Below are 141,918 nucleotides of genomic sequence, written 5' to 3'. Positions count from 1 at the left end.
AATTTATAGATTCAATGCCATCTCCATCAAGCTACCAATGACTTTCTTCACAGAATTGGAAAAAACTACTTTAAAGTTCATATGGAACCAAAAAAGAGCCTGCATGGCCAAGTCAATCCTAAGCCAAAAGAACAAAGCTGGAGACATCACGCTACCTGACTTCAAACTATACTACAAGGCTATAGTAACCAAAACCGCATGGTACTGGTACCAAAACAGATATATACACCAATAGAACAGAACGGAGCCCTCAGAAATAATGCCGCATATCTACAACTATCTGATCTTTGACAAACCTGACAAAAACAAGAAATGGGGAAATGATTCCCTATTTAATAAATGGTGCTGGGAAAACTGGCTAGCCATATGTAGAAAGCTGAAACTGGATCCCTTCCTTACACCTTATACAAAAATTAATTCAAGATGGATTAAAGACTTAAATGTCAGATCTAAAAATCATAAAAACCCTAGAAGAAAACCTAGGCAATACCATTCAGGACATAGGCATGGGCAAGGACTTCATGACTAAAACACCAAAAGCAACGGCAACAAAAGCCAAAATTGACAAATGGGATCTAATTAAACTAAAGAGCTTCTGCACAGCAAAAGAAACGACCATCAGAGTGAACAGGCAACCTACAGACTGGGAGAAAATTTTTGCAATCTACTCATCTGACAAAGGGCTAATATCCAGAATCTACAAAGAACTTAAACAAATTTACAAGAAAAAATCAAACAACCCCATCAAAAAGTGGGCAAAGGATATGAACAGACACTTCTCAAAAGCAGACATTTATGCAGCCAATAGACACATGAAAAAATGCTCATCATCACCGGCCATCAGAGAAATGCAAGTCAAAACCACAATGCGATACTATCTCACACCAGTTAGAATGGCAATCATTAAAAAGTCAGGAAACAACAGGTGCTAGAGAGGATGTGGAGAAATAGGAACACTTTTACACTGTTGGTGGGACTGTAAACTAGTTCAGCCATTGTGGAAGATGGTGTGGCGATTCCTCAAGGATCTAGAACTAGAAATACCATTTGACCCAGCCTTCCCATTACCGGGTATATACCCAAAGGATTATAAATCATGCTGCTATAAAGACACGTGCACACGTATGTTTATTGCAGCACAATTCACAATAGCACAGACTTGGAACCAACCCAAATGTCCGTCAATGATAGACTGGATTAAGAAAATGTGGCACATATACACCATGGAATACTATGCAGCCATAAAAAATGAAGAGTTCATGTCCTTTGTAGGGACATGGATGAAGTTGGAAACCATCATTCTGAGCAAACTATCGCAAGGATAGAAAACCAAACACCACATGTTCTTACTCATAGGTGGGAATTGAACAATGAGAACACATGGACACAGGGTGGGGAACACCACACACCAGGGCCTGTCATGGGGTGGGAGGAGGGGGGAGGGATAGCAGTAGGAGATATACCTATGTCAATGATAAGTTAATGGGTGCAGCACACCAACATGGCACATGTATACATACGTAACAAACCTGCACATTGTGCACATGTACCCTAGACTTAAAGTATAATAAAATAAAATAAAATAAAATAAAATAAAATAAAATTCAGGCGCTATTTCATGGACGCCGGGTGAGGGAGAGCATTGGTGGGTGTTGGGCTGGAGGAAAGCAGGAAGGCCCATCGGAGCATGTGGATTTAAGCCGCTGCGTTTTTTAACCCTAGATCTCGAAATGCATCGTTATTCCTGTCCATTGGACTGAAAGGTTTATGTAGGCAATCTTGGAAACAATGGCAACAAGACCGAATTGGAGCGGGCTTTTGGCTACTATGGACCACTCCGAAGTGTGTGGGTTGCTAGAAACCCACCCGGCTTTGCTTTTGTTGAATTTGAAGATCCCCGAGATGGAGCTGATGCAATTCCATCCCCGAGAGCTAGATGGAAGAACACTATGTGGCTGCCGTGTAAGAGTGGAACTGTCCAATGGTGAAAAAAGAAGTAGAAATCATGGCCCACCTCCCTCTTGGGGTCGTCGCCCTCAAGATGATTATCGTAGGAGTAGTCCTCCACCTCCTTGCAGATCTCCAAGAAGGAGAAGCTTCTCTCGCAGCTGGAGCAGGTCGCTTTCTAGAGATAGGAGAAGAGAGAGATCGCTGTCTCGGGAGAGAAATCACAAGCCGTCCCGATCCTTCTCTAGGTCTCGTAGCCAATCTAGGTCAAATGAAAGGAAATAGAAGACAGTTTGCAAGAGAAGTGGTGTACAGGAAATTACTTCATCTGACAGGAGTATGTACAGAAAATTCAAGTTTTGTTTGAGACTTCATAAGCTTGGTGCATTTTTAAGATGTTTTAGCTGTTCAAATCTGTTTGTCTGTGGAAACAGTGACACAGAGGTGTAATTCTCTATGGTTTGAAATGGATCATATGAGGCATGTAATACCAAGAATTGTTACTTTACAATGTTCCCTTAAGCAAGATTGAATTTGCTTTGAACTTTAGTTACGCATAGACTGACAATAAACCTCTAAACCTGCCCAGCGGAAGTGTGATTTTTTTTTTTTTTAAATACAGCAGCAACTGGCAAAAATTGAACTAAGATTTACTTTTTTTCCGTAGCTGGGATATAGGATGCAGCTATAGTTGAACAAGCAGTCTTTAAAAACTGCTGTGAAACACAGGCCATCAGGTAAAAATAAACGCTGCACTATTAAATTACAGGTTGTTGAAAAATCCAACTTTCATCCTGGGCAGAGGTTGCCTAGTTGGTATAGAATCTGTTAAGTTTCAAGAAAGTTTGCCTTTGCTTTAGGTCATAAGTTATTTATTTGATTGCTGTATATGAATACATGGCTGTTCGTGACATTCTTTATGTGCAAATTTGAGATTTCAAAAATGTCCTGCCAGTTTAAGGGTACATTGTAGAGCCGAACTTTGAGTTACTGGGCAAGATTTTTTTTTCATGCTGTCATTTGTAGTATGTTTTATGAGAATCCTTGGGATTAAAGTTTTGGTTACAAATTGTTGTTTAACTTGAAAGCCTGTTTTTCCTTGCAAACTCAAATCTGTGAGCTTGGTACCAAGTCCAGGTATAACATTCCTATTGGAAGCCATACTTATATTTTCTTGTAAAGTGCTTTTGAATTAATAAAATATTAGAAAAAAAATTCAGATTGCTGAAATTTTGGGGAGATTAATTTGAGTAATAATAAAATTCTGGTCTCCTGTACAGCCAGTTCTGCATGAATTAAACTCCTTCTGTATTCTAATTCCCCTGTCTTTTTTTTTTTTTTTTTTTGAGATGGCGTGAAAGCAAGTTTATTAAGAAAGTAAAGGAATTAAGTAAATTATTAAGAAAGTAAAGTAAAGGGAGTCTCACTCTGTCACCTAGGCTGGAGTGTAGAGGTGAGATCTTGGCTCACTGCAAACTCTGCCTCCTGAGTTCAAGCAATTCTCTGCCTCAGCCTTCTGAGTAGCTGGGATTACAGGAGTCTGCCACCACGCCTGGCTAATTTTTTGTATTTTTTGTAGAGACGGGGTTTCAGCATGTTGGCCAGGCTGGTCTCGAACTCCTGACCTTGTGATTTACCAACCTCAGCCTCCCAAAGTGCTGGGATTACAGGCGTGAGCCACTGCGCCTGGCCACAGTTCCCCTGTCTTGATACATCAGCTTTGTCTAGGCAGCAGGCAAGGAAAACCTGTTGAGTCATTACACTGCCACAGCCCCCAAATGAAAGTTATATATCTTTGAGTTTTCCCTCCTCCTCTGGGCACCCTCTGAGTTATGAAGTTTCCTCCTGAAACCAGGGCCACATAAAGTAAGGGAGGAGACCACGCCTCATATTGTCTTATGCCCAATTTCTGCCTCCAAAAAAAGAAGAAGTAAAAACTAGAAGAAGTAAAAGGCAGAAATGAAATCCACAGGCAGACAGCCTGGCGCCGTGCCCTGGGCCTGGTTAAAGATTGACCCCTGACCTAACCAGTTATGTTATCTATAGATTGCAGACATTGTATGGAAAAGCATTGTGAAAATCCCTGTCCTGTTCTCTTCCGTTCTGATTACCAGTGCATGCAGCCCCCAGTCACGTACCCCTACTTGCTCAATCAATCACGACCCTCTCACGTGGACCCCCTTAGAGTTGTGAGCCCTTAAAAGGGACAGGAATTGCTCACTCCGGGAGCTTGGTTTTTTGGAGATGTGTCTTGCCGATCTCCTGGCCAAATAAAGCCCTTCCTTCTTTAACTCAGTATCTGAGGGGTTTTGTCTACAGCTTGTCCTGCTACAAAAGGAGCACATTATTTCAGTCAGCACTGTGCTGATCTGTGTTGACTCCCAGGATGGGAACAGGACAATATTTCCCAAACTTTAATCATTTCAGAAGCTGCCTTATGACTTTTGCCATTTCCACTTATCATCTGTACTATTCAATCCCTTTTCTTCAGGTTTTTAAAGATTAATTTTTTTTTCATTTTTTCATTTTTTTTTTTTTTTTTGAGACAGAGTCTTGCTCTGTCACCCAGACTAGAGTGCAGTGGCGTGATCTTGGCTCACTGCAAACTCTGCCTCCTGGGTTCAAGCGATTCTCCTGCCTCAGCCTGCCACTGTGCCCAGCTAATTTTTGTATTTTTAGTAGAGATAGGGTTTCACCATCTTGGCCAGGCTGGTCTTGAACTCCTGACCTCGTGATCCACCCGCCTTGGCCTCCCAAAGTGTTGGGATTACAGGCGTGAGCCACCGTGCCTGGCTTTAAATCTGTTTTAAAAAGAAATCTGGGAATTCACTATCACTCGACTTAAATAGAAGGTAACTGTAAAAACATATGCAATAAAATGATTAAGTTCTGACTAGATACAGTTTTAAAATAAATTAGCAAAGTGGCTGGAGCTAGGATTCAAACCCAGGATTGAGCCAGAGGCAAGGTCTTCACAACAGTGATTCATGTACCGCCTAACGGTGCCATTTAGGAAACCACTGGGGAGGAATGTAGTAGAATGGAACTTGCTGAGAGTGACAGCCAGTAAGGAATGGTGGAGGGTGGGGACTGAAATTTAATGGGAAGCCTTGGAATAGGGTTGCCAGATATATTACAGGACACTCAGTTAAATTTGGATAAAAGTATGTCACAACTAAAAAGGTATTTGTTTATTTGAAATTCAAACTTAACGGGAGATCCTGCATTCTTATTAACTAAACCTGGCAATCCTAAAAACTTAACGGGAGGTCCTGCATTCTTATTAACTACACCTGGCAATCCCACCTAGGCATCAAGGGCATGATTCCAGCAGGAAATTTATCCTCAGGGAGAGGCAGGCAGTAGTTGCGTCTGTGAGGCCTGTGGTAAGACTAACCCGTGTCACTAGGCGGCAGTAGAGAACCGAGCAAAGCAGGGGGAGGGGCTGATAGTGCGGAGAGGAGCAGACGGGTGTGGGACTTTGGGGCCGCTCTAGGTCCTCATGCAGAATCTCAAATCAAATTAGCAAAAGACAGGAACAGGCAGCTCACAGATGAACAGCTTATACATGGCTAATAAACAAGAAAAGATGGGCTGGGCGCAGTGGCTCACGCCTGTAATCCCAGCACGTTGGGAGGCTCCGGCAGGCGGATCACCTGAGGTCAGGAGTTCGAGACCAGCGTGGCCAACACGGCGAAACCCCATCTCTACTAAAAATACAAAACATTAGCTGGGCGTGGTGGTGGGCACATGTAATCCCAGCTACTCAAGAGCCTGAGGCAGGGGAATCACTTGAACCTGGGATGCGGAGCTTTCAGTGAGCCAAGATCGTACCATTGCACTCCAGCCTGGAGGACAAAAGTGAAACTCTGCCTCAGAAGAAAGAAAGAAAAAAAAAAGAAAAAAAAAGATGCATAGTCCCACTCATAATTGAATTAATCAACCTAAAATGAGTTCTTTTCCGTCTCTCAGATTGGCAAAAATTTAAATATCAAAAAGATTACTGTGTTGTAGAAGTGTGAGAAAATACTATGTAGAGCAGAGACTGGTCACAAAAATTCAGGGATTGGAGTTTTTAAGGTTAATTTGTTGGGTAGAGTCTCGGGAAGTGGGGAATGCTAATTGGTCAGGTTGGAGATGAAATCATAGGGAACTGAAGCTGTCCTCTTGTGCTGAGTCAGTTCCTGGATGGGGGCCACAAGACCAGATGAGCCAGTTTATTGATCTGGGTGGTGTCAGCTGATCGATCGAGTACAGGATCTGCAAACTATCTCAAGCACTGATCTTAGGTTTTACTGTAACCTAAGATGTTATCCCCAGGAGCAATTTGGGGAGGTTTAGAATATTGCAGTCTCCAGCTGCATCTCTCAGATTGGCAAAAATTAAAATATCAAAAAAGATTACTAGTACTCTGTTGTGAAAGTGTGAGAAAATACTATGTGAGTAGAGACTGGTGCATCCTCTTTGGATTAATATCAAAAGAAGAGATGCACATAGCCTTTAATCAATGATGTAACTCCCAGGGATTTATGAGACAGATTTACTCTCCCTTAGATGTGGAGACATAAAAGGTTGTAAGTGCAACCTGGAGCTGGGTTGCTAGTCCATAAAGCACTTTGGATATCAATGTCAACTCTGCCAGCTGTGATGTCATTTGACCAATGGGAGGAGAGAGGGGAAGCGCTGGCTTAGGAAGCTGAATGTTATCCACTCCCTCTCCCTGCCCCCTACAGCTTTTTCCCCCCAACTGTGGCTGCTCTGGGAAGCAGAAGTAAATATTGATTTTTAGAACCATCTAGACCTGATGTCAAATTCTGGTTCTGTCACTTACTTGCTGTGTGACCTTGTCCTAGCAAGTTCATCTCTCTTTTTATTTTATTTTATTTTATTTTGATACAGAGTCTCGCTCTGTCGCCCAGGCTGGGTGCGGTGGCGCAATCTCGGCTCACTGCAAGCTCTGCCTCCTGGGTCCACGCCATTCTCCTGCCTCAGCTTCCCAAGCAGCTGGGACTACAGGCGCCTGCCACCACGCCCGGCTAATTTTTTGTATTTTTTGTAGAGACAGGGTTTCGCCATGTTGTCCAGGCTGGTCTCGAACTCCTAACCTCAGGTGATCCACCCACCTCGGCCTCCCAAAGTTCTGGGATAACAGGTGTGAGCCATCACACCTGGCCTCACCTCACCTTTTCATTCATTTGATGATACATGTATTCAAAAATATTTATTGAGAATTTACTACTAGGCACTGCAATTTTGTGGTGAACAAGACAAAGTCTCTTTATCTCTAAGAGCTTTCAGGCATGCAGGGTTGTTGGGGAGACACAATAAACAAGAAAACTAATAAATGGTGTAATATGGGAATGGTAGTAGATACTATAAAGACAATAAGATAAGATGGTTGGGTATGGTGGCTCACGCCTGTAATCCCAACCAGGGCAGGAGGATCTCTTGAGCCCAGGAGTTTGAGACAAGCCTGGGAAACATAGTGAGACCTTGTCTCTACTATAAACAAAAAATTAGCTGGTGTGGTGGTGTGCACCTGTGGTCCCAGCTACTTGGGAGGCTGAGGCAGGAGTATCGCCTCAGCCCGAGAGGTGGAAGCTGCAGTGAGCCGTGATGGTGTCATTGCATTCCTGCCTGGGCAACAGAGTGAGACCCTGTCTCAAAACAAAAAACAAACAAAAACAATAAAATAAGATAAAATGATAGAGTGACCAGGGATGTTGCTTATATGTAATAGGAGATGGCAATTCTGTTTCACAGGGTTGACATCAAAATTACATAAGATACTACATATGAAGCACTTAGCATTGTGCCGAGACACAGTATTAATTATGGTAACAATTACTGAATGTTTGTAATGTGCTAGATACTGTTCCAAGTACTATGGGTAGACTAACTCATGTAATGACCTTGTTTTCCAGATAAGGAAACTGAAGCACAGGTAGGTTGAATTACTTGCCTAAAGTCAGGGAATTAGCAGAGGATAGAACTATGACATTCTGGCTTCAGAGCCTATGGTTTTAACTGTTTTATTAAATATTAGTGTCTGTCTGTCTTTCATATCTTGATTAACGGGGGATGGAGGGCCCCGAGGAGGGCCTGTTCAAATCTGTAGGAGATGTGGGGGTTGGAGGCCAGGTGGGACCTAAGGCAGCTTGTGGAGCAAATGCAACGGCACTGGAAGGTGAGTCACCATGTAACCTGGTGACGCTACTATATGACAAGAAAGTGAGAATTGAGGATAATGGAGTCATGCGATAATGGGATAAAGAAGGTGTCTTAATTGGCTCAGGCTCTGGCTGTGATAACAAAATATAGTTGATCCTTGAACAACATGAGTTTAAACTGTGCAGGTCCACTTATATATGGGATTTTTTCCCCCATAAATACATTGAAAATTTTTTTTGAGATTTGCGACTATTTAAAAATACAGATCAGCCAGGCATGGTGGCTCATGCCTGTAATGCCAGCACTTTGGGAGGCCGAGGTGGGTGGATCACCTGGCATTAGGAGTTTGAGACCACCTTGGCCAACATAGTGAAACCTCATCTCTACTAAAAGTACAAAAATTATCCAGGTGTAGTGGCTCATGTGTATAGTCCCAGCTACTTAGGAGGCTGAGGCAGAAGAATTGCTTGAACCCAGGAGGCAGAGGTTGCAGTGAGCCAAGATTGCGCCACTGCACTCCAGACTGGGTGACAGAGCGAGACTCCATCTCAAAAATAAAAATAAAATAAAAATACAGATGAACCATGTAGCCTGGAAATAAATATAAAAAATAAGAAAAAGTTAGGTATGTCATGAATACATAAAATACATGTAGATATTAGTCTATTTTATCACTTACTACCATAAAATAGACACAAATCTATTATAAAAAGTTAAAGTTCATAAAAACGTATACACACATACACAGACAGCACATGGCGCCATTTGAAGTCAAGAGAAACGTATGTAAATGTAAAGATGCAGTATTAAATCATAATTGTATACAGTAACAGTAGGATATATTATACTACTATAATAATTTCCTAGCCACTTCCTGTTGCTGTTGTGGTGAGCTCAAGCATGGCGAGTACCCACTTAAAACAGTGTGTGACGCTGATCATCTCTGAGTGAGCAAGTGAGTAGTTAATCTCTCCAGGAAATTATACATCACAGTAAAAAGTGATTTCTTAGGGCGAGCGCAGTGGCTCACGCCTGTAATTCTGGCACTTCGGGAGGCTGAGGTGGGTGGATCACCTGAGGTCAGGAGTTTGAGACCAGCCTGGCCAACATGGCGAAACCCTATCTCTACTGAAAACACAAAAAATTAGCTGGGCATGATGGAAGGTGCCTGAATTTCCAGCTACTTGGGAGGCTGAGGCAGGAGATTCGCTTGAACCCAGGAGGTGGAGGTTGTAGTGAGCCAAGATCACGCCACTGCCCTCCAGCCAGGGCGACAAGAGTGAAACGCTGTCTTAAAAAAAAAAAAAAAAGTAATTTCTTGTTGTTCTGCTGTTTTTTCTTTTTTGTTTTTGTTTTGAGACAAAGTCTCACTCTGTCACCTGGGCTGCAGTGCAGTGGCGCAATTTCTGCTCACTGCAACCTCCGCCTCCTGGGTTCAAGCAAATCTCATGCCCGAGCCTCCAGAGTAGCTGGGATTATAGGTGTGTACCACCTCGCCTGGGTAATTTTTTTTTTTTTTTTTTTTTGAGACGGAGTCTCGCTCTGTCGCCAGGCTAGAGTACAGTGGTGTGATCTCGGCTCACTGCAACCTCCACCTCCCGGGTTCAAGCCATTCTCCTGTCTCAGCCTCCTAAGTAGCTGGGACAATAGACATGCGCCACCATGCCCAGCTCATTTTTGTATTTTTAGTAGAGATGGGGTTTCACCATGTTGGCCAGGATGGTCTCAATCTCTTGACCTCAAGTGATCCACCTGCCTCAGCCTCCCAAAGTGCTGGGATTACAGGCGTGAGCCACCGTGCCCGGCTAATGTTTGTATTTTTAATAGAGACGAGGTTTCACCATGTTGGCCAGGCTGGTCTCAAACTCCAGACCTCAGGCGATCCACCTCCCTCGGCCTCCCAAAGTGCTGGGATTACAGGCGTGAGCCACTGCGCCCGGCGGCTTTTGACTCCTTTTACGACATGGACCTTTCTGTGATACAGAGACTGAAACTAAAGCATATGGTTGGAGAAGGATTGGTATTGTATAGACAAAAAATTTAGAGACATGAAAAAGCAAAAAAGACAAATTACAATGTATTTTCATAAAGTTACACCAAGTGTGCCTGCCTCTCTTGTTTCCCCTTTCACCTCCTTTAGCTTTGTCATCCCTGAGACAACAACATCAACTGCTCCTCTTCCCCTACCTCCTCAGCCTACTCACTGTGAGAATGATGAGAATGAAGTCCTTTATGGTGACCCTCTTCCACTTAATGAATAGTATATATATTTTACCTTATGATTTTCTTAATAACATTTTCTTTATTCTAGCTTACTTTGTAAGAATAAAGTATATAATACATATAACATATGGAAGATGTGTTAACTTACTGTTTATATTATCAGTAGGGCTTCTGGCCAACAGTAGGCCAGTAGTTATGTTTTGGGGGAGTCAAGAATTATATGTGGATTTTTGACTATATGGTGGGTTGGTTCCCCTCACCCTTGCGTTGCTCAAGGGTCAACTCTACTATACAATGGATGGCTTAAAAAACAGACATTATTTTTTCACTGTTCTGGAGGCTGGAAGTCCAAGATTGTGGTGTCAGCATAGTTGAATTCTGGTGAGGGCTTTCTTCCTCACATGGTTTGGGGTCAGGGGAGTGAGAAATCAAAAGCAGCTTTCTGGTGTCTCTCATTATAAGGGCACTAATCCAACATGAGCACCCCACACTCATAACCTCATCTAATCCTAACGTCCTCCTGTAGGCCCCATCTCCAAATACCAGCACATTGGGCATTAAGGCTTCCACATATAAATTTTGGGGGATCACAATTCAGTCCCTAGCAGAGGGGATTGACAGGACCTGTGGAAGTTATTGCCAGAATCATCTGGATCCACAAAGCTCTCCCTGGTCAGGAAGATAGCAGATGAAACATGATAGGAAAAATATCAAGTCCTGAATTTAGATCCAGAAAACTGTGAAGTACAGGATGGAAGAAAATATTTTGGAATTTAATTAACTGCAACCTCAACCTAAGGCAGCAAGGACAATGTGATCATCAAAAGAGCTGACTCTTCCCCTCTGGTCACATGCAAGCACTATTTTTTTTTTGAGATGAGTCTTGCTCTGTGGCCCAGGCTGGAGTGCAGTGGCTTGATCTCGGCTCACTGCAACCTCCGCCTCCTGGGTTCAAGTGATTCTCCTGCCTCAGCTGGGATCACAAGCACGTGCCACCATGCCTGGCTAATTTTTGTATTTTTAGTAGAGACGGGGTTTCACCATGTTGGCCAGGCTGGTCTTGAACTCCTGACCTCAGGTGATCCACCCACCTCAGCCTCCCAAAGTGTTGGGATTACACGGGTGAGCCACCGTGCCCAGCCTCTCATACCACTTTCTAAGGTCACAGCTTAGGAAGCTTGGTTGCCATGTCCAAACAAATCTTGCCATCTGCAACCTTCTTCCCCAGATATTTCCCAACAGCCTCAGTTGTCCTATTGCTTGTGTACTTTATGAAACATTGATATATTAATTTTAACTATTACATAACTTACTGCAATACATTAGACCTTTGTATAGATAGAAAGTGTCAAGGGTCAAGAAAAATGCATGAAATAAAAATTAAAGGCTGACCCACTGTGCCCGGCCAGTGATTTATATTATATTCTTTATGCTTTATTATGCTTTCTAAAGTTCTCATAATCAATATATATGTTACTTTTTTTTTTTTGAGGTGGAGTTTCCCTCTTGTTGCCCAGGCTGGGATGCAATGGCACAATCTCGGCTCACTGCAACCTCTGCCTCCCAGGTTCAAGTGATTCTCCTACCTCAGCCTCCCAAGTAGCTGGGATTACAGGTGCCCGCCACCACACCTGGCTATTTCATTTATTTATTTATTTGTTTATTTATTTATTTATTTATTTATTTATTTATTTATTTATTCATTGTAGTTTTGGTAGAGATGGGGTTTCACCATGTTGTCCAGGCTGGTCTCGAACTCCTGACCTCAGGTAATCCACCCACCTTGGCCTCCCAAAGTGCTGAGATTACAGGCATGAGCCACCGCGCCCAGCCTATGTTACCTTCGTAACTATAAAGGTTCTTTATAATAGCCTATAAGGCAAAAAATATTTCCCCTAAGTTTTGAAAAGGGCCATACTGCGATGACAGAATCATGATACTGGAAGGAACTGCTTAAAAATCTTTTGAATGGGTCTTCATGCCTCCCCTCCACACTCCACTGTCACTACTCCAGTTCAGATCTTCTGCATTCTTCTTGTGGACTATTGCAACAGCTTCCTAATTGTTCCCCTTACCTCCAGTACTGACTATGCCCTCCCATTCTCCACATTGGTTGCTGCTGGAATGATCTTTCTACAGTGAAAATCTGATAATTCACCTCCTATCTGAAAATCTTCACGGCTCCCATGAACTTCATCACAAAGTTGAAACTCTAGCAGAGCAGGCCCCCACCACAATCTGGTCCTCAAACACACACCTCTTCCTGCTTCCTTGCCCGCCATTCTCCCTGGTACCCTAAGCTCCAGATACACCTAGTCATTTTCTGTCACTCCTCTGCATCTTTGCACACATGCGATATTTTGGCTGGTAAACCCTGCCTTTTCTTTTTTCTTTTTTTTTTTTTTTGAGATGGAGTTTTGCTCTTTGGCCCAGGCTGGAGTGCAGTGGTGTGATCTTGGCTCACTGCAACCTCCACCTTCTGGTTTCAAGCGACTCTCCTGCCTCAGCCTCTGGAGTAGCTGGGATTACAGGTGCCTGCCACCACACCCGGCTGATTTTTGTATTTTTAGTAGAGACAGGGTTTCGCCATGTTGGCCAGGCTGGTCTCGAACTCCTGACCTCGTCATCTGCCCGCCTCGGCCTCCCAGAGTGCTGGGATTACAGGTGTGAACCACTGTGCCCAGCCCCAACCTTGCCTATCTTTTAAGCTATCAGATGTCCCTTCCCTAGGAAGCCTTCTCAGACATCTCTCTCTGAAGGCAGCATTAGCCTTTCTTGGTACTCAATCTATTTACGGATTTATTGATTCTTATGTCTGTCTCCCACATAAAGACGCACCTCCTTAAAGACTGTTATGTGTTAACTTTTAAATAAATGCTCACATGTGCAAGGTCCTGTAGTAGGCATTGGCATATCAAAAAATAAATTGTTTTCTTGGCCGGGCGCGCTAGCTCACGCCTGTAATCCTAGCACTTTGGGAGGCTGAGGCAGGTGGACCACTTGAGGTCAGGACTTTGAGGCCAGTCTGGCCAACATGGTGAAACCCCGTTTCTACTAAAAATAAAAAAATTAGTTGGGTGTGGTGGAACGTGCCTGTAGTCCCAGCTACTCGGGAGGCTGAGGCAGGAGAATTGCTTGAACCTGGGAGGCAGAGGTTGCAGTGAGCTGAGATTGCACCACGACACTCCAGTCTGGAAGACAGAGTGAGACTCTGTCTTAAAATGTATATATATAGTTTTCTTTGCCTCTGCCCAGCACCTAGCACATGCTTATTCGATGAATGGCTCAATGAATGAGTTATTAGAACAGAGGTTCAGACTTTGGTGTGCATATGAATCACTTCAAGAGCTTGTTAAAATACAGATGTCAGGGCCTCACCCTAAAGCCCTGGCATCAGAACTTGTTAGGTGAAGTTTGGTCATGTATATGTCTAACAAGCTTCCCAGTGATTCTGATGCATTCCAGTTTGTGAATGTTGAGAAACCCACTTATTTTCAGAAAAGGCCATCCCTAAGTCATTCTAGGCAGTTAAAGGCCCACTCTGAGTTTAAGTTTCCTCAAAGGAAGGAAAGCACAATTTTTTTTCTTTTTTTTTTTTTTTTGAGACAGAGTCTCGCTATGTCACCAGGCTGGTGTGCAGTGGCGCGATCTTGGCTCACTGCAACCTCCGCCTCCCAGATTCATGCGATTCTCCCACCTCAGCCTCCCAAGTAGCTGGGATTACAGGCACATGCCACTACACCCAGCTAATTTTTGTATTTTTAGTAGAGATGGGGTTTCACCATGTTGGTCAGGATGGTCTCGATCTCCTGACCTCGTGATCCGCCTGTCTTGGCCTCCCAAAGTGCTGGGAATACAGGCATGAGACACCACACCCGGCCAGGAAAGCACTATTTACTCAATACTTATTAAGCATCAGGTGCCGTATATTTAGGTGCATTATATACTTTTCTCATTTAATTCCCACAAAAACTCTCTGAGGGAACTACTTGTCTCCTGATTTCAAAGAAAATTGAGGCCCAGAAAGATTCTGTCACTCGCTCAGGAGAAATTGCTGTGGTGAGAGTCTAACCAGAAGTGGTTGGCCTCCAGAGCTGTTTCCGTGGCCCCAGGCTGCCTCCCATACCTGTCACAGCCAATGCCTCTCTGCTATGTGCCTTGTGTTTGCTGTCCCCAAATACCCACCAACAAACTAGTGCTGGTCCCTGATAGTGCTTTCACCAGGCCTAAGAGAAATGGGAAAAATAAAGTAATGCAACTCTTTTTACTAAATGATTGACCTCAATTCTGAGATTATTTTCTTCATTTTTATGGTTAAAATGTCTTTTATTTCATAAAGTGATGATGATGGTAGTGGATTGTTTCCTTTTTTAATGTCTGTACTTGGTAAAATAAAAAAAAGTAGGGAACCCTAGTTTGGCATCAAAGTTTTGTTGTTGTTGTTGTTGTTTGTTTGTTTGCTTTTTTGAGGCAGAGTCTGGCTCTGTCACCCAGGCTGGAGTGCAATGGCGCGATCTTAGCTCACTGCAACCTCCTCCTCCCAGGTTCAGGCAATTCTCCTGTCTCAGCCTCCTGAGTTGCTGACACTACAGGTGCATGCCACCACGCTTGGCTAATTTTTTTTTTTTTTTTGTATTTGTATTTGTATTTTTTTTTTTAGTAGAGAAAGGGTTTCACCATGTTGGTCAGGCTGATTTCGAACTCCTGATCTCAGGTGATCTGCCTGCCTCAGCCTCCCAAAGTGCTGGGATTACAGACATGAGCCACCACACCTGGCTAGCATTAAATTTTTTTTTTTTTTTTTTTTTTTGAGATGGAGTCTCGCTCTGTTGCCCAGGTTGGAGTGCAGTGGCGTGATCTTGGCTTACAGCAACTTCCACCTCCCGGGTTCAAGCGATTCTCCTGCCTCACCCTCCAGAGTAGCTGGGACTACAGGCGTGTGCCACCACGCCTGGCTAATTTTTTGTATTTTTAGTAGAGATGGGGTTTCACCATGTTAGCCAGGCTGGTCTCGATCTCCTGACCTTGTGATCCACCCGCCTTGGCCTCCCAAAGTGCTGGGATTGCAGGTGTGAGCCACCGCACCAGCCAGAGTTTTTAAAAATGATTCAAGGCTGGGCTTGGTGGCTCATGCCTGTAATCCCGGCACTTTGGGAAGCCGAGGTGGGAGGATCACTTGAGCTCAGGAGTACAAGACTAGCCTGGGTAAGACAGTGAGATTGTTGTTTTAGGTAGCTAGTCAGGCATAAGCAGGGCAGGAGGGGCTCCCTGCTATACCCCTGCCATACGTATACCACGAATGTCAGGTGACCATCAGGTGATGGTCAGGCAGTTATTCACTGGCTCTTTAAAACAATAATTGGTCACAGCCAGCACCAGGAAAAGTCAGAATACCCAAAACTGGTCATCAACAGCTTTCTGATAAGATCCCAGGAGTTGGGCAAGTTGGCTCAAGCATGGGCATTAAGAGGCAAAATGGTGGAGTTGAACTGGTATATGACCTTCGTCTAGGAATGCTAGACTGGCAAGGGAAGAACACCTCAAGTGAGCATGTGTACAACTCCAGTAAACACACTGCACATGCTCTTATTCCAAGTGCTAGCAGGCCACTGCACATGCGGACAGCTTACCCCAAGGAAAGGATCAGGGGAGAGGTAAACTGCAAGACCCTAGAAATATGCAATGTATAAAACCCCAAGGTGGCCAGGCGTGGTGGCTCATGCATGTAATCCCAGCACTTTGGGAGGCTGAGGCGGGTGGATCACCTGAGGTGAGGAGTTCGAGATCAGCCTGGCTAACATATGAAACCCCATCTGTACTAAAAACACAAAACTAAGTCGGGCGTGATGGTGGGTGCTTGTAACCCCAGCTACTCAGGAGGCTAAGTCAGGAGAATTGCTTGAACCCGGGAGGCGGAGGTCGCAGTGAGCCAACATTGCGCCATTGCACTCCAGCCTGGGTGACAGAGCAAGACTCCATCTCAAAACAAAACAAAACAAAACCCCAAGTCAAAAGATCAAATGGTGCGCTTGATCTCTCGTCTCCTGCCTGGCCCTCTTCCACGTGTACTTTACTTCCTTTTGTTCCTGCTCTAAAGCCTTTTAATAAACTTTCACTCCTGCTGTGAAACTTGCCTCAGTCTATCCTTCTGTCTTATGCCCCTCAGTAGAATTCTTTCTTTGGAGGAGGCAAGAATTGAGGTTGCTGCTGGTAACACGACCCCATCTCAATTAAAAAAAAAAAAAAAAAAAAAAAAAGCAGAAAAAAACCCAAACTGGTTCAAGCTGGGCTTAGTGGCTCATGACTGTAATCCCAGAGCCTTGAGAGGCTGAGGTGGGAGGATTGCTTGAGGCCAGGCATTTGACACCAGCCAGGACAACATGGCAAGACTCTGTCTCTAAAAAAAGAAAAAAAATTGACTGGTTATGGAAATCCCAAAAGGTGGTTATGACTGCCTTTTTTTTTTTTTTTTTTTTAGATGGAATCTCGCTCTGTCTCCCAGACTGGAGTACAGTGGTGCAGTCTCAGCTCACTGCAACCTCTGCCTCCCGAGTTCAAACGATTCTTCTGCCTCAGCCTCCTGAGTAGAAGGCAGGTGCCTGCCACCACGCCTGGCTAATTTTTGTATTTTTATTAGAGACGGGGTTTCACCATGTTGGCCAGGCTGGTCTCAAACTCCTGACCTCAGGTCATCCACCCACCTCAGCCTCCCAAAGTGCTGGGATTACAGGCGCAAGCCACTGCACCCGGCCTATGACTGCTTTCAATGCAGTCTCACTTCCACAGTGTGAGCGTTTGCTTGGCTGGCTCTCCTGCAGCAGGTGGAGGTCACTTAAAACATTTCCCAGTACAACGGAAGTTTAGGTGCTTGTTGCAGGGGCTGTGTCTGTGTGTGTGTGTGTAGTAATAAGCAGAATGGTCGATTTTTCACTTCTAGAGGGATGGGGAACTGCTCTGCATCCTCACCTTGAGGTTGGGAGCCATCAGGGCTTGGGACAGGGAAAGGAATATGGTCACAATTCCAGCTTTTTTGTTTACTGTGTAAACCCTATTGTAATACATGAGCGTTATACACTCCCAAAGCCCCGTCTTCTCTGAATGGGAGGCAGGATGCCAAGGAAAGGGTTGGGAGAGGGCCAAGGTAACACAAATAACTCTCCTGACCACTGCACGGGGTGCCTCAACCTCATTGCCCTTTGCTCCGCTTCTGGTCTGTTGGGAGGAATCTCCCTAAAGGCCTGGCAAGCTCTCGCTGTCCCTGCCCATTTTTCTGGTCTTGCGAGATTGTAGGAGAGCGAGGCAGGGTGGAGGAGGGAAGGTAAGGCCATGGTCATTGTGTCAGCCTCTCCTGCCAGCTGGTGAGCTCCATGAGGACAGGGAAGGTCTTTGTTCATGTCTGTGTCCCAGATACACCCTGGTCTGTTGTAAGTGGGTGATAAATACCAGTTACATTAATTATATATATATATATATTTTTTGAGACGGAGTTTTGCTCTTGTTGCCCAGGCTGGAGTGCAATGGCGCAATCTCAGCTCACTGAAACCTCTGCCTCCTGGGTTCAAGCGATTCTCCTGCCTCAACTTCCTGAGTAGCTGGGATTACAGGTATGCACCACCATGTCCGGCTAATTTGTATTTTTAGTAGAGATGCGGTTTCGCCATGTTGATCAGGCTGGTCTCCAACTCCTGACCTCGGGTGATCTGCCCGCCTCGGCCTCCCAAAGTGCTGGGATTACAGGCATGAGCCACTGTGCCTGGCCTAGTAACATGAATTAATTATTATATCTGAGTGAGGCTAACTAGACGAAAGGTCTGGGGAAATGCGTGTCTGGGAAGATGGGGTCTCTGAGAGAAAGAGATAGGGAGGTCTGCTTTGCCCTGTTATCCCAAGACTGGTCCTCAGGCATTGATGTTGAGGACAAATTATTAATTCAGGGTCCTGGGGCTTGGTGGGTGGGATCTTCTAGGTTTTTTTTTCTTTCCCTTAAAAGCCATTCTCCTGCCCAATCCCCAGACACTTCTTTCTTATTTCTACTTCGTCCTACTAACTTCCCAACACGGAGGAAAAAGCAGCTCAAAGGTGCACCCTCGAGAGCTTCAGGTCTGGATGGGGTGGGGGTAAAAGGGACTGGAGTCAGTGAGAGGGCTATACTCAGAGACCACAACACAAGGACTTCATAAAAACACTTGGACTTCACAGAGTTTGCAACTCTGAAACTTGGGTGTTGGTGGTCATCTAATCCCACACACCCCTCACTGAGAGGGATTCATCCTGGGGCATCCCTGGTATTGAACCCTGTTAGAAGACTCTTGGTTTGGCAGCTTTATAGTTAGAGAAATCCACTTGTGTCTCAAGGCCTGACGATGCCCCCATCAATATGTCAGAAGCATTTGAATCAGAGTGACTCCATCTTGAATAGAGGCTGGGTAAAATAAAGCTGAGACCTACTGGGCTGCATTCCCAGGAGGTCAGACATTCTTAGTCACAGGATGGGATAGGAGGTTGGCATGACTGGTATCACAAGATACAGGTCACAAAAACACTGCTTATAAAAGAGGATGCAGTAAAGAAGCCAGCCAAGGCCGGGTGTGATGGCTCATGCCTGTAATCCCAGTATTTTGGGAGGCCGAGGTGAGCGGATCACTTGAGATCAGGAGTTCAAGACCAGCCTGGCCAACGTGGTGAAGCCCTGTCTTTACTAAAAATACAAAATTTAGCTGGGTGTGGTGGCAGGCACCTGTAATCCGAGCTACTTGAGAGGCTGAGGTGGGGGAATCACTTGAACCCAGGAGGTGGAGGTTGCAGTGAGTCGAGATCACACCACTGCACTCTAGCCTGGGCAACAGAGTGAGACTCCGTCTCAAAAAAAATACATAAATAAAGAAAAATAAGGAAAAAAGAAAACAAGAAGCCAGCCAAAACCCACTAAGACCAAAGATGGTGATGAAAGTGGCCTCTGGTTGTCCTCACTGCTCATTATAGACCATTTATAATATATTAGCATGCTAAAAGACACTCCCATCAGTACCATGACAATTTACAAATGCTATGGTAATGTCAGGAAATTACCCTATATGGTCTAAAAGAAATTGCCTGCCCCTTTCCCAGAAAACTTATGAATAATCCACCTCTTGTTTAGCATATAATCAATAAATAGCCATAAGTATACTCAGCTGAGCAGCTCATGCTACTGCTCTGCCTATGGAATAGCCATTCTTTTATTTTTTTAACTTTCCTAATAAACTTGCTTTCACTTTACTCTATGGACTCGCCTGAAATTCTTTTTTGCATGAGGTCTAAGAACCCTCTCTTGGGGTCTGGATCGGGACCCCTTTCTGGTAACATCTTCCTGACAAACCACAAAGGGACTATACTGAAGAGACCCTTGACACAAAGGAAAATTGTCTGAGCAGCAGCGATTGTCCGACTTTGGGTGAGTGGTGCAGTTCATTTTACCTGGTAAAAAATGGGGTTGGGTTTGAGGCCCAACTTAGGAAGGTTAGAGTTTTTCCTAATATTTAAGGGGTTAGAGGCACCCCTTGGTAAAGTCCCTCTTGGTTAAAAATGAATTTGGCACTATGGGATGTTAACCGCTATTCTCATTGAACTAATCTGCCTGGTACTCTTTGCTGACTACTGTGGGTGTCAGAATTCAGCATGTACAGGATCACCGGACATGGGGAGCTGTTTTCTCCCCAAAGGGGGACAGTTGACAACTGAAGGGACTGCTGGTAAAGATCCCTTCACGATGTGTCGCTGCAATGGGTGAGTCTTTCTCTGCTCTCCCCAATGTTCTTGCCTTCCCCACCCCACCGCAGGCAATGCTTTTCTGTCTCTCTCTCCTTTCCCTTTCTTCCCACCTTTTCTGTCACCCAGGGCAACTGGCCACTCTTCCATCTTGCCCAGAGACCACGTGTTGAAACTCCTGGTTGGAGGTCATTCCACCCCTCTTTGAGTGGATCAAACATGACAGGGCCCAACCTGGGGCAAATTTGAGCCTTGACAGTTTGATATTGGGCACTAAGCAGAGTGGCTAATGTCTAGGTTTTATCACACGTATTTTTCTTTTTCTTTTCTTTTTTTTTTTTTTTGAGATGGAGTTTCACTCTTGTCACCCAGGCTGGAGTGCAATGGCATGATGTTGGCTCACTGCACCCTCTGCCTCCTGGGTTCAGGCAATTCTCCTGCCTCAGCCCCCATGATCCACCTACCTTGGCCTCCCAAAGTGCTGGGATTACAGGCATGAGCCACTGTGCCGGGCCTGTCACACGTATTTTTCTCTGGCTGGAATAGAAAATGTAAATTGGTTACCCCATGCAACCCCTTGAGCATCATCTTACAAAATTGAGAGGCTTTTTGCCTGTGATTCCATAAAATGGTAAAAGATGATTCTTCTTTGTAAGGTGGCTTGGCCCCCATAGCTATGGCGCAGCAAGCTGGGCCATCAAAGTCGCTTAGAGAAAAAGGGAACCCAGAAACCTGGCATCCTGGCAAAAGGGTAAGAATTTCTTACCAGTCAGACTTCTGGCCTCTCTATGCAAATCCGTTGAATAAATGATAAAAATCACTGTTTGTCTGTCTTGCAAGGGAATTGGTTAATAAGAAAATGGATTTCTGAGGCTAGTCTTAAGCTGTAGTGAATCTGGTGTACTTTGTGCTGTGAATTTGTCTTTGCCATCCTGTCATGAAAAGGTGTGCCATAGAATAGGATGTGGGCTTAAGACCTCTGTAAACCTGCTACTCTAGCTGGCCCAGCAAACTAGTCAGATAGAGAAGCTTTGCTGCAAGTCCTTGAAACAAACAAACAAAAAAATGGGATAAGGTTTCCTTGTTATCTTGTTTGACGTCCTTGGGAGCTTGACCTTGTAAGCAGGTGGTAATACTTTATCTTGTTCTCTGCCATCAAGAGGATAGGAATTTCGGAGTTCATGTCATAGTTTGCTCTGAAAATTATCTCGAGCACTTAAAAGCCTTTGCAAGCTCAAGACTGACTGCTCTAGGCTCCTTCTGGGAAGAGCAATGGAAACAGCCCAATGCTGTATTTAGTAGCTAAGGCTTTGTCTTTTCACAATGGCAGCCTGGGTTCAATTCCTGGCTGAGAGAATGAATCCTTTCTGGTTTGATATCTGTGTGACCTTTGCCACTTATTGATTCTCATGAACAACTTCTGACTTCCCTTCTTGAATCTTCCTTTCTCTGAGTTACCTTTGGAGATTCTAGATTTTGTAAAAACTACCAACCACCTCTTTGAAAATAGCTTGTACACTCGTGGATAAGTCGTAACCTTAGTTAAGGCTTATGGGAGGTTACCTTTGGTAAAATTCAAAAGCCAGAAATATTGGCTGTTTGTCCTGGCTAGAGTCTGCTAATAAGAGATTTGGTTAAGTCAGTTTAATTAAAAGCAGATATCCAAGCTATACATATATTTAAAAGGCCTTTGTGTTTTTCTTCTCTTCTTGGATCTTATTTTCTCGAAGAAAAGAAAATTTTTTTCTTCTCAGTCAACTGAGCTGTTTTTCTCCATTTTGTCTTCTTGCCATTCTTGATGCACACATGAGAGGAGCTAAGACAGTTTCTAACAGCCTGGGACTCCTTTGGAAAAACAGAGGCACCGCATTCCCATGCCTTCTTATAAGCATGTTTTGGGAAAAACCTCTGTTTTCCTCACGAAACCCCAGGAACTGAGAGTGGAAAAATCCCTCTCAAAATCCAAGGCTTTGTTCTGTATTGCATTGTGTTATCTGATGATTTTGATGTTTGGGGGTATCAGAAATTACTTCGCATTATAAGAGAGCTTTGGTGTGTAATAACTAGGCGGGAAATATACTTTTAGGGATGGCTAATGGCAGTTATGGGGGAATACTTAGCTATTTGCACGTTTGGATGAGAGATGTGTGCTCATGGCTACCAGGAAGGTATGGAAACGTCCCCACTCCTGGACTGAGAAATAAGACTCTCACGGGGGATGGGCTGATTACAGAATGGGCTGATTGGCTTTGGGTTGCCTTGAAATAAAATGCACTGTAAAATCATTGCATTGTCTTATTTTGTAGTGTTTCTTTCTTTTGGAGATCCAGGATCCACTATAGATCCTTGATTTTTGGGATCTGTTTTACCTTCCAGCTGTGTTTGCTTCTTACGCCCTAGAAACTGCATGTTTTCCTGGCCCTGTTCCTCCACGGGCCTCACCCTGAAGCCAGCAATCTAATTAAGAAACAAAAACTGACAAATGAAAAACTCTTACAACTACTGAATCTTCTGTCCGTCTATGTATTATATACATTGTGTGCGTGATGTTTATATTAACATCACACTGATTTGGCTTAAAAATAGCATTTAAATAAAATATTTTGTCAGAAAAGTAAAAACTGTAATGTCTTAGTTTATGTGACTTTAGTAATCTTTGGGAAATAAAGACAATTGTAAAGATTATTGGTTAAAAATGCCTTCATAATTCAGACATTTGGTCTAAATTAGGCAGACCAGATATTAGGTTTGCTAAATTCTTTAAGGTTATAAGCTGCTTCTTTGCCATTTGAAAATTGTTCAACTTACCTACTTTGGAGCCATTAGATTCTAGATAAGGCCTGGGGATATGTGGAGTTAGCCTCGTCCCCTAGCATACGCCAGAGTCAGACCTTATCCGCATCTCTGTCTAGTGTTCTAGGCTCCACACTTGGTACAGAATTAAAATCACCAGGGTTTTCACCAAACATAAAAGTTGCTAAGAGTTCACAGTGTAACACGTACTTGAAACTACTGGAAAAACGGTTTTACATGCAAGGTGTGTACAGAAAGTAGAATGTGCTTTTGGTAAAAGATTATAAGGAGGCATGGGAATGTGGATTTTTTTAATTTTTTTATTTTTTGCCTAGTTTAGAGAGTTAAAGGATTGTTTTAAGTTAGATAGGATAAAGCTGAATGTTTAAGCAAATTGTGGAAGGTTTGTGAAAGAGTAACCTTGTAAAAAATTCTGTATGTGAATATATTGGCTAAAGTTAAAGGGATATTATTCAATTTTTACATAAATTGAACATTGGACTAAAAGCACAACAGGGCTGTGCGTGGTGGTTCACACCTGTAATCCCAGCACTTTGGGAGGTCGAGGTGGGCAGATCACCTGAGGTCAGGAGTTCGAGACCAGCCTGACCAATATGATGAAACTCCATCTTTACTAAAAATACAAAAATTAGCTGGGCATGGTGGCATGTGCCTGTAATCTCAGCTACTTGGGAGGCTGAGACAGGAGAATCACTTGAACCCAGGAGGCGGAGGTTGTAGTGAGCCGAGATCATACCATTCCACTCCAGCCTGGGCAACAAGAGTTAAACTCCGTCTCAAAAGAAAAAAAAAAAAAGCACAACAGGGTTTTCTTAGAGCATTGATCTGCTCTTTAATAGAAAATTAAGAGTTATCAAAAAGATTTATGAGAATCTTACCTTATGGTCAAGCTGATTAAGATTGGATATTATTTGTCTATAAGGTTTTATTGAGAACTGTGCTTGGGCCTGGCATGGTGGCTCATGCCTATAATCCCAGCACTTTGGGAGGCTGAGGTGGGTGGATCTCCTGAAATCAGGAGTTCGAGACCAGCCTGGCCAACATGGTGAAACCCCCGTCTCTACTAAAATACAAAAATTAGCCAAGCGTGGTGGCACACGCCTATAATTCCAGCTGCTCGGGAGGCCGAGGTACAAGAATTGCTTGAACCCAGGAGACAGAGTTTTCAGTGAGCCGAGATTGTGCCACTGCACTCCAGCCTGAGTGACAGAGCGAGACTCTGTCTCAATTAAAAAAAAAAAAAAGGGGGGGCCAGGCACGGTGGCTCACACCTGTAATCTCAGCACTTTGGGAGGTGGAGGCGGGTGGATCATGAGGTCAGGAGTTTGAGACCATCCTGGCTAACATGATGAAACCCCTTCTCTACTAAGGATACAAAAAATTAGCTGGGTGTGGTGGTGCCTGCCTGTAATCCCAGCTACTCAGGAGGCTGAGGGAGGAGAATTGCTTGAACCTGGGATTCGGAGGTTGCAGTGAGCTGAGATCATGCCATTGCACTCCAGCCTGGGTGACAGGGTGAGACTGTCTCAAAAAAAAAAAAAAAAAAAAAAAAAAAAAAGAAAGAAAAAAAGATTTGGGTTTGACATTAATGGTATGCTGATGCAAAGGTGAGAGATTTGGCTATCTCTTGAACGAGATTTTCATGTAACAGTAAAAGATAATGACATATTTTTATTTGCTTTTTGAATAAACTACAGGAAAAATAAGGGAGAGAAAAGAGACAGATTGTCTGGAAAGCTAAGTCTTCCCTCTATCAATGAGTAAAGCTTTTTGCCTTTTTGAGTTATCGTTTTGGCTAAATAAATGACTTAATGGAGACCTAGGATTTGATTTTATAGCATCAAGTGTTTCAAACCTTTGATATTTGACTTTCAAACCTTTGATATTTGACAAAGTTTCCAAAATCAAATGATAAATTATGTCTTTTTCTGACCTAATTAATCCTTTAGATATTAGGTCCCCTAAAGTCCAAAAATGACATATTTGGCTTATTTGGTATATTAAAATCATACAGGAAGCACTGTCAAATATGAAATGGTGTTTTGCTTTCTTTAGACTGTATTTGTATAAATGTTACTGGTATGCGTTCCAAAATTACAATAAACTCTTATAATTCTGATATGACTTAGTGTATGTTATCAGCAACAATTATAGTTGTTATGTTAAATTAAGGTGTGCCACAAAGATAAGCAAATTTCCTTGTCAGTTGTGTCTTTGACTGTAGCTCCCCTAAGACTTTTTGTTGTCCACAGATAATTGTTGTCTTGTTTTGATTCTCTTTAAAAGGTGGTTTATTTATTATTATTATTATTATTATTTTTTTTTTTTTGAGACAGGGTCTCACTCTGTTACCCAGGCTGGAGTTCAGTGGTGTGATCTCAGCTCACTGCAACCTCTGCCTCCTGGGTTCAAGTGATTCTCCTGCCTCAGCCTCCTGAGTAGCTGGGATTACAGGCACATGCCACCATACCCGGCTAATTTTTGGATTTTTAGTAGAGATGGGGTTGCATCATGTTGGCCAGGGTGGTCTTGAACTCCTGACCTCAAGTGATCCACCTGCCTTGGCCTCCCAAAGTGCTGGCATTACAGGTGTAAGCCACCACACCCGGCCTAAAAGGTGTTATATAATCAGCTGTAGGACTATGACAGATGCTCTTGAATGCAGGTCTCTGATAACTGTGGAAAATGGACCATTATAATAGAGAGGAAGAAACTTCCAAGACTCTCTTGAAAAACTAATGTGTACATAAATATTGAGCAAAGCAGGGGTTAGTTGCATAGACTGAACTAATACAAGAACAAAAGAATCTTTTTATGACTTTTTGCTTAAAACATTTCTGATCCTTTCTGTTTTGTTTTTCAGAGTCAAGAAAACTTTTCTTTCGAGCTATTTGTAGCTTTTAACAAAAATATACTCTTGTGAGGAAAATTTGGAGCATACCTCTTTTTCTCTACTTGATTGCTCCAGAATTTGAAAAACATTTGTGATAATTCTTAACTTATGGCAATATAGTTACTTGCATAAGTACAATAGGAATCTGCTTTCTTTTATAACAGGACACAATTGGAGACATTGGTTATTTTACCAAGGTAGGCTTTGACTGGAATGGCATGCTTTGTGATACAAGCAGACTCCTTTCAGGAATCAAAATTGACTTACAGAGCCAATAAAAGCCCCTTGGGAAAACTGGCCTCATACCTTGTATACACAGTCCCTGTACAGGGTTCCTGACTTGTGGCAAGTAAAGAATGTCACTTTCTGACTGGCCAAGTAGCTCTAAGTTATCTTGGGACCTCAAGAGGTATGAAATTTATCCAACTCATGGAGCTATTTCGTGGTACAAACCCATGGCTGGGCTCAAGGCTTTAAAAACTGAGATTCCTTATGGAACAAAGTTCCATCAAAGCCAATTTAAAAAAAAGAGCCTATGTGGGCCGGGCGCGGTGGCTCACGCCTGTAATCCCAGCACTTTGGGAGGCCGAGATGGGTGGATCATGAGGTCAGGAGATCGAGACCATCCTGGCTAACACGGTGAAACCCCGTCTCTACTAAAAATACAAAAAAAACTAGCCGGGCGTGGTGGTGGGTGCCTGTAGTCCCAGCTACTTGGGAAGCTGAGGCAGGAGAATGGCGTGAACCCCGGAGGCGGAGCTTGCAGTGAGCCGAGATCACGCCATTGCACTCCAGCCTGAGGGACGGAGCGAGACTCTGCCTCAAAAAAAAAAAAAAAAGAGCCTATGTGGCAAATAATTATTCTTGCTGTGCTTTATGCAAATAATCAGGCCAAGTATAATCAAGGAAATTGGTCCCATTATGATTTGTTTTTAATAAAAATGGGAGACTAGAGAGACAAAAAATATGTTTCCACAACTATGGTACACCTGTTATTTTTATTTATTTATTTTTGAGATGGAGTTTTGCTCTGTTGCCAGGCTGGAGTAAAGTGGTGCAGTCTCAGCTCACTGCAACCTCCACCTCCCGAGTTCAAGCAATTCTCCTGCCTCAGCCTCCCGAGTACCTGGGACTACAGGTGCGTGCCACCACGCCCAGCTAATTTTTGTATTTTTAGTAGAGATGGGGTTTCACCATGTTGGCCAGGATGGTCTGTATCTCTTGACCTTGTGATCCACCTGCCTCATCCTCCCAAAGTTCTGGGATTACAGGTGTGAGCCACTACACCTGGCCAGTACACCTGTTATTAAATTCTCATCTCATCAGTTGTTTTTGAGTGTTTTCTGCAATTTAGACTGACCCTGCTTATTCCTGTGAACCAACCAGTGATCTCTGACTGCAGCTCAGAAGAAACAAGAGGGGTCTGGGTGCAGTGGCTCACGCCTGTAATCCCAGCACTTTGGGAGGCTGAGGCGGGCAGACCACGAGGTTAGGAGTTTGAGACCAGCCTGGCCAACATAGTGAAACCCCGTCTCTACGAAAAACACAAAAATTAGCCAGGTGTGGTGGCCTGCACCTGTAGTCCCAGCTACTCAGGAGGCTGAGGCAGGAGAATCACTCGAACTTGGGAGGCAGAGGTTGCAGTGAGCTGAGATTGTGCCATCGTACTCCAGCCTGGGTGACAGAGTGAGAGTCCACCTCAAAAAAAAAAAAAAAAAAAAGAAAGAAATAAGAGGGATGGGTGATGTCAATCTCTGGATCTAATTCTGGCACGAATCTAATTCTGATTAGAATTAGCTAGCAACTCTATATCAGCTTGGTTCCAACAGTTTCCCAGTTCATGGAAAGCCTTCTTATTTAGTTTACTTGGGATAGTTTTACTTATTTTGCTTTACTATTGTGGAATATATTGCTGTTGTACTCCTTGTGTAGGAATGCAGCATAAACTTAGTCAACATTTTCTTAAATTGAATACTTATTAATCTTCCAGATTTCACCTTTTGTCGGAACTCAGAGTTATGAATGGCCCTCAGCATACCAATGCTTTCTGACTGAGCTCCTCTCTACCCTGGATACAAAAGATCCTAATAGTAAGGCAGGAATATTGTCACCCTTATTCAGCCTGAAGAAGTTGCAAAAGATGGATCTTTGTCCCTCTAAAACCCTTAGAATTAAGGGTCCCCTTGTAAAGGGGAGGGGAGAAATATGTCAGGTATTGGAACCAGAGTGAGTCAGGCTGGGCACAGTGGCTCACGCTTGTAATCACAGCACTTTGGGAGGCCGAGGCAGGTGGATCACTTGAGGTCAGGAGTTTGAAACCAGCCTGGCCAACATGGTGAAACCCTATCTCTACTAAAAATACAAAAATTAGCTGGGCGTTGTGGTAGGTGCTTGTAATGCCAGCTACTCAGGAGGCTGAGGCAGGAGAATCACTTGAGCCCAGGAGGCAGAGGTTGTAGTGAGCCAAGATTGTGCCACTGCACTCCAGCCTGGGCGACAAGAGCGAGACTCTGTCTCAAAAAAACAAAACAAAACAAAACAAAAAACACCAGAGTGACTCCATCTTGATTATGGACTGGGTAAAATAAGGCTGAGACCTACTGGGCTGCATTCCCAGGAGGTCAGACATTCTTAGTCACAGGATGGGATAGGATGTTGACAGGACTGGTATCACAAGATACGGGTCACAAAGACACTGCTGATAAAACACGATGCAGTAAAGAAGAAAGCCAAAACCCACTGAAACCAAGACAGCGACAAAAGTGATCTCTGGTTGTCCTCAATGCTCATTATATGCTAATTATAATACATTAGCATGCTAAAAGACATTCCTACCAGGGCCATGACAGTTTACAAATAAATGCCATAGCCATGTCAGGAAGTTACTCTATGTGGTCTAAAAGGGGGAGGAACCCTTAGTTCTGGGAAGTGCCTGCCACTTTCCCAGAAAACCCATGAATAATTCCTCCCTTGTTTAACATGTAATCAATAAATAACTATGAGTATACTCAGTTGAGCGGCCCCTGTCACTGCTCTGCCTATGGGGTAGCCATTCTTTTATTCCTTTACTTTCTTTTTCTTCTTTTTTTTTTTGAGACGGAGTCTCGCTGTCAACCAAGCTGGAGTGCAGTGGCAGGATCTCTGCTCATTGCAACCTCTGCCTCCCGGGTTCAAGCGATTCTCCTGCCTCAGCCTCCTGAGTAGCTGGGACTACAGGTGTGTGCCATCACGGCCGGCTAATTTCTGTATTTTTAGAAGAGACGGGGTTTCACCATGTTAGCCAGAATGGTCTTGATCTCCTGACCTCGTGTTCCGCCCGCCTTGGCCTCCCAAAGTGCTAGGATTACAGGCGTGAGCCACCGCACCTGGGTTTTTAATTTTTATTTATTTATTTTTTTTTTTTTGAGATGAAGTCTCACTTTGTTGCCCTGGCTGGAGTGCAGTAGTCTGATTTTAGCTCACTGCAGTCTCTGCCTCCAAGATTCAAGTGATTCTCCTGCCTCAGCCTCCCAAGTAGCTGGGACTATAGGCATGCACCACCAAGCCTGGCTAATTTTTTGTATTTTTAGTAGAGATGTGGTTTCACCATGTTGGCCAGGCTAGTCTCCAACTCCTGACCTCAAGGGATCTGCCTGCCTTGGCCTCCCAAAGTGCTGGGATTACAGGCATATAATCCCATGCTTGGTCTATTCCTTTACTTTCTTAATAAACTTGCTTTCCCTTTATTCTATGGACTCGCCCAGAATTCTTTCTTCCATGAGGTCCATGAACCCTTTTTGGGGGTCTGGATCAGGATCCCTTTCCAGTAACCAATAGGCAAAGGAAAGGAAAGAAGAGTAAGTATCTTGTAGGTAAGGGGCAATGCTGGATATGGTACATGCATCAGCAAACTTCCTTTCACACCACCCCTGCCAGGTCTGCTATTTTATAGAAAAGGAAATTGAAACTCAGAGGGTTAAACAATTTGCCAAAGCCACACAGTAGATGAAGAGCCTTAAACCCATGTTTGCCTGGCCCCAAGCCCAGAGGCTAACCGGATAGCCCGGAATGTCCTTAGGGACACTGCTCCACATATTATCTCAGGACAGCATCAATATTTAACCCTCACCAAGGGTCTGGAAGAGAAGTTCTGCTAAAATATTTGTCCTTTTCTTAAGTGCCTCCGGGAGCAGACTCTGTGTCACTGACCATGTCGGCCACTCCAGGGTTCGCCTCCCTGACCCAAGCAGGCTCCAGCATGACAGAGGCCTTCTAGAATGGATTCTAGGCTGCTGATAACTGTAAGCAGAAAGGGCAGGAGGGACCTGGAGGAATGCCTGGGCTGGGGTTGGGTATGTGGAGCCTCCCACAGACCCTGGGCCATGGGGCACACAGTCAGTAATGGTGATGGGTCACGGTCATTTATCTTCAAAGCTTCTGGCCCACCACAATGGGGAAGCAGAACCAGCACCTGCCACCTGTTCCAGAGGGAGGGAACGAAACCACAAAACCCACAGATCATCTGTGAACATACACTTCTCTGGGTGTGTCTGTCTCTTTCCCTGTGAGTATACTTGGAACTAGGTATATCTGGGTGTGCCAGATACATTCTCAGCATATCTATTTATCTGTGTGTTTGTCTTCTTCCTTCTTTTCCTTTTTTCCACTGTTCTCTTAAATGTTTGTCCCCAAGGTGCTTGTTCTAGTCCTCTTCTCTACTCCCTCAAGGCTCCTCTCTGGTTCATCACATCCACAGACTTTCAGTATGGTTGAGACTTCCAAATCTTCCCTGTGAGCCTGAGCCCTAGTTTTGTATCCAGTTCCACCCAAACATTCTCCATTTGGCTGACACACATTCAGCTCACTCCTTACAACTCAACAACTGACGCCCTCACACTGTTATCAGAACATCTGACCTTGTCACACCCTCCTTAACATCTCTGATTTCCTCACCATATCTGCAGGTGGGGTGGGCGTAGAATCGGGTATGGGCGGTGACCCTGAGAGTTGGTTAAAAGTGCTCTGGAGGCCTGGTGCGGTGGCTCACACCTGTAATCCCAGCACTTTGGGAGGCCGAGGCAGGTGGATCATGAGGTCAGGAGATTGAGACCATCCTGGCTAACATGGTGAAACCCCGTCTCTACTAAAAATACAAAAAATTAGCTGGGTGTGGTGGTGGGCACCTGTAGTCCCAGCTACTTGGGAGGCTGAGGCAGGAGAATGGCGTGAACTGGGGAGGCGGGGCTTGTAGTGAGCCGAGATTGTGCCACTACACTCTAGCTTGGGCGACAGAGTGAGACTCCGTCTCAAAAAAAAAAAAAAAAAAAAAAGTGCTCTGGAGGCCTGGAACAAAAAAGAAATTAGCTGAGATCCAGCATCAGGTCGGGAATAAGATAACCAGTTTAGAGCTGGATTATGATTTCAAGCAGGACAAACTAAGTGAGGAAAAATATCCTGTGGCAAAACAACAGGGGTCAGAGATGAAGGAGGCCACTGGGTGAGAAGAAGCCCCATGGGGGAAGCGAGGCAAGCTTAGAATGATGATGGGTCATCATTTCTGTGCATTGCCCATGTTGCTGGTGGGTGACAGTGGGCACAATTAGAGATGCTAAGGAACAGAGGACAATTGGTTTAGTGTCATCTACTACGTCAAGTCTAAACTTCTTAGTAGAACTTTCATTTTTATTTTTATTCATTTATTTATTTTGAGACAGAGTTTTGCTCTTGTTGCCCAGGATGGAGTGCAGTGGCACAATCTCGGCTCACTGCAACCTCTGCCTCCTGGGTTCAAGCGATTCTCCAAGTAGCTGGGATTAAAGGTACCCACCACCACACCCAGCTAATTTTTTTTATTTTTAGTAGAGACGGGGTTTCATCATGTTGGCCAGGCTGGTCTCGAACTCCTGACCTCAGGTGATCTGCCCACCTTGGCCTCCGAAAGTGCTGGGATTACAGGCATGAGCCACCGTGCCTGGCTGAGTAGAACCTTCAAGATCTGAGTTGGCTCATGCTTCTTCAGTTTCACCTTCTCACTCCCCAGCTCGAATCAGTACTACAGATATTTCCCTGAATTTAGTGTGTCTCTTGTGCTCTTATGTACATATGCAATTCCCTCTGCCTAGAATGGCATATCCATTGGTGTCTGCTCAATAAAGACTAACTTGTTCTTCTAGATTTAACTCTAGCTCCTGCGATTGCTCCAGGTGCAATTTATAATTCTGATGTCTTTTTTAATGCCACCTGGGACACCTTCATACTTCATTAGGTCAGCTGCCACATTGCGTAATTGTTTACTTGCCTGTCTGAAATGAACTGTGAGCTCCATAACGATAGAGAATATATTTTACTCAATATTTTACACCCCAGCACCTAATACAGTAGCTAGCACATATTAGGTGCACTGTAAACATTTGTTGGATGAATGAGTGAGTGAATGGGCTCACAAGCACAAGGAAAATTACAAAGCTGTGTGAAAAGGGCCATGCCAATAGGTTGGAAAGGAAGAAATGCCAGTTCCTACCAAAAGGAAGAAATGCCCATTTTCAGGAAGCCTTATCCCGCTTTCTGCCTCCTGCAATATGCAATCCAAAATAAAAACACTAGTAAATAGTAAACACTAGTAAATAGTAAATGAAAATTTACTTTTGAAACAACAAATCTCAACCATGTGAATGAAGTCAGAATAAGCTCTTTCTCTTTGGGAAGAGGGTGGTGCCCCTGCTTTGTGGGTGCCTATATCAGCCAGGGTGCTGGCATACTCAATAATTTAACTGAAGAGAATTTAATGACTATTTGCAGAGATGAAACTAGCCATGGGTGAGGAGGCACCTAAAGACTAGCAATAGCACCAGGCACAGTAGCTCATGCCTGTAATCCCAGCACTTTGGGAGGCCGAGGCGGGTGGATCACCTGAGGTCAGGAGTTCGAGACCAGCCTGACCAACATGGTGAAACCCCATCTCTACTAAAAATACAAAATTAGCCAGGCGTGGTGGCACATGCCTATAATCCCAGCTACTAGGGAAGCTGAGGCAGGAGAATCGCTTGAACCCAGGAGGCAGAGGTTGCAGTGAGCATAGATCACACCACTGCATGGCAGCCTGGGCGACAGAGCGAGACCCTGTCTCAGAAAAAAAAAAAAAAAAAGACTAGCAACAGCAGGAAACTGTTGCCACCCCTGGCCTGAAGGTATGGGGAGGGAGCCTGGGGCTGTAGCCATGGAGAAGCAGGCCACAGCCAGAATCTCAGCCTGGTCCATCAGGCCTCATCCATGCTCTCCTCTCCTGCCTCTGAATTTCACTGGCTGAACTCAGCCAGAAGCCAGGGCCCTGGTGATCCCTGCAGATACAGTCCATAGAGCTCAGGCTCCCAGGACAGGGTAGAGAAGAGCCAAGAATGAATCTAGGTGGTGGGAGGGCAAATGGAGAAAAACCGGCATTGAGGGGGGATGCCTCCGCTTTGTAGGTGACCTCTGTATATGATTAATTTGCCTACTGGGTAATCAAGCACTGAGTGGAACCCTGTAGATGGGAGTTCTAAGTCTCATGTTTTGTATCGTTAGGTATTTGTATATGCAAGCTTCTTAAAACTGGTGCCACTAATTAGTAGGTCTTGGGTGGGGCAAGGGCATCTATGTTTTTAAAAGCTTTCCAAGTAATTTTGATAGGTACCACTTGTTGAGAACCACGGATATAGTCCACCTTCTCATTTTTATAGAGAGGCAAACTAAGGTCTAGAGAAATGAAAAATGCCCTGACTTGGCAAATTTCTGTTTGAGAACTATCCCTCAGGTGATGTTAGAGGGTTTGGCTGGAAAACTGGAATATTTGCACCTTCTACTAGCCCATTTTCTCCATTTTATTCATGAGAAAACTGAAGCTCCAAAGATGGAATGATGTGCTCAATTATACAACCACAGTAGTGAGTCACGGAGAAGGAAGCACTAGGACTAAGAATGGCATTTCTAACTCTCAAGCCAGCGTTCTCTCTAGGCAGCACACTTTGTAGAAATGTGTGTGTGTGTGTGTGTGAGTGACAAAGCCCTGGGGCAGCAGTTCTAGTCCTTCATTCTGGTAAGGTGCTCTCCCCGAAGCCCCTAACTGGAAAGAAAGCAGAGTAGGCAGAGGTCATTGACCCTTAGAACTCTATGCTGGAGGGGACTGGAGGGGATGCGGGGAAGATCTGGGTGACTCCTGTCCCAAGCGTTGACTCTCACTCTTGTACTGGACTCTGAATCTCTGGTTGCCAATTCTGTCACCAGAAGAGGACTATCACCCCTCTGAATGGGTGTTGGGACTTTAGGGAAAACTGGGTAGGATCCAGAAGAAGAAGGAAGAGACCCATTGTGGGAGGCGCTTCAGCCTGTGGGTCTCTGCCCAAACAGCACAAGGCTCAGGACCAGCACAAGGGCCTGTGTCACCATGCCAGGATGTTTGAAACTCCTTTATGGCTGCTAAGTAGGGCTGGTCACCCCTTTCCCAACAATTCCCAAAGCCTGACACACAGCTACTGCCCTTCTACAGCAGCTTGCAGACTACTTGCCCATCCTTTGAGATACAGCTGAAATCTCCATCTCCAGGACTGCTAGACTGAAATTTCCTAAAACCAGCAGCCCTTCCTCTTCCCCATACTATACATGTCAGAATTGGGTGGAACCTTAGAACTCACCCGCTCATCTTCTAAGTGAGGAAATCAAGACCAGAGAGGGGAAGTGATTCACCCAATTTAACAGCATGGAAGTGGCAAAACTGGGACTAGATTTCAGTCCATCTGGTCACCTACTTTTCCATGTAATTCCAATGATTCTGAACATGCACGGCTCTGAATGAGCTTGTGTTTCTTTAGTCTACGTAAAATCAACATTAAATCCACTTGGGACGTATTTTGGCAAAGTTAGCTCACCCTTCTTTGGGTCCTTAAGTATACTCAGGTCTGCCTGTCATTCTTGGGGTGCTCTTGTATGTGTGGCAGTGGTCTCTGAGTTGTGAGAGGCGTGTGCCTACGGCCAATTATCTGTGTTTGTTTCTATATTACGGTCATGGGTCTACGAGCTGCTGTAGAGTTCCTGTATATGTCTCTTTTCTTACTTGGAGAATATATGTCAATTTGTGGTTGTTGGTTTTGGATCCGTGTACTTGTTGAGTGCTTAAGGGTAATTATGATTCTGTATGTGTGATGTATATGCTACGATTATGGGTCCATGGCTGCTGCATACCTGTATACGTGCCGCTTTTCAAGTCGAAGGTTGTGTGTTTGCTGATGATTTGGATGTGTGTTTGTACACAGTGAAGGTTGTGGGTCCAATTGCAATTGTATCGGCGTGGACTGCATGTTTGAAGGCTTAAGGGAATCTGTCTTTGCCTTTTGCTCCTGGGTTATGAGAAAATGTATGTGGCTGTGCGTCCAGGACAGCAATGTGTTTGTCTCTGAGCCAGGCTCAGTCCTCACCCAGGTACCGGGGTCACGGTCACGTTCACGTTCAGTGGACGCCTTGGCACGGCCTCCCAAAGGGGCGGGGCCTGGGGGGTCCCCGCCTTCTGACCCCTGGGAGATGCCTCCTTTCTCTGAGCAGCGGCCGGGGGCCTGGCCGGCGCCGCCAGCCGGGCCCCGCCCCCCCGGCTCCCGCCCGCTCATTGGCCCTGGCAGCGGTGACGTCACGGGGCTAGCTGACAGAACCCGGGCGCCGGGCGCTCGGGAGGTATTGTCCGTCCCTCCGGGCTTTGTAGAATCGTCGCCGGCTCACCTGGTCGTGGGCGCGTCCTGGCCGCTGCAGCCCGGAGCAGGGTGCCAGCCGCCGCCGCCGCCGCCGCCGCCGCCATGGTGTCCCCGGTCACTGTGGTGAGTGAGCGAGCGAGCGAGCCAGTGCCCGGCGTGGCTGGAGCCCACCGGCCTGGCCACCGGACTTCGGCAGGCCGAGCTGCTAGGGGCCGAGGCGGGGCGGGGGTCCCGCGGCTGCCGGAGTCCCCCGGCGGGAGGCGGGCGCTGTCACGGCCCCCCGCTCCTCAGACTCGCGGCGCCCCTCCTCGTGCGCCCCCAGCCCGCCCGCGGAGGGAGGAAAACACTGGCCACGTGACTCGGAAGCGTGACTTTGTTGATCTCCATGTATTTGGCGCGGGTCGGCGGGGTCGCGGCCCGGGAGAGGGAGGGGACCGCTGCCGGCCGCCGAGTTCCGCGTAGGCGGACCACAGGGAGGCGTGGGGGCGGGGGATGCTGGGAGGATGACAGGGACCTCCTGGGAATGCCGTCCCAAGTTTGTTTCCTAACCTTCCCCATTTTGTAAACAAGTTGGCGGACGCCCCTGGGTCTAAGGAGCGCTGATAACGCGCTGGGGGAAAAGGGGCATTCTCTATGACATCCCCTGCTTTTCAGACTTTCTCAACTCGAACCTTTTGTTTCGTCTCCCCATCCTCCTTATTCTACTACTGGGTTCCCCATAACTGTCAGGGTCTCTCCAGCTACTGCCGGTATCTCCTTCTAGAAAATATGGGGCTGGGAGAGGCCATGGAGCGGAGGTTAATGCTCCCAGGGGCTGGCAGGTGGTTGCTGGGCATTGTGGGCCTGGGCATCCCCTCCAGCCTCCTCGTCTGACCATGCCCCTACCCTGACCAGCCTTAATTTCCATGGGAAGTGGAAGTCATCTATTCTCACTGCTCTTACCTCTGGCAGAACAAGGAAAGGCTTGGACCCTGGAACCACCCATCCGCCTCTTCCCACTCCTCATCATCACAGTCTGATCAGTCCTTAGGTACCTGGTCCTCTGGGAGTCTGAGTGTTTCCCAAGTCCTGTGCTGGACAGCTCACCTAGCCAGAGACACAATCGCTTTGGGCAGAGTGTGGGTGTACAGGGAACCCCAGCTGCTCCATATCACCCTCAAGGGATCTGTTACCAGCCCAAGGAAAGGAGTTTCAAGGATCACAGATTCAGAACATCGCTGCAGCCCCCTCCCCCAGCTTGGACTCTGCCTGCAGTGGCCTTGGGTACAACCTTTCTTTAGCTGCCCTCTGCTAATCCGGCTGAGACCAAGTCAGCTGCTCTAACTTCCCCCTCTCAGTTCCCCATCTCCCAGCCTGTCTGCTGGCTCCAGATCAGAAGCTGGGAAGAGAACCCCTCCCCCGCTTCCTGCCTCTTTCTGGTGAGGCTTGAGTTGCTCTTGTTCTCTGGGAAATGAGGCTGACTGACACATACCCTCCCTTCCCCCAGTCCTTGAAATCTTTGGTGTTTGAAGGACAATTTTCTTGCTCCCAACTCATGGGTCCATTTATCTAGCCAGCATCCCTAGCATAGCTCTCCTTGCCCTTGATGCCACCTTCAGGCTGGGGCAGGTGGAGTGGAGGCTGAGGAACAGACTGGTTGAGGAGGAGAGAGGCTGTGGTGGCTGAGGTGGTTGGCATTGCCTGCCTTCCCACATTCCTGGCACACACCTGGTGTTGCCAGGGCCCTAAGTCTGCGCCCTGGCCCCATGCTGAGGATCACGAGTTGGCCAGTCAGGGCGTCTCTGTGGTTTCCCACTGACTTCACTCCATTCCAGAGTGAACAACTGGGGGCTGTTGCTGGCAGAGAGGGTGGCTAAAGGGGCCCTGAGGAGGGAGAAGGAGGGAGCAGGAAGGGAGAAGCACACTAGGCTGCAGAAGGGACGTTATTCCAAAGTCTGTTTGTTGCCCAGTGAGTGACTATTCCAGCCCAGCCCCAGGGCCAAGAGTGGAGGCAGACAGCAAGGACAGTGGAGCCTTTCCCCCTCCTAATATACTGAGCCTCAGGGCAGTAATGGGTTTGGCCACAACCTGCTGGCTGGTAGAGGCAGGCCAGGCTGGGTTTCTCTGTGTCAGTCTTCTCAGGTTGGGGGTGGAAGTGAGGTGGGGGTATGGGTGGGAGTGTCTCTTGGGTGGATGCCTAGGCTGAGGGTGCTGGCTTTAAGCCCCCAAGTTCTGAGTGCTGCCCTTGTCCTGTGTCCTCCAGGTGAAGAGTGAAGGACCCAAACTGGTGCCATTCTTCAAGGCCACCTGCGTGTATTTTGTGCTCTGGCTGCCCTCATCTAGCCCATCGTGGGTCAGCACCCTCATCAAGTGCCTGCCCATCTTCTGCCTCTGGCTCTTCCTTCTGGCTCATGGCCTGGGATTCCTGCTGGCCCACCCCAGCGCCACCCGCATCTTTGTGGGGCTTGTCTTCTCTGCTGTAGGTGACGCCTTCCTCATCTGGCAGGACCAAGGATACTTCGTGCATGGTCAGTGGCCATAGTAGTTGCCTGGGAGGAGTCCTGAGGCTGGGGGATAGAGGGTCCTGGGCTGTGGGCAAAGATTTGGAAGAGGGAGTTCTTAAACCAGAGTATGGAGAGCCTGAGGGTTTCTGAGGCCAGGGACTGTGAGGGTCCTTGTTAGGGGATGACCTCGCAGGGGAACTAGTGATCAGTTCCAGAGTCCTTCAGGGGACTGGGGTGGTGGTCTTTAACTTTAGATCTTCCTACCCCTGTTATCCCAAAGCAAAGCTGCTGGGTTATCCCAAACACTCCACTCCATCCCCACCTCCATCCCTACCCCCACCCTGTTACTCATTCTTCATCAAGCTTGCCCTCAGCTGCCTTTGCCCCTCTTACCCCCAGGTCTGCTGATGTTTGCTGTGACCCACATGTTCTACGCCTCGGCCTTTGGCATGCGGCCACTGGCTCTTCGGACAGGTCTGGTGATGGCAGCGCTGTCGGGCCTGTGCTATGCCCTCCTCTACCCATGCCTCTCAGGTGCCTTCACCTACCTGGTGGGGGTCTATGTGGCCCTTATCGGCTTCATGGGCTGGCGAGCTATGGCAGGGCTGCGGCTGGCCGGGGCAGACTGGCGCTGGACAGAGCTGGCAGCTGGCAGTGGGGCATTCTTCTTTATCATCTCAGACCTGACCATCGCCCTCAACAAATTCTGTTTTCCTGTGCCCTACTCTCGGGCGCTTATCATGTCCACCTACTATGCGGCCCAGATGCTCGTCGCCCTGTCAGCTGTCGAAAGCCGGGAGCCTGTGGAACACTACAGACTGACCAAGGCCAACTGAGGTGCCAGGGTCTGGTCACCCCTCTCTCCTTCTGGGGCTGGGGCCCAGATCCTGGGAACCTGCAGGAGCTGGATCAGGATGGCTGCAGTGCCAGCCTGGGGCAGTAGGTACTGCCTGGGGAATTTGCAAGTTTGAGTGGGGAGGCTGGAAAATGATCTCCCTAGCAGAACTCATGGTTCAGGACAATGCTGAGAGCTAAAAGAGCCAGCCTAATATCTGACTGGAGCCAGAAGTAGACATCTCCCCACCTCTACCCTATCAGGACTTTCAAAACCCCCCTGGAAGGTGATGGTGCTCAGCTTCTTGACAACCCCCCCCTTCCCCTACCAGGTGGAAGAGTCTGACTCCATGTGTTATGCCTAGGACCAATGGCAGTGCTGGGTTCACTCACTCCTCCCCTTTTTCATCTGCACAAAGTTGAGGGAAACGGGAGAATCTGTGCTGAGAAGCCTCAGACCCAGGAGCCCCTTTCACAGGACCCTAGTTGGGAAGACTGGATGAGAGTGGAGCCTCTGTTTCTTTTCCCTCTTCTATCCTTGTTACTTGAACAATCTCAGTCTCTAAGTGGTGGGTGGGGACGTGAAGAGGTGTGGGTCCAGGTTAGGCAGGAGAGAGAACTTCTTTGGTCTTGGAGCTTGGGGTCTCAAGAATTCAAGTGGCCCCATCTCTCTCTCGGGCAAGCCCAAAGCTCAGGTCCCATACATACACCACCCTTAGATCCTATCCCCAGGGCTAGGGTGAACCATGCCAAAGAAGGGGCCAGCTTTTGTGTGTGTGTGTGTGTGTGTGTGTGTGTGTGTGTGTGTGTGTGTGTGTGTGTGTGTGTGTGTGTGTGTGTGTGTGTGTGTGTGTGTAGCCTGTCTCCTAGTCTGCTTATGTCTTTCTCTGCTCTATGTTTCTGTCCTGCTGTCTATCAAAAGTCTCACAGAGAGAGGGCCTCAGGGAGCTGCTGAGGGGTGCTGAGCCTGGCTCAGGGAGCTGGGACCCCTCCCCTCCAACACACATACTCACAGTGCTTTCCTCCTTGCCCCTCGTACACTAGGAGCAAGAGGAGGGGGCTCCAATGATACTCCGGGGTTTTAAGACCCAAGGCACATTCAATGCAAGGGGAGCAAGGATGGGACAACTCTATCTTCTGCTGCCCATGTGAAAAAAAATAAAAATCAAGAGCCATTGGCTGCCCTGCTTGTGGGCCTGTGTGGCACATGCCTATCTTGGAGAGGGCGTGGGGGCATGGTGCCAGAGGCTCTGGCTGTCCTCACAGCCTAGTCACAGTCCTGGGCAGTGCATCTTGGTGCCAGGCTGGCTACCTGGCTCTGGTGACACTGTGCTGGTTGGAGTGTATCTCACTTCCCTGGTGTGGGTGAGGATGTGGTTTAGGAGGATGGGGGATGAGTGGTATTTGCCACTGTCCAAATTTGTCCTTGATGTACTCCCCTGTGCACAGGTGCCCAGCACCCTTGGTGACCTTTAGTTACCCAGTGTCACCTATTGCTGCCCACCTCCTCCCCTCCCCACTTGAGACCTGCTGCTTCCTTCAAAATGATCCAGATTCCCTTCAAGCATCTCCCTCATCTTGGACTCTGGGCTTAGTTGAACAGCTGGGAGCAATGGGATTAGATTGGCTGATTCATTCATTAGTTGTAAAGCCCTGGCAGAATAATGCATCACTCTGCTCCAGGAGCATTTGTAACTTAACAGACAATGCCCTAACCCAGAAGTAGAAAGGGAAGCCTTGGGTGGTGGTGGATATGCCATCAATAGAGGTGTTGCTCATTTGTGGGGATGTGATTTAGAAGACTCAAGTCTCATGGGTGGTTGGATGAATCAGTGATTTCCAAATTAGTTTTTACAGAGATTCCTGGTAAGGGCGTAGTGAAGGAATAATGAGAGAAGGCAGGCTCAAAGACCTCCTATCCTTATTTCAAGTCCAGTAGCTTCTTAGGTTGTGTTTTTTTTTGTTTTGTTTTGTTTTGGAAGGATTCCACTGAAAAACGTAAGTTTGAAACTTAGTGAGCTGGATGATCAATCCCTTCTAGCTCTGAACCCTGAACACTAAAGAAGGAAGATCTTGATCCTTTCAAACTTCAGAACTCTGAACACAGACCTACCTAGTGTGAAGAAATGTGAGGGAGCAGGATGGGGAGAAGGATGAAGTCAGCAGGACGTGCCCCCAAGCTCTGAGCGGAGGGGGAAGGTGCCATGTGGATGTGGAGGAGGGGAAGGGAAGACCAGGCCCAGTCACAAGAAGGCTGGTCACTGCCTTGTGGGTGGGTTTGGACTAGGCTTTCAGGGGTCCAGGTCTGGGATTCCCTATCATGTAATCACATCCATCCCCTTGGTCCCTGCTGTATACCACCCTCAGGAACAGGAAAAGATGAGTTTAGTTTATTGCCCCATCCCTTCACTGAATGTTTACATTGACAAACACCAGAGAGCAAACTGGGCTTCCTACACTGGGCCATGCAGAGGACAAGCCAAGAAACTCCACATCATAACAGCCTCCTGATGCCTGGGCTTGGCTGGAGCTCACATAAGGTGCTTTGATTTCTTCTGCAGACTCTCGGTGATGGATGCTACAATTGACTTATCATCTTTGTCTGAAAGAGCAAAGGAAGTATTCGTTATATTAATGATGCTGGGGACCAGGGAAATTCCAAACTGCTGGACTTCCTATGCAGGAAACCAGGAGCTGGACCCTGGGACCCTTAATCTTGGGTTGGCAGAATGTGAAGGGGCAAGAGCTGCCATTTATCTAGCACTTAATATTTGCCAGACATTGTGCCAGGCAGTTCTGTACTGTCTCATTTAAGCCTCATAGTCCTATAAAGAAGATGAGAAAACAGGCTCAATGAGGTAGCTTGCTAAGGTCACATGGCTGGTCAGTGGCAGAGCCAGGGCCCTGGGCCCACATGCTGTGCTTACAACCAGAGTTGAGTTATCAGGGATCTCTTTAGCTGTGGAATGAAAGCTGGATAGCACCCACAGTGCCTTCCCTGGCCTAGTTCTTTTATACAGCTCAGCAGCCTCTCTGGAGATATTGTCTCAGTGCCAGACACTTAGCTAAGCACTCGAGAGACACAGCAACAGGACAAGGTCCTTTCCCCAAAGAAAGGTATCTATAACTGGATAAAAAAGGTCTGTAACCATGGAGACCAAAGCAATGAAGTGTCATGGAAGGTTCAGGAGTAGCAGAAGGTGAGATGAGAGGTGGGGGAGGGAGAAACCTTCTTGGTTTGGGATTTTACCATGAGAGGAAAGCTGGGGGAAATTTAAGCAACAGAAGGCAAGGCAGGCCAGCTTTGCATTTAGAGTTCACGCTGCTAGCTGTGTGGCTATGAAGACAGTAGACTGGGAAGGAATAAAATGCTTCCCCCTATGTGTGCACACATGAGTAGAAACATGGCATGCATGTACAAAAGGGAGGGTTCCCTTTGCTCCTCTCCTTATTTGTGCCCCCCACCTGTCCTTATCCTAGACCAGTTTTAATTTTGATTGCACATCAGAATCACCCGCAAAATTTTGTAAACATATAGGTTATTTCCAGAACCCTGCCAGAGAGATCGTGATTGGTGTGTCTGGTTGAGTCCCGATCACCAGTATCTTTTTTGAAGGCAGGTCTAGGCTCACCAAGAGTTGCAAACCACATCTTATCTAGGGATTGAGAACTCTCATGTCTGCAGGGGCCAGGCATATAACAAATGACATCGAAAGGATGGGAGAGTGGTAAGAACTGTGGCCAATTAAGAATGTTTGCACCACCTGCTGGTAGTCAGATTAAAAAACGATGCCAGCCAAATAAACAGTTGACCAATGGCCCACAAGACCAGCCTTTTGCGCCTCTCCCCCTCCCCGAGGCCGGACCCCGCGGCGCCCTCACCATAGACGGTGAGCGTGCAGCTGCTGCGGTCCTTGCCCAGCTCGTTCTCCACTAGCACGCTGTAATCGCCGCTGTCCTTGAGCGTGCAGGTGGGGATGACGAGGGTGCACACGCCGCTGGTGGAGTTGTACCAGAACTTGGAGTTGGCCGTGATGTTGACGTCGCCCTTGTAGAGGGTCACTGTGGGCCGCGGGTTCCCAAGGAAGGCGCAGGTCATGGTGCAGTCCTGGCCGCGGAGCACCGTGTGTGGCTTGAGGGGCGTCACGAAGCGCGGCGCGTGGCGCCAGTCCTTCTTCTCGTAGGGCTTGAGCTTGGCACTCAGGTCCTGGACTGCGCGGGCGGGGCGGGGCGGGGCGGGCCGTGAGCGCGCCCCAAGGTCCCCACGCACCACCCACGTCCTAGAGCTCAGCTTACACGGAACCCCGAGGACCTAGGCCAGATTCCCAGCGCCACCAACTCTGGGGGCCCAATGTTACACTGGTTCCTAAGGGCTCCCCACCCGTCCCCAGGCCTCCCCCCGATCCCCCAGCCCCGTCCCCAGCCACTCCAGGGTTCTGCCACCCAAGCCACGCTTTCCCACACCCCCGGGGCCGAGATGTCATTCCAGCGCCAGCTTCCTGGACCTGGTTATTCCCAGCCTTTAACTCCGCCTCCAAGCTTCCCCTACGTCATATCAGCGTCCACAGTCTCCCCTCTTATCCTTTTAGCTCCTCAGTTCGAGTTTCCCTACACGTCCCCCACCCTAACCCTTAGCATCCAGGGATCCCAGGCATCCTCCCGGCTCCCTAGAGCCCTCCCCTGTTCTCAGCCCCGTTAGACCCTCCCCTTAGAGCAGAACGCGTCTGCGCTCTAAGTCCCTCCGCAGCCCCTCCACCGTCGTCTACGCCCCCAAAGGTACCTCCCCACCTCCACTTTAGTCTCATCCCTAAGTACCCCGAAGAAAGCCAATATTTCCTTCTCTCCGCAGCGTCCCAGATATTAACCGTTCTATCTCAATGGTTTTCAGATTTCATCTTGCCTCTTGGGTACCCTTTGGGACCCTTATGTCATCCCCACCATCAGGGCACCCAGACTTAACCCTAACTGCAAGTCCCAGACTCACTCTGGTCCTTATTGATGAGCCAGGTGTCCTTGGAGTCAAGTGGCTCACTGTCACCGATTTCATTCCGAGCCACCACTCTGAAGTAGTACTTCCTGCCTGGGAGCAGCCCCGTCACTGTGTACTTGTTGCTGAAGACACGCTCGGCTGCCGTGTACCAGGTGGCGGTGCTTGCATCCCGCTTCATGATGACGTAGTGAGCCTCACCGTCCTCCTGCACATCTGGGCTGTGGTTCCAGGTCAGAGTCACTGTGTTGGGGACTTCCTCAAACAACCGTAGGTTTGTGGGGGGCCGAGGGAAATCTGGAGGAGTTGGAAGATCTGTCAGCGACCTTGGGGGACCTGAAGTATTGTGTCCCCACTCCACCCAGCCATCTGCCAAGTCCGATGGAAGATAAGATGGGGCAAGTCTCAGGCAGTTGGTGTCTTGGAGTCGGAAAACTATTTCTGAAGTCTGCTCTGTCATTTACTAGCCTTGTGACCTGGGGTAAGTTACTTATCTGAGACTTCTTTCCTCAATTGCAAAATAGAGCTGACAATGACTATTTCATAGAAATTACCCACTATTTCACAGAAATAGTGGGTAAAGAGACTGGCATGTAGTTACTGTTCAGTAAAAATGAATCTATTCCTTCCTTGGGGGTTTAGAGCTTTATTTTAAAGCTTCCAGCTCTCTTTAAGTGGTCACCCCAATTTTTAATGGATTCATCTCCATTTGTCCCTCCTGCCCCTCCACCCATTTCTACTCTCTCTGCCGACCATACTCTGTATGATAAAGTCTTGCTCTGTGGTGTCAAAGAAATCTTCATGGCCCTAAGGCATGACTTTCCTGTGGTAGGAATTCAAGCGGCACTGCATACTTTGGAGAGTGTACAGGGATGGGTCTTGGAGGCCTCTGCCTTCTCTCCATACCTGCCACGCGCACATGGATGTCATAGTGTGCTTCTCCAAACTCATTCTGAAGCAAGATTCGGTACACCCCTGAGTCAGAGCGCTTGGTGCTATTAATGAGGAACTGGGAGTGGTTTTTGCTCTTGGTAATTGTTTCTCGGCCCTTGGTGGGAACGCCATCTTTCTGCCAGATCACGTCAGGTGGTGGTGAGCCCTGAGTAGTGACAGGAGATGGCACAATTGGTCACGCAGATGATATTTGGGTGCAGGCCTTCCTCCATTGTCGAGGAGTTTCCTGCCAGGCTGTCGCACTAGGGGTCTGGTGAGGGGCAGAGTCAGAGTCACAGTCAGAGACTGTGATGGCTACAATAGCCATCTTGGTTATGTGGACAGCGTATGGGGGTCAGGGTCAGGGACAACTCACGGAGAAGGCTGCGTGGATGCAGAGGGCTGTCCCAGCGCGAACCACCATGTGACTCTTCAGCCGGGCACTGAGGTCAAACTTGGGTGCAGCTGAGATGGAGGAGACAGAGGTGGAGGTATGGATCTCTCTTTCAAGAAGACTCTGCTTTAAGCCTCCTCATCAAAGCCTTCCCAACCTCTCCTCTTTTATGCCCCCACTACAGGCCATACAGACATCTAGCTGCCCTGCAACACTGTGAAGCATTTATCTGTTTTCTCATCTGTCTCCTTCTACTAGTATGCAAGACCCTGGAAGGCAAGTCCTGTGTCTTGTTTCTATATCCCTAACACCTCCTTTTGAAATTGCCATTGCAACAATTATAACAGCGAGAAAATTATGACAGTGAACGAGATCTGATCTAACCAACCCCCATCTTGCCTTTAACCTCCAAACTGCCCTTAATCATTCCTGGTTTCAGACCAAGCTAATGTTGGGAGAGACATTTAGTTTATAGTTTAGATGATAACTGTCTTTCTCCAAACTAAATCACCTTTGCGAAGCTAATGAAAGGCCACCAGGTTAGGAGGCTGTGAGGAGCCTGAATTCTGCTAAAGTGTAGACATAAAAGATTATCAGCCATTATTCCAGAGATCACAAGATTTGCAACTCCCCAGCTGCTCCTGCAAATAACATCACTATTGTAGAGCCTGAGGTTGGTCGTTGAGATGTCTTTTCAGGTTTTTGCATTTCTGATGATTGATGGCTCCACCTGGACCTGCTCTCCCTCCACCCCTACAAGTCCTGTGGCCCCACTCAGAAGCAGGCTCCCTGGACTCTGAATTTTCGGGGAGTTGATTTCGGTAATAACTCCGTCTCCCATACAGCATGGCTGGCCTTGTGTCCATTAAACTCTTTGTTGCAATGCTGTGGTCTCAGTGAACTGGTTTTGCGTGTACAATGCGCAAGAAGAACCCATTGGGTCGTTACACTTTGACACACAGTGGATGCTATTTGGCACACAATGATTGCTTTGGTGGGGGTGCCCCTGAAGTGACCCCTAACTTTGTCCAGGCACAACAACTATGGATGACTTTTTCATGATCATAGCATCATCCAATTTTCCCGTGGGATGAGGCCCCAGAAGAGAAGGTTTGGAGGTACGACGTTGGGCATGAATCCCCAGCCCTCTCTGTGTCCTCACCTGGTGGTGGCATGGCACGGACCCCCTCATCTAGCTCCACAGGCTCCCCAACCCCAGCCTCATTCACAGCCCGGATTCGGAAGAAGTATTTCTGCCTCTCGGTGAGTCCTCCCACTGTGTAGCAAGTGCCTGAGATGGGGATCTTTGTGCACTTGGACCACTCCTTTGTGTCTTCAGCCCTCATCTCAAGGATGTAGCCAGAGGGTGGGTCTCCCTCTGCAGGCTCCCGCCAGGCCAGGGAAATGCTGGAGTTGGAGGAATCAGATACATGCAGGTCCTGGACCAGGCCTGGGGGTTCTGGGGTAGAATAGACATGTAGTCAGCCCCTCCAACTCATCTCCACTCAATGCCATGCCCACTTCCCACACTCAATACTCCTGAACCCCATCTTTCACTACTTCTAGCTCCAGATCCCTCAGTTAACACCCTCAGTACCTAACCTTATACACTCAACCTCCAAATTCAAATTCAGTTATCTTACTGTTTTAACACTTTCATCCTTAAACTCAATACCCCTTAAATTCAACATACCCCACATATTCAAAGCTTCTATATTCAAAACCCCAGCCTTTAACCCAACCATCTCCACCACACCCACTTCCAGGCAGTACCTTCACCTTGCTTCCTAAATGCAACACCCTCCAACCATCTACCTCACACCCTTACTCAACCCTCAGCATGCCTCTCCTACCTCACCTAACTAGAAATACACGAAATTTAAAAAACGTTTTTGCACCCCACCTCCTCACTGTCTCTGACTCTCAATCTTTATTTGCTGGCTTTCTCTTCTGTGTGAATCTTGTCCCTCTATGAGGCTGGCAGTTTCCAGAGTGTAGAGACTGTGATACCTCGTGTCATACTTTCCCAGGGAAGAAATTCTTTCTCTACTTTGAATGGGCTAATTCCATTATGTGTCAGGACCTGGCAGCCGCATACTCACTAACAGGATCCTTGGCCACTACTGAGCTGGATGGCACACTGGGCTGTCCAGGGCCTGCCTTATTTACAGATATAACTCGGAATTCATATTCTGTGTCCTCCAGGAGACCATCCACAGTGCACTTGGTGCCTGAAATGGGAAGATGAGGGGTCGTGAGGCCAGAGGCATCCATGGGGTGAGAACAAGAGTGACAGACATAGAAGAGGAGGTCATGGGATGTTGTTAAAACTTCCAGAAGAGTTGGAGGAGGGACTGTGTCAGTAGTTAATGGGTCCACTCAGCAAGACCTCCTTTGGTCACTCCTGGGCCTCTGTTCCAAGGACCTCACCCTGGATGGGGTCCTTGTTGACTGGCACCCACAGGTTACTGCCTTTCTTCCTTCGTTCTACAATGTAGCCGAGCACTGGGGCTCCCCCATCCTGGGTAGGGGCATTCCACGTGATGGTCATGGCCTCTTTAGTCACATCAGTCACTTGAGGCTGGGAAGCAAAACCAGGAGGCTCTGTGGGGGACAGACAGAGTGCAAAGGTTAGGAGGGGGAGCATGTAGATAGTTGCCCACCTCATGCTGACTTCTGCCTCGCCTGCTTAAATAAACTCAAACCAGTGATGCTTTTTTCTTTTTCCTTTTTTAGAGACAAGGTCTCACTCTGTTGCCCAGGATGATCTTGAACTCTTGGGCTCAAGTGATCCTCCTATCTCGGCCTTCCAAAGTGCTGAGATTACAGGCATGAGCCACAATGCCTGGCACAAATGATTCTTAACTTTGCTTGCACATTAACATCAAGTGGGAAGTAAAAACAAAAATGAAAACAAAACAAAAAAAACCCAGATACAACTAGTATCTGGGTCCTGCCTACCCATATTCTATGCCTGGTGTGAATGGCAAGAATTATTAGCATTATTAAAGAAACCAAGTGATTCTAATGTATAGCCAACATTGAGAATCAGTGACTTAAACTTTCCAATAGTGTGACCCCCAATCCCATCATTCTCAATCTACTGTCCTGACATGGAGATTTAGAGATCAGTTGGGAGAGGTATAGCAAGTAATTAATTTGCAGTAATAATAATATTATTATTTTTGAGACGAAGTCTCACTCTATTGCCCAGGCTGGAGTGCAGTGGCATGATCTCAGCTCATTGCAACCTCTGCCTCCCGGGTTCAAGCAATTCTCTTGCCTCAACCTCCCGAGTAGCCAGGATTACAGGAGCCCGCCACCACACCCAGCTAATTTTTGCATTTTTAGTAGAGATAGGATTTCACCATGTTGGCCAGGCTGGTCTTGAACTCCTGACCTCAGGTGATCCTCCCACCCCGGCCTCCCAAAGTGCTAGGATTACAGATGTGCGCCACTGTGCCCAGCCTGCAATTATAATTAAAATGCCAATGTTGTCAAGGATTTTCTGTGGGGAAAAAGAGTGGTTTCAAAGTTATCCCTAAAGCAACATCATGCTCACTTGGATTCTGGGATGACTTCTGGGATGGAGAAAGAAGTGGAATCAGTTCCCCAAAGTTGTGCACATCCTGGGTATACCCATGGGAGTGTGTTGTGCATGTGATATGACTGGACAAAGTTGACAATTCCTGCCCAAAATGATGTTCTGTTTTTACTCTGGAATCAGTCTGTCTCATGAGACAGCTAGAGAGATGTTCCTGTGGAATTCCCCACAGATCAGTGTTCCTCCCTGGCTTAAGGTCCTCATGCTGACCCCTGGGTTCCCCACTGAGCACCAGGCTATCTCACCGACCTATGGGATTTCCTGCAAACACTTCTTCCGTCTCCAGTGGGTCACTCACACCTTCTGAATTGACTGCCAGGATACGGAACTGGTAGGCTTTTCCCTCTTCCACCTTGTTGGTGGAGAAGTTGGTGACTTTGCCGTCCACCTCGCCTATCTTAATCCAGGACTTCTTGCCAACTGCCCTCCGTTCCACTATGAACTGTGTCACAGGTCGTCCACCATTGTCCTTTGGGGCCTTCCACTTCATGTGCACACAACTACCTGAGAGCTCCAGGAACTCCACCCGGCCCTGTGGAGGCTTCGGACGGTCTGGGGACAGAGAACAGCTTCAGAATGGGGCTTTGGAACAAAGGATCAGAAGGGCCTCCTCTCACTCACCAAAGGTCTGCCCAGACTAGGTTATAGCTGGATTTCGAGCTTTTTGGATCCTTTCCCCCTCCCTGTGTCCATGATCCCTCCTTCTAAGACTTGCCCAAAGAGTTTGATCCTTGCCCCCCTGAGTTTCCCATCTGCCTAGCAATGGGTAGACTAGAGACCTTAGGGGCCCCTGCCCTTAGCTGATCTCCCTGTCCCCTTCCAAACAAGTTCTCCCCCTCTTCTGAGCTTTGAGAACACCGTACTTTCTGGTACCACTGTTTACCTTATGTTATAATTACAGTCTGTCTACCAGTTTCACCCCTTTTGGATTGAGGAACTGCTGGGGATACTTCATCTCTGTGTACACAGCAGTGAGAACACAGAGGAGGTGCTCAGTCTTGTTGCTGAATTGAATTGAAACTCAAATTTTCCCATCCCAGAGCTTGATGGAAATGAAGGTAGAGGAGGTGGTGATGGCGTGTATGTGGCGTGTTGAATGTAAGTACATTCAGGCCAGCTCCTCTTCTCTTTCCTTGTATCCTCATGTTCAGACAAATCCCAAATCCCATTCCCAATCCCCATTCCATCTTTCCCACCTTATTTTATCTCCAGCTCTATCTGACCTCCCACCTCACCCTGTTTCACTTTCAAACTCACTACTCTTTCCAATCAACCTCACCTCCATCCCTAAATCCCACCTGTTTTTTGTTGTTGTTTCTTTTTTTTTTTGGTGACAGGGTCTTGCTCTATAGCCCAGGCTGGAGTGCAGTGGCCTGGGCTCACTGCAACCTCTGCCTCCCAGGTTCAAGCGATTCTTGTGCCTTAGCCTTCCGAGTAGCTGGACTTACAGGTATGTGCCACTACGCTTGGCTAATTTTTGTATTTTTAGTAGAGACCAGGTTTCGCCATGTTGGCCAGGCTGGTTTCGAACTCCTGACCTTAAGTGATCCACCTGCCTCGGAGCCCCAAAGTGCTGGGATTATAGGCGTGAGCTACCGTGTCTGGCCAATTCCACCTCTCTTTCACCTCATTTCCACCTTACCTCCTATCAAGTTTTCCTCTTCAAGTCAATAACAATACTTAAGTAACATCTGAAAGTATATTATGTCCTGTGTTCTTAGCTGTGCATTTTAAATTCACTAGAAATGGATACTAGAAAAAAAATCACCCTGTTCCAGGTAAGAAGCTGAGGCTTAGGGATGTTCACTCGGCCAAGAGCTGGCTGGGAAGTTAGAAAGCGGGCTTCTGGCTGCAAAGCCAGCCTTCTAGGCCCATTCCCAGCCCAAACTTCAACTCTAACTCTGACCTCCTCCTCAGCCTGCCTTCTGCCCTGAGTCTGGGCAGCAGGTGCCCTCAGCTCAGCCCAGCCCGGACCGGCCCTGCCCTTACCCAGCACACTAAGGTGCAGAGTGGCCGTGGCTGAGCCGTGGTCATTCTTGAGCTTGAGCAGGATGAGGCCGCTGTCTTCACGCACACAGTTGGAGATGGTGAGCAGCGCCTGGTCTTCCCCGCGCTCCATGGACACGCGTTCCTCCTCCGTCACTTCCATGCCATCCTTGTACCATGTCACTTTGGGCAGCGGTTTTCCCCGGAAGGGGACCTTGATGTGGGCTGTGTGGCCTACCTTCACGGTGATGGGGTGCGCGGCCAGTGCCTCCAGTACTGACGGGTCGATGGTAGGAGGATCTGTGGGGTGGGGCGGCAGGGAAGACTTGAGCATTGGCATGGAGGAGCCCATGGGGCAGGGGAGAAGCCATGAGCTTGTAGGTGGGCCAGGCATGGTTGAGCTTTGCCTACCTTGGACAGATCCATACCTGCGATGAATACAGAGGCTTCACTTTCCGCGCCCTTGGCCTGGAATGTGTACTTGCCCTCGTGCTCAGGGCCCATACTGGGAAAGATGAGCTTGTGCACTGCACCCTGCTTCACAATCTGCACGCCCGGCAAGTCCGTGATCTGGGGGCCGGGGGTGGGCGTGAGTGTGAGCATAGGCCAGGTCTACCTCCTTCATCCCCTTCCCTGGCCCCTGCTTCAGACCTCCTTGCCATCCTTCAGCCACACACCCTCCACCTTCTCGTCATTCAGCACTACACACAACTCAGCCGGGCTCCCAGTGGCCGCGTGCACGTCGGACATCCCACTCTTCACTGTGGCCAGACGCTCTGGGGAGAAAGGTGGGCAAGGGACTGGCTCAGGTTGTTGGAGTGGGAGGGACTTCTGGGAAAAGGGCTGGTGGCGATGGTCATGGGACTGGTCAGGGGTGCTGCATCAATCAAAATAATTTATGATGAGCAGGTGGCTTGCCAATGTGGTCAATAGGTGATTGGGGGGTGGTCAGTGGGGGGAACTGGAGCAACAGGTGGGAGGGGGATGGGGAAAGGTCAGTGGCTTGGGAAATGGTGACCAGGAAAACTGGGAGATGGCTAATGGGGAATTGATTAGTGGAGGGTGGTCAGCAGGGACTTAGGATGCTGGGTTGAAGAGGGAAATAGATGGTGAAGATGCAGGTGGTTACTGGAGTTGGGATGTTTAGTTGTGGTTATGCTAGACTGTGGGATACATAGGGTCATTGGGGGTTGAGGGTAGCCAGGGTCTGTGGAAAATGGTTTATGGTTAGGTAGTAGGAGATGGTCGGGATCAAGATGTCTGGGATATCAGGGTTGCTGGGGATGGTTAGAGTCTGAAAGTGAAGGATGAAGTCAGGAAATTTGGGATAGAGTCTGAAAGATGGGGGGTGATCAGTGTCTAGGAGGTATAAATGTTCAGGGCATGAGAGGTCAGAGATGGTCAGAATTTAGGAGGTGAGGGTGATCAGAGTGGGGAGACACAAGTTGGTCATGGTCTACGGGAGGGTTGGAGTTAGTGGGAGGGGGGCAATTGATGTCCACTGTAAGGGAATGCCAGGGTCAGGGGGATTGGTCAGTGGGGATTGATAGGGCAGGTGTTACCCTCCACAGTGACGATGGCAGTACTGTAGTATTCAGTAGGGTCTCCATCCTGCATGGCCACCACAGTGTACTCGCCACCATCACTGAGCTGTGCATCCTCAATGACCAGCTCTGCTCGCTTGCCCTCATGGTTCATGCTGTACTTAGTGCCATGCATCAGCAGCTGCCCATCCTTCTTCCAGCGCAGTGTCACATCCTTGGATGTCAGCTCACACTCCAGGCATGTGCGACTCCTCTCTTTCACACGTACATTTTTGAGGTTGCTCACAAACTTGATGGGGATGCCTGTGGACAGACAGACACTTGGGCCTGCTCCTAAACCATGACATCTTTTTTCTGCAGCTGTAGAGCCATAAGCCCTGCCCCTCTCTCTGGCCCCAGAAAACACAAGAACTTGTGTTGTTGAATGTGTTTGTGTGCAATATGTGACTCACAGAAGTACCTGACAGGGAGAGTCTCAGCTCTGGCCCTGACTTGCTAGTTGACTATATACAACTCATTTACCTCTCTGAGTCTCAGTTTCCTCGTATGTAAAATGGGGTGAGAACTTTTACAGTGCTCAATATCTCTAATGCCCCCTTGGAGTTCCAACCATACCTGCATTGTCTTTCTAACGTCTGGACATTTATACATGCTATTACCTCTGCTGGGGATGCTCTCTACTCTCTCTCATTCTTTGAAAGCAGAACTCCTTTTAGTTCTTGGTAAAGCTCGGACATCATTTCATTATATCATTTCTGATGTTGCCAGGTGATGCCTTTTCTTTGGTCTTCTACAGCCCTTGTGTCTCCCTCTGTCACAGCAATGATGATTCCATGTGATATAGATTCCAGGTGCAGTTCAGATGTGTGACATGCTCATTGGTGTACCTACATTATGTGCGAATTCCCAAAGTAGTTGTGATAGCAGAATGTAAGTAGTCAAGAGTGACACAGATGTGCTGTAATATATGACATTAGAGACATAGACTAACACTTTCTTGGTCCACGATCTCACAGCTGATAATAAGACCCCAGTGTGTCTTGACTCTTGGAATAATAACTGCTATTCTAACTTCATTTTCATACCTGCCTCCCCTACTAGACTAGGGGTTAACAGAGAGGAGATCCCCCTATCTTTCCAGTACCTATCACAGGGCTTTGCAAAGAGGAGATGGATGGATAGTTGGATATATAAATGATGACTACCTGCATGGAGGTTGCTGTGCCATAAAGCCCGCCCCTTAGGCTCTTGCCCAACCACTCACGGTCAATAGTGAGCTGGGCCTTTTGCACCAGGTTCCCCGCCTCAGCAGAGAACTCGCCGCTGTCACTGAGTCTGGCATCCTTAATCTTAAGAGTATGCGTCAGACCATCTTCGGACACCGTGATTTCATACTTGTCATCCCTCTTCAGCTCCTTCCCATTGAACTTCCACACAAAGTTGGGCTCTTTCTTGGAGAGGCGGATCTCAAACACAGCTGTCTGGCGCTCTGTCACTTTCACAGGCTTCATCTCTCCCAGGAACTTCAGTGGCTCATCTGCAGCAAACAGTAGGAGTGGTAGTCATTGGGCTGGTCCCTCCTGAGGGGTGGAATGGTGAAGAGGGCACTCACATGTCACTGGCCTCCTGTAGCCCATGGCTGGGAGAAAGCGCCCTGCCTTTGGTTTTGTTTTTGAGCCCTTCTCTCCTGGAGTCCCCTCCTATGATGTTCATGTGGTCTTCTCCCCAGTAATGGTAACAGCAATTTTAAAAGCACTTATGTGGTTTTAGATATGTTCTGGGCACCATTCTAGCCATATTAATTCATCCAATTATCACATAGGTAGATTCTATTATTCCCCATTTTGTAGATGGGGAAACTGAATCAAAGAGAATTTAAATAACTTGACCTAAATCACATAGCTCATAAGTGGCAGAAAGTGGGATTTGAACTCTAGCGGTTTAGCTCCAGAGTCTGTGTTCTTTTTTTTAAACTTATTTTTTGAGACAGGGTCTTGCTTCATCACCCAGGCTAAAGTGCAGTGCAGGATCATGGCTCACTGCAGCCTCAGCCTGCCGGGTAGCTAGGACTACAGGTGTGTGCCACCATACCTGGCCAATTATTTATTTATTTTCGTAGAGACGGGGTTTCACTATATTGCCCAGGTTGGTCTTGAACTTTTGGTGTCAAGTGGTTCTCCTGCCTCAGCCTCCCAAAGTGCTGGGATTACAGGTATGAGCCACCACGCCTGGCCTAGAGTCTATGTTCTTAATCACTATGCTACACAGCCCCAAGGTACTTATTATCTCATAGTCCTCTCCCTTACATCTGATGCTTCCTCCCTCCATTGATTCCCATCCCCACACAATCCTTTCTTGCATAGTCCCATAGTCCTCTCTTCAATATCCCCATGGATCCCGACCCTGGCCATTCCTCTCTTCCAACCCGACATGTCCTCCTTGTGCCCTTGCATGCCCCCACTCATACCCAGCACTGTGAGCTCTGCACTCATCCGCTTATCGCCCACGGACAGGCTGTAGATGCCAGCATCGTTCATGTTCACGTTGCTAATAACCAGCATGTACTTGGTGCCCATCTGCTTCACATCGTACTTGCCCAGGGAGTACTGGATCCTCAGTGGCTCAGTACCCTGCCTCATGGAACAGGTAGGAAAGCTGATGAAGGGCTTTAGGAGGAAGCTTCCAGAGGTCTCCATTCCCCAGCGCCAGCCTAAGCTGGAGGGTGCATGTCCAACCCTCTAAAAACACACAGAGGTCCCTATGATCTCTATAGCCTCATCATCTGGTTTGGTGGGATCCAAGATCCCTGCCTCCCCACAGGCCTCCTCACAGGCCCGAGCTCTTAATATGCATGAGTTCATTAGATGCTTTCCCTTAGAGGCACAGATCTTCAGTGACCTTCAAGACTGTCTAATCTAGCCTTGCAATTTAAAGATGGGTAGACTGAGGCATAGAGAGAGGAATGTGACTGTCTTACGTCACACAACAAAGGGGTGAGACAGTTAAGAGTAGAGCCCAATTCCAGCCTCTTTCAACCATACCAGGAGGCATCCTCTTGATGGGACGGAAGAGAGGCTATGGCTTATAGATAGTGAGAGAAGGGGGTAGAGAGGAAGAGATATTGCCAAGGTGGACCCTGGCTAGACATCCCCCACCTTGATCCATATCATCTTGACATTGGGGTCTTTCAGTTCCATTATGCAGTCAAAGACCACTGTGGTGTCAACCTTGGTCTCTTTGTCTTCCAGGGGCTTCAGAATCCGGATGGCCTGAGAGATTATGATAATAAAATGACAAGTGTCAGTGGTACCCAAAGCCTGCCCAGACTGTGTCCTCAATCCTGGAGAAACTCTTAAGCATGTGGGGAGAAATGACTAGGCTCATTAGATAACAACCTGCAGTGCTCCACTGATCAATTGAAAGATTTAGGAGGAGAGGAACGTTATGGGGGATGAGTAAAAAACCATCATTCATGGAATAGTCACTATGTACCTGGGCCCATTATATAGATTCCCTAATTCCAGTGTAGAGGCTTAATGAGTTGGTTGAGTGAACCAGTGAATGACAGCAACAACACAAAAACAAATGAAAGAAGGAAGTATAATTTTTCATTTTGTAGATGGGGAAACTGAAGCTCAGAGAGATGCCCAAGTTCACACAGCTAATAAGGCAGTACAACTGGGATTTGTTTGTTTGTTTTGAGATGGAGTCTTGCTCTGTCACCCAGGCTGGAGTACAGTGGCGTGATCTTGGCTCACCGCAACCTCCGCCTCCTGGGTTCAAGCAATTCTCCTGTTTCAGCCTCCCAAGTAGCTGGGATTACAGGTGTGTGCCAACACACCCAGTGGTTTTTTTTTTTTTTTTTTTTTTTGTATTTTTAGTAGAGACAGGGTTTCATGTTGGCCAGGCTGGTCTCAAAACTCCTGACCTCAGGTGATCCGCCCACTTTGGCCACCCAGAGTGCTGGGATTACAGGTGTGAGCCACTGCACCCAGCCTAGAACTGGGATTTGAATCTAGGTCTATCTGACTCCATAGTCCATGCAAGTATGTTTGGGAGTGGTGAAGACAGAAGTAGAAGGTAGGTGACTTGTGCTCCCTTGCTGCTTTCACAGTAGAGAGTACGCCTCTGAGTATGTGTGTGCAGAATTGGGGAGGCCTTCTTGCTGAGAAATACACAGGCACTAGCACTTTGGGTGAGGCCCTGCCCCTAGCCTGCAGGCCCCTGCTCCCTGCAGGGTACTTACCTCTACCTCTACTTTCTTCTTCATCTCTTTGAGCTTCCTGAGCAGCCCCCGAAAGTCAGTGAAACCATACTCCATGCAGACCTTCTCAAAGTCTTTCTTGGGCACTTTGGACAAAATCTCCAGCATCTCTTTCTCATTTGCCACCTTCTTCTGCTTCTTCTTGGGAGCAGGGGGTGCCCTAGGAGAAGGAGGAAGGGACTAAGCTTGTACACAATGCCTCTCCCAACCTTGAGAAACCCCTCCCTACTCCATGGATTCTTGGAACTCAGGGCCCTGTTGAGAGGCCTTTGAGAGATTTCAGTCTGGATGAGGAGACAATATCTTGGGCAGAAGGACCTGCCAGCCTCACCTCTTCTTCAGCATCTTTTTGAAGTCCATTTTCTCTTGACCTGAGGATAGACAGAGGGACAGGTTCAGACAGGGGGAGTCTGGTCCCTAAGAAGAAAGGCCAAGAGGAAGGGGCCAACTCACCTTCTGTTACCAGCAGAGATACAGTATAGATGGCATCTGCATGGTCATTGCTTGCAATACACTTGTAGTTGTCAGAGTCATCCGAGGTCAGTGGCTCCAGCTGGATCAAAGTCCGGCCATTAGTGGGGGAAGGAAAAGGAACCACAGGGAGACTTTCTGTGAGATAAGGAAGGAGGCCTTTTTTTTCTTTTAGGGGACAATAGGAGCTGACTGTTGGGTATATGTGTGGAGGATTGAGCAGCCTGTGTGATTTGGAGGTACCAGCTAGCAGTCAGTGTGAGTATGCATGTTTGTAGCCTGATACCATAGCAATAAAACCGTCTGCTTCTCCATCAGACTTTCCCCCTTGGCTGTGAGCTCCCAGAAGGCAGGACTTCCCCTGCCTTGTAACTCTATCTGCAGTTTCTGGCATCATCTGGCTGAGACTTCATTTAATACAATTTACTCCTCTGTACCAGGCACTGGGCTGAGCCCCAGAAGGAACAGTGGTGAGTAAGGCTGACTTGGTGCCCGTCTGCATGGTGCTTGCAGAAGCCTGCTAGGCTGTCAGAAGCCAAGGCTCTCAGAAAGCGTCTGCTGAATGAATGAGCTTGTGTTAAGAGGTGGCCAGTAGGGGGACCTGGGGCAGTTCGTGTGTGCTGTGGGGGGCTTAGGGTCCCGTGATGATGGGTCTTTGGGAGGAGACTACTTCTGTCTGTGAGGAAAAAAGGAGGCTCTTTGCCTTTCACAACGGGAAATCGGGTCAGGACCCGAGTGATTATAGGATCAGAAGTAATTATAAGCCTAGATCTGCCAGTGACCCATCCCTCCCTTTCCTCGAAGGGCCTGGAGCCACGGGTTGCAGCTAGGTAGGCCCAGCTCTCAGAAAGTGATCCAGAAGCTGGTTAGACTTAAGGATGGTCGGTCCTTGGGGAGGGTTCAGCTGAAGAGCCCGGAGCCCCCGACCCTCACCCCTACTCCACGGCCAGTCCCTCCGGCACCTCCCCACCCACAATGGTCCCGCCCTCCATGGCTACGCCCACCGTCTTGGTCCCGCGTTCCTTTTGGCTCACTCGCCTTGTGGACACTCCCCTTCGCTTCCATTGGGCCCCGCCCCGCCACGTTCTGGCTCTGCCCCTGCTCTGCTCTGCTCTGCTCTGCCCCGGGGGTACTTTGGGTCCTCTGCTCATTCCGGCAATATCTCGGTTCCTGACTCGGCCTCTCTTATCCTGTCGCGCCTCTTGGGCAATGACAGCTGCTTTTCCCACTGACCAGTTCTCGGGCCGCCGTTAAGGCTCTCATCGGTGGGAAGACTGGCGGCCCGCCCTGGGGGTCCCTGCCTCTGGCCTTCTCGGTAACTGGACTCGGGCTTGGCCCCCGCACCTTCAGCACGTGTTCCTTGTTAATGCTGTCGTAGAATATCTTGGCGGACTCCTTGATGGGGATGCCGCTCTCCCTCTTCCAGGAGATGTGGGGCTTGGGGTTCCCCTGCACCCGGGCTCGGAACACGGCTTTGTCCCCTGCGATGAGCACAGGACGCGTTTTCGCCTCTTAGCCACCAGGCTAGAGCCTCTGCCACCCTCTGCCGGCTCTCTGCCTCCTCCCAGACACCTGGGCCTGGCCCCGGGCAGGGGAGGAACCCTCTGCCAGGCTCTGCCAGGGTTTAGCATTGGAGGTCGTTGGGGTGGGACGGAGGGTGGGGACACTCGATTAGAAAGCGAAGCATTGGGGGCCCGGGGAGCCACAGGCAGCAACACACCCTCGGGCGCGGTGACCGGTTGAGGCTTCTCCACGAACTCAGGGACGCTGTCGCCCGCAGGGATGTTTGAGCTCCGGGTCACTAAGCTGAAGAACTCCATTATGCTCGAGGACTTCCTCCTCACGACCTCCTCTGTGGGGGCAGGCGAGAGGTCAGAATGGGCTCCAGGTAGAAGCCCAGCTCGCGATGGGAGGACAGCTTTCTTGAGAGGACGGTGGAGCATGGGAACAAAGGGCATTTAGGGAAGTGGGAGCAGGACCAGCTACATGGGGAGAAAGCAGGGTGGGTCGATGGGCCATTGTGTTATGGCAAGTTTCAACCACTAGGGGAGGTGAACTCCTTTCCCACGCCTCAGTGGTCCATTACCTTTATGGGGCCACAGCCCTGAGTCCTAATTTTTTTTTTTTAAAGGAGGCTTCTCTTTTGGAATTTTCTTGGTCTCTTAGGCTTCTCTCCTGGAAGTCCTGGTCCCCCAGTAGCATTAAGAGGGGCTAGGCCTGCTTCTGCCTGGGAGGTCTGTAGCTTGGCTGAGCTCTCCTCTAGATTTTCTCCCTGCCATACTGTGGGTTCAGCATTCATTGCCTTGGGAGTAGTGATTCTTGAGTGAGGGAAAGGACACATTCCCATTCCAGTGCAGCTATATATGGGAATATCCTTATCTGAAAGCACATCTTCAATGTGGAAATATAATTTTATATTTGGAAAACAAAGAAACTGTTTTTGCAGTATAAAACTACAGAAAATCTTCTTGGCTGGTGAGTTATCAATTCACAACAATTGCTCTGAATCATGGAACACTTTCCTTGAGTCAGGAACTGTGCTAGGCACATATCAGAGATGATTTTATTCCATCTTCACAGCATCCCACTGAAGTAGGTGCCTTTATTATTCCACTAATCTGACAGAGGGGGAAAAGTGTGTTAAGAAGCTCTCATGGCCTGCTTTTAAATAGTAACAAGAGGTCTCAAACAGGCAGAGTGCAGTGGACACCTGGCCTGCAGATGTCTTTTATGTGACCTCCACAATGTTTAAACAAAAAAGTAGCCCTACATCTGAAATAGATTTCACATAAAAATTCAGATTTCTGGATTCTCAACACTGAACTTGTATTCCCATATGGCAACAGTCAGTGGGAGGTGAACAGTGGCTGCCCCTTTAGATGGGATATACAGTCTCTAGTTTACCCCAGTCTTTTCCCATTTATGTTCCCTGCCTGGGTCCTGTTGGTCAGTGGTCTACAGCTTTGGCTGCACATATATAATCCATGGAGAACTTTATAAGAAATACCTGATTGAATGGTCTGGGGTGAGACTCAGGTACTGCCATATTTCTGCCCTCCTCACAACCCCCTGCACTAAGGTGACTCTGATGTGCAGCCAGAGCAGAGAATCACTGCTGTAAATCACTTGAGTTTGGAACTTCTGGTCCAGACCATAGGCCTTGAGTCCCAGCTGTTCCACTTGCTCTGCCTCACTGGCCAGGAGGTGTTGGTTGGTATAGAGTGTTTATCTGGCCTTGACCTCTGTGCACAGAGGACTTTGAGGGACTCTATCCCTTTGAGGCTTTGAGGGAGGGGCAATGACTGTGAGAAGGGGTATCCAATGTCTTGGCCCCTGGCCATCTTTTAATCTCTTTCCACTAGAGACATGACTAAAACACTCTGTTCAGCTCTGAGACCATTTCTCAGCTTTCCCTTGGATCTGCCCTCCTCCAAGTCTGACCCCAGAGGGCTAAAAGCCTGGAAGCTAAGGTCACCTTCTTGTTTATGTGTTCACCTTCTTTCTCCACTGGTAGCCCCAAGTCTCCTATTTCTTAAGTGGAGCAGTGTCAGCATTACTGATATGTAGATAAGGTGGCTACCTTCCTAATTTCCCCTGTGCCTGAAATTCTACCTTTGGAGATAGAATCTGTTCACCTATGGCTCTGATCTCCTTCGGCAATTAAGAGTTTATCAATCATTCACACACATCCACATGATTGATCTTTTCTAAGCTGTTTTCCTGGAGATCTGATCTGTGTTGAACATCCAGCTGGCTGAAGCTTTAACAAAGCTCAGATTAGAAGCACACGTTGGGTGGGGGTTGCTGTTGGTATTGTGGGCTCCAGAGGGGCCCATTAGTGGCAAAACTGGGGCCACCCAAGGGATGGGTGTGGAGGAAGAATAGCTGCCCTTCCCGATCCCTTCCCTGCCCCCATTCCACTTGCCTCCCACGATCTTGGTTGTCTGGGAGAAGGTCTGCACGTGGGTGGTGGAGCTGGAGAACTCCATGGACACGTGCTCCTGCAGCATCTGCCGGCTGTGAATGGTTGTCATGGTGACAGCAGGCGTGGGCACTCACCTGTGAGACTGGGGAAGAGGATGAGGCCATGAAGGACAAGACAGGGAGTAGGAGGGAGATTCAGAGATGTTATGTGTGTGTTCAGACATAAGAGGAGATGGAAGCACACAGGAGAGGACCAGGAGAGCAGTCGAGCTCTCTTTTCTTCATTTCCTAGCTTCCTTTTCCTGGTTAGTTACCAGATCCAATAGGCCTGTCCTCTCACTGAGTAACTCCAAACTATTCCAAGGTCTCAGAGGGAGAGGTTATAGGGCTTAGACTTACCCAGCCAACCAAGTAAGGCCTGGAGGGAGTTGAGGATACCTATTGATAGCTACATGGCACTAAGGAGGCAGTGCTGGATGTTTCATCAGGAGGGAATGCAGTCAGACCTAAGAAAGAACTTCCTGACTAAGCCATACTGGAGTGGGCCTTAGAAGGAAGCTGTGTCTCTTATTCTTGGGCCCTGGGGACCCCGGCACTGGTGGAATGCTAAAACAGATGACAAAACATCACTACAGTTCTGCTTGTGTTTGCGATATGGTAAAGGCAAAGGTTTAGTTTTTCTTACATTTTTCTTTGAACTGGTAATTCAATCACATAGTTAAAGAATAAAACAATATAAAAATCCATATGGACAGGCTCCCTCCCACTCCTGCGTCTACCTTACAACCTTCCCCATTGCAATAGGTAGCCAGTCTCTAGGCTCCTTCTAGACCTCCATCATGCAAATAGGAAAACTCATATGTTCTTATCATCTTCCTTTTTTTTTTTTAATTAAAAAAGCACATAAGGTAGCCCATTATACACACTATTCTGACCCTTTCTTTTTTCATTTAATGTGTCTTGGAGATTTTTTCCATACCAGATGATAGCGTTTCCTCATTCCTGTTCAGAGCACCATGTTTTCTCAATGAATGGATGTCCCTCCATGTTTTATTTAACTAGCATTGTGGTTTTTTTGTGTGATCTCGGCTCACTGCAACCTCCTCCTCCCGAATTCAAGCGATTCTCCTGCCTCAGCCTCCCCAGCAGCTGGGTTTACAGGCAGGTGCCACCATGCCCAGCTAATTTTTGTGTTTTCAGTAGAGACAGGGTTTCATCTTGTTGGCCAGGCTGGTCTCGAACTCCTAGCCTCAGTTGATCTGCCTGCCTTGTTCTCCCAAAGTGCTGGGATTATAGGTGTGAGCCACTGCATCTAGCCAGCATTGCAGTTTTTTTTTGTTTGTTTTTTTGAGACAGAGTCTTGCTCTGTTGCCCAGGCTGGAGTGCAGTGGCACGATCTTGGCCCACCACAACCTCTGCCTCCCAGGTTCAAGCATCTCCTGCCTCAGGTTCCTGAGTAGCTGGGACTACAGGCACCCACCACCACACCCGGCTAATTTTTTCTATTTTTAGTACAGATGGGGTTTCACTATGTTGGCCAGGCTAGTCTCGAATACCTGACCCTCGTGATCCGCCCACCTCAGCCTCCCAAAGTGCTAGGATTACAGGTGTGAGCCACCGCGCCCAGCCCAGCATTGCAGTTTTTAAAGTCCTATTTTGTATATGAGGAAACTGATGTCTGAAAGAAATGACCTGTCCAAGGTCACTCAGACTAGTCTCCTAGCTTTTGACTCCAGTCCAGTGGCATTCCAGAGGGCTCCAAAGCCTTCTTTAACCCAGGTAGTTAGGGGTTAAACTCTATTCCCTCCCTCCACCCCCTAATATATCTCTGCCTGGGCTGCTTCTACCTTTGGGTTCTGAGACTACTCCCCTGTTCCTATTCCTGCCCTCTACCCCTATAGTCCCCTCTGGGCTCAGAAGGTGGTCAGCTCTGTCCCCTTCCTGAGGGAGGAGGGGAGCCTTACCTTCAGCACTGACCAGTCCCTCCCAACACTCGAATGCTGTGTCCACGTCTTTGGAGGCTCAGCTAGTGCCTGGACTGTAGGGTGGCCCGTCTCCTTCTTCCTTTGCCCCAACAGTGAGGCTATCAGTGTCATCTGTTCCTTAAATGTCTGGCCCCCTGGGGGCGATTCCTTACTCAGGCTCTGCAGCTGTCTCAGCTAGATGGCACACTGCTTGGCTGTGGGGGGAGGGGGAGGGCGGTGGAAGGGAGGCCGGAAGCAAAGCTGGATCCAGGCTGGGGGAAACACTGAAGGCCAGGCGGGAAGGAGGCTGAGGGTGGTGGTCCAGAGGTACTTTTTCTGTTCCCTTGTGGTACAGGTTTTGGCTCTCACTGCTGCTGGGTGGAACCTCTCTGAGCTGAGGAGCTCAGGGTAGTGTGTGTGCACGGGTACACACTCAGGTACATGTGCATGAATAGTCCAGCAGGGCTCAGGGAGCAAAGCAACAGGTCTGTATTTTCCAGGGACTGGGACAGGGTGAACTGGGGAGGGCCTCTGGGATCTGCTGCGTTGCTACACAAATCCAGGGGTTCCCATTCATGTTGCACTCCTACGTGTGGTTCATACACAGCCTGAGTATCTTTACAAGGCCACCCTGGGGAAGCACAGGGAAATGTTAGCTCTCCTTCCTCTTCCCACTTCAACAGCCCAATCTCCCTAATCTGGGTAGAAAAGTAGGAGGGCCCATCCTCTGGGGGTTGTGGGGAGGTCTCTGCTTGAGGGTGACTGGAGAGTATGGCCACCTCTTCTCAAGGACTTCCATCTGGGCTGCTTCAGCCACCTGTTGTTTTCTTTTTTTTTTTTTTGAGATGGAGTCTCTCTCTGTCACCCAGGCTGGATGCAGTGGCACGATCTCGGCTCACTGCAACCTCCGCCTCCCAGGTTCAAGCGATTCTCCTGCCTCAGCCTCCTGAGTATCTGTGATTACAGGCGTGCACCACCACGCCTGGCTAATTTTTGTATTTTTAGTAGAGATGGGGTTTCACCATGTTGGTCAGGCTGGTCTCGAACTGATGATCTGCCCCCCCTCGGCCTCCAAAAGTGCTGAGATTATAGGCGTGAGCCACCGTGTCCGGCCCACCCTGTTGTTTTCTCATCATCTGTAGCACACCCCGCATGCCTGGACCCTGGATCCCACCCAAGGTTCCGGCATCTTGTAAGGACTTGTTGGTCAGCACCCTTGCCCTGGACCCCTCCTTCTGCCCTGGAGTGACCCCCACCTGCCAGCAGTAGCATCATGGCTACTTTTGCTCCATCCCAGGGGAGCAGGGGACAAGAATAGAGCAGGAGTGTCCAGGATGGCTCAGGATCTCAGCCCACATGCAGATTCCCTGGGCCCCTTGGGAGGAGCTACTCTGAGCCCAGGCCTTACAAGGGAAATTACTGGGCTGCAGCTGCTGTTGGGATCTGTGGAGCTAACATGGGATAAGTGTCTGACCAACAGGCAGGGGCCTGGGTGTGACCTGAATGTCTCCTTGCCCTAGCCTTGGCTTCTCTGGCACATCTGTTGGAAATGGTGACCTGTCAGCCACTGTGCCTTCCTTGGAAGCCTTCCACACCTGTCCTTGAGGCTCCCCATGGCCCACTGTCAGGCCCAGGGTTGAGGCTGTGTGAGAATCCTGCAGAATGTTCCCAGTTTGGCTTTACAAATTTGGACTCGCTCCATACTCCCAGTCTCCACAAGGGGCTCCAGTGAGCAGAAGGGCCAAGCTCTCTGTGCTCATGCTGGGGAGGGGCACAAAGACCCAGGTACAGGAAGGAAGGCAGTGGAGGGGAGAGGCAAATCACACAGACCCAGGAGGTTAGTTTTGCTCAAAATGCTCCGTTTATTGCTCTATTCAATGACCACGAGCGAATTATAAAAAGACACCAAATGTCTCTGTCTGCCGTGGGATAAATATTTAAAGTCAGCAATAAAAACACGTGGCTCCAAGATAACACATGTTGCCAAAGAGTCATGCATGCCCTCCTGCTGGGCTCTCAACACACGCATGGACATGGGAACACACGCAGAGCGACACGCAGTGAGACTTCTGGGAAGGCTCTCCCACAGTGACACAGAAAAATGTCCCACACAGATCTGGGGCTGAGTCCCCACCCAAACCTTGAGCTCCTCTCCCCTCCCCAACAGGGCCTAGATCCTCTGGGTTCTCCACGCCCCATCTGCCCCCTACCTTGCCAGTGCTTCACAGGCTGGGCACCCTCCTGAGGGCATCTGACACCCAGAGGCCACCCCGGCTGTGATGCCCGCTCCAACCTAGAGAACTCTCCCTCAGATGAAAGCTCTCTGGTAACCCTCCGGAGCTCCCCATGCCTAACTCCCGGTCGTCTGCCTTTTGGGAGAAGTGCAGGTGAGGCCGAGGCAGGCAAGTCCGGTTGCTTAGGGGCTGGAGCTTATCACCCCTTCCTGGCCGAGGAGACACAGTGTCCGGTACAGAGAGCAGAGATGGATGGACAGACAGAACACACTGCAGCAGGACACAAAGTGTAGCACGGAAACATTCTGGATCAGGTATTGATGGAACCATCGTTAAAAACTGGGGCCCGGGGTCTGTGTGGTGTGGGTCAGGCTCTGGGGCCCCAGGCCTGGCCTGGCATGCCCCTCCCCGACCCTGCCCCCCACTCCCCAATATGTACAGTAGGAAGAGCAATGCTGGAGGGTAGGGGTCAGGCCAGGCTGACAGAGGACAGAGGGAGCTGACTGAAGGGGAGGAAGCGGGGAGCAGGCCCAGGACCCGAGGCGGGGCCCTGGGTGAGGGCTGAGACTCAGGCTGGGCAGTGCCCAGAGAACCTTGTAGGAGAAGCGCAGTCATTCTGGGGACTGGTGGGACAGCTGCTTTTCGTAGAGGCTCATGACGTGGTGCACAAACTGGTACTGCTCGCATGTCTGGATCATGCCGCCCCTGCCCAGCAGAGATGCACAGTGGGGGCAGGGTCGTGGAGGGATGGGCTGTGGGAGGGTGCCTCAAAAGCCATGGAGTGGCAATCACTTGCCAGGCCTTGTCCCTGCGCATCTTGGAGAGACCAACCCTTGCCAACTATTACCCTCTGCCCCTTCCTATCAGGGACACAGATGACATGTCCTACCACTTTCAGCCTCTGCGCTTTTGTCCACCAGCTCTGCTTCTCTTCCCTCTTCATCTGGCCCCCCACCGTCTGGATCCTGCCCCTCTACCCAGCTGTCCTCGCTATTCCTTGTCTTCCCATCAGTCCGTGCCAGTGTTTTCCATCTGCCCCTCGCCCCCCCCATGCACATGTGGGTCTCTCCCTCTACCCCCTCGGGGCTCTAGCTCCCTTGTGTGTCCCCACTCCCGCCCATGGGCTGACCTGTCCTGACGGAGCTGGCACGTGGTCTTCAGGATGTCCACCACACCCTCCTGCTGCAGCTGCTGGCAGCAGATGCTGGTGGCAATGAAGCAGCCGGTCCTCCCAATCCCTGCACTGAGGGCCGAGGGGACCGGTGGGGTGAGGGGCAGGGCAGCCCAGCGGGTGGGGGGCTGCCCCGCTCCAGTGGCTGGCTAGGAGGACCCACCTGCAGTGGACGATGATGGGGGCACAGTGGGGCCCCTCCTGCTGGGCTGCCTCCTCCACCTCCCGCACCAGGTGCAGGAGTGGGGGGGCCCGGTCTGGGGTCTTCTGGTCGGGCCAGGATGTGAACCAGTAATGCTTCAGGCCTCGCTCCTCAGTCCCACTCTGTCGAGGAGACAGAGGCCCACCCCAGGTATGTGTGAACTCTTTCAGCTCACAAACCAGCCCAGAGATAGAGATGGGATGGGAGGAGGAAGAACACAGGACGCACACAGAGAGTGGAACCACTTCACCCACATTGAGGTGGCACCACATTGCCCAGTGGCACCAGACACAGACCCAAAGCCAGCTCGGTTTTGGGGATTGGTCAGTGGCGTTGGCATGGATCTTGTCTTTGGTCCTGCCCCAACAACTTCAGGATCATCCAAGAGAGGCCAAGAGCCCCTTCTCCAATTTATTACTGTCTCCAGGGTTCCTTATCTTAACAAATGGTCCCCCAGTCATCCCTTTGTCACATAACCCAGCCCCGGGACTCTTCTTTGCCTCTTGCTGTGCCTCGCCTGCGCCTGCGTGACTCGCCTCTATCTTAGTGCTGCAATTAATGCTGCAAGTTTTACCACCTCTTCACACTCCCCGCTTCACTACCACCTGGATCTTTATCATTGCTCGAGTGTGGGGGATTTCTGCCTCATCCTCAACTGTCTCAGATTCACAGAGTCAAAATAGTCTGTGTACAACACACATCTGGACATGCTGCTCTCCTGCTGAAAACCCGTGGCTTTGGACTGAATGTGTGTGTCCCCTTAAGTTCACATGTTGAAACCAAATCCCAACATGGTGGTATTTGAAGGGAGGGCCTTTGCGAGGTGATTAAGTCATGAGAATGGAGCCCTCACAAATGGGATCAGTGCTCTTACAAAAGGAGCTTTCACTCCTTCTGCCGCATGAGGACATGACCCTGGAAGTGGGTCCTCACCAGGGTCACGGTGCCTTGATCTTGGACTTCCCAGCCTCCAGAACTGTGAAAAATAAACCTGTTGCTTACAAGCTACCTGGTCTATGGTATTTTGTTATAGCAGCCTGAGCAGACCACAACATCCTTCAATGTCTCTCACTGCTCTCAGAATAAGACCCACTCTCCTCAGTCCTTCACCTAGCTAGGAAGACAACTGCTACAGGGCCTGCCCTTCCAGACACACCTGCTGCCCCTGCATACTTGTACTCAATGCTCCCACACTCCAAAAGGTTTGTAGGTAAAATCTCAGCAGCACACGCAAACACATGTGCACACACACATGCACACAAGTGTTCCATCTTCCATGTCCTTACTTTTATTTTTTTCTCACTCAAACAAGTTCTCCTGACTTGTTTGCTCCTGGTCAACTCTTACTTATCATTCAAGACCCCATCAGCACCACCACTTACAGGAAGCCCTACCTGAGCACATTAGATGGCAGAGTGTCCTTCTTTTATACATATATATACACACACACACACACCCCCCTATATATATTTATATTTTATATATTATATATTTATATTATATCTATTTTTTATATAGGTATATATAGGATATGTATATCATATATACATACATATATGATATACATATCCTATACTCATCCAATATAACATCATATGATATACATATCCTATATTCTATATACCTATCTCTAGCTCAGTACTTACCATCTTATACATGCTTCTCAAAGAAAGAGTCCAAGTTTTGGGAAGCTCTGTGTTCACAGTACCCAACCCAGAACCAAGCTCAGGCCAGGTGCTTGTAATGTCTTATGGACAAAAGTAAATTCCCTCAAACTCCAAGATGCCCTGGTTCTTCCCTCATCATCTCCATGGCATTGAGAAAGTGAGCAGCCGTGCCTCATCTCAGCCTGTCTTTCTGGGGAATTTCTACTCAGGAAGCCATTTTCTCAAGTCCTGGGTTACCTGGCTGTGACAGCGACCACTACCTCTGCTCTTCACTTCCTGGCCCTTCACGCCCTCCAACAAGACCTGGATCTTAGAGCTGCTTGTGGGGACACTGCTCTTGGGGGCTGAGATGCTCTCGACACCCTACCTAGCCCCTATCCAGTGGGAGAGGGAACAGCTCAGAGGGCCAAGTCTCCGGTCTTGTGCTCAGTAACCCCTGTGGCTGTCAGCATCAATGAACTTCCTTGGCTGCTCCCGGATAGGGCATCAGCTTCCTGATGCCTGGTTCACCTCTTCCAGCCTTTGGGGTTATTACAGCCTTCCCTAAACATGGGTCTTATTTCTCACAAACAGAATCCACTAATCCCGATTTCAAAGGAACAGTCTCCTCTATTATGCTGATCCTGGAAGAAGCACAACTTCAGGGTGGGAGGATACCTTCCCCCACTCTTCTGGGCTGTTTTGTATTGCTCATATTTTGTGTGTCTTCCTTTTTCTTGCTGTTTTCTGTAACCACAGCCCCCTGTACAACCCCAAAGCAGCAAAGAGTGCCTGCTCTCTTGTGGACAGATTGGGCACTACAGGCCAGAAGCCCAGGATCCCAGGTGAAGAGATGTTTCTAGGGAGGATCTCAAAGTCATGATGAACCCTCAATTATAAGCACAGTGCTGGAGGCTGCTGAAGTCCCCTCATCCAGACAGTCCTGGCCGTGGGTACATTTGAAGCATAGCTAGAATGCATTATGAATGACAGAGTAGAGAGACAGAGAGAGCCCAACAGCATGAAATGTAACTGAGAACTGGGAAATGCAAGGGGTTTGATTCTACCTCTGGCCCCCAAGTCCATTCACCTCTCACTCATCCGTAATTATCAGAAAATCTGAGAGTGAAACTGGCTTTTATGTCAGTTACAGTGGACTTGGGGAACCTGTTCTCTGTGGAGTCCCCAGTTAAGCCCCTACACTCATCCTCAGCTTCACCCAGCCCTGCCCCAGGCCTCACCTTGAGGGAGATGAGTCGCAGCCGGTAATCCTCCGTGTGAATGACTTTCTGCACAGTGATCTCAACACCGTCGTACACCACCTGCTCCTCCGGCCAATACTCGGTACATTTCTGCAGGGACCCAGATCAGGCTGCCATACAATCCTGTTCCCTTCCCACACTCTCTACAACACTCTTCAGGGCCAGCGGAGAGATACATAAGGGCAACAGGGTTGCTGCTACAGAGTGTTGGGTTCAAATCTCAGCTGCAACTTCTATAAGCTACTTCCCTTTCCTGAGTCTCAGTTTCTTCCTCTGGAAAACAGAAGTGCTACCCATCTGAAGGACTTTTATGGAGATTCGGTTAAATGGGCCCTTATGGGTACAGGAGTAGCCAACATCTGTCCTGGCAGGCTGGGAGGCAGCAGAGTGCTGTGTTTAAGGTCACGGGCACTGGAAGTGGAGAGGCCACCTCCAGGCATGCCTCTATCTGTGAAGCCCAGGGCAAATGACTTAACCTCATCGAGCCTCACATCTCCTCATCTTGGCAGCAGAGTGAACACCGCCAACCTCGTGAGATTGTCATAAAGATTAATTTGAGAACAAGACACTTAGTGTAGGGCGCAATGTAGCAGACACTTAGAATGGGGACGGGGGTCCCTACCTCGTTCATCTCCTCGATGTTGGTGATCATGACAATGATGGGCGTGTGCTCCTGCCACACCATGCGCCAGAAGTCGGCGACCGTGCTGACGATGGGTCCCTGAGTGGCGATGTACACCTTCTCCTCCCCACCATAGCCCTGTGGCCAGCCAAGTCCAGGCTGTCAGGGTCAGAGACAGTGCTCCCAGGACCCCATCCCCACACTCAGGCTCTTCCCAGGAGCTGGCAGGAGCCAGACTGGTATAGGGACAAGGCTGGAGGATGGATCCCATCGACTCAGGCCTCCCCTTGAGCAAGAGGCCGTCAGGGTGGGAATACGTACCCGGATGTAGTTGGCATTGATGTAGGAACTCAGAGGGTCGTCAGGGTCTGGTGAGGTCAGACACACTCTGCTGTGAGGGTCTGGGGTGGTGGGAGACAAGTAAGGCTGGAAGCTGGGCCCTCTGGTGCAGGGCCCACCTCCTCTGGCCTATTCTAGCATACCCACATTTCTTCTGCGACCTTAGCAGTTCTTCCTTCCCTTGCCCAGCAGCAAAACATTGACCCATTCATGGTTCATTTTGCAGGTGAGGACTCAGGATGAGGAGGAGGGTGGAGAGAGAGGGGGGTCCCCGGGTCTCTACCTCTGTCTCTATCCTTAGCTTGTGCCTCTTAAGTTGCCCTATACTCACTGCGTCTTAGCTTCTGGAGAGGAGACAGCTAAGTCAAGAATGGAATTACCTAGGGAAATCCCTGTACAGATCTTGTTCAGCAAGAGACAGCTAGCTTGAGTACACACTGTCATTGACTTGCTGTGTAGGCTTGTAAAACATATGGACTTTCTAAGCCTCAGTTTTCCTATCTGTCAAATGGAGGCAAAGATGCCTACTTGTTTGGGCTGTTGGGAAGATGAACGAGAAAAGAGATATGAAAGTTCTGTATAAACTGTAAAGTGCTTTATAAGTATAAAGGGCTGTTAAGATTCGGGAGTAGAAAGTTGAGGAAGGCTATTAACATGAAAACGATAGTCTCCTCTATCTGGATTAAGACTGTAGGGTCTTAGCCTCATGTCCACATATGCAAAAAGGTTTTTTTCCTTTCAATTTATTCACATGTCAAATCCCACAGTAAAAGGGTCTCTGTCACTCAGGCTGGAGTGCAGTGGCACGATTATGGCTCGCTGCCGCCTCAAACTCCTGGGCCCAAGTGATCCTTCTGCTTCAACCTCCTGAGTAAGCAGGACTATAGCCATGCGCCACTGTACCTGGCTGAATTGATTTTTTTATTTTTATTTACTTTTTTTGGTAGAGATGAGGTCTTGCTATGTTGACTAGGCTGGTCTCCAATTCCTGGCTCAAGTGATCCTCCTACCTCGGCCTCTCAATGTGCTGGGGTTATAGGCATGAGCCACTGTGCCCAGCCCCCACCCTGCTCTTCTTCCTGGAGTAGATTTTGTTTTGTTCCAGCTAGAGCCTCCCTGCATTGACTATTCTGTCAGCCTGCAGAGGCTGAGACTGAGGTTGTATGGGGTAAGGGGGAAGCTGGCTGGGGTCCCGGATTCCTGGGTTCTGGTTTAGTTTTGTCATCAGCCCACTTGTCCAGGACTCAGTTTCTTTCCTATAATAGGGAGGACTGGACTAAAGGCATTTCCAGTGTGCACATTAGGAGGCACTCACAGGCAGTATAGGGGAGTCATTAAGAGTCTACACTGCTGAGCCAGAGAGGCTAGGTTCAAATCCTGATTCTGACTTACTAGCAGTGTCAACATGGACAATTTACTTTATCTCCCTGTGCCTTATCTGTAACCTGGGGATGGTCATTCCACAATGACCTTGCTCATCTTGTAAAGGAGTTAACTTTCACAACTAGAGTCCTTATGCCAGTAACTAGGACCAACACAAAGTATCAGTTGCTGTTATTCCTGACATTATTACAAGTTCTACAAGTTAAAGGATAAAAAGAAGGATCCTAAACCCGGTAGGAGAAATTGGGGAGGTAAAGGGCACAAGCTTCGCCTCTTTAGCCCAACCCCACTGTCTAAGGTTTTGGCAGGTGATTTGGGGAAGTTCTTGTGAAGAGGGGGTGTAGAGGGTGGCAGGGATGCAGAGGAGCGAGGGTAAGTGGGAGTGGGGCTTTTGGGGGACCTGCAGCAGAGAGGGGCAGGAAGCTCTGTATGGGCCATCTCCCTTCTCCTTGTCTGCAGGCAATGCTGTTCTGTCAGATTCACGTGCACAGCGCAGGGTAGGGAGTGGTGAGTGGTGAGGCTGGAGAGGAACCAGGCGACAAACGGTCTTATAAACCAGGCTTAGAAAGCTGGATTTAGGCCGGGTGTGGTGGCTCAAGCCTGTAAGCCCAACACTTTGGGAGGCTGAGGTGGGTGGACCACTTGAGGTCAGGAGTTGGAGACCAGCCTGGCCAAACATGATCAAACCCTGTTTCTACTAAAAATACAAAAATTAGCCAGAAATTGCTTGAACCCAGGAGGCAGAGGTTGCAGTGAGCCGAGACTGTGCCACTGCACTCTAGCCTGGGCAGCAGAGTGAGACTCTGTCTCAAAAAAAGAAGAAAGAAAGCTGGACTTAAACCTGAGGATTACAAGGGTGACAACAATGATGGCATTTAAGGAAGAGAATGACACAATTAGATTTGTTTTGCCTCATTTTGGTGGCAATGGTAGAAGATGGAGAGGAGAGTGTGGGAGCCAGAAGAACAGTTAGAGGTTTACTGCAATGATCCAAGAAGTGTCAAGGATCACAGGGCTGTCCAGCCTGGCACGGCTCCAGGGGGCACTTATGTCAATGTAGTCTATGTAAATGGTGTCCCCTGGAACTGGGCAACATGAAAGCCCTAACCTCAAAAACATCTTTTGGCAGTGAGGCTGGAGAAGATGATGTAGATTTGAGAGATATTATTCATTCATTCATTCAAATAGGTGCAGAGCCCGACATGGTGGCTCATGCCTATAATCCCAGCACTTTGGGAGGCCGAAGCAGGCGAGGATAGCTTGAGGCCAGAAGTTCGAGACCAGCCTGGTCAACAGAGCAAGACCTCCATCTCTACAAAAATTAAAACAATCCAAATAGGTGCAGAATGTTTACTATGTGCCAGGCAGCACTGCTTTGATGCTTGGGACACAGTGGAGAAGGGGACAGAAATTGCTCCCAGCATCTCATTCTCAATACTGCCTGTGGGTTACTGGTCACTCTGACTGTAACTGTGCATGGACCTCTCTCCCCCACTAGGCTGGAAGCTCCTTGTGCACAGAGTCTGTGTCCTATTTACGTCTAAATCCTCAGCCCCTGGGGCAGGAGCCGAGGAAATGTGTGCCCAGTGAATGAGAGAACAAACCTCAGCGTGTCCTGGATCTGAGAGGCAGCCACTGCTCAGCCTCACCTGCCCTCTGCACCCGCCAACCCAGTCTCTGAGGGCACAGGCTCCATTCTTGCTGGACACAGACAAGATTCTTTATTGGGCTCGGGGGCCTGGAGGCTCAGGGCATGGCTGGAGGCAGCTTGAGCCTCTTGGAATGCAGCGGGGACTGCATCTGCATGGAATCCTAGTCTGCTCCCACCTTCCCCCAGTGGCCATTCTGAGCAGCCAGCAAAGTCCAAGGTTCTAGGATACTCGAGTCCCTCCCTCCAGGTAGGGCTGGGATCGGGGAGGGCAAGACGAGGGAAGAGGTGAGCATCCTTGAATAATGCATCCTGGCCTTAAATGGCGCTTTGTTTAACCGCAACTACCTAGAGACTGTGTAACCATAGCAACTACAAGTCGATATTTTAAAAGTTAAAAATAAGTCATGACATCTTACATGTTGTTGGAGATGCTGATGGCAAAACTGCTTTTTAAAAGCCTCGCTCCTCCACAAACTGAATGGAGTAGGTTTACGGGGATTCACTTTCAACAAGTCAACACCCAAGCTAGCCCTGGGGCCTGGGGTCAGAACTTGGCGAGGGTGGCAGGCTCATCGAGGCTTGATAAAAGTTATCTGAAAATGATACCCCAGGGCTGAAAGAGGAGCATCAGGTCACCTGGTCTAACTGCCCCCAAAGGAGGAAAACCTCTTTCAGACCTTCTAGGGGACTGCTCATGCCGCCTCGCTTGAATACACTGAGTAATGGGGAGCTCACTCCCTGACAGAGACAACTCATTTGCCTGTGGGAGTGGATGTCCCTGTTAGAGGGCTTACAGTTCGACCACACTCCACACAGTGTAGACAGAGAGCCTGACTCTGGGATCACAGAGGCCCAGGTCTGAAATTCAGCTCTGCACTTCCTAGCTGTGGGACTGCAGGTGAGCCACTTAACCTCTCTAAGCCTTAACTTCCTTTCCTTAAAATCTGCCCGCTCTGAAAAGAGTTGCGGTTACCACAGTGTGGCCAGGAGCTGCTGTCATTACCACCCTTTCTCTCTGGGTCTCTAGAGGGCCCAGCACAACACGTGGCCAGGCAGGGCAAAGGACCAGAGAGTGCTGTGCGAGGAAATGTACTCGCCTCTGGCCTCACCAGGGCGGCGCTTCCCTTCAGCCAGCAACCCCCAGCCCTCTGTCCCACCTCCTCCAGTGATGAGTGTCCTGTCACCCCTGGAGGCCCAGCTGTGGGCTTACGGTCCTCCTCAGGGTGAGGGGGTCCCCAGGTGAAGCTAAGCCTGCCCCCATCCCTCTGGGGCAGCAAGTACTCACTGGGAAGTATGGTTTTGTACCGGTTCTTCCGCACCAGCCCAGGGATATTGTACTCTTTCGGATCCACAAAGTTCATGGGGATTTCCTGTGGAAGGAGGACACGGGGTGTGAGCAGCTATGGGCCCTCACAGATGTTTGAATCCAGGGGCTGCTGTGCCCCCAACTCCTAGCCCAGGGGCTGGCTTGAGTGCACGCATTCATTCAACAAACATTTACTAAGAGAGTTAGTGCTCACGAAGCATTCAGAACAGTGCCTGGCACATGCTGAGTGTGTAATAAATATTATAATGACTATTGTTTATGGAGAGCCAGCCTGCCACATATAGACAGTCAATAAATAGCTGATGAATGAAGAAAAAGACAAAAAGTGACCTGGTCAATGGCTGCCTTCTTCCACGCTCCCTGGGCAGCATTCCTCCCTGGGCATCCCTATCTCGGGACCTGGGTTCATGCTGCTTGCTCTGTGGTAACACACACCCCATCCTCATCTCATGTCCCACCTCCTCTGAGAAGCCTTCTCTGATTCTCCAGAAGGAGAGAAGCCTCTTTCTGAGATCCCGGGAGTATCTGCACCTCCCAACCACTGTCTGTGTCCAGAGCTCTGAGTCTGAACTTCTCTCCTGGCATGTGAGGGCTTCTTGAATCTGGCCTCTCTTTACTTCCAGTTAGGCCTGTTTCTCCCCTGTTGTTAATCTGCTGTTCTCAGTCCTGCCTCTGAGTCTGAGCTTGTGACGTTCTGCCTCCTGAGGGCACTGGTCTCCCCTACCCCCATCTCTCCAAGTTGTTCCCACCCTTTAAAGTTCACCTCTGCCAGGGCGCGGTGGCTCACGCCTGTAATCTCAGCACTTTGGGAGGCTGAGGCAGGCGGATCACGAAGTCAGGAGTTTGAGACCACCCTGGCCAACATGTTGAAACCCCGTCTCTAATAAAAATACAAAAATTAACTGGACATGGTGGCGGGCCCCTGTAATCCCAGCCACTAGGGAGGCTGAGGCAGAAGAATCGCTTGGAACTGGAAGGCGGAGGTTGCAGTGAGACAAGATCGCACCACTGCACTCCAGCCTGGGCAACGAGTGAAACTCTATCTCAAAAAAAAAAAAAGTTCACCTATGAGTCTGTCTCCTCCTGACATCCTCCAGGATGACTCTCCATGCCTCTTGCCTCTGCATTTCCTTCCAGTCTGTCCACCAGCTTAGCTCCTGACTGCACCTAGCTTCACACTGTTCATTGTTTTTGGACACACTAAGTATCGGCTTTGTAAAATGAGGATCATCAAACTTTCCAGGATTGTGAAAATCAAAATAAAAATACAACACGTAAAAAACTGCCCCCGGAGTGGGTGCTCAGGCCACGCTCCTTCCTCAACAATGACCCACCGAACAGGAAATGAGGTAGAGGATGTGATTCTTTCTCGAAGGGGAGATGATGGCAGTGGGAGCTCAGAGGAGGAGCTGAGGCTGGGGTGGTTGAGGAAGGCTTTCTAGAAGCATCTGGAGTGAGTGATGATGTGAGCAAAGGCATGGCAGGAGAAAGGCACAGGCGAGGCTGGCCCAGTTTGAAGTGGACAGTCCCTGCAGGGGTGGGGCATGGGGCATAAGGCTGGAAAAGGAGGCTGGGGCCACACCAGGTGAGGTGTGCTGATGGTGTATGCAGGTGGTACCAAGTTCTGGAGAACTTGGAGCAGCAGATCAGATGATGATGGAGGTCTTCTCACAGGGGAGAGCTACCCGGTCCAGACAGGCCCAGGGCAGAGGCCAAAGGAAGGGAGCTATGAGGGAGGAGGCACCTGCTTCTGTACCCCTCTGGCTTCTACCAGGAGGAACTTGCCCCAGATACTCTTGGCCTCTCGCCTTTTCCTGCTCACAGAAGTGAGGAGTTACCTGTTTGGTGAATTTGGTTGAGGAATGGAGCTTTGGAGCCTCAGCCCCTTCCTTCCTCCTCCTCTCAGGGCCCTCCTGCCAGGAAAGAATTATAGGGGTGCCCCCATGTGGCAAGGTCCGAGATGTGCCGGCACCCCTGTGGAGGGTGGAAAGTGCGTCTAATTCTGGGTCTCAGTATCGGGAGGCTCACTCTTGCTATACCCTGCTAAGCCTCATTTCCAACCTGTATTTTATTGACAACAAAGGTGATATTGTAATCTCCTATGCCTTAGCTCTTAACTGGCTGAGCACTCAGGCAGGTAAACAGGGGTGCCATTTATTGAGCCCCTCAAAGTCCAATAGGAGGCAGCTGGAGGCTGCTGCAGAAGCCAGGGTGGAGGTGATTAGGACCTAAGCTAGGGCCCCAGGGGTGGTAACGAGGGGAGGCCGCTAGAGAGATTTCAAAGGCAGAAGAACAACGCTCGGCAGGAGGAAAGTGGGAAAACAGAAGAGTTAGAAGTGAAGGTTCTCTGGGCTTTCAGAGCACAGCACTGGGCAATAAAGACTTAGCATTGTCACTGTACCTCCATCACCTGGCTGGGTGCTCTGCACATGTTATTAGTCTCTTTAATCTTTGCAACAATCCTATTATTTTCATCCCCATTTTCCAGATGAGGAAACTGAAGCTCAGAGGGAAAGCAGCTTGCCCAAGATGGTGGGAGAGCTGATAATAAAGTGATACTAATCTACTGCAGATGCTGACTTCCAGGCACCACGCTCTACCACCTGGGCAGGTGGATGATTGACATGGGTCTGCACACAGTGGGGCGACCAGCTCAAGGGAACTCACAAAGAATTCCGCCTGCAGCAGGAAAGGGTCCAGGGCCTTTTCGTGAAGCTCTTCTGCTTGGAGGACACGGGAGGCGCTGAGCAGGTACTCGCGGGCGGACTCCTCACGTGGGGACATGAGATAGCCAAAGCCCTCCTCGTTGCAGCCCGGAGTGCACATGTCCAGGGTCAGGGAGACATTGGAACCCCTCCTGGAAGGACCAGGAAAGGGAGTGTGAGCCTCAGGGACAGAGGGACGGGCATGAGCTGGGGTCTCCAGGGGTGGGAAAAAGAGGGAGGGAGAGATCAGCTGGGAACAGAGTGGGGTTGAGGAAGAGGAGTGGGAGTGTGACAAGACCCCCTGACAAAGAAGCGTGAATCTCAGCCCTGAGGCATTGGCCTGACTCCCTATCTCCTGCCTCCTGCAGTGGAGATGTTAACTTAGTGGGGATCTGGGGCTCCAGTTCTAAAAGTTCCATCCAAAGCTACCCCAGCATGGCCTTGCCCTGGACTCTCCTTCATCACCATTGGAGGAAGTTCTACCCTGTGGTCCCCAGGAAGCTCAGAGAGGGGACACCTGCCTGAAGCACAGAAGCAGGGCTTGGGGCCGAGAGGATGGCTCCAGACCCTCCCCACTGCAGTCCTGGGCCCAACAGCCCTGGGATGAGGCTGCTGGTGAGTCAAGGACATATTGTCCAGGAGAGGCCAGGACCCCAGCTGTCAGGAAGGAGGGAGTCCCAGGAGCAGCACGGTGGCCGCAAGGATGTCTACAATGGGCCAACTTTACTATACGCAGAGTCTCAGACCACAGGACAGGATGGGGCTTCATTACATACAAGGGGAAACTGAGTCCCCATGAAGGGCCAAGAGTTGTCCAGGCTCTCCCAGTAAGGGGGTGGCAGAGCTGAAACAAAAAGCTAGGTTTCCCGACTCCACACCCAGTGTTCTTTCTGTGACATCACATGGGTAACTCAAATTTGGTGTGATCTGGATCACCCACCTAGACTCTGAAAAGAGGGTGTCTATACTTCTCAAAGTGTGCTCTGTGGAACACTATGAGCTACCCTATAAAAACAGGTTCTAATTGGGTACCCAGGTACATAAAGATGGCAACAATAGAAACTGGGGACTACTAGAGGAGGGAGGGAGAGAGGCGGGCAAGGGTTGAAAAACTAACTGCTAGGTACTACTAACTGCTGGTACACCCAGTACCTGGGTGATGGGATCATTTGTACCCCAAACCTCAGCATTATGCAATATGCTCAGGTAACAACACTGCACATGCACCCCCTCAATCCAAAATAAAAGTAAAAAAAAAAAAAATAGAGTTCTGTGGTCAAGTGACTTTGGGAAATGCCACATACTGCCCCCTTGCTGATTTACAATGAACACAAGCATGTTAAAGGCCCTGACAAGTCCTGCAGCAAAGAAAACCACCCAAACTTACTTGAGCATGGGAGAGTGTGTGTGAACATGTGTACACCTATGTGTGCGTGTGCAGTAATGTTACTACATTCATCTTGGGGCACTTTGATCTCTATGAATGACCTGGATAGCATGTGTCTACACTGGCTAAGCTATGAGGCCAGCTCTGCCCTGGGCACCGGGAGTCAGAGTCAGGCATCCACTCTTCTGATCAGGAGCTAAGAGCTCAAGGGCCCGAAGAGCCCACCCCTCCTCCACCCCTCCCACCTCTCCTGCAGACCCATGGACTTGACGGTGAGCGAGGTGGGGTCAGCCTCAGGCTTGATGTCCATCACACAATCAAACACAGGAGTCTCGGGCACCGGGTCGAGGTCCAGGAAGTCATCCTCGATTTTCTCCTCCATCCACTCTGAGTAGGTGAAGGAGGGCTGGCGGCTCACTGACTGGCGCCTGTCCTCAGGGGGCAGTGGGGTGGGTGACTCTGGGGGTGTCCTCAGGAGGTGCCACACCTGGTTGGGGTGTACAGCATCACGGATCTGGGACCATGCTGGCTGCTCCCCCGTGTTCCTGGAGTGCCCATGGGATTGATGCCCCCCCCACTCCCTCAAGGTGTCTAGAGCAGCCCTGCTCTCCTGGGAGTTGTCCACAAGGCACTGCCCCTGGCCTCGATGGAAGGCTCCATGCCTACTCTCCCTCCCTACCCCTCCCTCTCCCAGCTCTCTGTTTCTTGTGGCTTCAGGCCTTCTCAGGGGGGCTTGGGAGTTCCTACACCAGTTTTCTCCCTGTCTCATCCCCTTTCCTTAGCCCAGATCACTGCAAACCAATTTTCGGAAAGAAGAAGGCTCTTGCCCCAGGCTGGCACACTTGGGCAAAGAGATAGGTATCCCTCCTTGCCCCACCCAGAACGTCCAGCCTGTAAGTCAGATGGGAGCTGGTAGAAATCCCGGCCTCAAGGTCAGAGGAGGACAGCCTTGAGGTTGGGGTCGGGAGGCGCCTTACCAGGGTGGTAACGAGGACCAGGCCCACGGACAGAAAGACCAGCAGCAGACTGGGGACTCCCCACGTCCCAGAGTCAAGCCAGGCCTGGGGAACATCAGATAAACAGGTCAGGGTGGTGGTGGGGGCAGAGTTCTCAGCTCTTGCAATGATGACAAAACCAAGACTCTGAAAATCACATCCCAGGTCTGGGGTGGGGAGCAGGCAGAACTTTAGGGGCTTGGAAGTATCTTCTGAACTCAGAGAAGCCCGATCTGGAGGTTGGGGAGGGTGGGACTAGAGGCCCCCAACAGATCCCTGCTACCCCAGGACTCCCCAAAGCTTACTCACCGTGGGTTCCAGCTGTTTCAGGAGCGTCAGCAAAGAGGAGATGAGGTTTGTGGTGTTCTGTGACCAGACGTGGCCATAGCCGCTGAACCAGAGCACCCCGCAGGCAAGCTGGGGCACAGGGGAGCAGACTGAGTATGGAGCCGGCCCCCTTCCCCCGTGTTCCCCCAGCAGAGCTCACCTGCAGCCTCAACCTGCCCCTGCATGGAGGCTCCTGAACCTCTAAGGTCCAGACTGGGCAGCTGAGAGCAGGGCCCCGGTGCTGCGTGCCCAGGGGAGGCCTCAGGACTCTCCTTGGAGAAAAGCTGACTGAAGGGAACCAAGAGAAAGCCCTTTCCAGAGAGGACCTCACAAACATGTACATCAAAAGGGTAGTCTCCCAGAAAGGCCTCCACAGACAGGAGTTCTCAGGAGAACCCTGCAGGGTCAGGGGTCGGGGAGGCCCTGTGTTCTGGATTCTTAGGTTAGGAAGGCAGGGTGTGAGGTCTCAGATGCTGACGCGGTAGCTCAGAATTCCAGCCTTCCCCTCATCCCAGCCTTGAGGGCTTGGAGCTCCTGAGGAATACCAGGGAGGCCCCTTATCCTCCTGCCTTCCAGGTGGCCATCCTGGGGAGGAAGTGGGAGGCTGGCCCTCCACCCACCCTCTCTCCAGACCCTCGTGAGGCCTGTGCCATCCTTACCAGCAACTGTGAGGCAGCGAACAGGCACAGGCTGCTTCTGAGAGTGAGGGAGTGGCTCCCAGCGCCTCGAGGTGGTGGCTTCTGAGCTGGATCTGAGGGCGGCGAGGGAGGAGGGGGTGGCGGCATCTCTCTCTGTGAGTCCTGGAGCCCTTCAGCCTCGTCCAGTGCCTCCATCACTATCGGCTTGGGGAGACCTGTGGAAGATGGGCCATGCGGGCCGATGACTCCGGCCCTGTCCACAGGCAGGGCTCTGCCACCCTTTTTGGGGTGACTGTGGCTGCCTCTCAATCTGGGATCAGTCAGCGTGGCTCCACTTCCAGCAGTCACCCTCGATTAGCAAAGCAATATTCACCTACCTTCGTCAGAAAGAGCTAAGTGTGGGTGGACAAATTATTTCTCTTTTATTTCTCCAGTAACAGAGTTAAAATGGCAGGAGGTTTTCCAGGGAGTTAATATAGTTGTATTTACGCAGCTTCATTCTTTTCCATTTCTTAAGGAAACAAAAAACAACCACCTCAAACTCAATTAAAAAAGAAGCAGCAGCAGGAAAAAAAAAAAAAAAAAAAAAAAAGACATGGCATAACCAGGCCATGACCCTGAGCAACCCATCCATGCCTGCCCTGTGGATTTTTGTCTCATGTGGGCCATGCCCCAACTGGGGCTGGAGGCTGGACTTGACAAGACCACAGCCACGTGCCCCCACCCCATCTCAAGACTCCCTGCACACTGAGAGGGGCTAGGGGCAGTTAGGGCGAAGTGCCGGAAAATCTTGATGTAGCAGAATTGATACCAGATGTCTGGGGCCAGTTCTGGGTCTGTCCCTAGTGACTCTGGAGAGTCACTCCTTCTCTGGATCTTAAGTTTCCCCACCTGGAAGATGGGGTTTGGGTTCAACCCTAGTTTTTCTAACTGTGCTTTACAGAGCCCTAGTGTTTTCTCAGGTGCACAGGGGCTGAGGCCCTATGTCTGCCCCTCAAGGGCAGAAGCTCTGCCTGTCCCTGTACCATATACTGGATTTCTGCTAAGATTATTTCAAGGCAGAGTTCTGCTACTAAAGAGTCTGAATACCACTGGCTTAGATCTGAGCCCCTGGCTATAGCATGGGGATTCTAGCTGCGGCCACCTCAGTGAGTCCCAGATATTGGAGGTCTGCACCCAAACTCACAGGATTTAGTTTACTGTCAAGAAGAGAGGGACCAAAACATGGATGTATACAGTTTGACAGCAGGGAAGGGGCTGTCTACATATCATGCTGTATATGGGACAATGGACTTGGGTGACAACAGAACCATGTGGACCCAACGTAGCTGTTTGTCCATGAGCTGCTCGCTCACTTGACAAACATTTACTGAGCATCTCCCATGGCCTAGATCAAGACTGTGGTGCAGAGAACCTGGTCCTGGAGCTGTGTTTGTAGCACAGGCTCCTGCTTCCCAGCCGGGCCCATTTCAGCTTCACTCCTTGCAGTTCCTCAGGTAAGCCCGCCACCTATGCTTTGACATGCTATTCTCTCTGCCTGGAACATCCCTCCAACACCCTGCTCCCCACCCTGCCTCCCACACACTTTGCCAAGGTAACACCTATTAATCTTGTAGACCTCAATCAGATGTCCCCTGAAGTAGGTCCTGCTCTATCACATACGAGCACCCCATGCCTCTCCTTCATATCATCATCATCATCAGCAGCAGCAGCAGCAGCAGCAGCAGCAATATGCCTGGAATGTGCAGGGGCCCTTCTCTGTGTGCCTTACATGGGTTAATTTCTTTATTCTTCACAGCACCCCTATGGAGTTGCTACTACTATTATCCCCATTTTACAGAAGAGGAAGATGAGGTGCAAAGAGGTTAACAGGGCTGCCCAAGGTTGCCTTGCTGGTAAGGGTGGAGGTGGCTTCAATCCAGGGCAGTTAGATAGGCTTCAGGCTACATTACACTTGCCATGGGTTGTAAATAATTTTTGAATATCATCTCCTCTACCCACCAAGAAGTTCCATGAAGGCAGAGTGGTATCAGCTTTGTTCATCCTCATGTCTACAGCATGTAGCATAAGTCCTGGTGTGTAAGGGTACAATAAATGTTTACTAAATGAGTGAATGATGATGGGCAAAGGACACTCTTTTACTCAGCTTTTTTTTGCCTGATAAATGGAGATAATAATACATACTTTGAAAAGCTGTTATAAATATATATATATATATATATTTTTTGTTTTGTTTTGTTTTTTTGAGATGGAGTCTTGCTCTGTCACCCAGGCTGGAGTGCAGTAGCGTGATCTTGGCTCACTGCAACCTCTGCCTCCTGGGTTCAAACAATTCTCCTGCCTCAGCCTCCTGAGTAGCTGGTATTGCAGGCGTGTGCCACTGTGCCTGGCTAATTTTTGTATTTTTAGTAGAGACAGGGTTTCACCATGTTGGCCAAGCTGGTCTTGAACACCTGACCTCAAGTGATCCACCCACCTCGGCATCCCAAAGTGCTGGGATTACAGGCGTGAGCCACTGCGCCCGGCAGCTGTTATAAATATTTTAGATACTACAGACGAAACACCTAGCATAGTGTTCAGCATTTAGTAAGTACCCAATAAATGGCAGATTATAATGCTAACACATAATTCTTGCCTTCAAAAGGCTCCAGTCTCGTGGCTAAAACAGACCAGTAAAGACATGTTTACAATACAGTGCATTAAGCAATAAATCTAAGTGCCAATGGAGTCTAAGAAGGTCATGGGAGGGCATCTACCTTTGTCCATGGAGGTTATAGTTCCTGACCACCTGAGCAGTCAGCTCAGATCCTGGGAGCAAGGTGAAAAAGGAAAAGCTGCTGCTAAAAGAAGGATCACGTGGGAAGGCAAGAGTTGCTACTATTGATAAGCAGGGGGTTGATTTCTCAAAGGGCCAGGTCTCTGCCCACACACAGTTGACAGGTGATGCCAAATATGGAACGGTGGGAAGGGACAGACCCAGGGGTTACCTGGCTTCTGTGCCTTGGTTCTGCAGAGCACATACTTGGACCTTGGGCAATCCCTTCTTCTCCCTGGGTCTCAGTTTCCTTATCTGTAAAAAGAAGGGCTTGAACTAGAATTCAGCGCTTCTTAGATGTCTCTGCAAACCTCAGAGGAGAGGGAACATGGGACTATGGGGAATAACATGATCTTGGACTTGGCTGCATTTTTTTTTTTTGAGACAGAGTCTCGCTCTGTCACCCAGGCTGGAGTATAGTGGTGTGATCTCGGCTCACTGCAACTTCCACCTCTTGGGTTCAAGCGATTCTCCTGCCTCAGCCTCCTGCGTAGCTGGGACTACAGGCACAAGCCACTGCGCTTGGCTAATTTTTGTATTTTTAGTAGAGACGGGGGGTTTCACCATGTTGGCCAGGCTGGTCTTGAACTCCTGACCTCAGGTGATCTGCCTGCCTTGGCCTCCCAAAGTGCTGGGATTATAGGCGTAAGCCACCGCGCCTGGCCTGTATTAAGACATATGTGGGTGTTCTGCATTCTACACTATGATATATTTGTACTCGTTTTGATATGAAAATAATGTGTTTTATTTCCCTCTCCTAAAGCTCTGAATCACAAATTTTGCTTCAGGAAGATGTGTGACATTTATCCTATGGCTTTGCCCTCAGGGATACATGCACCCCAGTCTAAGAAGCATGGAATTTGCCTGCAATAAAACATTATGCAGCCGTCATAAATGACTCTGCTGATGAATATTTGATAACATGGGAAAAAATTTTGATGGTATGGACTAAGAAAGGCAAGGTTACAAAACAGTATAATCTCACTGACCTTAAAAATTAAGAAAGTATAAATATGTCTATAAAAAGATAGCAAATACCTGATGTGAGATTAGAGGTTAACATGAGATAGAGATCATACAGCATGGAGCAGTAAACTCTTGGCACACAGTAAGTGCTTAACAAATGTTGTACACAGTAAATGGGAAGACTAAAGCCAGGTAGTAACACCGGTTCTTTGGGGTGGGGTGAGATTAGAGATGATTTCATTTACATATCCTAAATTTCCTCTAATAGATAAATATATATGTGTGTATACATACACAGACACATGCACACATGTATTTGTAGTGAGAAACATTTTTTTCAAAAAGATCAAAGTTCTGAGTTGATATCATGAAGCCTAGTCAGGATTCTCAGGTTTCAGGCCTCGACTCCCACCTGTCACATCTAAATGCATACACTGGGATGTAAGAGATTGACGGAGTATGCGTGGCTCTGTGAGACCCACCCAGCAGCAGAACAGCCACTCCGGAGGCAGGTCCCTCGGATAACGTGTGATCATTACTTTTGCATATGAAAGATAGGTTCACTGTCTTGCACATTATGGAGGTGGCAGGAAAAACTGCAGGCTCGTAGGGCCCTAGATGTGTAGCTCAGAGAGGGGGAGGCTTACAATTTTTTTTAAGACTACTGGTCACCTGGCAGCCCTGGGGACCAGATGCATCCAACTGATGGGTATTTACTGGGCAACTAGTAGATGTACATCTTTCAGAGCAGGATTTATTTACGTATTTTTCTGGGTAGAAATCTGACTTTTTTTTAATCCAGCAAGATATGTTTCAAACACACACTATATTCTGCACATAATTTTTGGGGAGATGCATGGACCTCAGGTTAAGAACCCCTGATCTCAGGGGTGGGCAGTAGATGTCTGTGATGGAAATTCGTGTTAGTTTCAAAGATGGAAAACGGGGCTAGGAGCCTGCCACTCTGGTTTTAGTCTCTGCTGATTTGTGCATGAGTCCAACACCACTGACTATAGGTCAAGCACTGGGAACACAAAGATTCAATGTCATGCAATTCAGAAAATATTTACTGGGTGCCTACTTTGTCAAGCACTGGGCTAGGCTCTGGGAATACAGCAGTGAAGGAAACAGCCTCCACTTGCATGGACCACTGTAGTCCTAGGCCCGTTTGTTCTTTTGGGCTCTGTCCTGCTCCTAGAAATGATGTCAGCTCTTATCCTTTCCCTGCCCTCTCCTTTACTCACTATCTTGTTCTGGGAATAATACCACCTCACTGGGCTGGCTCTCTGCAGTTCCCAAAGTGCCTCTGCACACGCAATTGCATTTGCTTCTTTCGACAGCCCTATGAGGTAGACATGATCATCGTCATCCCTGTTTTGTCAGTGAGAGGCGGCTGCTTGTGTCAAGGGCTGGCTTTTCAATAGTTCACAGCGAGGTAGCTGCTTTGCCACGCATGAAACCCTGACTCAGAGGCAGCTTGCTGACAAGTGATTTAACATCGGGCTCCTCATGGGCTCACCTCTTGCACAGGATGATGGGATTTTCCAGGCAAGAAAAATCAAGGCTTAGAGAGGTTAAGTGTCTTGCCCAAGTAAGTGCAGACCTGAGATTCAAACCCAGGGCTTTCCAGCATCAGGTGATGTTTCCATTTTGCCATGCCGCTTCTCAGTAAAGGGTCACTGCAGCAAGGCAGGGAGGTCCTGTGTCTGGGGTCGGGGGAGGGTGGGGGGCAGAACCTTGAACCTTAATCAGCTGCATGGGGGCCACGGTGCAGATTTTGTGCCTGGTCCCCAGCTGATGGAGCCTCAAAGTATACATGTGGTATGGAGGGAAGGAAACAAGCCCTGGAAGGCAAAGCTCAGTATCCCAGGCCAAAGCTGTAGGATCCTGGGTAAGGTATGCAGACAAATGGCCTTCAGATTTCACCTAGGGCACACGGAAATGCTATGATCCCTCTCCTGTCACCCAGCTCCCAAATCCCACCATTGAACTCTGCAGCTACTCTGTGCCCTGGAGCTGGTGCCGCCTGAGCTCCAGAACTGTGGCTGCTCCTGTCAGTGACTCATCCTTTGAGCTCCCAGGCTGCCAGCCCACCGGAACTGGAGTGGAAGGCTGGCTCAGCCTGTTCCTGTTTACATGAGAAAGCAAGCTCTGTCCCAGTTAGCTTTTCTTCCCTTCCCAATGTGGCCAGCAGTCACAGGGAGCCCTACCCAAAAGAACATGACACTCAGACCTGCCCGGACTTCGTGAATTACTGGCTGTCAGAGCCTGATGGGCCCTGAGGGATATCTGGTTCAGCCCATTAATTTCTCAGATGGAGAAACAGGCCCAGGGAGGGCAAGTGGCTTGCCCCAGGTCCACAGCCAGCCAAGGGCAGAGCCTGAACGTTGGACTTACTGTGTGCTGGGTGCTGTTCTAAGTGCTTTACATGTATGAACACATCTAATCCTCACAACAATCCCAGAAGGTAGGCGCTGCTCTTACCGCCATTTTACACATGAGGAAACTGAGGCACAGAGACGTTAAGTCACTTGGCTGAGGTCTGCTAATAAATGGGTAGAAGCTAAGACTAGAACCCAGGCAGACTGCTTCCAGAGCCCATGCTATTAGCCACACATGAGATGAGACTAACTCCCTACGCCTAGGACCAGGCATTCTGCCTCCCACACCACGTCATTGTTAACAAGTCTCCAGCAGTCCCACCTCTCAACCATCTGGGTGATGATGCTGGGCTCCATGGCCTGTCAACTGTGTCCAAAATGCCACCAGTAGACACTGACTTCTTGTTCATAGGATTGTTGCTCCTATCTCATTGTGGGCGATGGAGGGCGATATAGGAGCGGTAGGGGTGACCTTGGGCAATTTCCCAACAGCTCTTTCCTGTGAAGAGATGAATCCACAGGGAGGATTTGCCCTCCCTTATCCTCCTATCCTGCCAGCTTGGAGCCAGCTACATTGTCAGTCTTACGCTGTTCAATATTCACAACTGTGCTGCAGGTTGACATGATTGCCCATGTCTTACATGGGCAGCCACTGAGGCACAGAGAGGTTAAGTGACTTGCCTGGGATCACAGAGCCAGGCAGTGACAAAACTGGACTTGCACCCAGGTTGGTGGGTCTCCACAGTCTATGATTTTTCTCTTATTCCACAGAAAGATCTGGAAACCCACAAGGGGGATGGGTGGAGCAGGTTTGCCTACCTGGCCTATTTTGAAGTTTTGCTTGGATAGGTCTAGAATCAAAGGAGGTACCGCTACAGGAACTGAGAAGGGCGGAGTGGTGGAAGAGTCTAGAAGGAATAGGCCCAATCAGCCACTTCTGCCACTGCAATATCACACCCTCAGCACTCCCGTGGGCTCTGAGAGGAAGAGCCTGGCCTCGGTGGGCACTGCTGTGGTCTCTGTACTCACTGGGAGAGGCTGGAGGTGGGTCCCTATTTTCTGCTACCTTTTGCGGGTGTGTAGCAGGCAAGGTAGGTGTTAGAGGATATACGGTGCTAAAGAGCAGAGTCCCTGAAAAATGGCAAACACTAACCAAGCACTTGCTCTATGCCTGGCCCTTCACTAAGATTATCTCCTGCCTTAAAGATGTTCTATGTTTCAACCTCAACACTGACCAATAGGACTCCTAGTGAGAGAAGCCCTGGAGGAAAAAATTTCTAGCTTCTCCCAGCAAAGGCAAATGCAAACAGGTGGTGGATTTGGAGTTCTGGGAATTAATACTGGCTCTCTGCAACCCCTCCACCCTGTTAGTCCTGCTGATCAGTAAGCAACACGACCAAGAGATCCACAGGAGGAGGTAGGAAGATGATAAGGGTTTGGGCCAGCAGCAAGTCCATCTAAGCTGGCTGAAGGCAGGGCCCAAGTCTTGTTCATCTCCACACTCTCCAGGCAGGCAGGATGGGGGTGGGAAAAGGAATCAAATTTTGACATAAGAAGATTCTGGACTAAAACATGGGTGCTCACCACTTATCAGCTACATGACTTAGGCCAGTTGTTCAACCTCTGTAACGTAACTCCTGTGGTGGTCTTAAAATATGTCTGTAATTCTTTACCATTTCTCCCATCAATAGGTGGCATCTCTGTCCCCTCTCTGGCTGACTGCCCTAATGGAGTGAAGGTGGCAGAAGTGATGTTATAGAACTGTAAGGCTAAGTTATCAGAGTCCATGTAGTCACCGAGCGTGGTGGCTCACCCTGTAATCCCGGGACTTTGGGAGGCCGAGGCAGGCGGATCACATGAGGACAGGAGTTCGAGTCCAGCCTGGCCAATATGGTAAAACCCCGTCTCTACTAAAAATACAAAAATTAGTCATGCGTGGTGGTGTGCGTCTGTAGTCCCAGCTACTCAGGAGGCTGAGGCAAGAGAATTGCTTGAACCTGGGAGGCAGAGTTTGTAGTGAGGCAGAGAGCGCGTCACTGCACTCCAGCCTGGGTGACAGGAGCGAAACTCCGTCTTAAAAGAGCAAATAAACTTGCCTCATAGGACTTAGAGGATGCCATGAATTAAAACATGCAAAATGCTTAGCCTGCTGCCTGGCACATGGTGAGTACTCAATAAATGGGAGCCAGAATCTAGAGATGATGGGGAAAGGGGAGAGTGAGGGAGAGGCAGCAGGAAGGATTTCCCTTTCATCTGCCAAATGAGCCCACCAGGAGGACAATGGGTGCCCCACCTGGACATGGACAGGGGCTTTGAGGCTGCTGGCTGGCAACTGGGGTCGGTGGATGGAGTGGGCATGGACTGGGGGTGGTGGAGTTTTGTCTCTGCCAGATAATTAAGTCCAGAATGCTAATAAGCTTTCAAAACAAAACACAACTCAAGTACTCTTTGGATGGGATATAATAAAATGGTTCTATCTGAAATTGCAAACAGCTTTGTTGCTGCAAACAAAGGCTCAGTTCTTTGTGCCTCTTTGGCGTGGAGGCCCAGAAGTACGAGGGTGAAAAGGGTCAATGAAACTCTGAGGGTGTTGCTTCCCCCAGCAGCTGCCCATGCTGAGAACTAAAAGAGCTGACAGCAGAGGCCCTGCGGCAGTGAGGTACCAGAGGTCCCCAGTGCCTGAGACTTAAGCACAAATGCTTGGGGAGGAAGGGACAGACTTGAGAGAGCATCTTGCTCCATCCTCCCATTTCAAAGATGAGAAAACTGATGAGATCCAGAGAATAAGAGGCAAAACCAGGACTGCCATGCTCATCTTTAAGTCTCTAGTTCAGCTCTCTCATTAAGCTAGCATATGAAGTTCAACAGGGATTGCCTGTGGATACCTGGAAAGTCTAAGGCTTGAGGCCCCATGGCAGAGGAAGGCTGGGTTCTGGCTTGGGGTTCTTTAAAGGGTCCTGTTAAATGCCCTCAGAGGTCTAGGAAAGTCCAGGTGACAGGAAGTGAACTCTTCAGCCCAAGGTACCCCCAGGACAGCAAGGCAAATCCCCAGCCTCCAGAGGTTGCCACCATCAGATGGTCTTTGCAACCTGGGAGGCTCACACCACGTTCTCAAGGTGTCAAGGTGTCTCTGGCTGTGTGATGTTCGGCATCCATCTCACTACCTCAGGGGGCCTTCCAAGTGTCCTGTAAATTCAAAGAGTGGGACTAGGGGTCTTTTAGGGTCCTTCTATCTCTAAAGATCCACTGTTACTTAAAAATAAATCTGAACCTCTGCTTTAGTTTAATTCAATGGCTTCCCTTTGTCCTTAGGATAAAAACCAAAATCTTTGCCCTTGCCATGGCTAACAACAAAGGACCACCATGCTCTGGCCCCTGCTTACCTCCCCAGACTCTACCCACACCTTCTCCTAGTTTTCTCTGCTCTGGCTTCTTCCAGATCCTCTGCTGGAACCAGTATGGGAAGCAGAAAAGTCTGGAAACTGGTGGTTCTGCTCTAGGATGTTAATGTCAAGGAAATCCTCACACAGTCCCCAAGGGAGCATGTAAGCCAATGTTCTCTCCTGTGCTACCTGTGGTGGGGGTAGGGGAGTAGAGACATTTGCAAGCCCATGGCTAGGGAGCTGGTGGGCCAAGTGTTCAGGGACATCTTGGGGAGTGCTGTGCAGCCCTTAGGAACAAAGGATCAGAGTACCACGGCACCGTGGAGGAACTTAGAAACACAGTGTTGAGTAAAAAGAACAAGATTTAACACAGTACAATATGCACAATTAAAAATATAGACAAAAAACATCATCCATTCTGCAAGGGCACATAGCAACAAAAAACACACATTAAACACATTACCTATCGAGAGACGGGGCACAGCAGTGGGACACAAAAGGAAGTAAATAAGTGAATAAAACTAAAGAGACAGCCAGTATGGCCCACTGGAGATAACAGGACCGTGCACTGAGGAGTATGATGGATGATGCTCTAGAAATTCTCGAAAACCACCTTTTCCTCTCCAAGTAAACCCAAAACAAAACCATCGAGTTGGAAGTTGAGCCAAGGTCCAATGGGGGAAACAATGAACGGAAATTGAGGGTCCTTCACCCTGTCTGCATCCTGGAACTGGGAGAGCTGGAGAGAGAGAAACCCTGGCTGTTTGAGAATCAACAACTCTGAAGGGAGAAAGACTCATGGACTGAGGTGCAGCACAGCTGACTGTCAAGGAGACCCCTGAATCTCCTTTCCTCCGAGCTGGTTCACCAACATGACCTCTGAGTCATTTTCTTGGCTTTCTACAGGGAGAGGGGAATTCCATGCCTTGGTGGCTGTCTCCAAGAATAACCAGCCCCATTAAGATCCCTAGGGTTGGGTCAGCCCCAGGTTTCCACCTGCCAAGTTGAACCAATGAACCCAAAGGGTGGTAATTCAACTCAGAGGGTCCCCTCTCTCACCAGTTATCACTCTTGCTTGGCAAGGATTAATTAGTATTTTGGAGTGGCCAATCATTTTTTCTTAATGATTTTAGAAAATATGAAGACCTCCCCCTACAATAAAAGCATAAAGCAAAACCAAGTCATCCATACTCTTGCCTCACTGAGAAAGGTGTTGTTTTCCTTTTGATGTATTGTTCTCTCATTGTAGGTGCACTTTTACCTCATGCATCATTTTGTACGTAGGCATATCCTGAGACTATGCCTCTTTGGATTACAAGGATTCAACTTTTAAGCAATATGGCAGACAGCCTCCAAGGTGGCCCTCAGTGAACCCTGCCTCCTGGTCTTCACATCCTTGTGCAGTCCCTCCTACGTGGTATCAGGGTTAGTCTTCATGACCAATAGCACACAGCAGAAGTGAAGGCATGTCACCCTAGGATTAGGTCCTGAGAGACTGTGACTTCCATCTTGGACACGCTCTTGCTCCCTCGTGTGCTTTCTCTTGGATCACTCACTCTTTGGGGAACCAGCTGCCCTGTAGTGTGGCCGCTGAGGCAGCTCGTGGAGTGGCCTGTGTGGTGAGGTACTGAGACCTCTGGCCCAGAGGCTGCAAGGAACTGGAGCCTGCCAATCACCTGTGAGTGAGCTTAGAAGTGGATTCTTCAGCCACAGTCGAGTTTGGGGATTATTGCAGCCCTGGTCAACATCCTGAGATGTTGTGAGAGATCAGGCCAGATTGACTTAGGCCATGCGGCTAAGTCATTCCTGGTTTCCTGACTTAGAAACTGTGGGGGATAAGGAATGTTGTTTTAAATTACAAAGTTTTGGGGGTAATTTGTTATGTAGCAAAATATAACTAATGCAAGCGGCTTTATCCCTTCCTCAGGTAATATGGATTTTCATAGCAGGCTGTATTCCCAATGAGGAGAGACAGGCCTAAGAGGATGTGGGGTGCCCTGCTGCCGGATACCAGGACCCACTGGGAGGCTACTCAAGACTGGCAGAGGGTGGCACTGGGCTGGGTAGATGACTAATGCACAATTCCAAATGGTCTTGCTTGTGATTGATAAGGGGTTTGCCTCAAGCTAGGTGATGTTCAATAGGGATGTGGGAAAAAAGATGATCTTTTTCGGGCCTGACATGGTGGCTCACTCCCGTAATCCCAGCACTTTGGGAGGCCGAGGCGGGCAGATCACAAGGTCAGGAGTTCGAGACCAGCCTGGCCAACATGGTAAAACCCTGTCTCTACTAAAAATACAAAAACTAGCCAGGCATGGTAGCATGTGCCTGTAATCCCAGCTACTTGGGAGGCTGAGGCAGAAGAATTGCTTGAACCTGGGAGGCGGAGGTTGCAGTGAGCCGAGATCGTGCCACTGCACTCCAGCCTGGGTGACAGAGTGAGACTCTATATCAAAAAAAAAAAAAAAAAAAGATGATCTTTTTTAATATCTAATAGTCACATCAGGCACAGCCCAAATAGGGCTGAGAGGGGGTAGGCTAGTGACTAGTCCTCAGAAGAAGGATGCTGTATGCAAAGCCTTGTCCTGTTTAGGAAAATGGTGTGCAATGGGAAATTCTGGGTAGGCTTCTCATCTGTATTTTAGAAGGCAACATTACCCCAGCTGACATCTGGCTTATGTCTGGTTCAGACAGCCTAGTTCCTTCTTTGCTGATAACTCTTCTTGGTCCCTTACATCCTTCACTTTTTTTTTTTTTTTTTTTTTTGAGACAGATTCTCACTCCGTCACCCAGGCTGGAGTGCAGTGGCATGATCTCTGCTCACTGCAACCTCTGCTTCTCGGGTTCAAGCGATTCTTGTGCCTTAGCATCCTGAGTAGCTGGGATTACAGGCACAAGCCACCATGCCTGGCTAGTTTTTGTATTTTTAGTAGAGATGTGGTTTCACCATGTTGGCCAGGCTGGTCTTGAACTCCTGACCTCATGTGACCCACCTGTCTCAGCCTCCCAAAATGCTAGGATTATAGGCTGAGCCACTGCACCCAGCCCATCCTTCAGGTTTTAACCACTTGGAATTAAAAAGAAACAGCACCAAGGTCCTAATAAACATCCCCACCTGTCCCACACATCATTTTCATATGTGTGTGTGTGAAATTCCAAAGTTCAGAGATGTAAAGTGATTCATGCAAGATCCAAGCTCAAAAAGGGCAGAGTCCAAATTCATTCACATCCAGGGCTTCTGAATCCGACAATAAGAAACCATAAAAAAATGAGCTGTGAATAAGGCTTTATGGTTTACAAATCCCCATTCACATCCATTGTCTCACTGAATTCTTATAACTACCATAAAAAAATTGCTTTTCTCATTTCACAGTGGAAATGCCTCATGGGAGGGATGGAGCAGTACAGGGCTTGTCCAAGCCCATCAGTGAAAGGCAATGCCTAATACAAGGGCAGACACACTCAGCACTGTCTTTACACCCAGGAAAATGTCCCTCGTCCTGATCTCACACTTTGAAGTGCCCTGCTCCAATCCTCCATCAGGTATGCTCCTACTCACAGGTAAGGAGTCCAGGGAACCAAAGGGACATTCTCCCTGTAAGTCCACATATTCAAAACCCCACATTCCCTGGTCAAACGCTCCTCAGCCTGATTCCTGGACCTGGAGGCCCTCTTTTTTGACTGCTTCATGAGAGTGCACTGTGCTGTGTGTATTCCTAGAACTGGCCAAGGTGACTGTTTGCAGAAGGTGTGTTTGGAGCTCATATGTGTGGGCTGGGGTACCCATCTACCCAAGTGCTCACGAGTGTCCTTGTGGTGCTGGACAGAGCAGGGGTGGACTGGAGATTGGCTTTCCCTAGACCCCATATTTTGCTGCGGAACTCAGAATTTTCTATTTGAACCTGGCTTTTAAACTCCCTACAAATGAATATTCGTCAGGGTGGAAGGAAAACATATTTCCTTTCAAAGCTTATCAGCTTGCTTTCGAACAAGTTAGCTATCTAGACATAACATATACAGCCTTACAAATGTTAGGGGTGGGACTGCACACAGCTGTGCTCTTTGAAGTGGCAGGGAGGAGAGCCAAAGAAAAGAGAAGAGCAAAAGAGCCAAAGATTTAAGCAACAAAGGGTCAGTAGCTCAAACAGTGGAAGGTTGGGGAAAAGAATGAGACATGGGATGAAGGCCAAGGGGAGGAAGTTTTAGGAGAGGATGAAGTTAGTGTTAGGAGGAATGTGAAAGCTTATAAAGAGGATGTGCTGGTAGATGAAGGATGGCCACAGATTCTCTTGCACTCCTCCTATCAAGAGGTGGCATTTACTTCCCATCCCTTGGATCTAGGCTGACCCTGTGACTGGCTTTGATCAACAAAATGTAGTGAAGTGACACTGTGTAACTTCTGGAGCTGGGCCTTAAGAGATCTGAAGCTTCTTTTTTGCCCCTCTTAGAGTGCTCCTTCTTGGTAATCACATAAGAAGTCCAACTACCATGAGACCATCATGCTGTGAGGAAGCCCAAGGTAGGAGCACTGAGGTGCCAGATGTGTAATAAAAGCTTTCTTGGACATTCTATCCCAGCACAGAATGAGGTGTGTACAGCGGAATGAGTGACCTCAGCTGATGCCACATGGAATGGAAGAACCACCCGGCTAAACCGTGCATGACCCTCCAAGTCATGAGCAAATAAAATGGGTGTTGTTTCAAGCCACTAAGTGTTGAGATCGTCAGGCAGCAACAGACAACCAAAACAGATGCTGAGATCTGAAGTGAAGAAATGAGCTTCAATGGAAGGATGAGTCTTTTTTTTTTTTTTTTTTTTTTTTTCAGATATAAAGAACTTCCTGAGAGCTGGGGTGATTTGTCCCTGAGCCAGACCAAAGAGAAAGGTAATGGCATCTGTCACTGCATATGTTAGGAGTACGATGGATGCCCATTTGTCTAAAAGGGCATTAGCATCAACCTTTGAAGATGCGGGGGACTGGATCAGATGCATTCCTTCTTTCAGTTGCAAAGACTATCTTTAAGTGTCATCACACATCCAGGCAACTCCCTAGAATATGAGAACTGTTTCTATCCTGGTGAAGGAAAATGGAGGATCATTCTCCCCACCAACCCTGGCCCCTTAACTATGCAAGCAGAAAACACTCCTGCCTATGGCTGTGCTGGTTCAGTGAGGTCTCAGACCTGTGGTGGGGAGTCAAGAAAGGACCACCGGATACACTACCCCACTCCGCTGCTGTAGAACTGGCCTGGACCTGACGCCCGAGCCCCGGGCACAGGAACACAAAGAAAAAAAACCACAAAGAAAAAAAAGAAGGTTTTTTTTCTGTTCACATTCCATATCCTGAAACAATCATCACCGTCACTATTAGCTACCATTTATAGAGCACTGTGTAATAAGCACTTTACGTCCATGAACTCATTTAATCCTCACAAAATCTCTGTGAAGATCTCATCATATTACTACCCTTATTCTAGAGTGAGGAATTTGGAACTCACAGCAGTTAGATAATTTACCTCAGGTCATGCTGTTGGTCAACAGCAGAGCTGGGATTTGAACCCAGCTGCCTGGCCATAGCACCCCAAGGCCTAGCTAGATGGGCTCCATCCTGGTGTCTGAGAATAGTTAGCCTCTACTATTGCTGACCGGTGGGCACCTGGGATGGTACTTCTTTTCTCAATACAATGGCATCGTTACAGAATACTGCCCAATTAGTGTTCTTAGCACATCCAAATGGTGTTTCGTTTATACTTTAATTATCCATTCTGAAGACTCAAGTAAAAAACTCATTGTACCATCAATGACAATAAATATCTCTAAATGCATTTAAAGTCTCGAATGAAAACAGAACCATCAATTCAACAAAGAAATAAAAATCAACAGAACCTCTACCACTGAGTGTTGACAGCTACCGGTGACATCCCAGCAGTACTACTACAACCAGGTCCATCTTCTGGAGGTTTGTCCATTTGGGCTCCTGCACCTGCCCACAGACCAGCTTAAACCAGTACTAAGCACCACTCTGGGGGGCTTTGTGAAAACAGAGGCTAGCTGATCAGGGATGAGGCCCACTATGAGGTAAACCTGCTCCTTAAAATGCTCGACACAGCAGGTTCCTGAAGATGTGAACCGAGACCCTATTCATGTTCTAGGTCACTTCTTAGAGGAAGCCTTCCCTGACCCACCAAGATAGGGTTGCAAAATGGCTGTACCCTTCCATGGCACCCTAAACTCTTTAGGAGCAGGGACCATGTCTATCTTGCTTGTCACTGTATCACCAGTGCCTGGCAAGTATGAAGCATGGAGTAGGTGCTCAATAAATTTGAGTGGATAAAAGAATCAGGCTGTCTTTTATAACTGCCCTTGTTGGCTTCTGGTCCAAGACCTCATCTGTGGCATGGTAGGAAGGCTATAAAAGCTATGACTTGTTCCTTCCTGCTGGTCAGAGATAGGTGCTGCAGGATTAGGGTGACAAAGCTTTCCTTGATTCAGGCCTCCAGCTCCTTTACTTTAAAAAGTGGCACTCGGGATGGGCAGTGGCCTCTTGCTGAGACCTAGACCTTGTCCTTGGCCCGAAGGGAGGGTCCACTTAATACCCACAATGATACGGAGCAGAGTGCCTAGGGCTGGGTTGGGGACAGGTTGCAAGACATCAGGATCTAAGGTGGAGAGTAGGTCTCAGAATTACCAGCCCAAGAGGCCAGTTGTTCCTACCAAAAGTGCAATGGCCTACTCAGGCCTTCAGCATACTCATGACCTTGCATAAAGCCAGCTAATCATGACACACTGAAATCTCAGGTTGGTAGGGATTGTCACGGCTCCAGTCAGCTGCCCGCAGGAAGGCTCCAGGAGTACTTTGTTCCCAAGAGCAGCGTTGTCCTTAGACCTGGGGCCTGTGCCCTGTCTCTTCTGTCCATGGCACTCCCCATGAGCAGAGAAGTCCATAGGGCTCAGGAGATATACTCAACTAGAGTCTCTTAGCAGCTGGTGTCCATGTTCCCCTTTCCAGGACACACTCTAACTACTAGGACTTCAGGATTTCCTGCCCAAATGGCTTGAAGCCTGCATGGGTCTCTTGCTCAGGTACATCCCTGTGAGGGTAGACACTGTCTCCTGCTTATGCATCTTCAGGTTTGAGGGGTAGCCAAGGGGTAGCTATTAGGGTGGAGGTGGACCAAGCTTGGACATACAGACTGGCCTGCCCACATGCATGCACGCAAGCAACGGCCCTTGCAGTGCAGGACTGAGCGGGGGTGGTATACTGTGAGGGTCTTTATTGGCAGTCTGACCTTGGTCCCTGCAGGCCTGCCCACGAGTCTGTATGATGAAGATGCTGACAGCAACGCCTGGTGATGTTGCTCTATTCCATGTGCTGGCCCCCACTGGCACCTACTGTTGCTTTATCTACGTCCTTCTTCTACCTTGTACCTCCGCGGCAGCTGCTGGGAGCTAGGACTATGCTGGGCTAGGCCTGTACTGGTGCTGGTTGGGGAAAGGAGTGGAGTCCCCAGCATTAGCAGTGCCGCCTGGTGTCTTGCAAATGTGAACACCTACACATAGAAGAAGGGAGAGTGTGAGTTTGAATGTACCAAAGTGTTTGGGTGACCGAGCAAATGAAGTGAGCAAGAAAGGAAGAGCAAAAGAGAAGAGGAGGGTGACCACATGAAAAAGGGTGTGTGCATGGGGGAGAAGAAAAATACATGTGTGCGCATGTGCACAGGGGTGGGGAAGGCAGTGGGGTAGACACTCAGTGCCCCCACAGTGCCATGGGGTAGACACAGTGCCCTGGGGAGCTGGGCATGACTGAGAGCCTGAGAAGAGGACAGAGAATGGAGAGGGAGAAAAGGAGTCTGCCTAGTCATTTTCGAGAGTGTGCGTGAAGAAGGGGTACAGTAGTGGGAGAAAGAGAAAGACACCTAAGGAGGGAAGGAGAGAGCAAGCACATTTCCAGGAAGCATGCAGAGTGGAAGCTGCAGGATGGAGGGATGGAGCTAAGACAGGTGAGTGTGCAAGAGGAAGGCATGCAGGCGTGTGAGCCTGGAGGTGTGCGTCCGCCCCTGCAGGGCTGTGTGAGACAGAGGCAGGCCACGTGCCCGGGTGACTGTGCGTGGGAACATGCGAGTGCATCGGGGAGCATGCGGCTGTGACAAGTGAGCACAAACACGAGTGTGCGAGAGTAGATGTGGGGGTGTCCCAGAGGCTGTGAGGCAGCATGCCTGGCCCTGGGGCATTGTGGGGGGGCTGCCAGGGGGTGTTGGTGATGCTGAGGACGTTTCCACCCCAGAAAGCTCTAAGGGGACTGTATGACCTGCCCTGTGTTGGCTCAGATCTGGGTGACCGTGGTGGCTGGGAGTGTTGGCCATGTTGCCCCCATCCGAAGGTGGGTGTGGGAATGAATGAGCCACCAGGCATGGCTGGCCCTCACTCTGCCTTGCCTCTGGGCAAGACAGCCACGAGTGGAAAGAATACATGAGGGCTGGATTTTCATACCATCATTATGCAATTGCCTGCAGTGCTCATGGGCTCCTTCTAAAGGCCTAACACTCCAACTCTCTTGGCCTACAAACCCCCATTTCCTTTTATGTCCAAGTTGCAGTACAGGTCAGTGTCCCTGACAAACATCTGTGGAAGTCTACTCTACACCAGGCTCTGGTGTAGACTTCCACAAATTCAATGTGAATTTACCCTATTCACAATGCCAAACCATTCCCCAGTTCTTTCCCATCCCCCTCTTCATGGCTTTGTCTTCCGAGCACTTACCACTATTAACCATACTATGTGGCATGACTTACTTATTTGTTGTCTATTTTTCTTTAATAGCAAATGTCTGTACAGCATTTGCTACATGCCAGACATTGTTCTAAGCTTTCTGTTAATTCACTGAATCCTCTAACAACTCTGCACAGCAGTGAATATTGTTCTTGCTATATTGTGAATGGGAGGCCCAAAAAGATTCAGTAGCTTGTCCATGATCATCCCACTGGTAAGTGGTGGGGCAAGCTGAGGTCCAGAGTCCCTGTTTTTGACCAGCACATAATACTGTCCTGGAAGGGTGGGAAATTTTTTCAGTTTGGATTTCTGTTCGATCTCTAGTGCTTACAACAGTGCCCAGCACATGTAGGTGCTCAATCACTAGTGACAGAATGAAGAAATGAGTGAATACATGCTGGACATGGAGGATGCAGAGATGAAATAGAGAGGTGCTTGTCTTCAGAGAGCTCATGACCCCATGGAGAAGGCAAATAATTACTGCAATCCCCTATCAAGATGGCATCGTGGGAGTCTAGAGGGTCACACAACTTGCTCAGCCTCTGCAAGCAAGACTTCCCAGAGGAAGGACACAGATAGGGCCAGGCACAGTGACATTGTCTACCTCCTCCAAACTCCTATCTGGCACAAACACACCTAAACTCTTTCTGCCTCAGTCCACAGGGTGCCAGAAGATGACAGTGGCTCCATGCGGACAACAGAAGCAGAACAAGGTAGTGGTGACGACATGGGCTACTGAGAGAGAGTGCCTGGAGTGAATCCTCCCTCTACCAGCTAAGTGACCTTGGACAGACTGTCTAAGCTCCCTGGGCCTTGGTCCTCTCATCTGTAAGAAGGGGTAGCAAATGACACTGATTTCCTAGGATATTACATGACCAAAACTCTTCTATTCTACACTGGTTGCTGGCATTTGGGGAGAAATGGGAAAGAACATTGGGATTCAACCTATTATGCTTATTACTGCAGCCCCTCTGCTGTGGCTTCATCCCATTTTGCAGAAGCAGCTCAGAGCAGAAATTGTCCATGAACTTTCCTCAGCAAAGGGACTATGTCTGTTTTATTTACCACTATATAGCTAGCACCTAGTACCTGAGACCTAGTAGGTGCTCAATAAGTACTTGAGTGAATGACTGAGTGGTTACATTTATTTATTCCCCCAGGACCCTTGTGAGGATAAATATTCATATTGCTATTGTTTCTATTCACAGATGAGGGACTGGAGCTCCAGCAAGGTTAAGTGACTCGCGTATAAACACACAGCCTGAAGCAGAACAGGCGGACTCAAACGCCAAATCCCATGCTCTTTCTTCCTCCACACCGTGCTACTCTCTGGACTCCTATTCATCCTGTCCTATTTTCTGTGGATTTCTTCTAGTCAGTGGGGCCATCCCTGATTGTAGAGTCATCTCCGAATTCTATGACTCATATCTGAATCACAGAACTGTTTAATAGTTGAAGGGGACTTCTGATGTCATCTGGACCTCCCACCCATTGTGGAAATTTCCTCTCCATTGTCTATCTATCTAGTACTTGAATGCCTCCTGTGACGGAACACTCATTTCTTCCTCTGGAATTATCGACTTCTATGACTGGACCACTTTTAGAGTCAGAGAGTTCTGTGTCTATGGGCCAACAGGCCTGTTTTTAATTTCAATGCCTTGGGCTTATGTCATCCTAAGATACACAGAAAAGATCTGCTGCCCCTTCCGCAAGACAGCCATTCAGATATTCAGGAAGTTCTCACATCTTTTCAGAGAATTCTCCTCTTCTAGACAGATGGTTCCGTCTTAGACCATCTCAACAGGCTGTCCCAAGTGTTTTGAACAATGGCACCCCCTACTGGTTAAGGTATGAACTGCACCAAAGGGCTTCCTCAGGAGCTGGGGTACTGAGTGTGGTGTGAATAAAATGCCACTTATTTTGAAGAGTCATCACTTTAGACTCATACCTGGTTGTTTCCAATGTCTATCTTAAAGAGTGTCACGTGAAGACTCCATTCTAAGGTTCCTTGCCAATCATGAGGTCTCTGACAAGCTACAGGTTTGGAATTTCAAAGTTAGAGTTCAAAAGACTTGTCTCTTTTTTTTTGGAGACGGAGTCTTACTCTGTCGCCCAGGCTGGAGTGCAGTGGTGCGATCTCGGCTCACTGCAAGCTCCGCCTTCTGGGTTCACGCTATTCTCCCACCTCAGCCTCCCAAGTAGCTGGGACTACAGGCGCCCGCCACCACGCCTGGCTAATTTTTTTGTATTTTTAGTAGAGACGGAGTTTCACAATGTTATTCAGGATGGTCTCAATCTCCTGACCTCGTGATCCGCCCGCCTTGGCCTCCCAAAGTGCTGGGATTACAGGCGTGAGCCACCGCGCCTGGCCCAAAAGACTTGTCTTCTAACAAAATGTTCAGAAGGACAGATATGAAAATATATGTTATGTTACAGGATTATGGCGATTTTTCTTTTTTTATTTGTATTTATTTTCTAATATTTTGACAGTTAACCTTTTGTTATAAGAAGGAAAAGAACAATAAAAACTTATTAAAAAAATGTAAAACTCTTCCCCCCACCCCTTCTTTTTCTTCCTTCTGAGGCTGTTTATCATGGCATGGGTCATGGGGCTACAACTGGGACAAGCTGCCACCCTGTGGGCAAGAGTGCCTTGGTAATATCTCCATGGTAGCTGCAATGGCCTGGCTCCCTGCAAGTGTGGTCAACTGGACTCAAGCAGCACAGTTTCACCCTCAAGCCGGGCTTCTCAACAGGGAGGTCAGGTAGTTCTCCACATCCCCCACCCCATCGTTGGCTCATGCTGCCTTCAGGTTTTGTTTCCTACCCTTACCTCCTGAAGTCAGCCCAGCACTGAATGGTCAGTGGTCATTCCCTAGGAGCCCTGTATTCCTCAGCTCTTCGTCCTTCTTTTCACTTCCTAGCACACCCTCAATTGCCTGCTCTTCCCTCCATGTGAGCCTAGAGCAGCTCCAAGTGATAACAGGTCAGAAGGCATCAGGGATTAGAAAAACAAGTCCCCATTTAAACGAAGAGCTATGGAGCAGCTGCATGGATATTCTTGTGCAAGTTCACAGCTAGCTAGGCTTTACTCCAGCCCCAGCTTCAGCCGGGGCATTCTCTCTCCATTCTGAGGTCTGGGAGGACCTGGGTGCTGGGAAGACTCACCCGGTAGCCTCTCACTGCAGCACATGTCCAGGGCCCCTCCCTCGGAGTCATCAGCAGCGTGGTTCTCTCTCTCACTCCTACAGCAGGATGGAAAAGGTAAGAAGATGCTGTTGAGCCAGGATCAAGACAAAAACCCTGAGCAAAGATAAGAAGGCTCCCTCTCCTGTATTCTGTATCCCTTTGAATAATCCCACTCCATCAAAGGGACCTGAGGAAAATACCAGCCTATTGAGGGGTCAAGCTGCAGAGGCAGGAGCAGAATTTTGCAGGTGTCTTCCTTGTGGAATCAGTGGCAGCAGTATCATCACAACCATCATCATCATCATCATCATCATCATCATCATCATCTCTACCACAGTAGGAGGATTTACTATATGCAAGCACTTTGCAAACTTTATCACATTAAATCCTCACCATGACCTCATGAATGAGGGATCATCAAACAGGCTCAGAGAGGTTAAGTAACTTGCCCAAGGTCACACAGCTCAACAGAATAGAGATGAGTTTTAAATTATGACCTAGGACTCCAGGCTCATGCTCTCACTGCTGTGCCATTCTGTCTCCTAGTTCCAGTGGTTTTGAACCATGGGTGGACAAGAAGAGGGCTCTGAGTAACCCACAATCCTGTGTCCAGCTCTCCAAGATATGCAAGTCCCCTCTGCCCCAGGCAGTGAAAAGTGGCATGCAGAACTCTTCTCCAGAAATAGCTAGAAAAAACAGTTATATACATGTTTTGTATAGTCTAAATGTTTCCTTCCTGAAATCAGAGAACCCTCTTTCTAGCCTATCAGGGCACCTTATAGGAGAGTATGGGGGTCTAGTTTTTCTCCTTTACCTGATAAGCTGCAAAAAGGTTGCTGGAGATCAGCTAGACCCCATGAAGCATCTTGAGAGTAGACATATCTTGAGGGCAACCACTTGACTCACAGGGGTTCCCCTACCCTGGGAATGGCCTGAAATGCAGCGTGGGCTCCAATGGCCTTGTCTGCCTTTCACGTCTCTGACCCTTGGCAGTAGCTGATGACTGATCCAAGGCTGGACACACAAACCAGGCTGGGTCAATCAGATCCTCTCCCTTGCACATTGAAAATGCATTCTGGTTCATTTTGCTGGTGCTGAATCATGGTAGCCACAGTGCCCTGGAGAGAAGACCTGCTGCTGAGGGCCTGAGAGCTGCCTTGTTCCCATCTGTACTGAGTCTTGGACAATATGCCCATCAAGATCATAAGATGGCCGTGGATCCTCCCAATAGATCCCCACATTTTAGCTTACACCAGTGGGATGTGATTTCTGAAACTGGCAACCAAAAGAACCTCTGACATAGCCTTGCTAGCATACTTCCAGGAATTCCAGAGGCTCAGCTGCTTCTCTGCCCTCAAGTCCTGCTATCCTGCTTCTTTGACTGGCCCTCGGGCCTGTTTCAGGCCCAACTCCAGATTTTAAATAATTAAGGGCAGAGAGGCCAGGTTCAGGGTGGCCCTTCTCTCTCTGATATCTTCTTTTTCAACTGGCATTATATCATTTTATTTTTTTCCTCAAACCAATTGCCAGGGTCTCTGAGAATCACAAGTCCTAGAGCACAGCACTCCTGCAGAGAGGAGGTCACTTCCTTCAAGGTAACCTTAAGCGCATTCTTTAAATGTCTCTGGAGTCCCTCCACATTTCTCCCTCCCCATCTTGGTCCCAGCCACCATCATCTCTTGCCTAGACTGCTGTGGCAATATTTTAACTGGTTGCTGGCATCCACTCAGGCTGGCCTCCAAAACATTCTCCACATGGCTCCAATGCTTATGGCATAGAAAATCTGTGCAGTTTGTAAACTGCACAACTGGATGTGGAAGTCCCCTCCGCCCCAGGCAATGGAAAGCGGCATGGTGAACTCTTCTCCAGAAGAGAGGAGCTAGAATCAATTCCTCAAAACTCAACGTTTATCACAGAACCTTTCTTGAAAAAATATTTTCATGGCATCCTTATTGTACTTAGAACAAAGAAAAATCCTTTGGCATAGTTCACTAGATGTTGGGTGGTCTGGTCCCTGTTGACCAGACCTCTGCACTCCAGCCACACTGGGAAGGCTCTTTCCTCACAGTGCCTTCCACATGCTTTTCTCTCACATGGTATGCACTTGACACAGTTAGAAATGTCACTGTAATATATGCCATTACTCGACATCTGTCTCCATCATTAGACTGTGGCTTTCATGAAGGCAGGGTCCACTGTTTCTATTTACCATTGTATCTTCAAAGCCTCGCACAGTGCCTAGTTCATAGTAGGATGTTCAATAAATAAATACTTATGGAATAAGTAAATGTTGACCTGACGTTCTTGAGAAAACATTAGGAACCTCAAACACAGCCATCATCTGAGCTGCTTTGTGGACGGGTCTTTGCTAAGTAGCTGGGAGCTCTCCTCCACAGCTGTTGTCCACAGAAGTCAGAGAATCACAGATCTGGAAGGCCTCTCATTTTACAGAGGAGAAACTGAGGCAGAGGATGGGGTCTGACTTGCCCCACATTTTATATTGAGTTGGTGGTGGCCACAGGGATTGTGTTTGAGAGCACCCACCCCCAACCTTCCAATCCTAAACTTGTTCTTTCCTTACCCTAAAGAGCACCCAGCTGGATGGCAGCCCATGAGGGCTGACCCCTGGCTGGGTACAGAAAGGCACAGTATCCAGATACCTCTGGAAGGGGACCCATGTGTGACTCACACCTGCTTTCACACCTTAAGCCTCTCAGGCCCCAAGCTGTGTTCAGAATAGCTCAGTGCTGCATGTGTGCAGTGGACTCTATAAATAAGCTTCCTAGAAAATGACTAATTTCATAACCAGAAAAGCAGAACGAGTAGCACCTCTTGACTGCAAAGGAAAATGGAGCAAGAGCCTCTGCTGCTCTTCCCTGTAGTCGAAGGACTCCAGGCAACCCCAGCCACAGCCTGCGTGTTTAGGCTGTCCAGAGGAGGGTTTAATTAGCTTTCCAAAGGAAATAGATGGCCCATTCAGGCTGGATGGGGAACCCAGTCTCTGGGCGCTGCCTTCCTCCCTCCCTCCCCACCAAGAGCAGAAATAGCTGCTTTTATTGGATTGCTAAGGCTCCTGCTCTCTCCTTCCCCACTTCTATCAGCCAGGCAACAGGAACAGAACACTGGCCTGTGACAACAGCAGCCACTTGCTGGGCTGCCCCCACCACTGCTTCCCTTATAACCAGAGAACATCAGGGATGAAGGGACTTGGAAATCACCCAGCCTGCCCCCACTTCACTGATGGAGGACGTCCCGGAGTGAAAGCAGCTTCCCAAAGCCATCGTTGCATTCAACAGGCGTGTGCTGAGCACCTCCTGTGAACAAGGCCTGGAGCTGCCCTAGGAATACAGTGATGAATAATCCAGGTCCCCCCTTGCAGGCTCCCAGTCTTCTCAAGGAGACAGACATGCAGACACGACTGTACCCTGATGCCTGCTTTAATTGATGCATGCATGTGATCACCCTGGGGAAGGCTGTGTTCATTTGTGGGAGGGGCAAGGGGAAGAGGAAGTCTTCTCCAAGGGGGAGACAGGAGCTGGTTTTAATTTTTTTTAAATTGATTAATTAATTGATTTTTGAGACGGAGTCTCACTCTGTTGCCCAGGCTGGAGTGCAGTGGCGCTATCTCAGCTCACTGCAACCTCCGCCTCCCCGGTTCAAGTGATTCTCCTGCCTCAGCCTCCCAGGCGCCTGCCACTACGCCCGGCTAATTTTTGTATTTTTAGTAGAGACGAGGTTTCACCATATTAGTCAGGCTGGTCTCAAACTCCTGACTTCAGGTGATCTTGCTTGCCTCGGCCTCCCAAAGTATTGGAATTACAGGCGTGAGCCACCGTGCCCAGCTAGGAGCTGGTTTTTAAAATATGTTTTTAGGTGAATGAGGGGTTGGGAAAAGGATTTCTTGGGTAGAGCAAATAGAAAGAGCAAGGCATGGAGGCCCAACATGTATGGAACATCTGGTGCAATCAGAAGTAGGCTGGTCAGTGGGATGGAGCAGCAGATGGGGGCTAGGCCTCAGCAGAGGCACGTGGGCAAGAAGCAGCCTAGAAGACAGGAATCCTGCCTCCTGGCGGGGCCGGGGAAGCCCTCTTCCACTTGATCATATGGCTTCCCTGTGGCTTCCCTGCACTGAGAGTGATGCTGGCTCTCTCACACCTGGTCTGGCTGGGTAGGTCTGTACCAGGAAGTGGGGGAGCAGCAGCTTACGTTTAAGGAATGGACTTTAGACCCAGCTGGTAGCGTCTGATCTGGTCTGAAACTACTCTTTTTACTGTGCTAAAATTCCCACAGCATAAAATTCAACATTTTGACCATTTTAAAGGGTACAATTCAGTGGCACTTAATACATTCATAATGTTGTACAACCATCATAATGATCTGCTTCCAGAATATTTTTGTCATCCCAAAAGGAAATCCTGTACTCATTAAGGAGTCACTCCCTGTCCTCCTCCCCCCAGCCCCCGGCAATTGCTTATCTGCTTTCTGTCTCTATGGGTTTGCCTATTCTGGATATTTCATATAAATGGAATCATAAAATATGTAGCCTTTTGTGTTTGGCTTCTTGCATTTAGCAAGTCCGTAGCATGCATCAGTACTTCATTTCTTTTCATGGCTGAATAATATTCTACTGTAGGATAGACGACGTTTTATTTAACTATTCATCAGTTGAACATTTGGGTTGTTTCTACCTTTTGGCTATTTGTGAGTAGTGCTCCTATGAACCAAACTGCTCTGTTTCCACTCTCCTCCCATCATGCTTGTGGTTTTGGGCAATCCTTTCTGCGCTCTGGGTCTGAGGCCTCACTTATGAAAATATGGTGGTCAGACTCTAAGCCCGTTGTAACTTGAATGTCATCACCTTCCTCTGCTCGTTCGTATGTGTGAAGGTAATGCGTTGTGCAGCTACGCCACCAGTGCTGGGTGCAGGAGATCCAGCCTAGACCACCCACCCCATTTTCTAGAAGTGCAGAAGATACAGAACAGATGCTGCCGTGGGCTGGGTGAAGTGTTCTAACAAAGGCACGGCCCCTCTGCCTGGGGTGTAGAGTGGGGGATGGGGGGTGCTATTAGGAGACATCCTGGAGTCTCCTAACATGAAGTCCCAGCTTTGCCCAGGACTCATGCAGAGAAAGAGCTGGCTGGTTTGCTGAGCCAGTCAGGGAGGCTGAGCCTGCTTCCAAGGTGGGTGAGGAACAAGGGGGAACTGGGATGCTGAAGCCAGGATTCCTGGGTGTGAGGCTGAGCCAAGCCCAGGCAGACATGCCCTCTATCCTGGGCTTTGTGCTCCTGGTACCCCGTAAACACCCCTCACGGTCAACATGGAGCTCCTACCACCCTCTTAAAGCTCCAACCCCACCTGACATCTCTATTCGCTGAATCAAACCTGTCCATTCCTCCTTTCGAGCCTTGTTTGTGCTGTTCCCTCAGCCTGGAAGATCCTTTTCCCCTTTTGTCAAATCTTACTCATTCTCCAAGGTGCGACTCAGGCGGTGCGTCTTCCACGGAGCACTCCCTGATCTCTCAGGAAGAACTGCGTCCTCCCACTTCTGGGCTCCCCCACACACCTGGTTCATATGTCCCTTTGTCTCTTACTTTGTTCTGCTGCTATAGTTAGCTGTTTATGCACCTGCCTCCCCCACCAACTTCCGACTTTGGAGCATCCTCACCCCCTCAACCACCTCTGCATCCCAGGTGCATAGCACAGGGCCTGAGCCTGTTGATGTACACCTTAAAGGCCAAATGCAGGGTAGTGGCAGGGTCTCAGGGTTGGTAGCTTTAGGAGCTCTAGGAAGGCAGACTCCAGCTAGGAGCCTCCCAATTAAAGAAGATGGCCAAACCATAGCCAGGAAGAGGCCCAAATGCCATCCAGATTTTCATCAGCATGTTCAGCAGGCAGGGGCAGAGGACATGCTGGTTTCATGGAAAAGGAATGATCAGGCTGAACACCTCATGAGAATGAGTCATGTGCCCCAGAGCATCCAGATGGAGAAGGCTTGGCCTCCTCAGTGGGCGGGCTGCAGGGGGACGGCGTGAACGCTCACTCACCTGGCTCCCTCATAATTCATTCCCAAGGTGTCTGGATGGGGAAGGGTGCCATCTTCCAGGGCAGGAAGCTTTCTCAGCAAAAAGCAAGCTGGAGATATAAATGAAGGAGAGAGGGCAGCTTCAGATCATCCAGATGGGAAAATGGGGCAAAGAGAGATTAGGTGACTAGTCTCAGGTCACACAGTGTGCCAACAATTTGTTTTCAGGTAGTTAAAATCCTGATTTCCTTCTGGGAGTCACCTTTCTCCTCCCCTGGTGCCCTGCTTGCCCCTTGCTACACAGACAGCCCAGAATCAGAACTCAGTTACCTGTTATTTATATCATACCCCAAAGCCTTCTAATAAATACCTTTTCTGCCTAAGTTACTCAGAGTCCTCTTCTGTTGCTGGCAACCGCAGAACCCAGACTGATGCGTGCGGCAAACTCGTGGAATGAATAGGCTCTGAGCCCAGGACTCCCAATGCTTAGTTCACTGCTATTTCCGTCCTGCCAAGCTGCCTACCCTCCTTGCCCAGCTGTCCACTGTCCAGCCATCTGTCCTCACGTCTGAGCAGACTGCAAACTTGAGTGTTCTGGATCCCAAACACAGGGTCTGAGTGTTCTCTGCTTGGGATGTGCCCAGACAAATGACTTCCCTTCCATCCCTGCTCTTCTCTGAATGGGAGAAGTGGGTGTGGGCATGGCAGAGACCCCAGGGAAGGGAAGATGAAAAGTGTAGGGTAGGCCCAGCCTGCTGAGGGACTCGGGCAACAGGTCTCCATTTTTCATTTGAGTCTGATTCAGGGATTGGACCATTCATTTGTTCAACCCGTTTACTAAACACCTGCTATGTTCAGGCTACGTGTGGGATCCTGGGAATACAATGAACGGCAAGCATCTCATGGGAGATGTAGGTAAGAAGAAAAGGCAATAGCAACACAGGTGACCCGTGTGTGGGGAGACGAACAGGGTGCCCTGGGAGTGCCAGCCAGACCCCTAAGGAGGCAGAAGACTCAGGAGACGTTTGGTACCCAGCAAGGGCTATCTCTGGTGAGATGTGAAAGAGGAGTGGGGGTGAGAGGCCGTGGGATGAGACAGGAGGGGGTGGGATGCTCCAGGTAGAAGGAGGGCATGTGGACGGGCCTGGAATTGACACAAAGCAGGACACATTCAAGGACTAGAAAGAAATGTAGCCTAAAAGGGGAGTGTGGAAAGGGGGTGTGGTGTGGGATGGGACAATCTACTGAACCGCTCACTTGGAATTTTTTTTCCTTATCCCTCCCCTTCTTTCCAGAGAGGTAAGACAGACCTATACTCCCTTGGGGGAGGCAGCTTGGCTGCAGGACCAAAGGTCAAGTTCCTGGAGGAGCTATCCTTCCAGTCTTTGTTTTCTGAAAGCTGGAGCACCTGGGGGTGGGTTGTCTTTTGGTCAGGGAGGTGGGGGTGTGAGGAAGGGAATGGGGTCTCAGGGCCTGGGAAGGTGACAGAGCCCCTCAGTTCCATGACTGGTGCTTGGTGTGTGGGTGGGTGGCACTGAGTGCATAGAGAGGGCTGGATCTCAGCCTCCAGGGCTTCCGCTGCACCCCACATGGCGTCCTCCCTACAGAAGGCACAGAGTCTGCAGACCCAGAAGGGCTCTTCAGTGGGGCTAGGGTATCTCAGCTATAATCAGTGTGGTTTCCTTGAAACATCCCTGGCATGGGGGTCACAGCAGTGGGTTAGAGTCACTCCAGTGATGACTGGGATTGAATTTCCTACCAGATAGGGATGCTGGGGAGCTCTAAGTCTGGGCTAATTTCATTTAAGGAGCATAATGAGACATTTCTTCCATACCTGATATTAAGGATTAAAAAAATCAACCAGTTCCAAGAATAGATTCTTGGCTTGGGAGGCAGAAGACCAACTAAAAGGTGGGTGTGGCAATCAGGTAAGAGATGGGGCATCCTAGCCTGGGACTGCAGGTGGGGACTGCCCCCTTGCTGGGCCACCTGCAACAGTCACTCTGATTTCAGACCGTAACTGCCTCCTCATCACCCCCGTGACCATGAAGGACATCCTTCCCTTTACCCCTTTGCTTAGGCTATCTCTCCTGCCTGGAAGGCCATCACCTCTTTGCACCCCTCCTTAAAATCCAACTCAGACTTTAAGCTCCAGCTTAATCTTGAATTGCTCTAGGAAGCCTTCCCTGGGGACAGGTCTTTACTCTGCTCTAGTCAAACTGTGTGGCTCTGGGGAAGTGTCTTTATCATTCTGAGCCTTAAATTTTTCTCATATGTCTAACACGGATGACAATACCTTCCACCAGCATTGCGGTGAAGATCACCAGTGAATGAGAAAGGTGAATGTTGACTATTGTGGTGACTGGTGAACAGCAGGTGCTCAGGACCTGTGCAAACAACCAACAAAGGCACAGCAGAGAAGAGAAATGAGGGTGGTGGTGGTGGGGAAGCAGGTGTAGACAATGTATAAACTCCCAGGAAAGGGCTAGGAACCTAGCTTCTAGAAAGGGCAAAGGGCTTTGAACAATGCCAAGTTGTCTGGGGCAGCCTTTGGACAAGAGAGACATCCCAGGACCATGTGCTCTCCCTCGCTGACAACAGAAAGGCGTTGTTGGGCCTGCAGGTGTCTGTGGTCCAGTCCAAAGGTCCAGTATGAACTGAATTTACCAGCTTCCCCCTGTACTCTTAGGAGGAGGGGGCTGGAGGGAGATTTGAGGAGCCCCCATCCTGCCAAATTCCTAGATTGGGTGGGATGGGAGCAGGAGAAACATACACAGATTCTTTGCTGGCTTTGGCCACCCTGCTGGGACCAAAGTAGCAGGGGCTAGCTACGTAGGCAGCATTGAGAGAGACCAGGGTCTCATGGCTGAAGCCAACACATTCTGTCCTAAATACATCTTTGGGGTGGAGGGTCAGAAATTCACGGTGATTCAGCTCAGACTCTGTGGACCCTCCCAGCCTCTTCTCAGGGCCACTCTGGCTTTCTTTTTTAAAATCTACACTTTTTAAATTTCATGGTCAGGTTGGTGAAGATGGAAGGGAACAGGAGGAGGTGATCAGAGAGAGGAAGGAAGCAGGAAAAAGGGCAGAAGCAATCTTAGGGCCACCTGTTCAGTAACATCTTAGCCCCTGACTGAAGAGGATAACAATGACGGCATCTTCACAACAGAAAGGGCAGCTAGCACTACCGCACCTGGGCCACACAGGCCAGAAATGCTCCAGGGCCTTGCATGTGTTAGCAAATTCAGTCCTCACAGCAGCCCCTGGAGGAACGTACTAACATTCCCTGCATTTTCTAGAGGAGGAAATGGAAATTCAGAGAAGTAAAGTGACCTGCCTAAGGCCACACAGCTAGTCATCACAGAGCTTCCCCCATTGCTCACATTCCTAACCTCTCTTTCACTTTTTAGCTTTTGGTAAGAAAAAATATTCTGCAAATACAATAGGAAGAGACTGCACATCATGGCAGTTGCTTTCTATATGTTCTTTTAAAAAATCCTCACCATAAATCTATGTGAGTAGCATGTGATGATCCCCATTTTTACAGATGAGAAAACTAAGGCTCAGGGGGTGAAGTGACCCAAGCGAACGAGTGAAGGAGTAAGAGGGAGATCCCTGTGCCTGTGTCCCTGCTTGGGATCACTGCTGTTCTCCCCAGAGTAACGACTGGAAGTCCTGCGCTGGACCATGACCTCGGGTTTCTCCACTTGAAGCAGCACGCCAGGGAGCAGGCCTTGGGAGGCTAGTATGCATGGGAAGTTTGGGAGGCTGGCTTGGGTGGGCAGCCTGTGATGGTGGCAGCTGTGTTCCATCAGTGCTGTGACGAATATACTCACTGGCCCAGGGCCCAGAAGCCATGGGCTCTAGTCCCAGGCTACTGTGTGACCTTGGGCTAGTCATTTCCCTTATCTGAATCTCAGTAGCTCCAAATGAAAACCAAAGGGCCTGAATGAGATGACCTCTAAGGGCCTTTCCTTAGAGGTCAGGCTTCAATTCCGGACCTGTCAGGTTTAACGAGGCAGAGGGTGGAACGGCAGTGAACCAGCAGAGGGCGCTCACAGCATCAGGGAAACAGGCCTCGGTCCATGGAGCCCAACCTTCAAGCGTGTCCGGCCTGAGCCAATCATTAACAGAGTCCAGGTTCAGCTGTGATTTGATGCTGTGGATGTTCCTACCTGACTATAAATGGTGCGGCGGTCAGGGACCCAAAAGACAGAAAGGCAGGATTTTGGAGTTCAAAGGTTATCTGCTCTGATCCTCTGTTCTCCAAGACTCTGAAAACATTGCATTCTGCTCCCTCTCCCTGCACCTGCCCCCAGGTATGCAGTTTAATTTACAGGGAGAAAACAGGCAATCCCAAATGCAAAGGTGTGATCACACCTCTTGTGGGCGTCTTCTGGTATTTCTGTTCAGTTACATGCTTGCTGCTACCTATAATGCTTTAGGATGCGCTTTTTCCTCCACTGGAAAGCCCCCTTTTCCCTTCTCTGCTTGGAAAATTCTTATTTGCCTTTTAAGACTCTGTTCAAATGTCACCTCCTCAACAGAACCCTCCCCAACTCCCTTAGAAAGAACTGGGTACTCCGTCTTCTGTTCTTACCCCTCCATACGGTCATTATCTGTTGATGCCAGTCTCCCTGCCTCACACAGAGCTACCTGGACGTAAACCTGTGGTCTATGATTACTGCAGCTTCCTTTTATCGCAGGCTTATTGTGTGCTGGATGTCGTGCCAAGCACTGCACATGTATGACATCATTCACTTCTCACTAGAACCGTATGAGGTAAAAAGTCATCCTCCACCTACACGTGGAGATTGGGACTTGGAGAGACTAAGTCACCTGCTCAAGGTCATATAGTTGGCATGTGGCAGAACCAGGCTTCAAACTCAGTTTATCTCAACCCCAGGCTTTATTTAAATCACTAGGTTTACAGCATCTGATATGGACTTTACTATTTCCCATGTCCAATACCGTATCTGGCACCAGGCAAATGTTAAAAAAAAAAAAAAATGAAAAGTGGGGTAATGTTTGAGCATTTACAAATGGCTCATTAAAAACACCATAAAGGGCCAGGCACGGTGGCTCATGCCTGTAATCCCAGCACTTTGGGAGGCCGAGGTGGGCAGATCACCTGAGGTCAGAAGTTTGAGACCAGCCTGACTAACATGGTGAAACCCCGTCTCTACTAAAAATACAAAATTAGCCGGGCGCGGTGGTGGGCGCCTGTAATCCCAGCTACTTGGGAGGCTGAGGCAGGAGAATCACTTGAACCAGGGAGGCGGAAGTTGCAGTGAGCCAAGATCGCGCCACTGCCCTCCAGCCTGGGCGACAGAATGAGACTCCATTCAAAAACAAACAAAACAAACACTACCATAAAAGTAGTAAACACATAGGCTTTGGCTCTGGACTGCCCGAGTATGAATCAAGGCTCCCCCACTGGCTGCCTGATCTTGGGCAAGACTTTGACTTCTCTGTGCCTCAGTTTCTTCATCTGTGAAGCAAGGATAAGTGTGTCTACACTTCAGAGGGTTATAATGGAGATTAAATGAATGTTGATCTTCACACAAAGTTTTTACATGAGATGCATGGAAAATGTGTAGAACAGGGCCAGGAAGCTCCTAAAAATGTTAATTGTCATCATCTTGTGTTTCAGGCTTTGCCTGTTTCCCAGTTAATATAACTTTTCTCCTCCCATGGATAAGGTCCATGAAGGCTCTGGGATGAATCTTGCAGAGTGCTGGTAAACTGGTTCTTAACTTTCTCTTTATTGGACCTGAACTGCTGTATCACTGGGAGCAAGATGAAGTAAACTAGAATATTATGCAGGAATTAAAAAAAGAATAATGTAGGCCAGGCATGGTGGCTCACACCTGTAATTCCAGCGTTTTAGGAGGCTGAAGCAAGAGGATCACTTGGGGCCATGAGTTCAAGACCAGCCTGGGCAACACAGTGAGATCCCATCTCACCAGAAAATAATATGTGAGCGGGGCATGGTGGTACACACCTGTAGTCCCAGCTACTCAGCAGGCTGAGGCAGGAGGATCGCTTGAGCCCAAGACTTCAAGGTTGCAGAGAGCTATGATCACACCACTGCATTTCAGCCCACGTGACAGGGCGAGACCCTGTCAGGAAAAGAAAGAAAGGAAGGAAGGAAGGAAGAAAGGAAGAAAGGAAGGAAGGAAAAGCCTTTATTTGTGCCCTCTGCCGGTTTTCATGGTGTAAATGCTCTCACCATGGCTGATTTCAAGCTATGATTGTGAAGAGTCATGCTGCCAGTCTTAGCAGAGGTCCAGAGTTTTGCTCAATCTGTGCCTCAGTTTCTTCATCTTTAAAATAGATCAGCAGTAGGACCTAATTCAAAATACTGTTGTGAGGAGTAAACCTGAAGCTCTTAGAAGAGCACACGGCACGTTGTATGCTCTGTGTTAGCCAATATTACTGTTAAGAGTTTTAACTCAGTCTCACTGTCGCTCATCTGGCTTGGACACTGACCCAACCCCAGCAACTGGCCTTCTGCTCTGATGGGCAGTCTCTGCCTTCTAGTATTAGGCCTTGTCCACTCTTGCAGCTCTCCCTTCTCCCTCTGTGATACAGTTTGGATATTTGTCCCTACCCAGATCTCATTTTGAATTGTAATCCCCGGTGTTGGAGGTGGGGCCTGGTGGGTCATGGAGGCGGATCCCGCATGGCTTGTGCTGTCCTGACGAGAGTTCTCACAAGATCTGGTCTTTTAAAAGCATGTGGCACCTCTCTCAACTCACTCTTTTTCCTGCTTTCGCTGTGTGATGTGCCTGCACCCTCTTTGCCTTCTGATTGTCAGCTTCCTGAGGCCTCCCTAGAAGCCAAGCAGACACCAGTGCCCTGCTTCCTGTACAGCCTGGCCATGTGCCAATTAAACCTCTTTTCTTTATAAATTACTCAGTCTCTTGCATTGCTATAACGAAATTGCTGTATTTCTTTATAGCAATGCAAGGACAGTCTAATACACCCTGGAACTAGAATTCTGGCCTAGCCTGTGTTGGTTACACACCCACCCTGATCACACATTATTTCATGCCTCTGGTTTCATCCCTGGACTTCCCTCATGCTGCTCTGGGCCTGGGCTGCCCGTGCAGCTATCCCTTGCTCCGGATGGTCCATCATGATCCCTTCTGGCATCTGCTCTGCTCCTCATTGCTTACAAGGCTCCTTCTCACGGGGCTGGGATGTACTTACAGAGGGGAAAGCTGAAGTTCAGAGCTCAGTTTGCTCCCACCTGCAACTAGAGGGGCCCCTAGCTCCTGCCACACCCTGCTGTGAGCTCCAACTTCTCATCAGGGCCCATACCCCCAGCATGATTTAACCCTTCTGTGCTCAGGCCTGGCTCAGGTCATGGCAACCTGGGAAGAGCTCGGCATCTTTGGGTTTGGTGGAAGAGTCTAACTGAGTCAGAAGCAGGGCCTGGAGGGGAAGACACAGCGAGGCTGGGTTTGGAAACATTAGCTGGATTTGAGGCTCTTTTTCCAGGAAAAAAAAAAGTAGAGTGTAAACTAGGAAAAAATACCCAGTTGGGACCAAGAGTCAAGGTTGAAAGGAGCCTGACCTCTTGAATTCAAATTTAATAAATAACAGCTGCATACCTACCGTGTGCCACATGCTTCTCAGTACCTTATTTCATTGGCTCTTTGAGACAACCCCATGAAAACATCATTATCTCACTCTGCAGGAGCTACAGGCACTTAGAGAGGTTAGGGACTGACATGAGAGCAGGTACATGGCCTCCCTGGTCCTGCTCAGGTGGCCAATGGAGAACACAGGACGGGGCATGGTCCTGGGCCAAGGATGGCTGATTCTCTCCTTGCCCTGTGCCAGTGGACAGCTGGAAACCTGGGCCCAGGGCAGGCTGTCAACAGAGGTCCTCAAGCACGGGCTGAATTCCTCAAAGCATGACAGACTGACCATTCTGAGGTCACATACTGTAAGGCAACCATGGTCCTCCGGGAAAAGGATGAATTCAAAGGCAGAGAGACCTGGCTAAAATGCTGTGCTCTGCCACTTTCTCCACATGGGGCCTTGGGCCAGTGTCCTAACCTCTCTGAGCCTCAATTTCCTCCCATTTAACATGACAGCGATGAGAGCTGCAGGGTTGTGATGAAGCCTGGGAAGTGAGGGCTGTACACAGGGAGAGCTTGGCAGTCCTGGGCAGGCCTCCTTCTCCATATTCCTGCTGACCTGGCTCGAAGCTTCACTTCCTGTCTCCCTCCAAGTAAACCTCACACAGGAGACACTCCTGCTCTTTGTACCAGGCAGTGCCATCAGCTACAAAGGTCTGCTTCCTATTTTCTCAGGCTCTGTCAGGTGTTCCTGGAGCTAATGAGAACAATGCAGGTGACAGCAGCTGGAGGATGAGAGGGGTCTTCCCAGCAGAACCTCCTCTGCCCTCTGGAGAGCTCCAGGCTGTTTCCAGGTCCCCAAGTCAGACCCAGAGCCCTAGGAAAGGGTGGGTAAAAGAACTGGAAACTCCACTTCACAGGATTTCCCAAATCCTCCTCTGCCATGACATCGCCTGCCCCAGCCATGCTCCCTCCTGCTTTTCTGCCTTAGTCTCTCAGCTCCTAGAGCGGCCCCTAGCTCCTGCCACACCCTGCTGTGGGCTCCAGCTTCTCATCAGGGCCCCTGCCCCCACCCTAATTTAACACTTCTGTACTCAGGCCTGGCCAGGAAAGGCCTTCCTGCTCCTCCTCTTTGTGCTGTGGTTTCCTGCCCTTCCAAGGCCCATGTCAGCCCAGGTCTCCTCCAGGAAACCTCCCTAGTGAGTCTATGGTGTGTTGACCTCTCCTCTGGCTCAATCCTTCCCCCAGCATTTTTTGTGACTTGGAAACAGCCTTGTCCCGGGCTGCTCCCTGGCTTTCTTTTCCATAACTTTGGCTTCTGTAAACTTCCCAGGCTGAGAAGGGGCAAGGGATAAAACTCCCTCTTTATCCCCCATGACAGAAAGCCCAGTGCAGAGGAGAAAAAAACATGGAAGGCAGGTCCAGCTCTTTCCTTTACACTCAGATTTGGAAGGAAGATGGGAAGGAAAGACCGAGTGGGAGAAAAAGAAGAAAGACATGAGTGGAAAGGAGTGAAGGAGGAGGGAAGGGCTGCTGCATGACACTCAGTACCAGGGTCATGAGAGGACAGCTCAGGCCCATGATCCAGGTGGCCTTGAATCAGGCTCTCACACTCTGATTATGCAACTCCTAGGCTCGACACAGAGACCTCTTTGAAAACCTTTAGAACTCACCTCCTCCAGGCAGCCTTCCGAGATTGACTCTGATCTTTGCCACCCCCCCCCCCACCCCCCGCCCCCCTTGACTACCTGAGCTGCGCTACTTTGCACTCATCCATGCCACTTCCCATGATGCTAGGTCCTCTGGGGAAGGGATGGAGGTCTCTGCCTCACCGGCAGGAAGTCAGTTTACATTTATCATCTGTAGCCAGAGATCAGACTTTTTTTGACCACTTTTTTTTTTTTTTGAGATGGAGTCTTCCTCTGTCACCCAGGCTGGAGTGCAGTGGCGCGATCTAGGCTCACTGCAGCCTCCGCCTCCCGGGTTTAATCAATTCTCCTGCCTCAGCCTCCCAAGTAGCTGGGACTACAGGAGCCTGCCACCACGTCTGGCTAGTTTTTGTATTTTTAGTAGAGATGGGGTTTCACCATATTGCCTAGGGTGGTGTCAAACTCCGGACCTCAAGTGATCCACCCGCCTCGGCCTGGTGCTGGGATTACAGGCATGAGCCACTGTGCCCAGCCCCACCTTTATTAGCTCCAGAGGGTGGTTCAGAATACATTTTGCATTTTTTAAACCCAGTTTGTCTCTGAGATAATCTTACTATAATCTTATATCAATTTCTTTACTATCAGGCTCTGTACTGAGCCTTGGGGGACACACAGATAACTAAGAGCCAGTCCCTGCCCTCCACCCAGCATTCAGCCTAGTGAGTTGAGTGAGAAATGCATTAAAGGCCCACTGAGGCTGTCTTATGGGAGAACTCAGGAGGGCACAAAAACAGAGTCTGGGAAGCTGCACAGAAGAGACCCGAAGGACAAGCAGGAGTTCACCAGATACAGGGAGGACATTCCAGGCAGGGAACACTGCAGGGCAAAGGCCCGGAGAGGTGAAAGCACAAGGTATGCCAGGCAGACAAGGCACCTCAGTGTAGCCACAGAGTAGACATAAGAGGGACTCTTGTCACACAGCAGAGGGCTTTATGCATCAGCCTAAGACACACTAACTTTGACTCACAGGCCATTTTTTCTCAGGGGGACAGAGGCAGGTATTGCCATGCTAGTTGACATTTAGAAATCTGTGTGTGTATTGGGGGTTAGTGGGGAAAACATGACAACATGGATGGATCTCAAAAACTATGTCTTTTTTCTTTTTTTTTTTTTTTTTGGAGACGGAGTCTCGTTCTGTCACCCAGGCTTGAGTGCAGTGGCACGATCTCGGCTCACTGCAACCTCCACCTCCCAGGTTCCAGGGATTCTCCTGCCTCAGCCTCCCGAGTAGCTGGGACTACAGGTGTGTGCCACCATGCCCAGCTAATTTTTGTATTTTTAGTAGAGATGGGATTTCATTCACCATGTTGGCCAGGCTGGTCTCGAACTCCTGACCTCAGGTGATCCGCCCGTCTTGGCCTCCCAAAGTGCTGGGGTTACAGGTATGAGCCACTGCATCTGGCTTCCTAAAAACTATTTCATGACACAAAAGAGCACATACTATATGATTCCACTTATATGACGATTAGGAACAGACAAAATCCATCTACAATAATAGAAATGGGAATAATCGTTATCTCTGAACTTTTGGGGGTGATGGAAATCTTCTGAGTCTTGCTCTTGGTGATGGTTATATGAGCTCATGCAGTTGTCAAAATGCACTGAACAGAACACTTAAGATCTATACATTGGATGGCTTGTAAAGTAAACCTGAAGAACATGTGTGAGCATTTTGGGTTGTTATAATGACTGAAGGGTGCTACAGGCAAATATATAGCAGATGGGGCCAGGGATGCTTTTACATCAAAGAACTCTCCCACCCAAAGGCCAGTAGGTCCGTGTTGAGAAATACGGCTGCAAGCCACGGGGAGCCACAAAAGGATGGAAACACCAGAGACTTAGCCACATCTGTATTTTGGTAAGACAGGGCTCTGTGGTGGTGGGAGTATCTTGGGACAGTGATGTGGCACAGAAGGTGGACATATGATCTTCACTGCCACTCCTAGGCCTCGTATTTGCCTAACTCTTAGCCCACTGGCCTGATGCTACCCCGGAGGGGCCCCAGGAGGTCCCTCTGAGGCACCTCAGATGCTGACCAGCTAGGGAAGTAGCAGAGGCAGCAGATGGCACTGGGAAATGGCAATGCCTCACCCCCAGCCTCCCTGCCTCATAAGCAGCAAGGATGATAAAAGTGATCATCTTCCTCTGAAGTGGAGTCTCAGTGAGGGGGTCTCCCTGAGTGTCTAGAGTCCCTGGAAGCAGGGCTGAACGCTACTGCTACTACTATAGAAAAGCACTGTTTTACATCATGGGCTAAAGAAGAACACAGCTGACTTGCATGAAAATAGTCACCTGACCCCTGCCTCGGAAAGCCTTCTCTGACCTCCATCCTGGGCAGGTGTCTCTCCTGTGTTCTCACAGCCCTACAGTTAGCCCTACAGGCAGCCCACAGCCCTACACAGTTACTGCCTAGGTTTGAATTCTGGCTCTGACTCTTACTTGCTGTGCGTACCTGAAACAGAGTTACTCAAGCTGTTTCCTCACCTGCAAATTGAGGATAACAGAAACTGTCTTCACTGAACTGTCACCAAGATTGAGATAATGTAGTAAGCACTCAGTAAGAGTGAGAGCTTATGATGAGCCTAGAATGCATCAATACAGACCACTGTTGTCAGGTGACTCCTCTGGCACCTCCACTAGACATTAAGCTCCTTGCGGGCAGGGTCCTTGTGGTCGTGTTGATTGCTGAGGGCCTTGTGTCCACCACAGTGCCTGGTACAGTAAATACTTGCATGCTTGAATCAATTCCACCCACTAAGATCTCTCCTGAGAGCTTTCTTTTTCCACCCACAATGCCTCTAAATCACAACAACTCTTCAGAAACGGAGTCAGACTCATTTGTATTCTGTTCCCTCTTCTCTCTTCTCTGTTACCTCCATGGCCATGCAGAACCCAAACAACATTTAGTTTTTAAATTAACAGCTTCTTCCTGGACTCTCTAGTCCTAAGACTTCACTCAGTGGTCTTCATACTGGGCACACAAAAATCCTTTTTAAAAAATGCACCCTGCACCTCTCAAAAAGTTAAACACAGAATGACCATACGATCCAGCAATTCCACTGCTAGGTATATACCCCAAAGAGTTGAAAGCGGGGACTCAAACAGATCCTGGCACACCAATGTTCATAGCCATATTATTCACAATAGCCAAAAGGTGGAAACAGATGAATGGCTAAACAATGTGGTATATCCATACAATGCAATATATTCAGCTTTGAAAATAAATGAGATTCTGATATATGATACAACAGAGATGACCCTTGAAAACATTAGGCTAAGTGAAAGAAGCTAGACGAAAAAAGACAAACATGATGCCACTTACACGAGGTACCTAGAATAGGTGAATTTATGGAGACAGAAAGTAGAATGGAGGTCACCAGGGGCTGGGGGAGATGGGAATGAGGAATTAGTATTTAATGAGTATAGCAATTCAGTCTGGGAAGATAAAAAGATTCTGGACATGGACAGTGGTGATGGTTGTATAACACTGTAAATATACTTAACGCCATAAAATTATACACTTAAAATTGGTTAAAATAGTAAATTTCGTGTTATGTGTATTTTACCACAATTTAATAAAAGCCTCCCACACCAAACAAACAAAACACTGGAAGGACAGACTTCCCTCTGAAATCTGACAGAGCTGCATGCCCCTCTGCCACCCCTAGGGCTCTGTGACCTTGACCCCCTGGCCCATGATCTATCTTCCTCTCCATCCTCTCCTTGGTTCCAACTCTTGGGTTCCCTCTTCTTTTTCTTTTTTTCTTTTGAGACAGGGTCTCGCTCTGTCACCCAGGCTGGAGTGCAGTGGCGCTATCTTGGCTCACTGCAACCTCTGCCTCCTGGGTTCAAGCAATTCTCGTGCCTCAGCCTCCTGAGTAGGAGGGGCTACAGGTGTGTGCCACCATGCCTAGCTAATTTTTTTATATTTTTACCAGAGACAGAGTTTCACCGTGTTGGCCAGGCTGGTCTCAAACTCCTGACCTCAAATGATCCCCTGCCTCAGCCTCCCAAAGAGCTGGGATTACAGGCGTGAGCCACCGCACCAAGCTCCCTATTCTTTTTCTACTCCAGACGCCAGGGCCCAACATGTTCTTTTCCTTGCACCCCTCTTTAACCACCTTGATCCCATCATATCTCTTGAGGGTGCTTCAGATGGATGCTTTGAGACTCTGAGATGGAAAAGCTATGTGCCTGGAGATGCTCGTTATTGACTACGTGCAACAATAAAGACACAGTTAAATAAAGTAGGGGTCAGCCAACCAAGTATAAACAGAGAAGTCATGACAAAATGTTAAGTGAAAAATGCAGGCTATAAACCTATATGTGGACTAATTTCAACTATTACAAAATACAGATCTACAGAAAACATAGAATAGGGCATGTAAAATGATGGTTCATCTTATGTTTGCTCTCTAGCATGGAGTATGGTTATTTTCACACTGTAATTTATAATTTATACCAGACAACACCTTTAGGCAGATGATGAAATATACACATTGTTAGTTTTGCAAGAATCTTCAGAATTGATTCCAGATGCCCATATGCTGCCACCACTGAGGCCCACAAATCCCTCCCGGAAGGCCTGCAGAGGAATGGGAGGTGAGGGGGTGTTTCATGTCGACTCTTCAGAAAGACACTTCGGGACTTGGTGTGTCTCTCTAATGACTCCAACCAACTACCTCACCACAAAAAAGGAGGGCAATTTAAGGTCTTTATTTTGCTATTGGACTAACCAGGAAATTTGGCTGTGAACAGTTTATCCCTTACATTAGCCCAAAGTTAGGAATTCCCATGATGCTTGTTCCCTTACAAATCTGCAAACAGTGGATCTCCCGCATCTGGTGTGAGGGGATCCCCTCCTCATCCAACATGCTACACCCCAGGTATAGAAACTTGAGTCACGCTTGCTTCAACGGGGACAAAGGAAAGAGGGTGGCTTCTGTTCCATGTGCTGCAGCACAGTGGGAAAAGCTTTTCTCAGTCTAAGAGTTTGGAAATTTCTGCATTTTGCCAGACACCGGTGGCCACGATGCTCGTTCCACATCTCACCAGATGCAGAAAAGATGGAGATGATGTTAAAGAATGGGGGGAATCTTTTTTTTTTTTTTTTTTTTTTTTGATGGAGTCTCGCTCTTTTGCCCAGGCCGGACTGCAGTGGCTCTATCTTGGCTCACTGCAAGCTCCACCTCCTGGGTTCATGCCATTCTCCTGCCTCAGCCTCCCGAGTAGCTGGGACTACAGGCACCTGCCATGGCGCCCGGCTAATTTTTTGTATTTTTAGTAGAGACGGGGTTTCACCATGTTAGTCAGGATGGTCTTGATCTCCTGACCTCGTGATCCACCCGCCTCGGCCTCTCAAAGTGCTGGGATTACAGGCGTGAGCCACCGCACCCGGCCTAGAATGGGGGGAATCTTATTTTCCACAATCCCCTAAGATAAGGAAGAGCCTTTTGGTAATAACACTGCTTAAAAGAGAAAAGAGTTTCTAGTTTTAGGTTTTTTTTTTCCCTTGAGATGACCTGAGTTTCTACCTCCTACAGGTTACAGGTGACAGACCTGTGGCTTCAGATGGAATCTGGACCAGGGGGTCCAGAGATCCTGTGATTCTAAGACTGAGCCTGCATGTCACCTAGCCCCTCACATGGTCCAGCCAGTTTTCCCATCTCCACCTACAGATCCATTTCAACAATTGATTAGGTGCCTGAAGCATTTATATGTCTATAAATAATTTCTCCCTCCCCACTGCCTTCTCTTTTTGGGAATCTGTCAATTTACTGGAGATGATAGCATCTTATCCTGCAAATATGGGTCTTTGTGTTAGAGATGAGTTTCCTTAAAACCTCTATGAAGGAAATGGTTGAGAGTGCAAGAGAAAATTTGAAATGAAGCCAGAAGGATGTATATTTGTGCTGGGAGGAGGATGAAGAAAGACCAAAAATGTTATTTTCATTGTTTTACAGTCATTTCAGGTATGTTTTACTATTTCGTCTTAGTCAACAGCAGTGTTTATAATATTAAGCCATACTGAATAAAATATGCAGACTTCACTTAAATTTTCATACTTGAGCGACAACACAGAATTCAAGTTATCTGAGGTTTATTATTTTGATCATAGTACAGCTTACTATACCCTTACTATAGTATAATATCTTTATTTATTGGTTCATATAAGTCTAAGATATGCAGTCTCACTCATAAATGGTCATTTCCAACATTCATTCATTCATTCATTCATTCACTCATTCAACAATTATTTACTGTGAAGGGCCAGGCTTGGTTTGCTAGGCACAAAGAATATAAGGTGAATAGGATATGTGTTCTCTTAGATTCATTAACATCATGCAGCTTCTCATTCTTCAGGTCTATAGGCCCTTACATGATTGGCTCTGCCCACTCTCTCATCTTTTTCCTTATCACTTTCCCCCTTTGTCTATCTCTTACAGCTACACCTCAGGTTCCTTGAAGACACCAAGCTATTGTTACCCCAGGGCCTCTGCACCTGTGGTCTCCTTTTTTTAGAATGCTATTCCCCACGTCTCCTCTTCATTCAGGTTTTTGTTCAAATATCACCTCCTCAAAGACAATTCTATTTAAAGGCAGATCTCTTTCTCCATTCTTCTTCCCAGTCATACCTCATCCTACTTTATTTTTCTCCAAAGCACTGCTCATCACCTGAACAATTTTATCTTTGTTTTATTTTCTGTCTCCCCTGGTAGAGCTTGGGGAGGAAGTTCATCTTTTTAGCAATGTATCCCTAGGGGCTAGAACAACCTGGCATGTAACAGATGTTTATATGTATTCGGAGAATAAATGAATGAATGAACTAGTTCTTGATAGTTTAGGGTGCTTGATGAACCAGCTTTACAGGAGGGCTCATTATGGTCCCTGGTGGATTCATAGCCCCTACTCCTAAGCCTCCCACTCCTCCTCCTATTGGGCTGTGTCTGTGAATGACATCCTTGGCCATTCAGTCTCAAAGCCTTGCCATCACTTATTCCTCCCTCCTGCTAGTGCTTATATCCAATCAGTTACCAATTTTAGTGACACTGTGGCCTCTTGCATCAACTCCTTTTTCTAACCATTCTTACAACCACCCCCAGTCCATACTCTCTTTATCTCTCACCTAAACCATTGTCATCATTTCCTACCTTGGCTTCCGGCCCGCAGGCTCTCTTCATCCAATCTGTTCTCCAAGGGGTAGCCAGAGTGAGTTTCATCATGTTATGGTTTGATTATGTTTCTCCCCCACTCAAAAACTAAAGACTCCCAACTCCTTAGCTTGGCAGTCAATGTCCCCCCAACAACCTCCATCCCCTTACCCAACCTTCCTTCTCAAGTCCCTTCTTTTATTCTTTTTGCTCCAGTGGGAATGAACTGCTTTCCAGTTTCTGTATATATCCTAGAAGTCCCCATTGCTGTCCATCCTCTGCTCATGCTGTTTCCACTCCTTGAAATAGTTTTTTTCCTTTCTTCTAATGTACAAATCATTCACCCAGTTTAAATGCTACTTGGCTTCTCCAAAAAGCCGTTACTGACCTGCGAGGAGAATAAAATTCCTCTTTCAACTGTTTTTAAGGGGTTATCCGCCTCTCTTTTAGGGCAAGTCTTGGGAAAGGACAGGCAATATGACACAGAAGAAAGAGTTCAGAATCTGGAGTCAGATCATCTGAGCTGGAGGCCTAGCTCTCTGGATCTGAGACTTTTGAAGTATGCACCCTTAGATAAGTGAAAATCCAAGCCTTAATTTCCCTATCTGTAAAATGGGGATGATAACACTATTACTATTGATGTCATGTATGTGTTATGAAGAGTAAGTGACAGAGTATAGGAAGAGCTTTTGACACTACATACAAATTAATTATGAAATTCTATCATGCTAACGTACAAAATGTTGAAAAAACAAAAGTGTTGCTCCTCCTAGGGAGTTTTCATGGATGTTTTATGCTGGCTGAGCCTGAAGTCCAGGAATAGGTCAGGGGGAAAGGGATTTTTTGAGGGAGGAGGACTTTGAGGCCTTAAGAATCCCATGTCCTTGGATGATCTGAAGAAAGGAAGAAGTATAGGGTATATCCACAAAGCTGGGGTCCTAGTGGAATTACTAGCTACCAATTCCTGGGCATTTTCTATGTGCTAGGGACTGTACTAAGTACTCTACATACATCATTCTTGAGTCAGAAATTATTCCTTCATAGAGCAAAAGAAGCCCATAGCAGTTATATAAATACGTGCTCCCACCCCACCGCCAAAGAGTTCACAACATCATCAATCCAATGATGTTATTTTTTTGGATGGAGAAATTGAGACCCAGAAGGGTTATATACTGACACTGTACAGCCAGTGAGGAAGAGACTGGGCCTGGAATCCAGATCCCTTCACTCTCAAGGCAGAAATCCCTACATGGCAAAAACCCAGGGGCCACCATTCATTATGAAGTCTGTGTAAACTTCATAGCCAATGCCATCTACATGGAGTACACTGTCAGTGGCAGCCCCTGAAGTTCTGCCACTTGGCCACCCTGGCTCACCTCCATGATGAGCTGCTCACCCCCCTCAAAAAGGAAGTTCTCGATGGAACTGGAGACTATGATTCTAAGTGAAGTAACTCAGGAACGGAAAACCAAACATTGTATGTTCTCACTCATAAGTGAGAGCTAAGCTATGGGATGCAAAGGCATGAGAATGATACAATGGACTTTGGGGACTTGGGGGAAAGGTGGGAGGTGGATGAGGGATAAAAGACTACACATTGGGTTCAGTGTATACTCTGGGTGATGGGTGCACCAAATTCTCACAAATCACCGTTAAAGAATTTACTCATGAAACCAAATACCACCTGTTCTCCAAAAATCTATGGAAATAAAATAAAAAAAGGAAGTTATTGAGACCAGAACCTCAGTTGCCTGGAGACTGAACACTGCCCTCCTTGCCAACTATTCCATCCAGAGTCTCCTCCAAGGTGACTGACTCCATCCCTTCACCATCCGTCTATGCTTGTACTCCTTCAACACACCTCTCGGGGCACCCTCTCTGCACCAGGCATCAGGCTCAGCTCTGGGGACACCTGGCTGCCCTTGAGGGAGCCATGCGCTGAGAAACCACCCGAGCCTGGTGTGATTGTAATTCAAGCTTCCCCAGCAGCTTTGTCAGCAGCACCAATAGGCTGCCCTTAACAAGCCCCAAGGAGAAAGAGGTGGGGACCTCGGCAAAGGGATGACTAAAGGGGCCTGTTTGGAGTAGAAGGTCTGGCCCTCAAGGGGGAGGGAAGGGTGACCGGGAGGGCACGCAGTCAGGACACAGTGGAGAAGAGGACGAATCCTGGGATGCCACATCACCTGGTCCAACTGAGGACACTCAGGCTCAGTGTGTCCTGGGTGGATCAGGACTAACGCCTGGGAATCTGATCTCAGGTTCTGGGCTTCTTCATTCTCCCAAACGAATCCCAAACCCGGAGTGTGTGAGTGTTTGCGTAAGAGACATGAGAGCTCTCCTTTGAGGTTGAAGGAAGCAAATTAAAGCCCCCTCTCTCCTTTTTTTGGTACAATAGGTAGGGAAGATAGCAAATGAATGGCACCTGCCCCTCCAAGTGGGGCAGGGCTGGAATTACACACTTTCGTGGTACACTCAGGTGAATTTTGGGGTTCTGGGGCTTCAATGTGGGTGGGATCTAGTTGTGTAGGAGGGGATCATGAGTATGAAAACCAGGAACCCTAGATTCTAATGAAAGCTTTACCACTAACTCTCCGGTGACCTTGGTCCAGCCACCTTACTGGGCCTCAGTTTCCCCATCTGTAAAATGAGAAGGTTGAATAAGTTTCCAGGAATCGTCTGACCCTGATCTTCTAAGCCCTGTGATCCTTGATAAGGTAAGCCTCCCAAGGCTCTGACCCGGGCAATCTCCGGTTTTGCAGGAGCTGGGCCTCATCCAGAAACAAGCAGCATGCTGGGGGAGGGGAGCGCGCTAAGCTTTTATTCTAGGGGAGGGTGGGACGCGGGAGGCTAAAGCTAAAGGGTCGGTGGAGGCGAAGCGATGGGAAGGCTGGGAGCCGCGCCTTAGAGGCCAGAAGGCTAGCGGCGATTTCCAATCTCCCTCAGGGGCTTCAGGCTCTGGAGAGGCGATGCAGCCCAAAGCGGCGCACCAGCTTCCGCCGGCCGCAGAGGCTCAGACCCCAAACCACTATCCCGATTCCCCGGAACCGCGCACGGGCTTCGTGGGGAGTGGCTGCCGCTCCCTCCCGCTACCAAGCGCCAAGCCCCCTCCTCTGCGTGGGGGACCCCTCCCCCAGCATGGGGGCGCCCAGAGCCCCACGGGGGCGTGGCGGGGGCGGGCGCCGGCTCCTCGGCCCGGAAGGCTGGAGAAGGTGTCAGTTGCGGGCCGCCCGAAGGAGGGACCCGCACCCTCCACTTTCCGGCTCCGCACACAAAGGCGCAGACGGAGGCGCCGCACTTACCGGCCAGAGCGGGCTCCGGGCGCCGGCGAGCAGGCGGGCAGGCTGGCGGGAGGATGTGCGCGCGCGAGTGTGCGTGTGTCTGCGTGTGTCCCTGCTTGTGTCTGTGCCAGTGTGTGTGCGACGGGAGCCGCGCCGAGCTCTGTGCGTCTGCGTGTGCGGGGGCGTCCGTCCTTCGGTCCGTCCGCTTGGCGCTCCGTCCCGCGCTCCGTGCGCGCTCCCTCGCCCGACCGCTTCACCAAATGCGCTTCAGCTGCAGAGTCGCCGGCGCAGCCGCCGGGTGGGTTTGGCAACCCCCAGCCCCGGCTCCGCCCCGCCCCCGGGCGGGCTTGCGCCGCTCGCCGGGAATTGCGCAGGGCTGGCGGGGCGGGGGACCGGGAGAGCAGGCTGCTCCTGGGGCACGAAGGGGGACGGATCACAGACCCTTAACCTCTGACCTCATCTCAGGTGCCTCCCTCTCCCGAGCAACTCTGCGTGGAGTCTCCGCAGTCGTCGTCCCCATGCCAAGGTTGCCCGGACAGGGAGGGCGGAGGAGTGGGAGCAGCGCATCCATTTCATTCATGATTTTTTCTCCTCTTGGGAGCCCCTGGTCGGGCCGCGAGGCTACGGCAACCGCCAGAGGGACCCCGGCAGGGCCGTGCGCGCTGAACCTGGGACGGGACAGACAGGCAGACAGAGGGAGTAGGGGCCAGCGAGACAAAGGGGGCAGAGTTGGGGGAGGGGGTCGGCTCACTGGGGGGCATGCTGTGGCGCTCCCCGCATGTTGCCAACACCTGCGCAAGTGGAGCGGCCCCATACTAGGGCGCATGCAATACCGGGTGCCGAGGACACGTTCTAGGACGCTGAGGAGGCGTCCTTTTTCCCAATTCTCCCTGTTCAGCCTCTGGGGAGCTAGAGCGAGTGGACAGCCCCTTCCTACACTGAGTCTTGCCCTCCTGACGTGCGGCGCGGGGCACGCACCTGTTTTGGTTTTCTCATGGGCACCAGGGGCCCGGACGCGCAGGGAGCTGCCCATGTGCTCCACAATCCTCCCACAATCTTCCGTATTCTCCAGGCTGCTACTGCGCTGGCCAGAGGTTTCTGGCATTCCATCCCCATGGGGGCTTGAGGCTGTGGGCTGCACACAGGGCAGGGATCCTAAACTCCATTTTTTACACGAAGAATCAGAGGCGAGCCGCCACATAGCTACCACGCTGGTTCCAGCCACCATCCCCCGCCTCCCTGGGATTTCCATTCTAGCCTCTTTACTGGTCTCCCAGCTTCCACCCTTGGCCCCCTACAGCTGATTCTCTACACAGCAGTCAGGGCGATCCTTTAAAATTTAAGTCAGAGCACGTCGTTCCCTTACTGGAAATCCTACACGAGCACTCCATTTCATCCAAGAGAAAGTTAAAGGCCCCTCATGACCTGCAAAGCCCTTCAGGAGCTGGCTCCTTTTTAGCTCTTTAACCTTTCTTTCTACCACCCTCCCCCTTCTCCCACGCTCCAGTCACATTGGCCTTTTTAATGCATCATCGGCATGGCAGCCCTGTGGCCTCAGGACCTTTGCACTGCTGGTCTGTCTGCCTGGAAACTCTTCCCTCTGATAGTCACATGGCTACTGCTTTACCTCTTCAACGTGTCACTCCCCCCCCCCCCCCGCCCCTGAGACTTGCTCTGTCGCCCAGGCTGGAGTGCAGTGGCTCCATCTCAGCTCACTGCAACCCCTGCCTCCTGGGTTCACGCGATTCTCCTGTCTCAGCTTTCCGAGTAGCTGGGACTACAGGCGCCCGCCACCATGCCCAGCTAATTTTTGTATTTTTAGTTGAGACGGGGTTTCACCATGTTGGCCGGGCTGGTCTCAAACTCCTGACCTCATGATTTGCCCACCTTGGCCTCCCAAAGTGCTGGGATTACAGGCATGAGCCACCCTGCCCGGGCTCAATGTGTGACTTCTAAGATAATTGCTGTAACTATCCTGTTTAAAGTTGCTGGCCCTCCCTTCTCATTTTCTCCATGCAGCTATGACTTCTATTTCTGTTCCCTGCCCCTGAGGCTCATTGGTCTCATTGCCAACTCCCACCTCAATCCCCTCCCATCCCAATCCTTCAGCCTCACCTCACTAATCTGTTCTTTAAACAAACCCTGTGTTTTCCTGTCTCTAGGCCTTTGTTCACGTTGTCCCTGTTCAGTCTGGAATGCCATCCCTCCCATGTCTTGACTAATTTTTAAGGTCCAGCTTAAATACCGCCTCCTTCTCCCCACATTTCCAGGGACACTCAGCTCTCATTACTTTCTGTCTGCTGTGATAGTGGTTCCTTGTCTTTTTCCCCAGGTGCACTATGAACTCCTGGAAAGTAGGGCGGGGTGTCTTCTGTTTCCCCAGTTCCCAGCATAGAAGGGCCCATCAGTACATGTTTGTGGATCAAGGGCACTGATTGGGAGGCCCTAGGCTGGGCCTCAATTGGTCTTTTTTTTTTCCCCCCCAGGAAAAGACCTAGAGACCTAGACCTAATTAGGTCCCTGTGTTGCCCTCAAGAAGTTTCCTGTGGGGTGGGGGAGGATTATATATTGGCTAAAAAGGCCATACTGCTTGGGTTGTGTGGAAGTGTGAGTAGACATTTCAGCCTGTATGCCAGGACCTGCTCCCTACACCCCGAGAGCACCATCACCATGGTTCAGCATGAGACTGATTTCTCCTGGCTGCATCAGTTGAACAATAGCAGCTACTATACCTGGGCACTTTAGTATGTGCCAAGTAGTGTTTTGTGTTTCCTCAAGGCACTGCTCTATTGAATCTTCATGACATCTGTGGGAGGTAGGCCTTTTGACATCCCCAATTTCAGCAGAGGAAGCAGAAGGAATAAGTGAGTTACTTAAGGTCACTTAAGAGGTGTGTGTTTCAAATTCAGACCTAGCCAGTTCCATAGCCCGTGGTCACAGAAGCAGGGATGCCTTAACGTGAAAGCCCTTTGGGCTGATGGAAGGAAGGGGAGAAAGTAGGGCTTAGAGAGCTTCAGTGGCATCAGCCTGGCCCAGATTCTTGATGTCCCCAGCTCAGGGGTCACAGAGTCATGGTACTCCAGGTGCGCTGGGGCCTCACAGGTTCCTGTTAGTGCTGCCTCTGATGTCCTGTGGTGGAGGCTAATGGCTGCCCTTGTAAAGGCAACTTCGGAAAGCTAGAGGTGCCTCGCAAACATTCCTAGCTGTGTGCTCTGGGTTCAAAGCCCAGCCCCAGCTGTCACATGTGGATAATAATGCCCATCTTAAAGGGCTATGGGAAGGAAGAAGTATGACAATACCTCTAGAAAGTAGTAAGGCAACAACAACGACAAAGATCTTTCTCCTTTTGTTTCTTGTATTGAGTTTCTGTCAGATAGGGATATACCTAAACTAGTCTCCTTACCCTGTTTCCACCCGATACACCCTCTTATTGAAGAGCGTTACCCCAGGGTGCAGTTCAGGAAGGAAATCTAGCGTTTATTGAGGGCTTTAAAAATAAGCTATCCACGTTGCTTCCCTGCATTCTCTCCTTTGATCTGCCAAAACACCTTAGGAGGGACTGCTATTACCAAGGAGGAATAGGAGGCACAGAAAGGTCCAGGGGCTTTCCCAAGGCCACAGAGCTCACTAAACGAGATTCTAGCTTATGTCTGACTCTGTTCACTTAACCAGCACCCTGCCAACACATGGAAAGTGACCGCTTTGATTTCCTTTCTCTTCTCTGGTGAGGAAGAGTCCTGTGAGGCCCATGGCAGTGAAATAGTTGTGAGGTTGTGACGACTTAGGAGTCTTCTTGAGCCATTTTGTGTAACTCATTTACCCTTTCATGATGGAGGGAAGAAGAGGGATTTAAGAAAGAGGAGATGGGGAGAAAAAGATGGCCTGAGAAACCAGAGAATGTTTTACTAGTGGTTCTCGGTGGACTGTTAGAGATTAGAGTCCATCTTTCTTGCTTTTGGCCCACTTGCAATTCACTGTCTTGGTAATGAAATGCTTTGCTTCAGTGAAAATGTCACCCATCCAGATTTTTATTTATGTATTTATTTACTTACTTATAACTTACCCCAATCCACAAAGGATTTGAAGTAGCTTACCAAAGGAGCAGGATCCATAAAACAATGTTAAAATATCAATGAGGATAAAGAATCAGGACCGAGGAAAATGTAAATAAACATTGAGTGACATGACAAAGCTCAACAATCATAGCTGTTTTTTTATTGAGTTTATTCTTGTGTGCAAAGGAATTTGCGTACATTATTTCATTTAATCCTTAAAAGAGCCATGTGAGGTAAGTACTATTATTATCTTCATTTTGAAGCATAGGGAGCCATTTCTCTCAGTCTGGGAGAAATGAAATATGATGCCCTAAGTCATGTAGCTGGTAAGTGGTAGAGGCAGTATTTGAATCCAGGTTGACAGTGGAACCGATACCCTTAACCACTGCCCTATCCTGCCTCTCCAAAGGATGAAAGATTACAAATGTACAGACCACAGGGGCCTCTAGAGAACTGTGCTTGAACCTCAAATTTGGTTCTGATCATCTTGGGATGCCAAAAAGAAACAATCTGTTACATAGAACTAATGCCTTTATATCCTTCAAGTTTTTGCTCCAGTGTCATTTTCTCAGTGAGGCCTCACCTGACCTCTGTACCTAATATATCATAGCCTGCCTTTTCCTGCTCCCTTCAGGAGTCCCAATCTCTCCTTATCTTTTCTTTTATAATGACACATTTTACCTTCTAATGTACTGGATAATTTCTTTATAAACTATGTTCTAATATCTATCTCATATTTTATATATTTCTTATGACATATTCTATATTAATAAATTTATTTACGAGCTATAGATTAGGTAGTTTATCTATTTCGTATGTTCACCCTTTAATATCTGTTAAATATCTGTTTTTTTTCCCACTGGAATACAAAGTCCACAGGGCAGGCATCTTCATCTGTTAGGCTCATTGATATATCTTAAGTGTCCAGGACAATGCCTGGTACATAGGTACTCAATAAATTTTTGTTGAATGCTGAAATAATTATCTCAGAGGGGAAGAAACAGACTAGTATATCTGAAGTAGCAAAGTATGTCACTTTTTTTTTTGCAAGCTTATACTACTTTCTTTCCCTTTCCTCCTTTCTTTTCTTGTGTTTTGTTTTGTTTTGTTTGGCGAGACAGAGTCTCATCCTGTCACCCAGGCTGGAGTGCAATGGTGTGATCTCAGCTTATCGTAACCTCCGCCTCCCGGACTCAAACAATTCTCCTGCCCCAGCCTCCTGAGTAGCTGGGATTACAGGTGCACGCCACCATACCTAGCTATTTTTTTTTGTATTTTTAATAGAGATGGGGTGTCACCATGCTGGCCAGGCTGGTCTTGAACTCCTGACCTTGTGATCTGCCTGCCTTGGCCTCCCAAAGTGCTGGGATTACAGGCATGAGCCACTGCACCTGGCCCTTTTCTCCTTTTTCCCTATTCACTTCCGTAAAAAATGTGAGGTAGTTCTAGCACTTAGCTCTAAGAGCAAGTCTTTAGGAGGTTTTCCTGATGTTAGACCTTTAGGATTTGTGCAGCCAGGGACCTTAGTCTCATCGTTAGAGCAAATGAGCAAATGGGAATTCATGAACCTAATTGTGGTGGAATCTCTCAGCAAAAGCTGGGTATTATCCCCTTAACTAAATCAGCAAAGGTAATCCTTTTAGGGGGTCTAGGAATAGTGCCCAAGTGCCATATCTCAAGGATTTGGGATTTTGAGCAGATGCTATTGGGATGGAGATGGGAAAATAAAGAACAGAGCTTTTTTTGTGAAATGATTGATTTAAAGAGAGACGACATTCTGGTGATCCTAAGAGCTCATCTCCAGGGTTTATTTCCTGGCTGCAAGCCTGAAGAGTAAAAAGCCAAGGACATCAGCGAGGTTTCTCAGAGAACCTTAGCTGAGACCATTTGCTGGTGTGTGTGTGTGTTGGTTGCGGTGTGGTGTGATCTTCCTGTAGGGGCTGGACACAGAGCTGGGACAAGCCCCTGGGGGCTACAGATACCAGTCTGTCAGCTGAAGGTGAAGGGCAAGGTCACCTGGCTGCTAATCCCACGAAGAAACATCAGAAACACTTGGTCAGGAGGAGTGAGCGTCACAGCTTTGTCTCCTCCATGGTCATGGTTCTGAACTCTTGCAGAGGAAATTATTTAACAAATATTTTATTGAGGGCCTACTCTGAGCCAACTACTGTTTCAAAAACTGGATATGTAGTAGAGAACAAGACAATCAGCTTCCCTGCTCTCATGGAACTCGCATTCTGGTGGGGACACGCTGACAATAAGCCAGGTTAAAATAACAGATAAAAGGATAATTTCAGACAATGAAAAGCACAATGAAGAAAAAGAAAAGAAGGTGAGTGATGGAGAGTGAAGGTGGAGAGTTGCCATTTTCAACTGGGTGTTTGGAGAAGGTTTTTTGGAGGAGATACCATTTGAACAGAGACTTGAGTTGCAAAAAGGAATGAGCCACTCAGAGTAGGGCAAGGATTTCCTGGGCAGAACGTTCTCTTCTAGGCACAGCAGGAGAACAGAGTGAAAGATGGGGTAGGAGAGGAGCCCAAAGTGTCCCAGCTGTATCTCAGAATCATCTCGGTGAACTATTAAAAAGTATGGATTCTGGGCCATGCGCAGTGGCTCAGGCCTGTAATCCCAGCACTTTGGGAGGCCAAAGCAAGTGGATCACTTGAGGTCAGGAGTTCGAGACCAGCCTGGCTAACATGGTAAAACCCCATCTCTACTAAAAATACAAAAAAATTAGCCGGGCGTGGTGGCAGGTGCCTGTAATCCCAGCTACTCGAGAGGCTGAGGCACGAGAATCGCTTGAGCCCAGGAAGTGGAGGTTGCAGTGAGCCGAGATTGTGCCACTGCACTCCAGCCTGGGTGATAGAGCAAGACTCAGTCTCAAAAAAGAAAAAAAAAAAAAAGTATGGATTCTGAAGCTCCTACCCCTGGAAAATTTAATTCAGTGGGATGGAGGTGAGGCTCAATGTTAAATGAAAATAAGTTCTCCAGATGATTCTGTTGACTGGCAATTGGCCAGGGTGGGAAACAACTAGCCTGGCCAAGGACCCCAACTTTTGGAGGAGGATACTGAGGCACAGGGAGAGGAAATCTGTTGTCTGGAGTCACACAGTGAGTTAATGGCTGAAAAGTCTCCTGACTGGAGCAGACATGGTCAGGGGTCTCTGGCAACAGGCCACAGAAATGATCATTGGCTGATTTAGGTGAAGGGGAATTTACTGGAAGGCCGTAAGGAGGCTCATGAATGGAAGAAGAGGCTGAAGAACCAGGCTTGGAAAGGTAGATGTCGGGAAGCTCCAGAAGTTTGCAGGGTTAGGAACATCTCCACAGTCACATCCAGATGTCACCACAAGGATGTATGAGCAACTAACTTTTCTTCTTCCTTCCTACCACTCAGAATTTTGGCTGAGTTCCAATTGTGGCTTCACCCCACTGGCTAGAGGAGGGCACATACTAGTTGATGTCATATCAAAATTTCATCCAAGTCTTCATCCAAAAGGAAATCAGGAGGCTGTTACCAAAAAGGCAGCCCCAAAGGAGCAAATGTGCACTACGCCTGGCACCTCAGAGGGTTGAAAGGATCAGTCATCACTGTCATCATTATCATCATTACAAATAAACACACACTTATTTGTTTAGTAACTGCTTACTATATGCCAGGTACTGTTCAAAGCATGTACATATATTGACTCATTTAATTCTACCTTTATGACAATGAGGCAGATACTGAGGTGGGTACTGAGTCAGTAAACTGAGGCACAGAGAGGGTATGTAGCAACTAATGTTTAATTCTGCTTCTACAGGTTCTAAAGCTCATAACACCTCTTGTCTAAGTTGCTCCTTACAATGGCCTGTAAGGATAGGCATTATAACTTAAGAGGTATAATGAGCTTTATCTACCTGTAAATATTACAGGTAGAGAAAGTAAGCATGCACATTCCAGGGTCACAGACCTAGTAAATGGTAGAGCCCTTAGATTCATAGATTCACTCACTTATTCATTCATTCATTCATTCGTCAAATGGCACGTGGCTTTCAGGGGCCAGATACTGTGCTAGGTTCTGGGAACTCGCTGGTGAATAAACTATATTTCTTCTCTCAGAAGTTCACCAACTCCAGGGAAGTGGCAAGAGAAAAGGCTAGAGTTTGAGCAAAGGCCAGAAAAAACCAAGGGTTCATACTAAGGAGTCTGGATTTCATCTTGAGGGCAACCACAGAAAGATACTAAGCTGGAAACTTGTGTTTTGTAAAAAGCAGCTCTTTGCCCAGACCAATGTTCAGAAGAGAGAGTTTTCCTAGGTTTTCTTCCAGTATTTTAATAGTTTCAGGTCTTACATTTAAGTCTTTAATTCTTTTTTTAAGAGACAGGGTCTCACTCTGTCACTCAGGCTGGAGTGCGGTGGCAATCATAGCTCACTGCAGTCTCAGACTCCTGAGCTCAAGCAATCCTCCTGTCTCAGCCTCCCAAGTATCTAGGATGCAGGTGTGCACCACCATACCCAGCTAATTTTTATTTGATTTCATCTTTTGTAGCGATGGGGTCTTGCTATGTTGTTCAGGCTGGTCTTGAACTCCTGGCCTCAAGTGATCCTGTTGCCTTGGCCTCCCAAAGCACTGGGATTACAGGTTTTAATCCATTTTGAGTTAATGTGTAAATATGGTGAGAGATAGGGGTCCACTTTAATTATTTTGCAGCAAAATGGATAGAACTGGATGGGGGCCATTATCTTAAGTGAAACAATTCAGAAACAGAAAGACAAATACCACATGTTCTCATTTGTAAGTGGGAGCTAAATAATGTGTACACATGGACGTAGAGTGTGGCATGATAGACATTGGAGACTTGGAAGGGTGAAGGGGATGGGAGAAGGTGGAGGATGTGAAATTACTTAATGAGTAGAATGTATATTATTAGGGCGATGGACACTCTTGAAGCCCAGACTTCACTGCCACTACGCCATAGAGCCATGTGACAAAATTGCCCTTGCACCCCTTACATTTATACAAATAAAAAAAGGAGACCTCCACATGAAGATAAATTTTTATCACAATTTTAAAAAGGCAACTTTGACTGCAACATGAAGAATGGACTGGAGGGGGCTAAGAATGAAGAGAGGGAGACAGTCAGGTGATGATGCAGTGATTCCAGTGAATACATGGTTGCCTGGATTAGAAGGATGGTGCTGCAGATGAAAGGAAGTGAACACAGTAGAGAGGAAAGAAATGGAATTGACAGGATTTACTGATTGGATGAGGGTAGAAGGGGAGGGAGAAGTCAAGGATGAAAGTGAGATTTTTGAGTTTGGCAACTGGGTGAGGGGTAGTGCCATCCACTGTGAGGAGACTAGCAGAGGAGCCATTTGGGAAGAGGATAAGATAAGCTCAGTTTTGGAAATGTGGAGTTTGAAGTTCCAGTGGGATAGGGACATGGAGAGATATGGGAGTTTGCTGGACCTTTGTCTCCAGATCCCATTATTTTCCCACAATGCTTGGCTGATTTAGAGTCTGCATCTGCAGAGGCTGTCAGAAACCCAGAGACTGTCAGATCAAACCGTTCAGAGTGCCTGCTTCATCTCTCTCACAGTTCAGGTGAGAAAACAGAAGCCTGAGAGAAGTGGCTTCTGGAGGTCACAAGCCAAGTGGATAACTGAGCTGAAACCCAAGCCCAGGTCTTCCCAGAGGGCTTCTTCCCTGTCACCCCACAGTACCCTGAGCTAGAGGGTGCAGACTACAAACCTGAGGCTGAATCCAGACTCTAGTAGGGCCCTGTTTGTCCTGCAATGAATTCAGATTGGTGGCCACCATAGAAAAAATTGGAGCATTTCAAATATAAATCCATATTTTTAAAAATAACAGAAAGTCTGGGAACTTCAGGCTCTCATCTCTACATGACAGTGACCACATGGAGCTGGATAGCAGTTGCTTCTCTGAGGCAGAGCAAGTCCAGGTTGCCACAGAGCCCATTCTTGCCTCCATCACTGAGGGCATGTGCTATTTGCCATTTATCAAATGTTTGCTGTGTTGTTTTTCTTAAAGGGGAAAGTCACACATTTCCTGTAATATATCTAAAGTATCTCTTATCTGACCCCAGCTTGCTTAATTTCCTTGGCCCCTGCAAGCATTTAAGTTATGATCTTGCCCCTTCTGCTCTGAACCATGCATTCTTCATTTGCAAAGTGAGTAATTTTAATGTGATGATTCCAAGGCCCTCTCTAGTTCGGGCTTCCATGGCTCTCCAAGTCTGCATTTCAGAAATGAGTTGTGCTATTGACAGTGCTTAATTGTTCTGCAGATGGTTTTTGAGGGATTGCTCACCCTTGACTCTTTTGTCCTTGATTTATAATTTATCTCAGTCCTTGGAAAAAATGTCTTTTGTTTTGGGAGTTTATCCTTCGTCTTTGAACAAAATGAATACTTCAAACAATGCAGCATAGCTGCAGTTGCTAGGAAGACAGAGCAGCAACAGAAGCTGCCTGGATACAAGGCCATCAGAAAACTCTCATTTTTTCCCTCCCTCCCTCCCTCCCTCCCTTGCTTCCTTCCTTCCTTCCTTCCTTCTTCCCCCCTTCCCACCCTCTTTCCCCTCTTTTCAGTGAAGATATCACACTAAGTAAATAACCCCTTCTACAAAGACCAGTCTTAGTCATCAATAGAGTTTAGGTTGTCCTGAATCCAAAGGGTTATTTCTATAGACAACTTCCAACAAGCCAAACAATTAAATAGTCAGTGAAATAATCTGGGTTTTATTCCAGGCTTTGCGACTAGATAGTCATTTGACTTTGGGCAAGTAATTATTAAGTTGTCTCTGGGCCTCAGTTTCCCCACATGTAAAATAGAAGAGTGGAGGAATGGCTGACACCCTTGCAGCTTCTTCTAGCCCTTACAGTTTACAAGGAGACTGCCAGAGATTTAGAGAGCGAGGTAGTGCCTACAGGTAACTTCTCTATGACTCTAAATCCAGGTGAGCGAGGCCCTGGAACCCCTTCACCTAGAAGCCATAATACTCAGCCTCAGCTCCACATCTGTGGCATTTGGCTCTCTGCTGGCTCCCTAGTAAGTGGTAAAGGAGGGCTTTCTCTCCACCTTTCTCACTAGATGGGATGTTCTCCAAGAATCAACTTTGCTCTGTAATATTTCTTTTGATGTCATAACTTTGTTGTAGGAAGGGCCAGTGACAGGACCTAAATGTCTCTGATTATTTATTCTTCAAGTCCTGTATTTCAGATTCTGCAGGTCCCCGGCAGCAGGAATGTGATGATTTAAGCAACAAGTGCGCCCTCTGGTGCCATATGTAAAACTTGCAAAAAGGATCTGCCATTACGTAACTGAATTTAATAAATCCCGCTTCTGTCTAACCCACAAGTTAGGATAAAAATGGACCTAAATATACTGTAAGGTAAAATACTGCCTACAAATTGGAAGGCTATTGTTTCTGAATCTTGCATTTTCCCTTTCAGAGATGACTTTTGCTCATTTGCCATGCCACCCTTGCCCCTCAGTTCTTGACTTGGTAGCTGGGGTAGAGAATATATGGAGTACAACACTGCCCTCCTCTAGTCACACCTGCCTTTCAGTGAAACAATGGAATGGATTATTTTAGGAGCAATCAGCTCTCAATTGTTAGACTTGTAGAAGCAGATTCTGCATGAGTCCTTTTTGAGAATGCTATAAAATGGAGGGATAAGGTTATTCAAACAAGCAGATATTTGTTGAGTACTTACTATGTTCCAGAAACTTTCCAGAGTGACAGGTATACAGTTGTGAACAAAACAAACTCCTTGTTTTAGGAGCATACCTTTTATTGGGAGAAATAGCCTCCAATATTCTTTTCTGACCAGAAATTCTACGATTTATCAATTCACAGTAATGGTACTGTGGTTTGGCAAGAATATGTAACAATGATTTTGGCCAGAGACTCAGGGCCCTAAGGGGGTTTGTAGATCACAGTGAAAGCAGCTGAGGTTTCTGGACATCACCTTGACAGACAGGAGCCACAACACTAGGGGCTGTTCTGGGTCCTGAAAGTGGACTCCAAGGGAATCTGGTTCAAGGTTTTTATTCTTGGAGTACAAATGGTCCTGAGTGTGGCCTATGGGAAAGAGGGAAGGAGACAGAAGAACATGTACAAGCATCAGAAGTGGCATATATACACAATCACCGGAGCTGGAAGGCATTTTAGAGATGATCTTTTCTAACATACCTATTTTAGTGACGGAGTAACTGAGACCCAGAGAGAAGTGCCTTGCCTGAAATCATAATCAATGGTCATTAGCAAATAGGAATTAAAAATTGAATTTGTATTTATTGATAAGGAGACCAAGCATAATACAAATAAACGTAAATATTGTGATTCTAAATTTGATTAAAATAACGTGTGGTTGTCTTTTGGAGGTAAGATTTTAAGGGTTTTAAATTTTCTTTGGTATATATTGATTTATTTTAAAAAACATTCTACAATGAGAATGGATAATTGTAAAATAAAAATAATTTTATTCAAAATTTTTTTTTAAATTTGAGACAGAGTCTTACTCTGTTCCCCTAGCTGGAGTGCAGTGGCACAATCTCGGATCACTGCAGCCTACACCTCCTGGGTTCAAGCAATTCTCATGTCTCAGCCTCCCAAGTAGTTGGGGCTACAGGCATGCACTGCACCACCATGCCTGGCTAATTTTTGTATTTTTAGTAGAGAAGAGGTTTCACCATGTTGTCCAGGCTGGTCTTGAACTCCTGGCCTCAAATGATCTGCCTGCCTTGGCCTCCCAAAGTGCTGGGATTATAGACATGAGCCACCACCCTCAGCCACGAATTTGTATTTTCAATGACTCAAAGAAAATAAACCAGAAACCAACAGCAGTGGGGGGCGTGTGTGTGTGTGTGTATGTATACACGTGCGTGCACATACATGCACATACACATAGATAAAATTGATTTTTTGATTTTCATGAATCTTCCACATTTTATTTAATAACTGTTGACATTGCTAATCTCCCCAGTATGCAGTCTTCTTATTCTGGACATAGAGCAGAATTACCCTTCCTTGGTCTTGCAGTTGTTGTAGGATAATATGACTAATTCTGGTCAATGGGCAGTGACCCATGTGATCAATGGAGATGATCTGGGTTGCCTCAGAGCTGCAGCATTTAATTTCCAGTGTGAATTTTTTTTTCACAATGAACTTTAAACCTCCTGTCAAGATGGCGGTGCCTCAGAATGGAAGCTGCCTGCACTGCTGAGTGGTGAATGTGGAGGAAGCTGCCCTGGGGAGTTGTCCAGACATGCTGTAAACTTTGTATGAACAGGAGTTTAACCTCTACTGTGTTAAATCACTGAGATTTTGGTATCATTTGTTGCAACAGTGTAACCTGGTCTACTCCAACTGTTGTAAGAGTGTAACCTAGTCTATTCTGACTAATATAGTAACATGTTTACCTTAGTAATAAAAAGAATTATTACCATTTTATAAAATATAATCAATTAAACAAGTACCGTATTCAAAAATTTTCATGTCAGAATTTCAGAAAGTCACATTAGATTACATTTGTAATAAATGATCATCCTATGCCTGGTTTAAAATCAAGATCACTTTTTCAATTAAGAGATATTGATTTGTGGATGAATTGTTAACTGAAACATAGACTTGTAATATTGGCAGGAACCTCAAAATTTCGTTTTGCGTATCCCAACCACAAGTTCATATACGGGTATATCTAAATCATCCAATACAACTGAGTTGTCTAAACCAATGGGTTCCAAAACTTCCATCATCAGAAATATTATAACTTAAATAAAAGAGGAGACTCCTAAGTCAGACTTCTGGAATTTTGGTTAAGGAGATCTAGGACA

The 141,918-nt window shown here is 48.3% G+C and overlaps 3 protein-coding genes, 1 long non-coding RNA gene and 1 pseudogene across 8 annotated transcripts; 3 read left to right on the top strand and 2 right to left on the bottom strand.

The window, feature by feature from the left end:
- Nucleotides 1-1,730: 1,730 nt before the first annotated feature.
- Nucleotides 1,731-2,489, top strand: LOC129007217 (serine/arginine-rich splicing factor 3-like; annotated as a pseudogene).
- Nucleotides 2,490-35,407: 32,918 nt separating this feature from the next.
- On the top strand, nt 35,408-39,984 carry TMEM86A (transmembrane protein 86A). Of its 2 annotated transcripts, XR_010127576.1 has the most exons (4): nt 35,408-35,610; nt 37,730-37,994; nt 38,370-39,600; nt 39,663-39,984. XR_010127576.1 is itself a non-coding variant. In XM_054437773.2 (3 exons), exons 1-3 carry the CDS (start codon nt 35,590-35,592, stop codon nt 38,804-38,806), a joined length of 723 nt encoding a protein of 240 aa, XP_054293748.1. In that variant the 5' UTR covers nt 35,447-35,589; the 3' UTR covers nt 38,807-39,984. The 2 variants fall into 2 exon arrangements, 1 of the variants encoding a protein (XP_054293748.1); XM_054437773.2 differs by having other exon boundaries at nt 35,447-35,610; nt 38,370-39,984.
- A 1,188-nt stretch (nt 39,985-41,172) lies between these two features.
- On the bottom strand, nt 41,173-61,021 carry IGSF22 (immunoglobulin superfamily member 22). The gene is made up of 22 exons (XM_054437775.2): nt 60,913-61,021; nt 58,708-58,839; nt 58,332-58,468; nt 56,970-57,069; nt 56,848-56,887; nt 56,499-56,676; nt 55,408-55,521; nt 54,720-54,882; nt 53,517-53,789; nt 52,271-52,555; nt 51,360-51,484; nt 51,137-51,278; nt 50,712-51,008; nt 48,972-49,274; nt 47,549-47,722; nt 47,221-47,349; nt 46,281-46,577; nt 45,101-45,189; nt 44,698-44,890; nt 43,789-44,088; nt 42,687-43,016; nt 41,173-41,406 (listed from the first exon to the last, which is right to left on the bottom strand). Exons 1-22 carry the CDS (start codon nt 61,019-61,021, stop codon nt 41,336-41,338), a joined length of 3,981 nt encoding a protein of 1,326 aa, XP_054293750.2. The 3' UTR covers nt 41,173-41,335.
- Nucleotides 43,357-78,670, top strand: LOC134740255 (uncharacterized). The gene is made up of 3 exons (XR_010127577.1): nt 43,357-44,024; nt 44,157-44,272; nt 77,201-78,670. It is a non-coding gene; the product is annotated as an uncharacterized LOC134740255 (long non-coding RNA).
- PTPN5 (protein tyrosine phosphatase non-receptor type 5) lies at nt 64,714-128,301 on the bottom strand. 4 transcript variants are annotated; one of them, XM_054440464.2, is made up of 16 exons: nt 128,042-128,131; nt 114,295-114,412; nt 108,313-108,400; nt 102,247-102,323; nt 80,786-80,979; nt 80,109-80,216; nt 79,782-79,865; nt 79,050-79,291; nt 77,380-77,569; nt 74,671-74,755; nt 70,334-70,413; nt 70,013-70,150; nt 69,370-69,480; nt 66,444-66,604; nt 66,239-66,352; nt 64,714-65,814 (listed from the first exon to the last, which is right to left on the bottom strand). In XM_054440464.2, the coding sequence occupies exons 3-16, from the start codon at nt 108,330-108,332 to the stop codon at nt 65,721-65,723; spliced, it is 1,698 nt and encodes a 565-aa protein (XP_054296439.1). In that variant the 5' UTR covers nt 108,333-108,400; nt 114,295-114,412; nt 128,042-128,131; the 3' UTR covers nt 64,714-65,720. The 4 variants fall into 4 exon arrangements, with proteins under 4 accessions (XP_054296439.1, XP_054296440.1, XP_054296442.1 ...); XM_054440465.2 differs by lacking the exon at nt 114,295-114,412 and having other exon boundaries at nt 128,042-128,228; XM_054440467.2 differs by lacking the exon at nt 108,313-108,400.
- Between the last annotated feature and the right edge of the window lie 13,617 nt (nt 128,302-141,918).

This window comes from Pongo pygmaeus, chromosome 9 (genome assembly GCF_028885625.2).
Source record: "Pongo pygmaeus isolate AG05252 chromosome 9, NHGRI_mPonPyg2-v2.0_pri, whole genome shotgun sequence".
In the NCBI taxonomy this organism is placed as follows: Eukaryota; Metazoa; Chordata; class Mammalia; order Primates; family Hominidae; genus Pongo; species Pongo pygmaeus.
This window is presented reverse-complemented; position numbering and strand designations above follow the sequence as displayed.

Excerpts from the sequence above, each read along its gene's own strand:
- IGSF22 (XM_054437775.2), bottom strand. The coding sequence starts at position 61,021 with ATGACAACCATTCACAGCCGGCAGATGCTGCAGGAGCACGTGTCCATG. Across the intron at positions 53,790-54,719 it reads TGCAGAGCTCACAGTGCTGG|ATGAGCCACTGAAGTTCCTG; the intron begins GTATGAGTGGGG and ends TGTTTGCTGCAG. Across the intron at positions 51,279-51,359 it reads GGCTGAAGGATGGCAAGGAG|ATCACGGACTTGCCGGGCGT; the intron begins GTCTGAAGCAGG and ends CCCGGCCCCCAG.
- TMEM86A (XM_054437773.2), top strand. The coding sequence starts at position 35,590 with ATGGTGTCCCCGGTCACTGTG. Across the intron at positions 35,611-37,729 it reads TGGTGTCCCCGGTCACTGTG|GTGAAGAGTGAAGGACCCAA; the intron begins GTGAGTGAGCGA and ends TGTGTCCTCCAG. Across the intron at positions 37,995-38,369 it reads CCAAGGATACTTCGTGCATG|GTCTGCTGATGTTTGCTGTG; the intron begins GTCAGTGGCCAT and ends TCTTACCCCCAG.
- PTPN5 (XM_054440465.2), bottom strand. The coding sequence starts at position 108,332 with ATGAATTATGAGGGAGCCAG. Across the intron at positions 74,756-77,379 it reads TGCTGCAGGCGGAATTCTTT|GAAATCCCCATGAACTTTGT; the intron begins GTGAGTTCCCTT and ends CTCCTTCCACAG. Across the intron at positions 65,815-66,238 it reads TGCCAGCTCCGTCAGGACAG|GGGCGGCATGATCCAGACAT; the intron begins GTCAGCCCATGG and ends TCTGCTGGGCAG.